At 48.6% G+C, this 104,336-nt stretch overlaps 1 protein-coding gene across 1 annotated transcript; it reads left to right on the top strand.

The window, feature by feature from the left end:
- Positions 1–15,051: 15,051 nt before the first annotated feature.
- On the top strand, positions 15,052–102,092 carry LOC140216207 (uncharacterized). Its single transcript, XM_072286614.1, has 6 exons — positions 15,052–16,020; positions 18,507–18,542; positions 39,586–39,734; positions 71,441–71,511; positions 74,068–74,157; positions 101,732–102,092. The coding sequence occupies exons 1-6, from the start codon at positions 15,922–15,924 to the stop codon at positions 101,914–101,916; spliced, it is 630 nt and encodes a 209-aa protein (XP_072142715.1). The 5' UTR covers positions 15,052–15,921; the 3' UTR covers positions 101,917–102,092.
- The last annotated feature ends 2,244 nt before the right edge of the window (positions 102,093–104,336 follow it).

Genomic DNA, 104,336 nt, shown 5'->3' with positions numbered 1-104,336 from the left:
GACGGGAAAATATATTGACAATTCGAGCGAGTGTACTTACCCGTTAGTGGCCTTCGCAGGCTGTGAGACCGAAAGGTTTAAAGACAACTGCTGTAAAGTTCACTTGCCCACGAGTGTGTGCAACAAACACATTTCGCTGAGCTCATGCGTGTTACGCCGCTAGCAGTGGTTTAAGTATAAATAAATATATGCTCACTGCGGAGTCGGCACAAATTCTTAGACCACATTTACTTGTTTTCAAATGTTTTGAGCGTCTGTGTGACATCACTGAAGCTACAACAAGCTTGAAACCTTAATTTTTGGCACCCGCCAAATTATCCACCACGGTGACCACCATCTTGACCCTCCTTATTTGGATTCCTTCGTTGTTTGTATCGGCTCAAAATGAACATACGCGTAAATGAGGTTCTAGTATATACAGAAGAAGCAGGTTACTCACCATACTAAAACCTAACAAGATTATGTATTGTTTTGATTATATTGTGAACAAGAAAAGGTTCTGCAGTGTTGTGTGGACTCCCTCGCACATCAAGATGTTGCGTTTCTTTCTTTTTCGTCATTCAGAGAATAACGGAAGCTTTTCTTCTCTGGACAGAAGGGAAGCGCGGTAGAATTAGCGCCGGTTTTTATCACCGTATCCTGAAACGTCTCTGTATTGTTTCGTCTGAAACGTCACCTTTCTGCTCTAATGAACTTTACCGTACCGGACCGTATTCCATCGACCTCTTGACTAGATTATGGTATGTAAATTTTGGAGAGTGAAGGTCATTTCAAATAATCATTAGCTTATTTTGCAATACAGCGGTAACTTTTTCTAAAGATCGAAATGCTGAGAATCGTTTGAACCTTATACATCGTCATTGATACCAATCCCGACCGACGCTTCGTTCTGCTCTCTAGCGCCATGCCGCCGAAGTGACACTCAAGAGAGGCGAAGTGCACTGGCTCCAAGTGTAACTCGATTTGTTCGTTTGACTGCGATATAACGCCGCTGTTAGGCGATCAAATCAGCCACACTTTTGGGCAATCCTTCAAAGACTCGGTAATCTTGCCGTCTACCCCTGCACAGGGCACTCCCTTATAGTTCGGCTTTGTTAAGGTAGGACCACCTATCATAAAGAGCCTGCTTGGGCTGTTTTTGGTTTGTGCAGAGTAGGCGGATAAGCCACGGTAGATGCCATTTCACAGGCTCCATCGACGCCTGTTCTAGACGACACAAAGCAAGAACACCGCTTTAAGTGACTCGGTGGCTGTAGCGTTCTCTGGCAGTCGGGCAAAGGTCACGCGTTAGATTCTCGGCTGCGGCAGGCGCGTTTTAGTGCTAGTGAAATAGAAAAAAAACGCTTGTCTGCTTATGCTTCTGTGCACATGAACCCTCAGGCCCTGGAGTGTTTCGTTTACATAGAATGTTTCTTGGTTGACACATTTAGTGCAAAAAAGCCCTCAAAGCATGATAGAAAACAAAAAATTTTAATTTTACAATTTTTATCAAATTCACGGATATGGTGTCAAATGGCGAGCTTAGGGCTCAAAGGTTATCAACAAAAATGGTAATGCATTCTATGAAAAAAAAAGACAGCTCTCTTATATATTGGGTTGCAGGTGATGAAAAGGTTAGATTTCATTTTCCGCAAATGTTATGTTGCTATTGTAATGTTCAGACAAGGAAATTTACGTGTACAATTTAATAAGCAGCTTATCAGAGGCGCCAAGACCTCCCGTTCTCAATTTCAATGTGCGCTCAGTGGTCTATATGCGTAGATGAAGCTGCTAGAAGCGAGCTTCAGGTCCTTTTCCATTTAGCGAAAAGGTTGCGCACAACATTTAAGTAAGCCTTTGTTTTTATCGATGAATATTCCATACGCACCTGAATGTCCTGCAGTGTTATATCACATTTTCGGCTAATATCAGTCCTGCACGAGTAAATATGCCTAAACAAAAGAAAAATGCGTTCTATGCTTCCTGAAAATGCATCTGGAAGGATACTGAAGAAAACGAATTGACCATTCACAATATCGATTTCGCAAACACATAGGCCTGGTGGTGTCAGCTTTCTATAGCGCAAAATGAGCTTGAGCCGCGAGAAGCACATTGCTGATATTCTTGGGCTGCTATTCAACATAATTTTATTCTACAATAAGATTATCAAGCCAGATACCCATGTTTGGCACTGACCACGTCCTAAAGTCAAACGAAGACCGTTGCTGAATGTATTTGCTTCGTCAGTTTGATTTTTCGCCAGAACAATACTGTTCTTTCACCGTTCGACCTAAAAATCTGGTAATTATAGAATGTAGGCTTCACGCCAACAGCTTAAGTTTTCCTATTCACTTGGCTTGAGCAATATTTTGCCATGTTTCCTGTAATGTCGTTCATTGACACCTACAGGGCCGAAAGTCTTAAGGAAGCCCAGACAGTCAAAACTAACTGTCGCCTGTCAAAGGCGCCTGTCAAAGCCAAAGCGGCCCTTTGCGATGTTAGGCTCATATAACCTTAATATTGGGCGGTCCAAATACTACAACAAATGGCATTTTTATCTTGTATTCACACGTAGGAACGCGACTGCCGCACAGTTCATTTAAATGGGTATTTACCACAGTGTAGCTCATTTACGTAGTTAAACGGTGCTTACGGACGAACATAAAAGACTAGAGCATGTTTTGTGTTTTCCTTTTATAGTATTTCTCATATTCTGTTAGAAGTTTATAGTTATTGTGTGTGGTTCAAGTAGAATGTACAATTATTTCTTACTTCAAAAGACGCATGTTGATTATTAAGAAACCCTCCTTCAAGTTTCCCCTTTTGTAATGGTACCTTCAGCACATTCCCTTTTAATGCAATAGAATGTGATTTATTTGCTATCTACTTTGTTCCGTTGGTTCATTCTTCTGGTAAGCACTCAGTGTTTCTAGAACGCTTCCTTTTATGTTGCGCGGCTCTAATTATTGCGTATGTCAAAGACCATTAGAGCAAATAGGTCTTAGAATGTCGAAACTTGAGGCGTTCTTGCTCCATTTGCGTCGCCATGCCGGCCGAAGTATGACCGATTCATTTAAAAGTTTAGGTCTTCAGAGATGTGCAGAGCATTTGCCTGCAACAATGAAGTAGCCAGGAGGACGTCTGCTCAAGCTCTGGTCAATCGGCTCTGCAGCGGCGCCTAGGGCAGCATTCTCCCTTCCGCTGCTGGCATGAACGCTGCGGGAACACTAGGGCTCCAGCTGTGTCACTCTGTGCATACCACCTCATGCTGCCTACAGTGGTCCTAGTGATTAATAAAGGAAAAATTGGACATCCACCTTTGTAGCAATTTGCTACATTTGGGCGGATGTTTCAATTTTCCTTCATTAATTACTTCTCTCCACCTTGCAGGCTTCCGCAGAACTGTAAAGTCAGTGGTCCTAGTGGATTCGAAAGTACATTTCGCGTTGCGTCTCGTACACACGGCTTTATCTCGTACATCACGCCTTTATCTCGTACAGTATCCCTGTGTCGTCACCAATGTGTCATCTCCGTGTACTTTTAGAGCACCGCCCGACACGTTTGCGGGCAACGCTAAACCTTGCTGTCTCTTTCAATGATTAGGCCTTTAGGCGACACTGCGGTATGTTTCCAAGTTCACTATAAAGCCAGCTCACAAAAGTTCGTCGTAGACATACGAGCCCACATTACCGTCCGCTCGGCGATGCGGGCGGAATGCACTGCAAAAGCCGACACAGTACCTGCATGCCGACAAAAGCTCCCGCATACTAGGCTACAGGCAGCGTTCGCTGATGTTTAATATGGACCTTCGGCGACCTTCTCGATGGATATTCCTTGCCGCTGGCATTGGATCCAAGATTATCGGTGCCGACATCTTAATGGTCCATGGCCTCCTCCTCGACGTAAGAAGGCGCTGTATCCCTGATTGTATGACTTTCCATCCAGGCCATTGCTACGCCGGCACCTATTGTTACCGCGCCTTCCTGAGCTACAGTTGCTCATTGTCTTATTGCATATATGTTACGGCAGCTCCCACAATATACCGCGATGTCTGACTGGAAGGTGCCTGTTTGACAGAATACGCGCTCTACATCACCTAATTTGGCTCTATCTTTTTCTTTCGCCCCACGTGGCCGGGCCCACGACAAGCTCAAGCTTGCGTCTGTCGAACTTGAACACATTTTGGGGCTCGAGATCCTTTGGTAATCTTCAAAAGTGGCCATGCTCTTTTCACATTCAGCCTAAAGAAAGCAGCGAATGCCGAAGTTACGGTCATTGGCAATTCCTAAAACCAATACTATCTTTTACTCGCATCGGCTACACAAAATTCAAGGTTCAACCACCGCCTTCAATAGCACTCATCTTTTCTAAGCTCGATTTAATGCGGAAATATCGTGAACTAGCAGTGGCGGAGAAGGGCATCCCCTAGACCTACACGGCACGGCATCTGCGAGCGTTTAAGAAATGCGTTTTTGCCGGGTTATTCTGCAGATTTTTCTTTCGGCGCTACTCCGTCACGCATGGCCTTCCATTTACCTTTACGTACGTGTAGGTCCTGCTGGTAGGAAGCTTGTCTCTCAAAGTGCAATGTCCTCGACTGCTGGTCGAGCGGTTCGCGTACACGGTATTAGGATAGAATTAACGTGGCGAGCCGTCAATTGGCCAAGCCGAATGTCGACTACCTTGTCACTACGTGTACTTTACTGACATGCGTACGACGTTTTTCTACAAAGGCGCAAACAATATTTTCAAGATTGCCCCACTTCTTCGTTCTCCTAAATTTCTGCAGCTGTCTTTCGGGGAACTGTGCTACCGATGTCCCGCACATCCTTCCCTTCCCTACGTTAAAAGACGCCCTTGCTCAAATCTGCCCTTGCTTTGGACTGCACTGCCAATGAGGCCTTCACCGCCATCAGAGGTGCGTTGACCCATGCCACCTTCTTAGGGCACTTAAAACCTTGCGCACCTCTCGCGCTAATGACTGACACACCCGGCAATAGTAAGGGCACCGCTCTGCAGTATATTGTCACGTGGTGGTGACGTAGAAGAACACAGTAGCAATACTGTGAACGAGAAAACTAACTTTTATTGGGCGAACTTGTGCCCACAAAACAGGCTACACTTCTAGCACAACGAAAGCGGCGAACACAGTCGGCGATCGTCGGAAATCTGATCAGCGGGTCAAGCGCGTCGGCTTTTATACAGCAATCATCGAAAGTTCCAGATTAAACGTTGGGACCCGCATGCCTTCTAAAATGTTCTACACCATTCGTGTCAAGCGATGAAATCAGATAACACAACGTTCGGCGACAACAGACAGCGGGTAGAAGCATCGATAACTTTCCAGAAACTTCGGATACATGCAGGCGCGTCCCGCGCTGTGCGATAACATTTGTTCGGCGGCAAAACTTGTCGCCCGATAGAGACAAGTACACGTGTCAATACCCCCCCTCTTAAAAAGCATCGACCCGATGCTGCAAACAAATCAAAGTAATAAGTAAGCACTGATAGCAAAGAATAAAGCAAAATAAAGAAAGTTCGTTAGCGTCCGTAAAATGGTTTCAGACGCACCACGTGGACCACTTCAGGTCGTGCGCGACGTCGCTGTGAATGCGAAATGCCGTCTGGCACGACCTCATAGTCCAGTGCGCCAATACGTCGGATGACCTTGTAGGGTCCGAAATAGCGTCGCAATAGTTTCTCACTCAGTCCCCGTCGGCGTATCGGGGTCCATACCCAAACACGGTCGCCGGGCTGGTACTCGACGAAGCGTCGTCGGAGATTGTAGTGTCGGCTGTCGGTCCTCTGCTGGTTCTTGATTCGCAGGCGGGCGAGCTGTCGGGCTTCTTCGGCGCGCTGGAGATAGGCAGCGACGTCAAGATTCTCTTCGTCCGTTACGTGCGGCAGCATGGCGTCGAGCGTCGTCGTCGGGTCCCTGCCGTAAACCAACTTGAACGGCGTGATCTGTGTTGTTTCTTGCACCGCCGTGTTATAAGCGAATGTTACGTACGGCAGGACGGCATCCCAGGTCTTGTGTTCGACGTCGACGTACATCGCTAGCATGTCGGCGAGGGTCTTATTCAGCCGCTCCGTAAGACCATTCGTCTGCGGGTGGTAAGCCGTTGTCCTCCTGTGCCTTGTCTGACTGTATTTCAGAATGGCTTGGGTGAGCTCCGCTGTAAATGCCGTTCCTCGGTCGGTGATGAGGACTTCTGGGGCGCCATGTCGCAGCAGGATGTTTTCGACAAAGAATTTCGCCACTTCGGCTGCGCTACCTTTCGGCAGTGCTTTTGTTTCAGCGAAGCGGGTGAGGTAGTCCGTCGCCACGACGATCCACTTATTTCCGGTTATTGACGTCGGAAAGGGTCCCAGCAAGTCCATCCCGATCTGCTGGAATGGTCGGCAAGGAGGCTCGATTGGCTGTAGTAATCCGGCTGGCCTTGTCGGCGGTGTCTTGCGTCGCTGACAGTCTCGGCATGTTCTGACATAACGGGTGACGTCGGCGGTCAGGCGCGGCCAATAATACTTTTCTTGTATCCTCGATAGTGTCCGGGAAAATCCGAGGTGTCCAGCGGTCGGATCGTCATGTAGGGCATGCAATACTTCTGGACGAAGTCCTGACGGGACAACAAGAAGGTAATTGGCGCGGACTGGCGAGAAGTTCTTCTTCACGAGTAGACTGTCTTGAAGCGTGAAGGAAGACAATCCGCGCTTAAATGCCCTGGGGACAACGTCGGTGTGCCCTTCCAAATAATCGACGAGGCCTTTAAGTTCCGGGTCCGCTCGTTGTTGTTCAGCGAAGTCTTCCGCGCTTATTATTCCAAGGAAAGCGTCGTCATCCTCGTCATCTTGCGGCGGCGGGTCAATGGGGGCGCGTGATAGGCAATCGGCGTCTGAGTGTTTTCGTCCGGACTTGTATGTTACAGTGATGTCGTATTCTTGTAGTCTGAGGCTCCACCGTGCCAGCCGTCCTGAGGGATCCTTTAAATTCGCTAGCCAACACAAGGCGTGATGGTCGCTGACGACTTTGAATGGCCTGCCATATAGGTAAGGGCGAAATTTCGCTGTAGCCCAAACGATGGCGAGGCATTCCTTTTCGGTTGTAGAATAATTGCCTTCCGCTTTTGACAACGACCGGCTAGCGTAAGCTATCACGTGTTCATGTCCATCTTTTCTCTGGACCAGGACGGCGCCGAGGCCTAGGCTACTGGCGTCAGTGTGGATTTCGGTATCGGCGTGCTCGTCGAAGTGCGCAAGTACGGGCGGCGACTGCATGCGTCGTTTGAGTTCTTGAAATGCCTCGGCCTGCGGCGTTTCCCACTTGAACTCAACATCACATTTAGTTAGACGTGTCAACGGCTCGGCGATGCGTGAAAAGTCCTTGACAAAGCGCCTGTAGTAGGCACACATGCCAAGGAATCTACGCACTGCCTTCTTGTCGGTGGGCTGCGGGAACTTTGCGATGGCAGCTGTTTTCTGGGGGTCGGGGCGTACTCCGGATTTACTGATGACGTGGCCTAGGAACAAAAGCTCGTCGTAAGCGAAGCGGCATTTTTCTGGCTTCAGAGTGAGCCCTGATGACTTGATGGCCTCTAGTACTGTGGCAAGCCGCCTAAGGTGATCGTCGAAATTTCCGGCGAATACAACGACGTCATCCAAGTATACGAGACAGGTCTGCCACTTCAATCCTGCTAAAACCGTGTCCATCACGCGCTGGAACGTTGCAGGCGCCGAGCACAGTCCGAATGGCATAACCTTGAACTCGTAGAGGCCGTCTGGGGTGATGAAGGCGGTCTTTTCGCGATCTCTTTCGTCGACTTCTATTTGCCAATAGCCAGACTTTAGGTCCATGGACGAGAAGTATTTAGCGTTGCAGAGCCGATCCAATGCGTCGTCTATCCGTGGGAGGGGGTATACGTCCTTCTTCGTGATCTTGTTCAGACGACGATAATCGACGCAGAAACGTAGGGTTCCGTCCTTTTTCTTTACCAGAACAACAGGGGATGCCCACGGGCTTTTCGACGGCTGGATGATGTCGTCGCGCAGCATTTCGTCGACTTGTTCTCTTATAGCTTCACGTTCTCGCGCCGAAACTCGGTAAGGGCTCTGACGGAGTGGGCGAGCGCATTCCTCGGTGATTATGCGATGCTTGGCGACTGGTGTTTGACGAAGCCTCGATGACGTCGAAAAGCAGCTTTTGTATCGTCGGAGCAGACTTCTGAGCTGCTGTTGCTTAATCATAGGGAGATTTGGATTAATGTCGTAGTCTGGTTCGGGAACCATGGTCGTCGGGGTAGATGCGGCGGAATCTGAGAGGACAAACGCATTACTTGTTTCCAGAATTTCCTCGATGTACGCGATCGTCGTGCCCTTGTTGATGTGCTTGAACTCCTGGCTGAAGTTTGTCAGCAACACTTCAGTTTTCCCTCCATGCAGTCGAGCGATCCCTCTTGCGACGCAAATTTCATGGTCTAGCAGTAGACGTTGGTCGCCTTCGATGACGCCTTCTACGTCAGCGGGTGTTTCGGTGCTGACTGAAATAACGATGCTGCAGCGAGGCGGGACGCTCACTTGATCTTCGAGCACACTCAAGGCGTGGTGACTACGAGGGTTCTCCGGCGGCATTGCTTTATCTTCCGACAGCGTTACTGACTTCGACTTCAGGTTGATGATTGCGCCGTGTTGGTCCAGGAAGTCCATACCGAGAATGACGTCTCGTGAACACTGTTGGAGGATAACGAAGGTGGCAGGGTAAGTCCGGTCATGAATGGTTATTCTTGCCGTGCAGATCCCAGTCGGCGTGATGAGGTGTCCTCCAGCGGTGCGAATCTGAGGGCCTTCCCATGCGGTCTTAACTTTCTTCAACTGGGCGGCGATGTGTCCACTCATGACGGAGTAATCGGCTCCTGTGTCCACTAAAGCGGTGACTGCGTGGCCGTCGAGAAGCACGTCGAGGTCGGTGGTTCTTTGTCTGGCGTTGCAGTTGGGTTTTGGCGTCGGATCACGGCTGCGTCGTGTTGATCTGAAGCTGGAACGTCGCGTCGTCAAGTCGTCTTTCGTCGGTGTAGTCTTGGCTTCCCGACTTCTTCGGGACGGCGGCGTGTCGTCATTAAGTCGTCGAGATGGTTTCTTCGTCGTCTTCGTCGGCGGCGGAGGATCTTCGACAGTTCGACGAACAGCAACCGCACCTCCATCGGTTGCTGCTTTTAGTTTTCCGGATATGGGCTGACGGACCGGCCCCGGGCTGGGCCAGTGTATGGTCGGCGCTGCGGCGACAGGTAGCGGCCTGGTGACGGCGAACGGGAAGCTCGTCGAGGGCTCCACTGAGTGGCGGCGAGGTAGTCGGCGATATCGCGAGGTCGTTCGCCAATCTGTGGCCGCGGCGCATTAACGGCGAAACCTCGCAGTCCCATCTCCCGGTATGGGCATCGGCGGTAGATGTGCCCCGCTTCTCCGCAGTGGTAGCAGAGCGGGCGGTGGTCAGGAGCGCGCCAAATGTCCGTCTTCCTCGCGTAGGTCCGCTGGGCGACGGGTGGTCGTGCTGGCGCTGGCGGCGGCGGACGACGGAACTGCGGCGTGACAGGGCCCTGGCGCGGTCGCGGAGGGGGACCGTGACGGCGTGCGACGGCGGCGTAGGTCATCGCTTGCGGCTCAGGCTGGGGCGATACAGGGGCTACTCCAAGTTGTTGTTGGAGCTCTTCACGCACGGCGTCGGCAATCGAAGCCACTTGAGGCTGTGATGGTGGGAACAGCTTTTGTAGCTCCTCCCGCACGACCGCTCGGATAGCCTCGCGCAGGTCGTCGGCGCCCAGTGATTGAATTCCGGCGTAGTTCGTCGAGTTTGTGCGGCGGTCGAATTGCCGGTTTCGGATCTCGAGTGTCTTCTCGATGCTGGTGGCCTCGCGAAGAAAGTCGTCCACGGTCTTCGGTGGGCTTCGTACCATTCCGGCAAAAAGTTCCTCCTTCACACCACGCATCAGCAGGCGGACTTTCTTCTCCTCGGGCATTTCAGGGTCGGCGTGGCGGAAGAGACGGCTCATTTCTTCCGTGTAGATCGCGGTCGTCTCATTAGGTAGCTGCACCCGGGTTTCTAATAGCGCTTGGGCTCGTTCTCGGCGTACGACGCTTGCGAACGTCTGCAGGAAGCCGCTTCGGAAAAGTTCCCAGGTCGTTAAGGTGGCTTCTCGGTTCTCGAACCACGTCCTGGCCGCGTCTTCCAAAGCGAAGAAGACATATCGCAGTTTGTCGTCGCTGTTCCAGTTGTTAAAGGTAGCGACTCTCTCGTACGTCTCGAGCCAGCTTTCCGGGTCCTCGAAAGTTGAACCGCGGAACGTCGGAGGCTCCCTGGGCTGCTGCAGCACGACGGGTGACGCTGGGGCTGCCATTGGGGTGGACGTGGTGGCCATCTTCCTAGTCGTCTCAGGCAAAAGTCCGTGCTCCGGGGGCAGTCCTTGCAGCCTGCGGCTACCTCGCTGGTTCTTGGCGACGTTGGTGTCTTCCGAGTGAGGGCTTGGGTCACGGCTTTGTGGGGGCGTCCGGTACATGAACGCAAAGCACCTCCACCAGATGTCACGTGGTGGTGACGTAGAAGAACACAGTAGCAATACTGTGAACGAGAAAACTAACTTTTATTGGGCGAACTTGTGCCCACAAAACAGGCTACACTTCTAGCACAACGAAAGCGGCGAACACAGTCGGCGATCGTCGGAAATCTGATCAGCGGGTCAAGCGCGTCGGCTTTTATACAGCAATCATCGAAAGTTCCAGATTAAACGTTGGGACCCGCATGCCTTCTAAAATGTTCTACACCATTCGTGTCAAGCGATGAAATCAGATAACACAACGTTCGGCGACAACAGACAGCGGGTAGAAGCATCGATAACTTTCCAGAAACTTCGGATACATGCAGGCGCGTCCCGCGCTGTGCGATAACATTTGTTCGGCGGCAAAACTTGTCGCCCGATAGAGACAAGTACACGTGTCAATATAGTCAACAGCTCCCGGTAATGACTGGCGAAGCTACTTGGATTCCACTCGTCTACACAAGCAGAACACAGCGCCTTCGGGCGGCAGCTCCTAAATACCTTCGCTTCCCTAAGCCATTTTCGGCATCATGTTGAGTGCACCCAGTTCGCCATATACACCCACCATAAACCCTTCATCTACAGCTTTGCCTGTTTTCAGTCTATGCCCATTCCACGCGAAGTGCGACACACAACGTTCATCTGCGAATTTACCTGTGGCATTCGGTAGGTCAATGGCACGACCAATACTCCTGCCAATGCTTTCAGCCGCGTCAGCGCAGCAACACATGCCATAAACCTCTCTCCACTCAAAGTGCAGAAACGTGCTCAGCTGCAAGTTACCAACGCCGGGCTTGAACTTTTCTGCACTTTCATGACAGCTTCTGCTCCGACATATTAAACTTGGCAACACCACCGTTGTTTGCGACTTAACCAGTGACGTTCAGACACTACCTATACATGCGGCTCTAAATGCCTAGACATCAATAAGAGCACCTAGTCCCTGCATCATAGCCGCAAATCCCACTGCACATAGCGATCAATCCCAGACATCGCCTTAAGTCACAGCCACTTGTCCATACGGGCTTCACTCAAAAAGCATATAACGGCTCTTGCTGCTTGTAGCCTACTCTCGGCATTTGCACCTGCTCCTAGAAAAACTTTCTCAGAAGGAGGCTGTCAGTCTAGAGAATAGACATTCGCTAAAGTAGCTCAGTCGCACAGTGTGGGCACAGCCACTGCACATGGTGAAGATTCTCAGCGGTAAAAAAAGACTCAGCAGTCAGGATTATCCCCATGTCCAATTTGTGTTACGTATTTCTTTGTATGTGCCACACTAGGTCTCCATGGACGTAGCAGTGGCTCCTGGTGCATATGTAGCTTCCTGAACATGTGGTGGAGTGCGTGGAAAGTTTCTCTCAACAAAGGTTAGCATACAGCCTAGGAACACCTTTGTAGCATGAAAAAGAAAGCGGAAAAGTTCTGCATAAACGAGACGCCTAAATACTTCTCTTCTAATGCATGATCAAATACTGCTCTACAAAACAGTCATGAGTTTGGGATGGTTTACGTTTGCGTCTGTATGTAATGCATTTCGACTTTCATAGATTTAAAAGCATCAGCCATCGAATACAACCAGAATACATTTTGGTGATGTCACTTTGAACTACTAGGTGATCGGCGTCGCCGTAAATTTATCTGTGTAGAAAGGCAAGACCCGCGTGTAAACTACCTTTTGAGGCAATGCCTTTATCAGTACTATAAACACAGATCGTGAGCAGGAATGATCCGAAGATGAACCCTTGTTCAATGCTACGTGAGACGGAAATGCAGTTGCTTATACATCCCTTATCACAAACCTTTCAACACGTTCTGCCATATAAATATAATATTAATAATAGAAACTTTATTGCAATGGAAAATATTTGAAGGAGGGGCGGTCGGAGCCTCTCAGTCCAGGGCCTCACTGGCCTTTGCCGCCTGCCTGACCTGGCTAATTAAGGACTTTAGGAACGAGCTGTGCCTCCCCCTGCTCCATCGTGTTACTGTTATTTGGCCTATGAGGGTGCTTAGTGCCCTCCCAGGTTGGCCCTATAACGAGTGGGATACATGGCGTTTAGCAATTTTAAATGGGGAAATACCCCGGTCTGTATTTTACGCCAATCGGCGGCCTCTTCCCCGCTAAGTTGTCGGTGAGGCGGCGGGTATTTTCTGCGGACTCCGCGCTGATGAGCAATGATGTTGTCTTTGGCATTTAAATTGGTGTAATTTTGTGAGGGATGGTGAGGGTGGTTGGGGTTAGAAGAGGACACCGTCGCTCGGTTAGTGAACCCTCGAGCTAACGCGTTAGCCTTTTCGTTCCCCTGTACCCCCGGTGGCCCGAGCACCAGAGTAGGCGATGATGGTGGTTGAAGGATTTGGGGATTATCGTGAGGCTAGCCGCAGGCACGTGCCCCTTGAGAAACATGCGACATGTCTCCTGGGAGTCCGTGACCACGACCGAGTCCCTTTGCGAACGCTCCGCATGAGCGAGTGCGATCGCCACTGCTAGTATTTCAGCCGAGGTGGGGGATCCTGCCGTGGCCGACGCGGTAATTTACTGTTGGCTGATCGCATTCACGACTGCCACGGCGTACTTCCTTTTGTAGCGCTGCCCGGTCGCTTCTGTATACACAGCTGCGTCCGTGTAGTACGTGTTGTACCTATGGTTATTAGAGTACGCTGATTGAATGTGTTGTGCGCGTGCTTTGCGCCTTTCTTTGTTGTACTCGGAATGCATATTCTTTGGAATTGGGGCTACTGTAATTTTGGATCTCATCGAAGGAGGGAGAGGTACGGCCTGCTCTGTGAGATAAATGGGGTATGCTGGGATATTGAGTCTAGCCAATATTGCCCTACCAGTTTTTGTGAAGCTGAGGCGCTCCCTCTGTCGCATCAGGGTGGCCTGCCTCAGTTCGTCGAAAGTATTGTGCACTCCCAAAGCTAACATGTGCTCCGTTGAAGTACACTTAGGCAAGCCCAGAGCAGCTTTGAAAGCGGTTCGATTATTGTGTCAGCCTACTTTTCCTCCTTCCTGTTCAGGATTTGGTACGGTAAGCCATACGTGATTCCACTAACCACTAAGGCCTGTACGAGCCTTAGGGTATCGTCTTCTCGCATTCCCACTTTTCGATACGTCACGCGACGTATCATTTGGGCTATGTTGTGGGCTGTGGATTTGCGGGTCTTGAGTGTCTGTAGTGCTCTCCCGTCGCTCTGAAGCCACAAACCCAGGACTCGCATCGTGGGTACCTCTCGGACTGATTGGCCCTCAACCACGATGTTAATCGATCCTCTGAATTTGTAGCCTTTCGCGTGTATCCGGATGACCTCAGATTTTTTGGGTGCGCACTTCAGGCCACTCCATGTAGAAAATTTCTCCACCACTAATACTGCGCTTTGGAGCGTATATTCCTTATCCCCTAGTGAACCTCTTCTCGTCCACAGCGTGATGTCGTCCGCGTAGAGCGTGTAACCTAGGTCGGGTATCCGATCCAGATCGCGCGCGAGGTGACACATCGCTATGTTAAGAGAAGAGGAGACAATATAGCTCCTTGAAGAGTTCCTTTGTCAGGCATTTTAAACAAATCCGAAGTGATTTGGCCAATATTGATGCTCGCCTCGCGGTTAGGAAGAAACATTCTAAGGTAATTGTATGTGCGCTCGCCACAACCCGCGAGTTCGAGTTCCTCTAATATTGCGGCGTGAGAGACGTTGTCGAAGGCTCCTTTGAGGTCTAGTGCTAGGACTAGTCTCTCGTCGCCGTACGGTATATTAGTTAGAATTTCCTCTCTAAGTAGGAGGAACGCGTCTTGACAAGATAAACCCGTGCGAAATCCTATCATGGAGTCCGGGAACCAGCTCCGCTCTTCCAGGTATCGCTGCAATCTGCTATGGATAACCCTTTCATAGAGCTTACCCAGGCAGGACGTGAGTGACACCGGCCGTAGTGTATCAATCGAGGGATTATTTTTTGGTTTGGGGATTATGATTATTTTAGCCAATTTCCTCTCTTGGGGCAAGTCTCCCTTGGGCCAGCTCTCGCTATTTAAAATCTTTGATATTTTCGCTAGGGCTACCGAATGCATGTTTCGAATTATTGCATTTGTGATCGAGTCTGGGCCCGGTGCCGAGTTTTTAACTGCGGATTGTGCCGCCTCATACACTTCCGCGCACGTTATTTCTTCGTCTAATTTAGGGTTGGCCTCCCCCGCGTACTGTCTCTTCGCGTACGACGATCCCGTGGCAGGTGAGGGTCCTATGTACTTTTTCTGAAGAGCATGGACTAGATCTTGGTCTGTACCCTCGAAGTTGCCTGCTATAATTTGGAGCTTCTTGTTATTCTCAGTACGCGTGCTCATCGGCTCTAGCATGCTTCGTAGTATTCGCCACGTATTTGTCGTTCCCAGAGTTCCTGATAGGGTTCCACAGAACGTCGCCCACTCGTTTTTAGCGAGCTCGTTGGCGTGGCCTTGGGCTTGCTCTGCCAAGAGAGCGATGCGTTGTCTATATAAGTTCCCGAAAGAACGCCATCTCAAAAACCAAGAAACAATAACTTGTCCAGTAAACGAACACCTTGAGGCTTTGTCAAGCGCCTGTCTGATAATGTACTAAAACTCTGTCACTTTTTGTACCTTCGATAAAGGATGCCAAAGTAGCCATCATATCATTTGACCAGTTGTACGGTACACAAGTGCCTACATATAAATCTGTTAAAATACAAAAAGGTTGTTTTAGAAAGGATCACAAGTGTTTGGATGTGGTATATGCGTTCTAATGGCTTCAAATCTTCAGCTAAATTACTCTATGGGGGTTTAATGTGGCAAAAAAAAACATAGTTGTTCTGACCAGAAGACTTCAAAGAAAAAAAAAGAAACGCATCTGATATTTCTTTTTTTACCACGGCAATTTGACTCAACTGTTCGGGCGGAACATTTTCATTTCTTCCTATTGGGCTCTCAAAAAATGGCGCTTCATTACGCCTCCTCATTATGAAACACTCACTTTGTAAGCACAACTAAGCGAAAAAATAATGTTTGGCTTTACTTCCGTCTTGGTGCACTGTAATGTAAAATGTCAATTGCTGCTGAACTGCACAGGGGCTTGGACGCCTTATCAAGCTCTGTAGAGCTTTGACTTCGTGGCCTTGTACTCTTTGAAGTGATAATAACCTGACTGACATGTTTAAAAGGCGTCTACAAACACTTTCAACGAAGCTGCGAACGTAAAGATGTGAATAGTTTTGTGCAGCATTTTCAATGTTCGGGTGAACTTTAATCAGCCGTCCTCGGATTTCCATTTAGCAGGCCCGCGAATCGAGGAGGACGCAGTTCCGCCGCGAAGTCCGTGGCTTCTCCTAGCAGTAAAATATCCTCGTCATATGTTCAGCCGTATCAACGCCACGATGAGCGCACGCCGTGTTTGGCTCCCTTGCATACTCCTAGCGGCCACTGCAGGCGTGCTCACAGAACACACCACGGTAAGTAAATTACGCAGCAACAATGAGAGGAACAGATTTAAATTTAGATAAACGCTGAAAGCTCCATCATAAGCATGGTGCCGATGTATGCGCAGTAAATTGTTATGCTAAGTGATGGTAGCGGACCTCTTTTAGAAAGCCATGGTCGTGCAATTAGGTGGTCTTTTAATTTGTCGTTGCCGCGAAATCAATCCTAGAGCGAATTAAATTACTAGAAAAATACAATACCTGCACCTTCACAGAAAAACGTTATACTGAGTGTTTTTATTAATTAGTACGTGCGTCTAAGGAGCTCAATCATAATGCTTTTACGAGCAGTGAAATTGAAGCGTTCTTCGGCGTAAATTTATTACCGTATAGGCTAATAATAATTAGACACCAGCGACTTGGGAAGAGCTCGACCGTAACATCTGAGGTATTGCAAGGAGACACTTTATACCATTACATTAAAACTGTTTAGTACGTATGTGTGGTTTATTGATATCTGAAAAGAGGGGGGCGGGAGCAACTGTATACACATACATATTTTTACAAGGGCGCTCGTTTACTTTATTGGAAGCTGATGTTTTTGAGAAGCTTTAATGTGGTAGGCCTTCAAAAGACAGTTTTCTTTCAGAACATTGATTCTTTGTTTTTAATCATGTATGCCCAAACCCCCAGCAATACGTTTCCGAATTGCAGTGAGTTTTCACTGCAATATATATATATATATATATATATATATATATATATATATATATATATATATATATATATATTGTGACGTTGTGACGAAGCCCGATGTGCTCCCATACTGAGCCGCGTCAACGAAGCTGACTGTGGGAGGCGCTTCCTTGATCTTCCGAAGCAGCGTCATAGTCAGGGCTCTGTGTCTGCCCGCATTGTGTTGCGAATGTATGTATTGGGGAAAAGGAACAACCAGGATGTTGTCCCTTAGCTGATCCAATATTGCACATTTGCGTTCTTCCACTGCAGTGGGGCTGACTATTAAGACTCCCCGCGGGGGTGCTGGAGAAGCTTGATCTTACAGCCGTTTCCTGAGCTTCGATAATTTCACCGACTGTGTTCTGTACATCCAGCTGGAAAAGGCGTTTCGTGCTGGCATTTACCGGAACTCTTAGCCCTTTCGCGATGTTCTTACGGATTAGCGTATGCAACTTGTTCTTTTCGTACACGTGCCACTTGTGCATTGCAGCCACGTAGATGATGTGGCTCAATAGAAATGCGTGGGAAAGTCTGAGAAGATTATCCTCCTTCAGATCTCCTCTCTTGTTGGAGATTATATTAATCAGGCCGACCATGCACTCCGTGTTGGCCGTAATTTTCCTTGGCGGGGTAATGTTACCACCGCTAGACTCAATGAACATTCCGAGTGGCCGTCGAGTGTCTGCTGTAGGAACGTTGGCACCGCCCTTGGCGTGAAGTTTGAGGTTAACCTCGTCCAGGGGATGCCACCACCCGGGTCTGGGACCTTTTCTGACCGATCTGTAGAGAACTGGCTCCGACTTTTTCGTCGAGCAACTTATCCCCGTGCCCTCGTGGAAAGTTTTGGTTCGATCAACCGCCTCCCGTATACTCGATTCCATCTCCCCTTCGCTGCCTACGGTACTCCAGACAGTGATGTCGTCGGCGTATATTGTGTGGTAAACTCTCTTCATCTCCGAAAGAGATACCGACAGTTCCCTGATGGCCAGGTTGAACAATAAGGGTGAGATCGCGGCCCCCTGAGGCGTTCCTCTGGGCCTGAGCGAGTACCCTTCCCATTTGTCGTCTCCGACCTTTAACGCAGCTGTGCGACCATCCACCAACGGCCTCACCTGGCCGATGAAGACCTGGCCTAGGTTTAGATCCGAGATGGATTCTAAAATGGTCTTTGTGCCATATGTTATCGAAGGCGTTCTCCATGTCGAGCCGGAGAATGCCCCGCACGTCCCTCCTATCGTTGTCAGTGATCTGAGCCATAATGAGATTCATTGCGTCTTGTGTCGATAGGCCCAGTCAGAAGCCTACAACGTTACACGGCACGAGGCCGTTCTGCTCGACGTGCTTGCCTATGCGATTGTGAATCACGTGCTCCGCTACCTTTCCGATGCAAGACGTGACGGGAGAATAAAAAAAAAAGTTTCTCTTTAAAAATATACGCTGCGGGTTACGAATAATTTTGTCGTTGAGCGGCAACAAGACGCAGTTGCGGATTTGAGAGGAAACACTGCTAGTTATTCAGGTTGTAGAATGGGGGAATAAAATACAATTTTGATAGGTTATTTTCGTAATATAAAATTTGCCAAAGCCGGGGAAACTCAGTTGAAGGTGGCACTGGATGACGTGGCTTGATGACGTTGGGCAAATTGAAAACATTTGAAGGCATTTTTTGCTGCGGGGAGAAAGGGTAACTTGATAGCATGGCGAGAGGCCTTCACCTTGCAGTTTACGTGCTCTGATAATGATGTTGAAGATTGAACGCTAATACTCCTGTTACTTTCCAGGAATATCTGCAGCACGGAAATTTTACGCCTTGGAAGGTAAGTTGCCTTTTTGTATTTGTTAGTGGGGAAACGATTGTTCACGTTACTGCCAACACTAGTTGTGTTGCTGTACCTGGTTCAGAAGCAAGAATAGAGAACGCCTACAATTTCCGCGGTGTTGATAATCACTGTCAATTTACATGACCTGTTATGCACCAACAATAAATCTCAATTATATGAAACAAATAACTGATGACAATGAGCCGTATTGCAATATTCATGGTTTGTAACACGCGAGAAGAAAAAGGCACAATATCACTGGAGGAAGTGCTGTGGCGTCATACATATTAAAGTTCTTTTTTTATTTTGTATTGCCCTATTTACCACAGATTGCATTTTTTCTGAGCCAATCCAGCGCGGTAGCCGAGCGGCTATCGAGTAGCACTGCTGTTTTTCAGGTCACGCGTTCAAATCTTCACACTCCTATGAAAGTGGAATGCAAATACGGTGCTGTACCGTGCATTCAGTCCACGATAATGTACCACAGGTGGTAAACAGCAATCCGGAGTCCCCTACTACGTCGTGCCTCAGAATGTGGACACGTGAGACCCGATAATATAATTCCGATTTTGCGTCTGTGCTTTCTGCCGCGGCACACACGTTTATGTGCTAGCATTTCTATTTAAATGTAGACTTTAAGCGGTACATGGTTGATTTAGTACTAGTGCTGTTCAGCCATGTAGTGGACCATGCTTCTTTTGAAAGTTTGAGTGACACACTGAAATTTAGGCTTTAGTGGTACCATCCGGTGTTGCTCTTATTTATTCTTTTTTTGAAACGCAGTCACTGCAAATCCCAAGGCAGAGATGCGCTATATGCTCCAGTATGGAAAAAGCCATAACTATTAGCAGTGAGCTTGTAAGCACATAAGCCATTGAGAAAGCTGTTTGATTATGACTATAGTGCCTGGTTTCGGCTGCGCAGGAGAAAACTCCACTGCACAGCATGCTCCCCATGCAGATGTCTGACGTAGCCTGCAGAGACGCGAAAAGCAGCAAAGCCGAACGACACTTTTGTAATTATAAATACTCCGAGCAAGCATTCTATTCTACCACAACACCGGGAGATGCAGACGAAGTGACAGCGTCTTACGTTTCCACCCACGCGATCGTACATGGCAAGTGCACAGGCAAATCAAGGCAAGAACAGTAATTAAATTGTTGGCGTTAGTTCAAATCTTATTTCGACATTTACTCAAAGATGTCAATGTCGTGCCGTCCAATATCGCTTTCAGATCGACGGTTGTTACTCTACGACTGATACCACAGTCGGTCATTAGCTACTGTGTGCTTTCGCACCGGTCATGGTTGCGTCTTCTAATGAGTGATATTGTGACTGGATGATCTTACGGCGTTTGAATGCGGGGTTGTCTAGATGTTCACATGAGTTATACTTACAGCGGTCGAGAGTAGAGCACTGCATGGGCCGTGTTATTCAGGCCCGGGCCCGGCTCGAGCCCGGAAGTGCCATTTGTTGGCCCGCCCGAGGCCAGCCAAGTGATTTCTAACCTTGGCCGCATCAGGCCCTGGCGCGATAAGTTCAGGCTTGGCACGACCCGATTCGTTTCGACACATTGACCATTCAGTTTATACGAAGGTAGGTCAAGTTCTCGGTTATTGTGAAGATGCCGTTATGTGATCAATAAGCGCCAGGCTGTCTACACGCGGCCCAAGGAAGCATTTTGCCCTACATTCTCTCCTGCTGGCAACTCTGTATCTGGGAGAAAAGAGAAAAATAATCCTTGCATTTATATTTTTATTATTAGTAGCGTAACACGCACTGAATTATCTTCGATTATTCGATATGAAAACACACATATCATGGAGAGAGAGAAAAACTGGCACGTATCATGCTGTCAACGGCCACGGAGAACAGAGAAATGCATGCTAACTTTTCGGAAAGAGGATAAACAAAAATTAGTTGAAGACTGTATGCAATAGGCAGATTTCCATGCGTCAGGTTTTCCTCTAAAATCGCAGTTAAAAATGAAAACATTGAAAGTACACACATTGGTTACCATGCTAATGTTTTAATGTGTGATATCAAGCACCGTATTACGCTTTCTAAACAATTATGCGACAATCTGTAGTGAGGACATTGTCTATCACTCTGGTATACACTGCTAGCCATTTCACCTGACTTTGAAGCGAATATTATTTCGATGTACAGTGATGAAAGTCGAGCTAATAAACTTGGTGCGGATGTGACCTTGAATATGCTGGTCTATTAACTTTCAAGAATACCAAAATAGATGGCACTAGAAGCTTCCTTTATGAAACAAAAATTGGTGACCCGCGAGACAACACTGGTGTGCAATAATATTGTCGCATCTAACATGCAAGGTTTATTGCTTTATACTTTTTTATTATACCATTGTCAATTTTTCAGTAGATAATCTTGGCCCTTGTTTTGCAATATGATGAAATTTGGACTATGTCTACTTTTGCTTCAGTACAGTGCATGCACAACCACCCTAGTTAACCCCAGTACAACAAACCTAACGCGCGTTCCCTTCTTGACAGACGGGGCCGCTATCAAAATTCCTGAGCAACATCCATTCGGTCGTCGCGTCGTCAGTCTCTCGCCTGAGCGCAAACACCTCTACGAATCAGAGGTCTTAACACCCTGAGGACAACGTTAAGCACACTTGCTTTATTGTAGTGAAAACGAAAATGATGTGGCATAACCCATTTTTGTATGCCTATCGAAGGTAGTACACAAGCAATGCGGCGATCACCTAGTGACGCACCGTGTTGCCTTTGGCACCTTTATTTAAAACGTGTGGTGGCACTTCTGAGACTTCAATTGCTTCGGTTGTATGCGATATACACGGTTCCGTGATCGGCCCATTTGCTGTGGCCCTCGCTCTCCAAGGTCGTCCCATGACAGCAGGACGACCACTGTGTGCCTGTGGTGCATGCAGTTACGGCAATGATAATTACGAAGGAATGACCTCGATGGAACGACGAAGGCGGCATGGCGACAATGTGATGGCAATTCAGAAGTTATGACGATAGTATACTGACGACGCAATGACGACAATGCCATGACAGCTTTGGCATAATTATGACTGATTGTCGATAGCACAATTGCAAGACAAGGTAGAACAGACGTCTAGGACCCGACAGAAAGCAGTAACGCGACGACAGCATGACGACAATTGGATGACATTCTTGAAATGATGGCGATGGTACAAAAGCATCGCGACGGTGTCATGACGGCAATGGAGCGATGATGACTGCATGGCGACGATCACGTGACTATGAGATTATAACCACGTCTGTATTATGAAAATGGCGGACCACCGATGGTATGTGGAGGTTCGAATGACGAAGGTGAAGCGACGACGATGGAAAGACCATGACGGCATCACAACCAAGGTATGACAACAAATTATGACCATAATCATATGTAGACGACGTAATGACGACAATGATGTGAAAACCGCGACTTAATTACGATTGAATGATGACAGCGTGATTACGATGCAATGACATCGATAAAATTACAAAGTTGGTAGAACGATGACGGCATGACGGTTTTCTTACTTCTCTGCAATGATGAAGATGCTACGACTCCGTTATGATAAATACAACTAAAACGAGATCACCATGACTGCATGACGACGACAGAACCACATCACGGCATCACGACCGCGAAGACATTCGTAGTGGCTCGAGTTAGTACAGAGCTTGAGTTACTTGGGTTACGAAGATTACATATCTAATGTCGCGTACGAGTTTCTGCCGCTGTGGACAAAAGGACGTTGTGAAGTGAAGAGGAGGTTGAAGTGTCTCGACGATCGGTGGCTGGTGTTACCCTGACTACTGAGCTACAACCTCGTAACTGTATATATTGTACATACATATATTTTCTTTTCCGTAAGATTTTGGTGGAGGTTCGGGGTAGAAAATGTATGCATTTACAATATATACTTACGAGGTTGTATCTCAGTAGTCGGGGTACCACCAGCTACCGGTCGTCGAGACACTTCAACCTCCTGTTCACCTCACAATGTCCTTTTGACCACAGCGGCATAAAGTCGAAACGTGACTATATATGTTTAATCTTCGCACCCAAGTGACTCAAGTTGTGTACTAACTTGAGCCACTACGATTGTCTTCGTGGTAGTTTTGTCATGGTTGTAGTTCTATCGTCGTCATGCAGTCATGGTTGCAGTCATGCAGTCATGCATGCAGTCATGCAGCCACCGCCAAATACGAGTACTTGGTCACTTGGTTGACGCTGCTGGCGTCCAGTCTCATCCTGATAAAGTTCGTGCCATTGGTGAGTTTCCACTTCCACGTTTTTCTACCGATGTCCGAAGTTTCCTAGGGCTGTGTTGCTATTTTCGGTGATTTATCCAGAACTTTGCCGAAATCGTTCGTCCTCTCACTGACCTCCTCAAAAAGGACACCACTTCTCGTTGGGGACCCGACCAGGCTGCAGCAATTTCAACGCCTATCAGTCGCCTTATCAATCCGCCCGTGTTGGGTCATTTTGATCCCCCTGGGTTCACAAAAGTTCGTACTGATGCTAGCGGCCATGGCATTGGCGCTATCTTGTCCTAACGACAGTGGGACACCAATGGCGTGATCGCCCATGCTAGCCGTCTTCTTTCAACACCAGAGCCCACCTATTTCATAACAGAACGTGAATGCTTGGCGCTTGTTTGGTCCACTACTAAGCTCCGCTCTTACCTGTTCGGTCGGCATCTCACCGTCGTGACAGATCATCATGCCTTATGTTGGCTATGCTCACTCAGAGACCCGACAGGCCGTCTTCGCCGCTGGGCTTTACGGCTGAAAGTGCACACATTTTCTCGTGTGCTACAAATCTGGGCGGCTACATAAGGACGCCGACTGCCTCTCCCTCTATCCTGTCGACCATCCCGGTTTCACGGAAACCGATACAGATACCAGCGTTTTGTCGATCTCCGACTTCTCACGCATCACCGACGAGCAGCATCGTGACCCATATTCGCGATCCATAATCGAACACCTTACCTCGGAGCAACAGGACGTTTCCCTCCGTATGTTCGTTCTCCAGGACGGTACTTTATTCCGACGCATTATGAATCCACATGGTGCTGAACTGCTTCTCGTCGTTCCCCAGCATCTGCGCTCGACAATTCTCTCACAGTTACAAGATGTGCCCACCACTGGTCATTTGAATGTCTCCCGTACGTGTGCGCAGGCGATTTATCTCGCCTGGTCTATATCACTCTGTTCGAAGTTACGTCGCTGCCTGCGAGCTTCGCCAACGCCGCAAGAAGCCTCCATTGTCTCGGCTGGATACCTTCAGCCTATAGATATCCCTAGTGAGTCATTTTACCGCGTCGGCCTTGATCTGCTTGGCCCATTTCCAACTTCATCCTCGGGCAACAAGTGGGTGGCTGTTGCGACGGACTATACCACGCGCTATGTCATAACGCGGGCCGTCCCTAGGAGCTGCGCAACTGATGTGGCCACTTTTTTCCTTCATGAAGTGGTCCTACATCATGGTGCCTCACGTCAGCTACTCACTGATAGAGGCCACTGTTTTCTTTCTAACGTTGTCGACGACCTTCTTCGCTTTTGCTCCACGTCCCACAAGTTCACGACGGCTTACCACCCACAGACAAACGGACTTACGAGCGTCTCAACCGTACACTCACGGACTTGCTCTCCATGTACGTGTCCGATGATCACCGAGATTGGGAGTGCACCTAACCCTTCGTGACGCTTCCATACAATTCATTGCGTCATGATATTACTGGTTATTCTCCGTTCTATTCACTATATGGCCATGATCTGCTCCTGCCTCTTGACTCGCTGCTGCCTTCCGTTGCCAGCACTACCACGTTCTGTGCTCACGACGCCATTGTTCACATGGCCACAGCACGCCGCATTGCCTGTGACCGTCCTCTGGAGTATCAGAATATCCAAAAACGCCGTTACGATAGTCGTCGTCGGGACGTTCATTTCAGCCCTGGCTCACTTGTCCTGCTTTTGTTGGAACGGTTTTGCTGGGAAAAAGGCTGTACTTCAGCAACACTCAGATCAAATATCAAGAAAGCCAGATACCATCGCATTGCAAGAGACCCTCATTGAGGAAGTCAAGCTCTCCGGTTACCGGTCCCACGCCAGCCCGCCAAGCCTCCGAGCCGCGGCCGGCAGTAACAGCAGAGGAGTTTGCACCTTGGTGAGAAAAAGGCATCACGTACGTCGAACACGAGTTGTTGAGGAAAAGCACAATCGAGCACACCATGGTAGAGGTGGTTACCGGGAAAAAGCAAAAGGAAAGCACTTTTCTGATAAACGTGTACAGTAGCCCGTCACACGGAAAGCAGAAATTCAAAGCACTGTTACACAAAGCGTGCAACGTCGCGAGGCCCGACAACAGGCTAGTAATCTGGGGACGTTAACGCGCCGAATCAAGCCTGGGGTTACCTCAAAACATTGGCAGAGGGCAGGGACCTAATGCAAGATGCCACCTACTTGGGACTAAATTTAGTCACCGACCCAGCATACCCTACAAGAATCGGCAACTCGATCACCCGAGACACAACGTCCGATCTCACTTTCGTCAGGGGTAACAGCGGCGGTACGGCGGACTTTGAATGGCGAAACACGGGCCACAAATTGGGCAGCGGCCATTACATTGTGGAGGTCGCTGTCCCGCTCGGGGGCAACGACGAAGTCGGCAGAAGCTTTCGGAAACATAGATTTACTGATTGGGACGCGTTTCGAGGGTTGTTACCCGAGGAGCAAAGCCAAATTACAGACATTGAGGAGTTGTCTACCGAGATTGTAAATAAGATAGAAAAGGCCACCAAGGAAGTCGAGACAGACGAGCGTGCCCACAGGGTTGACAGCCGCCTGGCCCATCTCATCGCAGCCAAGCAGTCCATCCTGTTGAGGAAGACGCAGCAGACAAACAGAAACCTAGACAAGAAGGTCGCCGAACTCAACCGCGAGATCGAGTCCCACAGAAGAGTGCTATGCACTAAGCAATGGAATGAGGTTTGTAACGCAGCGGACGGCCAGATGCACTGCGGTAAGACGGGGAGTATGCTGAGGGTTCTTTTAGACCCGACCACGACCAAGTCTCACCAGCACGACAACCTGGCCAAGATCATCCACAGGGCGCTCACCGAGCACGGGGAAGACGAAGTGAAGAAACGCCTCGACGACAAGTACCTGCCGGTCACTCCCACATAAACCCACCCGGACTACCTTGGCGAAGCAAACGAGTGGCTAAATCGAGACATTGAAGTATGTGAAGTAAGGGTTGCCCTGCACGATCTCAACAGCAAGTCCGCCGCTGGTCGCGACCGCGTTACGAAGAGAGCGCTAAAGAATCTTAACGAAGCGGTCATCGAAAACCTCACGGCATACTTGAACACTTGCTGGCGAGCCGGGTCACTACCCCGGCAGTGGAAAGCAGCCAAGACCATCTTTATTCCTAAGCCGGGCATGCCACCCAACATTGAAAACCTTCGGCCGATCTCGCTTACGTCCTGTGTGGGCAAAGTGCTGCAGCATGTACTCATGAACAGGTAGCAAAGGTACCTGGAAAATTCGGGGCTTTACCCAAACACCATCATCGGGTTTCGAAAGAAGCTCACAACTCAGGACGCCATGATGCAACTGAAAAATGAAATCATCGATGACACTACCAACACGAAAGACAAGCGAGCCATCTTGAGTTTGGACCTGCAGAACGCTTTTTACAAAGTGAGACACTCTGCGATCCTGGCCCAGGTCTCACGGCTAAACATGGCCAAGAGAACATATGCGTACATCAAGGATTTTTTTACGGAGCGGACTACCGAAATCATCGCCGGTGACTTGCGGCTCCAAAAGAAGAAGCTCGGCAGTGTCCGGACTCCCCAGGGCTCGGTCACCTCGCCATTACTTTTCAACCTTGCAATGATATGGGTGGCCGAGCGCCTCTCGTGAGTCGCGCGGGTCCGAAACACCATCTATGCTGGCGACATAACGCTCCGGGTCCCAGGAGGAAGCGACGGACACATCGAGAGTACATTGCAAGAGGCGGTTGGCGCTATCGAGGAGCAGCTGGACGAGTCTTGGCTCGTCTGCTCCCCAAGCAACTCTGAGCTGTTGGGGATTTCTCCGAAAGGAGCAGCTAGGAAGATGAAAGGCAACGAACCTGCGCGAGAGCAGGAGACGATAAAGATCAAGACGAGCGGCGGTCACACGATCCCGGATGTCGAGAAGATCCGAGTGCTGGGGATGCTGATTGAGTGCAAATGAGTCAACAGCGAGACGGTCACCTGTCTGGCGACCAAAGTCACCACGGCCATTCGCCTCATCAAGAGGGTGTCACACAGAACAGCAGGCATGAAAGAAGAAAGGCTCACCCGGCTAGTGGAATCCTTCGCTATAAGCCACATTACATGCGTTGCTGCTTTCCACAACTGGAAGCAGTGCGAGCGAAATAAGATCAATGCGCTCATACGCAAAGCGTCCAAGGCTGCACTCGGACTTCTCGACTGCACAAGCACCGACAGGTGCCTGGCTCTGGGAGTGCATACCACCCTGGAGGAAATCGCCGAGGCGCAGAGGACCGCTCAGCTCGCGCGGCTATCGGAAACAAGAACGGGCAGACAAGTGCTGCGTGACCTAGGCCTGGGGCCAAAGGAAAGGGGAGCCTAAAATGCAGAAGTGCCTGTACCGGACGCAATTAGTTGACAGCTACGGGTATGTCCGGTGCCAAGAAACATGAACCCTGAGTTCCACAAAGAGCGGCGGGCGGCGAGGGTGGGGGGAGGTGTACCTGGGAAAAGGGAGTCGCACAGTTGATAGAAAACATGAAAACACGAAAGAGCACATTGAATTGAGTAATAGGGATGAAAATTTTTTTTCGTAATGGAGGAATTGGTGAGGTCAAGGAATTAAGGCTAGCTGGTGGCACAATGTCTTCTTTGCCTTCGTTGATGATATAAGAATTGATATGTGAGAACTGATGATGATGATATATGATGAATTAATGATATGAGAATGGAATGACATTAGAAAACCAAGACAACATAGATAGACTTGATCACCTTAAAGAAAACCTATCAAACAGGAGCCACCCAAACAGTGACCTTCAGAAAGCCTGCGCCGCTGCAACCAAACCGTACCGAGCCGAGGTCCTCATGCCCCGGCCGAGGATCACAAGAACAACGCCTCTTCTTACTACTAAATTCTCAAACGCACTCCCAAACGTGAACAACATCCTCAGTAAATACTACCCAATTCTCACCAGAAACCAGAAACTTAAGCTTTTTCCCGACCCGCCCAGAGTGGCCTACAGACGCAACACTAATTTTGAAGATATTCTTGTGGATGCCAAACTAAGGACAAATACGAAGTTGGGAAACGGTCCCTGTGGCCGCCCCAGTTGCTCTACATGCAAGCACATTCAATCTACTACTACAGTAAAAAGTACAGCGTCGAATTCCTCACACAAGGTAACTTCGGGTTTCACCTGCATATCAAGCAACGTAGTTTTATTGTCTAGAATATGCCGCTTGTAGCAAACAATACATAGGTAAAATTGGACAACAAATTCATACAAGACTCAACGGTTCCCACGCGGATACAGTACACAATTTACCTAAAGCAGTAGTCAGCCACTTTAACGAACATAGTCATATATTCGACAAAGCAACGCTCTATATAAAACAAATTTTAGTTCACCTGGCGAAAGGAAATATACGAAGTCATACCTCATACACACGTTTAATTGCCTACACCCAACGGGAATTAATTTGGCACGTGGCAACTTAGAATCTATAAAAGCGGTAACATAAATCTGAAATTCTCATATCATCAACCAAGGCACAAAAGACATGTGACACCAGCTAGCCTTAATTCCTTGATACCCGCCGTGGTTGCTCAGTGGCTATGGTGTTGGGCTGCAGAGCACGAGGTCGCGGGATCAAATCCCGGCCACGGCGGCCGCATTTCGATGGGGGCGAAATGCGAAAACACCCGTGTGCTTAGATTTAGGTGCACGTTAAAGAACCCCAGGTGGCCAAATTTCCGGCGTCCTCCACTACGGCGTGCCTCATAATCAGAAAGTCGTTTTGGCACGTAAAACCCCATAATTTAATTTAATTCCTTGACCTCACCTATTCCTCCATTTCGAAAAAACATTTCCCTCCCTACTACTCAATTTAATGTGCTCTTTCGTGTTTTTATGTTTGTATCAACTGTGCGACCCCCTTTTCCCAGGTACACCTGCCCCCGCCCTCTTCTTCGCACGTCACCCTCCTATTTGTTACTCCGGTTTCGGTTCCCCCCCCCCCTTTTTTTCTGTTTTTATTATATATATTTTTGAAAAACCCTCACCAACGCATTCCAAAATCCCAAAGCCAGTATACCTTTTCGGCGCCTCAGCCACACAGGGTATCGCCATTTCTGTATGCCGCCGTAACGACACGTACGTTGAGCTACTCGGGCTAACATCCCTTGAAAGACCGTGCCGCTGTCTTCCAGTTATCTCATATATTGCGTCCCAGACTCCTTGTCGCCATCTTAACTCCTTCAAAATTAGCCGACGCATTGCTACTACGCTTCTAAAGTCACTCTTTCAACTGATATTTTTCCGGGTCTTTTTTGTTGCTTGCGCACTGACCCCCTGACCGCCTCTTCCAAAGCCACAAAAACATGCCGCCAATGACACCACTGGATGCTCCATACCTCTCGCTTCCCCAACACCCTCCCATGGCCCTGTTTCTTTTTTTTCCTTGTTCTTTCTTTTCTTTCTTCCTTCTTGGTGTACCCCCCCCCCCCGTTTTTTTCTTCTTTTCTTTCTTTTCTTTTCTCCCCGCCTTCCCGCTCTCGCACTCTTGTCCCGTCGTCTTGAGAACCACGCTCACAGACGTCAGGCAACAGCGCTCATTCTCTTTGAAGCGTCTCGCTTTACAACCAGCCACCACCAACAACAACCGTACATGAGGTCACCGCCTAACCCTTTACCACTAACATGCCGAGGATGACGAGGCCGCCTTTGACGAAGATAGGTCCTCCTATCGAAACGTTGGCCAGCCTTTCTTATCCCTGTTGATAACCTTTATACCTCAATATACATTAGTTATTCCACTGCTCCCTAGAAGGAACCAAGAGCTTCTGCACCCAAACGAAAAAATTATCTAGGCATATGCAGCTTCGCTGTACGAATTCGGTAAATTTATCCAGTGCTGGGCGCAATCAAAATCGCGTCATATATATTCACACAGCCCTGTTTACTCACACACGTGGGTCGCGCGAATGGTGCGGCGACGCCACTGGATGGCACAACGTGTCTAGAAGGAAGCGCGAGAGATGAGCCTGCCTGAAAAAATGCATGCCTCGTAGATGACACGTCTCGGCAATGGCACAACGATCTTTGGATTTATTGGTTCAATGCTATAATGTCCATGAACGTCGACATTCCCTGTGAGATGGGTTCTGTCGGTATATTTATTTATTCACGCGAACCTTATGCACCTGCATTCAGGGTAAGGGCGCTTTTTTCTAAAGCGTGGCTACCACCAAGCCCTTCAAGCGTGAGCCGTTTTTGTTTTTTCGCACGTGAATCTTCCAAAGCCAGGAATACACTTTTCTTGACGAGGGAACATTTTAGGCACGTCTGTAAATTCAGCAGGATTTCAACTTTACTTCGTACACACGCAAAACAACAGCGACAGTTCTCTCACACCTTCCCTCGACACCCAGAAACATGCTTGCATTCCTCGGTTGTTAAGCTAGACATAAGACACCGACGTGGAACCTGGGGCAGATAACTTATGTAATAAATTGTCTCTTGACCTCGTCACATTTATTGTGGTTTGAGGAAGGCATCTCCAGGTGACTGTGAAAGTGCTTGGAACCGCGACCTCCTTGACTTGTTAGACGGGGCTCACAGTAAGTAGCAACTTTTCCTTCTGGAGATTAGAGCTGCTAATGTACGCGTCCAAGTCTTACATTTCGAGTAATCCTCTCATTATTATCGCACACATGGCTGTTCATTGCCATAGTGAGCACCGCGCTAAACGCGTGCAGCAATTTTCATATTGCCACCGTCGGCGCAGCTGCTCCTATTTCGCCCTATGGACGCAAGAGGATTATGTCGTGGCGCTTTCTCAAAACTGAGAGTAAAGCCGCCTGACATTTTGCAGGCAGCGTGTACTTAAAACACCGACTGAGAAGTCCTAGCGTAAGACTGAACATTCCTATCGCTGCCAATCTTTCCCGGTCGGGAGAAGCTGCGAAAAAATAATTTTTAGTGGCGTTACTCTTCCAAGACCCGTTGGTCCTACTCCATTCCTTTTTTTTTTCTGTTTCAGCAGAGGCCATCACTTCTTATGCCTCCTTCGAATTTAGCTTTTCTTAGTTAACCATTAAAGATATTGTCGCCTGCCATGCCCCCTCACTTCGGCCTCACACTAACGACACATTATTACTTATTCAGCATTGACGCATGTGCGTAGTTCAAGTAACCATGAGGACCTGCAGATCAACATTTCGGTTCAATACGCAAAGGCTAAACCTAAAGTCACATTTTTCAGGAACTGACACGAAGAGAGCTACAATGATAAAATCTTAAATAAGCTATCAGCCTTTCTTGTTAACATGCGTGATAGGTACGCTCAACTACAGGTTCAATAATTGTGGGCATCAAAAAAGCTTGAAGCCAGCCAATAACCAAACACATGCCGTTTGCTCAAGTTTATGTGAGGCTTTCACGGCTTGCCACCCGTTTGCCATCGGCGCGAAGTCGTCGATGGGGTATACGAGCCGGTTGGTTGTTCCCTGCTCAAGCGAACACAGCGAAGGAGTCAGAGTCGGGAGAGAGAAAGAAAAAAAAATCATTTAGCAACTGACAACGACACACAAATTAAAAGAAACACAAAAAACACAAGAACACTAACACACATGCACTTCATCTATATCAATGATGAAGCCAAAGGAATTAGAACCAACAGTTATCAGTGGATATGGTAATTAACACTACACAAAACACACTTAACGGTGGCCAACTAAACATAGTTCAATAGAAAACAAACGATGGCATACGCATGGCCCGACAGCAGCAACAAGTCCATAAAGCGTGGAGTCGACGGCAAAGCTTTCCCGCGGAACGCTGGCAAGCCGGTCTCTTTGCGGTGAATGCGATTGCTGGGCTGGGTTTCCCAGGCGTCTAGGTCTGATGTCTTCCCTCGAGCAGGTTGAGCTAAGTTGAGGGAAATTACTGCGAGCTTCGTCGGAGACGTTGGTTTGTCGTCTCTTACGTCAACTAGTAACTAGCAGTTCAGACGCGGCTTGGCGGCCCAGGCGATACTGGACGACACTAGCTCCTTGACGCTCTTCAGAAGATTGTAGGCTCAGCTTCTTGACTGCTTTGCTCGGTCTAAAACCTGCCTTTAAATAACCTTTCCCGAGTTCCCTGTGTTGGGGAACGGCAGATATTGGTGACGATCCAATCAAGTACACCCAATTGGATCCCGGCTCCTCTCAAGGTCTTGGCCGCACCCCCCTTAATTAAGGGTGAGGGGAAGGGTGATTTCCCCCTGCTGATATAGGTCGCTCACTTGTATTGCACCACCCACGAACAGCTTTGAGTCCGTGGCGGACTGCTATGGTTCGTTCACAAACACAGTAGAAACGACGGAAGCTGGCCATACGGCGCTGTCAGCAATTAGTGGACACAGGATTGCACAGACATGCCACATATTTCGAAGTATTCGCACCCCTCCCTTCTTAGCAAGCTTCTCAATGCACGCGCAGAGCCGAGAATACACACAGGTTCCTACACAAAACTGCAGGGGCGTCACGGTCGCACCGACGACAAAAAGATAATAATGCATCAAACTGCCTTCGACTTCTTTCGGCCGCTTGCCCAAGTGGCCGGCAATAACTGTCTTTTGCGTCGGTTCCCATTCCTACAAACTTTTGGTGCCCGTTGATTGGTGCTTCGCCGAATCGGAAAATGCCGCACCATGACAGAGACGCACTGTTTACTTACGTAAAAAGAGCCTCAGGAGAAGCGGCTAAAAACATCAGTTTGCCTGATTGAGCCGCGTCACCCACAAACATTTCACACTGTGCACGACGAAGGTAGGAAAGTGTGCAACAAGTAAAAAAACATAAAAGCGCCTATAAAATACAATTACATATAGAGGCAGCCTCAATACTGAAAAGTGGATGCAAAGTGCTAAATGCGTGAGTAACAAAACACAGCAGTATTTCAGGAAAGTACGCGTCCTGCACACAAAATATTACATAAATAATTATAAAGGTTCACATGTTCTTTCGCGTTTAGCGTGTGCTAAACGTTTAGCTTATCTAGCGTGTGCTCTTGACGTGCGCTAAACCACGTCAGGAGCTGCCCAGCGAGACATGTTTTACTGCCCTTTGAAAGAAGCCGACTGATCTACGTTTAGCTATTTCAGTAACACTGAATTTTTGCAGACTGAAAGTGACACTGAAAGCCTGAAGACTAAAGTTGGCGTTCCGTAGTTTGTACGAACTCACGCGGTCACAAATTTTCTTTTGTCTCCAGTATGAACCAGATCGTTTATGCAGTAAGTAATATCGAATTGTTCACGATTCATGTATTGTAGCTGGACAGCCTCAAGGTCGAGCCTGTATGGTATGGTATGAAGAACTATATTTAGGTCCTAAGCCTGTAACTAAACAAATTTTCAACGGGGAATATACATATTTCATAAAGTAAGGTTTCGTATCGTCAAGAAAAACCAGGTTACATATTAAATTTATAGATGTGTTTCTAATCCTAGTTACAGCGTAAGGTAAGAGTCGGACCTAGTTCTCCACACGAGAAAACAATAATGCAGACAAGAGTTTATTAAAGCGTAATAGAAGTGCCTTTTAAGCATACCAGAGCATGGTTTCGCACCATGTTAATTATTCCTTCTGTCCGCCTTCTGTCTCTCCGAATAAATCAAATGTCGCTAGACTAGCTAAAGTTTTCTGGAAACCAAATGCCGAGAAATTTCGTGGGTAGTGTACATTGCTAAACATTATTTCTAAATTTATACTTTAAACTGTGCGCGTCTGACTTACTTTTGCCCTCTATATAACGTTTTATTTTGTGGAAGTTTAAGTGCACCTACTTCGCGTCTACGCGACCGGAGAGTCCTTCGAGTCATTCGCCTGCACGCGCAACAACATCATAAATATTTCGAAGAAACATACAGAAGTGTTGTCAGCATATAATAAACAGGAGTACTTGGATAGTTAACAACGTCGGTTACATAGGATTTCCCCAACTATCATGCACCAACATTTAAACATATGCATATGCCACGTAGCTGACAGAACCAAGGTAATGTATGTCGTCACTTGGAGATACTCAGAATTGTTCTTTAATTCCGCCTAATTATAAATTAGCACTAATAAACTATACAATTTGTAAAATATTATAATTAGATTAGAAGTGTAAATCACAAAATTGTAGAGCAACATGAACAATTTCCGATAAAAGTATCTGTTGTTCCGTACGTCACAGATAAAAGTGTTTTTCGAAGCGTGAAAGAAGCCCGCCAATACATGCAAGGAAGGAAGGAAGGAAAAAGTGGAGAAGGAAAGGTAGGGAGGTTAACCAGTTTAGCTTAACCGGTTTGCTACCCTACACATGGGAGAGGGATGGGGGAGATTAAAGATGGGGAAGGGGTGAGGGAGAGAGAGCACATAGCACAGCACACACACATCGTCCGTTGGAGTCCATCAATCTGGCATGGTACGTGACATCACTCTCACAGCCGCTTGTCCAATCCAATCTCTTTCAAAAACCGAAGTAGTCCCTTTGTCGCCTTCACCTGCGATGTCTTCTGTCGGCGGCATGTGAAAATCGTGTCGAGGGACAATGGTCTGCTGTCAAGGTGCGCTAGAACAGATGCCAGGGACTGTCGCTGAACATTATATTCAGGACAGTCGCACAGAATAAGTTCCAGCGTCTCCTCACAAAGACAGGCATTACAGAGAGCGTTGTCGGCCATTCCAATGCGGAAGGAGTAAGATTTCGTGAAAGCCACCCCTAGCCATAAGCGATAAAGCAGAGTCGCCTCTCTTCGGCAGAGTCCAGTTGGCATATAGAGATGCATCAACGAGGGCAGATGGTATTGACGATTGCTCTGGTTGGTCTGGCTGTTTGGTGTGCACCATAGAGATAGCGTGATCTCCTGTGCAAGCACTCGAAGTCTGCTAGCTGCGTCGGATCGTGAAAGCGGTATGGCCTCTTCTTGTGCGTCTTCAAGAGCTGCCAGAGCGGCATTATCGGCATCTTCGTTTCCAGTGACGCCGCAGTGACTTGGCAGCCACTGAAACGTCACGTGGTGTCCTTTCTCCTGTGATGTATGGAGTAGGCATCTAATATCGAATACGAGCTGTTCGAATAGCCCGCGACGCAGAGCTGATAATACAGATTGTAGGGCTGCCCTTGAGTCGCTGAAGATTGACCATTGTCGGGGTGGCTCCCGATTGACGAAACGAAGTGCAGCGCGAAGAGCAGCTAGTTCAGCAGATGTCGATGATGTTGGGTGGTCAGTCCTAAATCTGATGGTAATAGCTTTTGCTGGGACAACCACAGCACCGGACGAACACTGCATGTTTGTGGAACCATCAGTATAAATGTGTTCACTGTCCGCGTACCTCTCGTGCAGAAGAAGCAGAGACAGTTGTTTCAGCACAGGCGACGACAGTTCAGACTTTTTCCCGATTCCTGGTACACTGAGATGGACTGTGGGGCTGATAAGACACCAAGGGGGTATCGATGGTTTAGATGCAGCGGTGAAGCCCGATGGATGTTTGTCGTTGTATTTGATGATAGTTTTAGAGAATGATGATTGGTGCCTGTCTGAAGGTAGTGCTGCAAGGTGGTGATAGGTGGCACGTGCAAAATGTCTGATGTGCGTTCTCAGGGCTTCCATCGTAATGTGAGTTCGCATTGGGTGGTCCCGAGCAATCGCAAGAGTTGCCTCTGTTGACGTGCATCTGGGCAAACCAAGGCAGACTCTGAGTGCTTGAGCTTGTGCTGCCTGCAGAACACGAATAATTGTCTTGCAGGTGTTGGTCAGTACAGGTAGACTATATCTTAGAAAACCGAGAAAGAGAGCTCTGTAGAGTTTAAGCATTGCGTCTACTGACATCCCCCACGTCTTTCCTGTCAAGTATTTAAACACCTGGGAAGTTGCTGTCAGGCGCCGTTTCATGTAGGCCACGTGCGGGCTCCAACAGAGGTCTCGGTCAATAATTACGCCAAGGAATCTCTGGGTTCGGACATAGGAAATGGTCCGCCCATTGATTGAGATGATATAAGGCGTCATCGGTTTGCGAGTAAATGCTACTAGTGCGCATTTTTCTGGTGATATGCTGAGACCCTGTTTACACAAGTAGTTCGCTGTCAAAGTGGCCGCTCTTTGAAGTCGCGCACGTATCTGAGGACGTGTGACTGCCGAAGTCCAGACACAGATGTCACCAGCGTATATTGAAATTTTGATGGTAGTTGGCAAGTATTCAGCAAGTCCAACAAGAGCGAGGTTGAATAGCGTCGGGCTGAGAGCACCGCCTTGAGGAACGCCCCTGCTGGTATAGCGTCGCGTAGTTGGGCGATCATCAGTTAACACAAAGAATGATCTTGCAGATAGGTAACTTGCAATCCACAAAAAAACTCGACCACCTAGGCCAACCGTCGCAAGGGCGTCGAGAATGGCCTCATGTAATACGTTATCGTATGCCCCTTTCACATCTAAGAATAAAGCTGCAGATATACGCTTACGGGACCTTTCGTGCTGGACATATGAAACGAGATCAACTACATTGTCGATGGAAGAGCGGTCACGTCGGAAACCAGCCATGGAAATCGGATAAATCTTGTAGTATTTAAGGTACCATTCCAGGCGGCCAAGGATCATCCGTTCCATTATCTTTCCTACACAGCTGGCCAGCGCTATTGGGCGGTAAGAGGTGAGTTCTAATGGGGATTTGCCCTGCTTTAAGAGTGGCACCAGGCGGCTTACTTTCCATTCGTCAGGAACATTTCCCTCCTGCCATGAGGAGTTGTAAAGGCGCAACAACTCTATCCGTGCGGACTCTCCGAGATAGCGCAAGGGCCGGTATGGTATACCATCCGGACCCGGAGATGATGAGCGCCTGCAGAGAGCTAGAGCCGCTTCGAGCTCCTCCATTGTAAAAGGAAGGTCCATGCGGCAATCACGGGAATGGGGAACGTCAGTTCGGGCTGGAGGATCTGGACGAGTTGCTTGGTCTGCCATTCGCGCACAAAAGTCTTCTGCGACATCGATGTCTTGCCGCCCTTGGAAAAGCGCTAGCGCCTTGAATGGGAAACGCCGTTCCTGAAGGCAACGCAGACCTTGCACCATTTTCCAAATGTGAGACAGTGGCTTGCGGGGGTCGAGTTTCTGGCAAAACGTTGCCCAACGTTCCGACGCTAATCTATCCATACGACGCTGAATCTTCTTTTGCATCCTCCTGGCTGCCCTAAGGTCATGGATCGATTTTGTACGCCGATATCGACGTTCCGCCCGGCGACGAAGCGCTCGAAGTCGCTCTAATTCTATGTCGAAGTCATTTCGCGTGGAAGAGATCGTCATCATGCGAGTGGCGTTTTGCATCGTAATTTTAATCGTTTGCTCTAACCCAGATGGTAGGCCCTCGCGGCAGGCATCTTCCATCTCAGATTTGAAGTTGGCCCATTGAATCGTCCGAATGGTACTCCGTAAGCCTGATCTAGACGACAAGCCTTTGATGTTCAGATAGGCGGGAATGTGGTCACTCCCATGTGTCTCAATGTCTGGAAACCACTTCACACATCTGGCGAGAGAGTTGGAGACGAAAGCAAGGTCGAGGCAGCTGCCGTATGTCACGCCTCGAAGAAAGGTGGGGCTACCATCGTTCAGGAGAGTAAGGCCATAGTTGTGGGCGATGCTTGCTAATCTTCGTCCTCTTGCATTTGTCCTTGTACTTCCCCATGCTGGATGGTGTGCATTGAAATCTCCTATGATGACCCATGGGGCGGGACAAACACTCAAGATATCCGCAAATCTTTTGGTATCGAAATTGCTGGAAGGCGATATATACACGCCTATGAGAGTAAACAAGAGTTTGTTCTTTTTAACTGTGATGCCTATATATTGATTGTCGTCGTGGGGCGCAATTGGTTGCAAAACATAGGTGAGTTCACGACGAACAAAAATGATGATTTTGCTGCATGCACCATTTGTTGATGACATGATAAATTCGTATCCTGACAGTCTTATTGATTTCGACAAGTTGGGCTCACAAATGACGATGAGTGGAAACAGATTGGTGTACACAAACTGACGAAAATCTGAAATTCGTGATTTTAGCCCTCTGGCGTTCCACTGGATGACGGACGCTGCCTTGACTTCTTTCCGGAAGGATGGGGTATGGGTAGCCATCTTTCTAGTTGAGGGATGCAAGCACTGGGCTTAAGGCGTCCAGCACTTTAAGTGCGTTTTGGGCACAGGGTGTCCCGATGTCCACTAAAATTGCTCGAATGGCCTCCATGAGAGAACGTAGCATCGAGATGACTTGGCGGTCTGTTTTAGGTGAATCATCCATGGCCGGAGAAGGATCAGGTGGAGCCCCGACCTTCTGAGGTTCCTTCGCAAGGGAGCGGCTCGGTAGCGTAGGCCACTCCTCTAAAGATAGTCTTTTCTGCTTCCTTCGTGGAAGTGGTGGGCCTTTTCGCGGCGTGACTAACTGGCACCGCAGTGGAGTGGGTACTGTCACTTCGCGCATGCGCCTTCTTCGAAGACGTACGATGGCGCCTACGTCGACGCCGACGCCGGACTACTTCGGCTGCCTCCCTGTGGGCCGAATTGTCTCTCGCCATTTGCTTGAGAACCGCGCGCTCCCTCTTGATGCGGGGACAGTCCTTCGACGAGGCCGCGTGAGGGCCGCTACAGTTGACGCACTTCAGGACCGTGGCACCGCAGGTCTGTTCTGCATGAGGTTCAGCGCAACGGGGACACAGTAGCGAGTTGGGACACACGCCTTTGACGTGTCCTAGCCTGAAACACTGATGGCATTGAAGCGGCTTCTGGATGAATGGTCGAACCGGATGTCGGAAATGTCCGACTTTAACGTGGGATGGGATACAATCCCCCTTGAATATTACTTTTACGCAGCGCGTATTCCCAAGACGGCGCACTTGCGTAATGATCGTGCCTTCGTATGCCGGCTTGATGAGGCTAGGTAAGTCATCATTGGGAATGGCAATGTCAATGTCGTAAATCACACCGGCTATACATGCAAAATTGTCGTGCGACTAGCGGCGCGAGGCACATTGCGTATATTCGCGGGCTTCTTTCACGCTCGGAAAAAAATCCCTTTCAAATGCCACGCATTGACCAGCGTAGGCCCAAATCTTTCACCTCGCGCAAGAAGGCCTTCAACAGACTTGGAATACCATGCACTCTAGCATAGGAAAACGATGCTTTGGATTAACTAAACACAGTTAAAATAAATGCTACGGTTTCAAGGGCAAAATCATAGTTTGATACTAGACATGCTGTAGTTTGGGACTCGAGATAAATTTTGACTACCTGCGGGTCTTTACCACGATCCTAAATTTATGTAAACGAGCGTTTTTGCATTCGCCCCTAACGAAATACGGCCATGGCAGTCGGGATTGAATCCGCCACCAGGAGCTCAACGCCACGCTGTATATCCAGTGGGCTACCGATGCGGGTGCACCGACACAAATTCACAGTACAAAATATAGGAAAAAATATTTTTCTTCATATCGAATGGCGCGATGTCCGCTGCTCGATCATTCAGTTGGCGCCGCCGTTGGACAAGTTATATTTCAAAGAATAAAATCAAGGTGCTTGGAAGCGTAGATACGCTCATAAACTATTCCGTTGACTCTTACACTTAATGTTTACCATTAAAAGGTAATCATGTTGCTCGGTATATCATTTGCACCCCAATTACACAATATAACTCATATTTACTTTTCACGCACAGACGCTCATGTGGCGCTTTTTATCTTACAGTTCATGTCTTCGCCGCATATATATCTCATGAAAACCAACATTTCTCTCGGCAATTTCACATGCATAAGAGCCGCGACGATGGAGAAGAACGAATGCAACGAAACGATGTCGCAGAATATTTCAGTTCTAAACTTCGTCTCGAAGACTTGGTAAAGTTTTTCACATGTCTTTTTGCTATTCAAATGAGGTCGCCTGAACGTAGATATTTTATGCAGTTATCTGTGACACAGCGACATCAAGTATGAAACAAATAATTTGACCGTTAATTTCATGCAAGCGAGAACGTGCCTACAAAGAGTCGCAGTTTCTCTCGATAGGCCAAGCATTAATTGCTGCACCAAATTACCAGACAAGCACAGACCGTTTTAACGAGGGCGCCGCCATATTGCGATCACAGTGCCGTCTATCGTTCGGAGCCACACTGGCATGCGGCATCGCGCTCGATGGTGCACAGCGAACGTTCAGCAGACGACGCGTGGCAAGTTTTCGTGTTTCCCTGAGAGGTCTCAACAAGATTTTGCGATTGGGAACTTTTCAGGGTGTCCTTACTAAGCTTCGAGCTTCGACACATAGCCCCAAATTTGAAGGGTGAGGGCGTAGACGCGCTGCCTCGGCTCTTCCAGTGGTCTACATAGTAGGGGAGTCATGTCTGAAGATTATTGATACTCAACATAGGTGCAGTGCGTTCTTATTGTATGTCCAGCCTTGAACTTCCTTAAAGTATCACTCAGGTGAGAGCAATCAGAGGTATTTCCATGTGCCATGCGGTGTGTCGCACCAGTGTACGTCCAAATCCAAAATGAATTAAAATTTTATTCACGTCCCGCCAACGCTCATCTGCATTCATTCCTTCGCTCTACCTTGGTAGTAACCTTATCCCGCGTAGTACTTCCTGTAACTACTTGGGTGTAGAACTTGGCTCTAACCTTAAATTTCATCAACACATAGCCAACGTTAGGCGGAGGGCAACATATGGAATAAGGACACTTTTCAAAGCTCGGTATGTATTTAACCAGGAAACACTACTCTCTTTATACTACTCATTTAACCATTCCCATATAAAATATTGCATTGCATGTTGGGGCAATACGCATCGTACCCACTTACAATCATTACAAGTTCTACAAAACCAGGGTGCTAGAATAATTACATTTAGTCCTAACCAGTTAAATGCCAAACACTTATTACATAACTATAATATTCTTATTGTGGACGAACTTCTTAACTTTAGTCTTGGTACGCTTTTATACCCACAACTAGATAACGCTTACCGCAACAGTCTAATACCTCAATCTTGTCTAATGAATACTAATCTTACGCGATTTGCACTAAACAATAACTTTATTCTTCCCAAGGTACGCACAAATTATGATAAGCAGGGTGTCCACTTTTCGTTCGTTTCCTTCTGGAACACACTACCTCCTACGTCATGTAAATCATTTCAATCTAAACGACAACTAAAAGACCACATTTTCTCATCTGCAACCACTTAGTAAGGTCTTTTTTCCCCTTTCTCCCTTCCAAATGTACATTTGGTTACGCGACACAAACAAAAGTTCATTTGGTTATGTCTCATTATCCATTTACTTTCATAATGGCGTTATACTTCTGTAATTAGTCGAATGTAATAATAATTATTATACTTTTTTACTAGCATGTCTGCAGCTGATTTGTATACTACTGCCAAACCTAAAGCGATACTAAGTTTGCTATCTTTTTGAGTATTGTACACTATTTGTTGCAACTGATTATATTTTTACTTATACACTGTATGGGAGGTCCCATTACAGTCTTTGACCTAGGGACCTCCTCCTGTATATTATTACCTTGTACTATATCTTGTCTATTAATAATAAAACCTCATTCATACAAGATGTCATGCTGTTAATCAAGAATCAACTGCTATTCGCCAAACCAAAGAACACTCGAACTCTCTTGGGGTTCGATGTCGACAAAGCTTTTGACAGAATTAAGCATAGAGCGACGCTTGAAGTCATTTCCCAACTGGGATTGGGCAAACTCTATGATGTGGTCAAAACCTTTCTTGCCAATCGTTCAACTCACCTTAGATTCGGGGATATTAAATCAAAGAAAATGGATCTCAGTGACAGAGGGACCCCACAAGAATCGGCCTTGTCACCTATGCTTTTCAACCTGGCCATGTCAAAAGTGACGAAGGGATTAAAAGGGATAGAGGACATTCACTTTACCATTTATGCAGACAATGTGACTATATGTAGCGCAGAAGCAAGTATGGGACAGGCGGAAAGCAGACCTCAGAAGAGCGTTTATGAGGTAGAGTTCATCTTGAAGGCATGGAACCCAAATGCTCTGCTGATAAGTCTCAACTCCTTGTACTCAATAACAGGAGAAGGGGTAGAAAACCTAATGGATAGGTTCCCGAGGAAGAACCCAGGTTAGTACTAACCATGAAGGCAGGCGAGCCTATTAAGCAAGTAGAATTCGTTAGAGTCTTAGGGTTATTCCTGTAGGCAAACGGGGCAAACGGAATAACAACACAACACATCGCAAGCAAGACTAAAAAAAATTAAATTATGGAGTTTTACGTGCCAAAACCACTTTCTGATTATGAGGCACGCCGTAGTGGAGGACTCCGGAAATTTCGACCACCTGGGGTTCTTTAACGTGCACCAAAATATAAAAGTACACGGGAGTTTTCGCATTTCGCCCCCATCGAAATGCGGCCGCCGTGGCCGAGATTCGATCCCGCGACCTCGTGCTCAGCAGCCTAACACCATAGCCACTGAGCAACCACGGCGGGTGCAAGCAAGACTGAGGAAGTAATAAGATTGCTAAGGAGAACGACTAACAGACACAAAGATTTGGGAGAGAAAAGCGCCATGAGACCGGTCCACGCTTTCGCCCTGTGTCACTTCTCATATGTAGCTGGGATGCTTTGTTGGAGACAGACAGAGCTAAACAAGTTGAACATAATAATTAAAAGGCTTGTAAAAAGAACATTTGGGTTACCATTTAACACGCCGGATGATAAATTAATGAAACTGGGGCTCCACAACACAGCCGACATAATTCAAGCTCAGTAAGTTGCCCAAAGAGAGAGGCTGTCTAGAACAAGGTCACGTAGAGCCATACTCGAAGAGGTAAGGTGGTGCCCAACCGAATCCAAAATTTCAAGTGAAGACGCAGTAGCACTAAAAGACAGCATAAGAGAGATAATCAAGACCACTCCTTTCCCAAGAAATATGCACCTGGTGCACAACCTGCAAAGACAAAAGGCAAGGGCCAAAGCTCTCCTGCAAGAGATAGAACACGACAGTGAACATGCGGCTTTTGTAGATGCTGCATGTGTCAGAGGAAAGAAAGCCTTTACAATGGGAGCAGTTTGTTGGCGTCTGGTGTGTGCGAAAGTGCTCTAAATATCCAAAGAAGCTAAAACGCCTCGTGTCACCTGTCCATCCGATGCTGATCGAGGTAAGTGCTCTAATTAAGGTTGCTTAATTTGACTTGTTCTGTTGATTGCATCCTTGCAGCCCGAAATTCTAGGTGGTCGATTATTGCACGACGACGCGGTGGATGTGACTGCACCGCCTGTTTCTAGGGATACGTCTGCCTCTATAGAAGTTGAGGTTTCGTTTGTGAGCGAAACGATTCTGTGAAGCACGTGCTGCGGAATCAGCTTCATATAAGAGTCGCGTGACTTGAAACCAGGAGGTGGGTCATGAGTGCAAGACGCAGTGAACGCATCCGATTCATTAGCGAAGGCAAGAGTGCGATAACGGGATGAAGACGCACATATTGGTGATTCCTGCACGGAAGTGAAACCTGACGGGAGGTTTGGCCTTGAAGGAAAGCGACTCAGATATCGCTCATAAAACAGAGTATTTACTTTGTTCATTGTATCTGGCGAAATAATAGTAGGCGTGCGATTTTGTTGGGTCCTTTTGGGGAGGATCACTGCAAGGGATAGTCGCCGACAGTCTAGTAATACGTGGCTTTGGTTGGCTGTGATGAAGATAACTACGTGGAAACTGTGGATGACTGCAGCGACCCAGCTAATATGTTCCCAGCTGGTGGATAATAGAGGAATCTGCAAGGTATATTTGAAATCGACTGATCATCTCTTCTTTGATTTTCTCCCACGATTCGTTGTTTTCAAAGATGTGCGTGAGGTCGAACCTAAATGCCTCACCTGTGACGTAGTCATTCAAGTTGGCGACCATATCCCCTTATGACCATGATGCAGCAGATGCGTCGAGCTCGAAGAAGCAATACCAGTCTTCCAAGGACCCATCGTCCGCTGATCCGGTCCACTTGGGTATGTCCAAGGCTTGCGGTTCTGCAGTCATGATGCTGGTTAGTATCGGTGGTGGGGCTGTGCGCTCGATGTTCCCGGCTTCGTACTGAGTACTTCCATGTTGATGCGCGGCTGATGAGGTGTCTGCCAGCTCGTTATCCTGTCGACTTGTGTGACGCGAGCAGGACTGAGACAAACATGGTCACCTGAACACTGCCTTTATTCTTCGTCTGCCTCTCCTTTCCCACAGAGTCCTTGTGACCTCCGTTACACACAGACAAACACACACACACACACACACACACACACACACACATATATATATATATATATATATATATATATATATATATATATATATATATATATATATATATATATATATATAGGATGGCAGGAAGGATGTCCCACATCCGCCACCGAGGTTTGTGAGTGGTAACGCTGGCTAGGACCCCCAGGGTTAGTTCTAGTAGTAACACATAAATACCCCAGAAAGTAGATGGGAGAACGGCGCAGCGGTAGCTCAATTGGTAGTGTATCGCACGCGTAATGCGAAGACGTGGGATCGTTCCCCAACAGCGGTAAGTTATTTTTTCATCCACTTTCATGCTCATTAATTTATCATTTGCTTAATTCAGTTAGTACAAGTAATTTTCCCTGTGTTGTCCTCGGCGTCTTTGTTTGTTGGCTTCTTATGATATGATTAATAAACATCGGGCCCCTCAGTTAACCCCCTTTCCTCTCTTTCAATATATATATATATATATATATATATATATATCCGGACAGGCCGCCATTGGAATATGAACCTGGCAACGTTTAACGCTAGAACGTTATCTAGTGAGACGAGTTTAGCAGTGCTATTGGAGGAATTAGAGGGCAGTAAATGGGATATAATAGGGCTCAGTGAAGTTAGGAGGCCAAAAGAAGCATATACAGTGCTAAAAAGCGGGCACGTCCTGTGCTACCGGGGCTTAGCAGAGAGACGAGAACTAGGAGTCGGATTCCTGATTAATAAGAACATAGCTGGTAACATACAGGAATTCTATAGCATTAACGAGAGGGTGCATGTCTTGTTAGGAAACTTAATAAGAGGTACAAAATGAAGGTTGTACAGGTCTACGCCCCTACATCTAGTCATGATGACCAGGAAGTCGAAAGCTTCTATGAAGACGTGGAATCGGCGATGGGTAAAGTCAAAACAAAATACAGTATACTGATGGGCGATTTCAATGCCAAGGTAGGCAAGAAGCAGGCCGGAGACAAGTCAGTGGGGGAATATGGCATAGGCTCTAGGAATAGCAGAGGAGAGTTATTAGTAGAGTTTGCAGAACAGAATAATATGCGGATAATGAATACCTTTTTCCGCAAGCGGGTTAGTCGAAAGTGGACGTGGAGGAGCCCGAATGGTGAGACTAGAAATGAAATCGACTTCATACTCTGCGCGAACCCTGGCATCATACAAGATGTAGACGTGCTCGGCAAGGTGCGCTGCAGTGACCATAGGATGGTAAGAACTCGAATTAGCCTTGACTTTAGGAGGAAACGGAAGAAACTGGTACATAAGAAGCCAATCAATGAGTTAGCGGTACGAGGGAAACTAGAGGAATTCCGGATCAAGCTACGGAGCAGGTATTCGGCTTTAACCCAGGAAGACGACCATAGTGTTGAAGCAATGAACGACAATCTTATGGGCATCATTAAGGAGTGCGCAATAGAAGTCGGCAGTAACGCCGTTAAACAGGAAACCAGTAAGCTATCGCAGGAGACGAAAGATCTGATCAAGAAACGCCAATGTATGAAAGCCTCAAACCTTACAGCTAGAATAGAACTTGCAGAACTTTCTAAGTTAATCAACAAGCGTAAGACAGCGGACATAAGGAACTATAATATGGATAGAATTGAACAGGCTCTCAGGAACGGGGGAAGCCTAAAAGCAGTGAAGAAGAAACTAGGAATAGGCAAGAATCAGATGTGTGCGTTAAGAGACAAAGCCGGCAATATCGTTACTAATATGGATGAGATAGTTCAAGTGGCTGAAGAGTTTTGTAGAGATTTATACAGTACCAGTAACACCCACGACGATAAGGTGAGAGAGAATAGTCTAGAGGAACTTGAAATCCCACAAGTAACACCGGAAGAGGTAAAGAACGCCTTGGGAGCTATGCAAAGGGGGAAGGCAGCTGGGGAGGATCGGGTAACAGCAGATTTGTTGAAGGATGGTGGGAACACTGTCCTAGAAAGATTGGCCGCCCTATATACACAATGCCTCATGACCTCGAACGTACCGGAATCTTGGAAGAACGCTAACATAATCCTAATCCATAAGAAAGGGGACGCCAAAGACTTGAAAAATTATAGACCGATCAGCTTACTGTCCGTTGCCTACAAAGTATTTACTAAGGTAATCGCAAATAGAATCAGGAATACCTTAGACTTCCATCAACCAAAGGACCAGGCAGGATTCCGTAAAGGCTACTCAACAATAGACCGTATTCACACTATCAATCTGGTGATAGAGAAATGTGCGGAATATAACCAACCCTTATATATAGCCTTCATTGATTACGAAAAAGCATTTGATTCAGTCGAAACCTCAGCAGTCATGAAGGCACTACGGAATCAGGGTGTAGATGAGCCATATGTAAAGATACTGGAAGATATCTATAGCGGTTCCACAGCCACCGTAATCTTCCACAAAGGAAGCAACAAAATCCCAATAAAGAAAGGCATCAGACAGGGAGATACGATATCTTCAATGCTATTCACAGCATGTTTGCAGGAGGTATTCAGAGACCTGGAGTGAGAAGAATTGGTGATAAAAGTTGATGGAGAATACCTTAGCAAGTTGCGATTCGCTGATGATATTGCCTTGCTTAGTAACTCAGGAGACCAATTGCAATGCATGCTCACTGACCTGGAGAGGCAAAGCAGAAGGGTGGGTCTGAAAATTAATCTACAGAAAACTAAAGTAATGTTTAACAGTCTCGGAAGAGAACAGCAGTTTACGATAGGTAGCGAGACACTGGAAGTGGTATGGGAACACATCTACTTAGGGCAGGTAGTGACCACGGATCCGGATCATGAGACTGAAATAACCAGAAGAATAAGAATGGGCTGGGGTGCGTTTGGCAGGCATTCTCAAATCATGAACAGCAGGTTGTCACTATCCCTCAAGAGGAAAGTGTATAACAGCTGTGTCTTACTAGTACTCACCTACGGTGCAGAAACCTGGAGGCTGACGAAAAGGGTTCTGCTGAAATCGAGGACGACGCAACGAGCTATGGAAAGAAGAATGATAGGTGTAACGTTAAGGGATAAGAAAAGAGCAGATTGGGTGAGGGAACAAACGCGGGTAAATGACATCTTAGTTGAAATCAAGAAATAGAAATGGGCATGGGCCTGACATGTAATGAGGAGGGAAGATAACCGATGGTCATTAAGGGTTACGGACTGGATTCCAAAGGAAGGGAAGCGTAGTAGGGGGCGGCAGAAAGTTAGGTGGGCGGATGACATTAAGACGTTTGCAGGGACAACATGACCACAATTAGCACATGACCGGCGTAGTTGGAAAAGTATGGGAGAGGCCTTTGCCCTGCAGTGGGCGTAACTAGGCTGATGATGATGATGATGTTATCATCATCAGCCTGCCTGCGCCTAATGCGGGGCAAAGGCCTCTCCCATACTTCTCAAGCTTCACCGATCATGTGCTAATTGTGGCCATGTCGCCCCTGCAAACTTCTTAATCTCATCCGCCCACCTAACTTTCTGCCGCGCCCTGCTACTCTTCCCTTCTCTTGGAATACAGTACGTAACCCTTAACCCATAGGTTATCTTCCCCCATCATTATATGTCCTGCCCATGACCAATTCTTTTTCTTGATTTCAACTAAGCTGCCATTAACTCGCGTTTGTTACCTCACCCAATCTGCTCTCTTCTTATCCCTTAACGTTACACTCATCATTCTTCTTTCTATAGCTCGTTGCGTCGTCCTCAATTTAAGCAGAACCCTTTTAGTAAGCCTCCAGGTTTCTGCCCCATACGTGAGTACTTGTAAGACACAGCCGTTATACACTTTTCTCTTGAGGGATAGTGGTAACCTGCTGTTCATGATTTGAGAATGCCTGCCAAACGCACACCTGCCCATTCTTATGCTTCTGGTTATTTCAGTGTCGTGATCCGGATCCGTGGTCACTACCTGCCCTAAGTAGATGTATTCCCTCACCACTTCCAGTGCCTCGCTACCTATCGTAAGCTGCTGTTCTCTTCCGAGACTGTTAAACATCACTTTAGTTTTCTGTTGATTAATTTTGAGACCCACCCTTCTGCTTTGCCTCTCCAGGTCAGTGAGCATGCATTGCAATTGGTCTCCTGAGTTACTAAGCAAGGCAATATCATCAGCGAATCGCAAGTTGCTAAGGTATTCTCCATCAACTTTTATGGCCAATTCTTCCCACTCCAGGTCTCTGAATACCTCCTGTAAACACGCTGTGAATAGCATTGGAGAGATTGTATCTCCCTGCCTGACGCCCTTCTTTATTGCGATTTAGTTGCTTTCTTTATGGAGGACTACGGTGGCTGTGGAGCCGCTATAGATATCTTTCCGTATTGTTACATAGGGCTCGTCTACACCCTGACTCTGTAATGCCTACATGACTGCTGAGCTTTCGACTGGATCAAACGCTTTCTCGTAATCAATGAAAGCTATATATAAGGGTTGACTATATTCCGCACATTTCTCTATCACCTGATTGACAGTGTGAATATGGTCTATTGTTGAGTAGCCTTTACGAAATCCTGACTGGTCCTTTGGTTGATATAAGTCTAAGGTGTTCCTGATTCTATTTGCGATTACCTGAGTAAATACTTTGTAGGCCACGGACAGTAAGCTGATCGGTCTATAATTTGTAAAGTCGTTGGCGTCCCTTTTCTTATGGATTAAGATTATGTTGTCGTTCTTCCAAGATTACGGTACGTTCGAGGTCATGAGGCATTGCGTATGCAGGGTGGTCAGTTTTTCCAGAACAACCTGCCCACCATCCTTCAACAAATCTGCTGTTACCTGATCCTCCCCAGCTGCCTTCCCGCTTTGCATAACTCCCAAGGCTTTCTTTACTTCTTCCGGCGTTACTTGTGGGATATCAAATTCCTTTAGACTATTCTCTCTTCCATTGTCGTCGTGGGTGTCATTGGTACTGTATATATCTCTATAGAACTCCTCAGCCACTTGAACTATCTCATCCATAATAGTAATGATATTGCCGGCTTTGTCTCTTAACGCATACATCTCATTCTTGCCTATTCCTAGTCTCTTCTTCGCTGCTTTCAGGCTTCCTCAGTTCCTGAGAGCATGTTCAGTTCTATCCATATTATACTGCCTTATGTGAGCTGTCTGCCACTTCTATGTTCTCCCAGCTATGTCTGCTGCCAGTTCTGTTCCAGCTGTAGGGTTAGAGGCTTTCATACATAGGCGTATATATATATATATATATATATATACATATATATATATATATATATATATATATATATTGTTACAAGCACAGGGAAAAGGGGTTTATTTAGGCATGCGAGAGCAGGAATGGCAGGCTACGAAGAACAGGAATGGCCGCTGCACAGTCTTCGTTCTCCTCTTCCCCTCTCTTCTTGATCCCCGCGTCCCTTTGACGCGTTTGGACGTAACATACCTCCCCTCGCAGACAAAGCCCCCTGGGCGAGTCAACTATCTTGTCGTGGCGTGCATGATTTCAACCGTGCGACATGCGCGACTTGTGTCCTAGCAGAACGTCTACCAGTGTTCGTGAGGCGCGCGAGAGTATAGTTCACTTCGCTGACTTTGTCGATGACAACGTACGGTCCATCGTAGTTTGCCAGCAGCTTTTGACACAAACCGCGCTTCCTTGTGGGAGTCCAAAGCCAAACGAGATCACCAGGGTGATATGTAACAGGCCGATGTCGTGCGTCGTAGCGGGCTTTGGAGTTTTCTTGTGATGCCAAAGTCCGAAGATGCGCAAGTCGCCGAGCCTCTTCAGCGAGGCATAGCGTATCGGCGACCGTAGGATTGTCGTGGTGGTAGAAAGGGAGGACAGTGTCGAGCGTATACCGGGGCGGCCGAGCATAAAGAAGGAAGAAGGGGCTGTAGCCGGTTGTCTCGTGCTTGGCGGTGTTGTAGGTGTAAGTAATAAACGGTAGAACTTCATCCCAATTCTTGTGATCGGACGCAACATACATGGAAAGCATATTGGTGATTGTTCGATTAGTGCGCTCAGTGAGGCCGTTCGTTTGCGGATGATATGGCGTCGAGTGTCGGAGGTGCGAGTTACATAAACGCACAAGCTCTTCCACGATATCCGCCGTGAATTGACGTCCCCGGTCACTTATGATAACACCAGGTGGTCCATGTCGTAGAACAATAGCGTGAAGTAAGAAAAGCGACACTTCGGTGGCAGTTGCTGATGGTATAGCCGCCGTCTCGCAATAGCGTGTGAAATAGTCGGCGCAGACAATTATCCAGCGGTTCCCCTTAGATGACTTTGGAAAAGGGCCTAGCAGATCAATTCCAACTTGCCGAAAGGGTGAGCTGGAAGGCGGCACAGGTTGAAGGAGACCAGATGGGGCAGTGGTTGGGCGTTTCCGACGTTGGCATTGTATGCAGCTGGCGACATAAAACTCAACTGAATGTCGCATCCGGGGCCAGTAAAAGCGTTCTTGAATGCGATAAAGTGTGCGCACAGTGCCTAAGTGACCGGAGGTAGGGTCATCGTGCATAGCCTGAAGGATTGCTGGCCGGAGACGCTCCGGCACCACTAGAAGGAAGCGTGCACCCGTGCTTGAGTAGTTCCTTTTATACAGGAGCCCGTCACGTACACAGTAGCTGCTTGTTGCACTTGAATGGGCAGAAGTAAAGAGTGGCTCCAATTTAGTGTCTGTCCGTTGTTCTGCTTTGAACGCATCGATATCCGGAAAAGCGGGTGTCACAGAAGCGACGAGATGATCAAAATCGTCTGCGTCGCAGTCCGTCGTGGCAAGCGGCATACGGGAAAGGCAGTCTGCGTCAGCGTGTTTTCGGCCACTCTTGTAGGAAACAGTGAAGTTATATTCCTGCAACCTCAAAGCCCAGCGCGCAAGGCGACCACAAGGGTCGCGAAGGTTCACGAGCCAGCACAGGGAATGGTGGTCTGTGACGACTTGGAATGGGCGTCCGTACAAGTACGAGCGAAATCGCTGAACCGCAAAGATTACAGCGAGGCATTCTTGCTCTGTCACCGTGTAATTCCGTTCAGGTTTGCTTAATGAGCGGCTTGCATAAGCAATCACGTGCTGACGGTCGTCATAGCGTTGTACCAATACGGCACCCAGACCAACGCCACTAGCATCTGTGTGGATTTCTGTCGGCGCAGTAGGATTGAAGTGGCGAAGGATAGGTCGGGAGGTTAACAGGAACTTCAGCTGACGAAATGCAGAATCGCACTCGGCTGTCCACTCAAACCGTGCGTCTTTATGTAGCAGATTTGTCAGAGGATAAGCGACGTCAGCAAAACCAGGAATAAATCGGCGAAAGTAAGAGCAAAGACCCAGAAAACTACGAAGTTGTTTCACTGACTGCGGCGCACTGAATGCCTCGACAGCTGCCGTCTTGAGGGGATCAGGCCGGATACCGTCTTTGTCAACAAGATGACCCAGCACAAGGGTTTGACGGTCACCAAAGTTACATTTCTTGGAGTTCAGAACCAGGCCAGCGTTTTTGATGCAGTCGAGGACAATATCCAGGCGCGTATTGTGCTCATTGAATGTGCGCCCGAATATTACAACGTCGTCAAGATAGCACATACAGATGTTCCACTTTAACCCACGCAGAATGGTGTCCATGAACCTTTCAAAGGTTGCTGGAGCGTTGCACAACCCAAATGGCATCACATTGAATTCGAATAATCCATCCGGGGTTATGAAGGCTGTTTTCTCCTTGGCTGCCGGGTGTATCGGGATTTGCCAATATCCTGAGCGCAGGTCCACTGAAGAAAAATAAGAGGCCGAATGCAGGCAATCAATTGCATCATCAATCCGGGGCAGGGGGTAGACATCTTTCTTAGTCACGGCGTTTAATCTTCGATAATCGACGCAGAATCTCCAGTTACCGTCTTTCTTTCTGACAAGTATGACCGGAGCTGCCCAAGGACTCGAGGACTCTTGTATTATTCCATTTTTCATCATGTCACTCACTTGTTCCCCGATTATCTTCCGCTCGTTAGGCGACACGCGATAAGGCTTTTGCCTGATCGGGCGCGCAGATCCTGTATCGATAGTATGGCGGGTTCGTGACTCGGGAATCGAGAACGCTTTGTCCGGCTGCGCAAAGTCAAACACTGACAGATGCTTAGAAAGCGTATCCACCAAGGTATGGCGCTCCCTTGTGCTGAGTGACTTGTTTATCATAGACAGAAGCTTTTTGTCGGAGACGTGGCGAAGGTCAGCAGGTTCACACGGCGGATCTGTTAGTACGGCTACGGACGAAGACGTGTATTCTGTAAAGTAGGCGAGTTTCAAGCCGTCTGGAAGCAGGACGGGTTCTGCCGAGCAGTTGGCCGTCCACAAGCCAGCACGCCCGTTGCCGATGGATACCACACAATGAGGGACAAAAATGTTCTTTTTCATACAATTTAGATGCATTGGCTCTACGGAGGCATCGAAACTGTCTGGAACTTCACCGCGACACAAAACCGGCACGCACACAGAGGTGGACGCAGGCACAACAGTATCTGCAGATACACAAAGTTCACCTTGACTGCAAGTCTCCTCTAAGAGCCCGGACGAAACATGGCCATCGACGCAAACTTCCCCCGTGCGACAATCGACGGTCGCACCACACTGTCGCAAAAAGTCGATGCCCAAAATCACTTCGTGTGTCGATCGGGGAATAACTACAAACTCCGTCGCGAAAACTCCACCAGCCAAGGATACGTCAGCAGTGCACACACAAACAGGGCGCAACGACTCGCCGCTCACTCCACAAAACGTTGCAGCCTGGTCCCACCGAAATACAACTTTACGCCCCAACCGACCTTTAAAACCGAGACTCATTACGGATACAGTTGCTCCGGTATCCACTAAAGCCATTGTAGGAACACCATCAACAAGCGCATGCACTTTGTTCTTAATCATAGCAACTGCAGGGGGCATTTCTGTCGATAGCACGTGTCGAGCGACCTCACCCCCATCGGCCGCGCTAGCTAGTTTTCCGGTTGTGAAGGCGAGGCGGAGCGGCGCACTGGCGATGGAGATTGACGTAAACGCGGTGCACGAGAAGTCGGTGGTGGCGTCAAACTCCTGTCAGATGCCGGCGAGCGGCTCCGGAAGCTTCTCTGCCAGTAATCGTTGCCAGAAGGGACGCCAGCTGACCAAGAGGTGGTGTACGGCTGTTGAGTTGTCCTCGTAGGAGGTGTGGGCCTTGTTGAAGATCCGGATCGACCATTCCACGTTGTTGGGCGACGATTGCAAAACCTCGCTATGTGGCCCGCGACACCGCATTGGAAACACACCGGCAGATGCCTCAAATTGCGATGTTCTTCCATGTAGTCGCGCATGTTGCTGTCGACTGCATAGACAGTAGGTGGGTGACATTCATCATGGCTAGGCATCGGCCGTTGGGACGCGTGCGTGCGGCGTGGGCGTTGGTCGTAGTCATGACCTTGATAGCTCATGGTCCCTCTCGTTTGTGGGGTAGACCTATACTCGATGGTCGCTGAGTTCACCGTGGGTTGCCATGATGTCGAAACGGCCGTGTTTCTAATCTCGTGTGGTGAGTATGCGCCAGTGATGCCGGGTGTGCAACGGTACATCTCTTCCTGATGGAGCAACTCTTCGCGAACGATCTGCCGTATAGTGGATGGAAGGTCAACACACGAGCTCGGGTCTACACTTGCCACCGTCGTGACATTAGCCAGGCGACCAAACTTCGGTATTATCCGTCGCATCTTCAGCGTCTCAAAGGTCCTGCAGTGGCGAATGACGTCAGAGACGGAATCCAAGCTGTCCTTGCCGATCAAAAAATTGTAGACGTCTTCGGCTATTCCTTTCAACAAATGTCCAACTTTGTCATCTTCAGACATTTGAGAGTTGACTATCTTACACAGTTTCAGCACTTCTTCAATATAAGTCGCACAGGTCTCGCCGGGAATCTGAGCTCTTTGCGAAAGCGTCTGTTCAGCGCGTTTCTTTTTTGCGCTAGAGTCTCCGAAACACGCTCTGAGCTCCTCGACGAAAAGCTCCCATGAAGTGAGCGTGTCTTCGTGATTCTCATACCAGACGAGCGCTGTGTCGGTGAGGGAAAACACAACATTGGACAATTGTGCGGTCGAGTTCCAACCGTTAGACCGGCTCACCCTGCGGTAGTTCGTGAGCCACTCGTCGACATCTTCTCCGGCTTTTCCTCCGAAAGTGAGTGGCACCCGGTAGTATTGCCACGGAACACCAGGTGTTGGCCTTGAAGCCGCGTCAGATCCTTCGGGAATCTGGCAGGCGTATTCAGGCATGGCAGGGGAGGGTGGCGGAAGTCCGGCAAGTCGACGGCTTCGGCGAAGTTGTAGCAGCGTAGGCTCCGTGGTTACGAGGTGTACCCCGCACCGTCCACCAATTTGTTACAAGCACGGGGAAAAGGGGTTTATTTAGGCGTGCGAGAGCAGGAATGGCAGGCTACGAAGAACAGGAATGGCCGCTGCACAGTCTTCGTTCTCCTCTTCCCCTCTCTTCTTGATCCCCGCGTCCCTTTGACGCGTTTGGACGTAACAATATATATATATATATATATATATATATATATATATATATTTATATAATGAAGGAAGTGGACAAGAACAAAGAAACGGCATCTTTAAGTTGGTCGTCGGACATGGAAAGGCTTAAGACGCACCACGTGGACGACTTCAGGTCGTCTGCGGCGCCGCTGTCATTGCGAAACTAAAGGCCCTCTATAAAAATCAAAAGTAGTTCCATCCTTCGACGCCATCCTCCACACCTGCGCTTTTCCTCGACGCTCTGACCTCCCAATGTCGGACGCCGTCGCGTGCTCTCGCGTGTTCTTTTCTAGCATGCTTTACGCTTCCGCCGTCATCGCCGTGCCAAAAATTGCGAGCGGCATACGCAGGCACCAGGTTTCGCTCCTCCTTTGTGCTTTTTTAGCGTAGTGCTGAGTTCGCGATGCCGCATTGCAATGCCTTCCGGTGCAGGACAATTGAAAGGGACGGCAAGCGACTATTCTGTATTCTATCTGCCAAGAAAACGCGGCACGCAGGAAAGTCTGGCTTCAGTGAATCAGCCGGGCTGGTTTCAGACCAACGCAGTGATCCCGGCTATGTGAGGTAAGCGAGCGATTCTTCGCCCATCACTAATCATATGCTGCCACTTGCTGTATGCGGCTTCGTTAGTTTTTCGCTCCCCTAAGTGAGGCATGCTCGCACTCCGTTTTTTATTGGCAACTTTCGTGCCCGACTTCAATCAGTTCGTCTTCAATGCACGTGCTTTTCGTGGACTCAGTCATACATTCCATGGCGTTGTCTTTGCCCTGAGTGTATGCCGTCTTACCAATCCGCGTCAAACCGTTATGAACGGGGACCAAGCGTACTCGGGAAAGTGATCTGGGATGCCGACAAAGAGTGCAGCTTGCTGATATAGCTTTGTGTTCTTGCCACTTGCTTAGCGTTGGAGAGAAATGCGCGGAGGACGCGCAGAGCGTCTTCGGAGAGCGTCTAATTGTTCACCACCACGTAAGCGGAGCGACGGTCGTTGGAAGGGAGGGTGAACGCAAGCGCAGGAGGAGGAGAGATATGGCGCTACTTTATTTCATTTAAGGGATTTATGCCAAATGCCGTCAGGATGAACCTCATAGTCCAACGCACGATACGTCGGATGATCTTGTACGGTCCGAAATAGCGCCGTAACAGTTTCTTGCTAAGTACTCGTCGGCGTATCGGAGTCGAGATGCAAATACGGTTGCCGGACTGCTATTATACGTAGCGTCGTCGAAGATTGTAGTGCGGGCTGTCGGTCCTCTGTTGGTTCTTGATGAGCATGCGGGCGAGCTGTCGGGCTTCTTTGGTGCGCTGGAGATAGGCGGCGACGTCGAGATTCTCATCGTCCGTGACGTGGGGCTAGACGGCGTTGAGAGTCGTCGTCGTGTTCCTTTCGTAAACCAGCCTGAACCTTGCACTGCCGTGTTACAGGTGAAGGTTACATTGGGGGGGGGGACGATATCGCACGTCTTGCGCTCGACGTCACCGTACATTGGTAGCCTGTCGACGAGGGAGTCGTTGAGCAGCTCCGTTAGACCATTCGTCGGCGAGCGGTACGCAGTTGCCTTCCTGTAGCATGTCTGCCTGTACTGCAGAATGGCTTGGGTGAGCGCTTCTATGAAGGCCGTTCCTTTGTCGGTGATGAGGACTTCTAGGGCGCCATGTCCCAGCAGGATCTTGTCGACGAAGAATTTCGCCACTTCGGCTGCACTTTCTTTCAGCAGAGCTATCGTTTCAGCAAAGCGGGTGAGGTAGTACGTCGCCACGACAATCCACTTATTTGCCAGTAGCCAGTCTTGAGATCCATCGACGAGAAGAATCGACGAAGTATGTATGAGAAGCATCGAGTGATCCATCGACGAGAATTGGGAAGGGGTATATGTCCTTCTTTGTGACCTTGTTCAGCCGTCAGTAATCAACGCAGAAACGTACAGCTCCGTCCTTTTTCTTCACCAAGACTACATGAGATGCCCACGGGCTTCTCAATGGCTGGATGATGTCGTCGCACATTTCGTCGACTTGCTGCCTTGTAGCTTCACGTTCTCGCGTCCAAACTTGGTAATTAGCCTAGCAGAGTGGTCGACCAAACGTTTCGATTATTAAAAGGCCCCAGAAACGGTTCGGACAAGTTTTCTAGACACGTAGGGTACAGCTAAAGTTAATCATTCGCACCACAATTTGTGTGAAACGACTCCTATTAAGATAGCTGCGGACCATTACAAGTTACCCTTCTCCATAGACATGCATTTTCCCCTCCACTCGTTCGCCGAGTGATTGGGGCTAAGCTTCGCCTTCACTGGCTCTGCGTCATAATGGCATGTCGTGTCGTCGACTTCTGGTTCTCTAGGAGGGAGCACTCGAAGCCTCGCCAAAATCTCCGCCGCCTGCTTGGCAGTCGACCCCAAGCGAGAGCTATCGAATCAGTGTGCATTGCGAGCATTCTGTCGCAGCGCCGAACTTGTCTGGTATTCCAGTAACCACAGGCTAGCCGGGCGTTTCGATGGAACGGTGGAGGCATAAACTCAAGCTGATGATGGAACATTAGCGTAGACGTACGTGAGCTGCCTGATCGGTCTCCACGGTCTAGCCACCTGTTGGCGCAGACCCTAACCAGCCAAACAAAGAGCTAATATTGCTCTAGCCAAGTGTAAAACGTTTTAAGCATTTACAAAAACAACGTGTTAACGATTACACTCCAGCAAAAAATTTACACCAGCAGCAGAGAAGAATACATTTTGTTACTGCTACTGTGTGTGGTTGAGCTCGGTGCCACCAGGTGGATGCAGCGTGCAGACCATTCACATTTGCGCTGCTGCTCATCCCGTGAAAAACACGCAAGGGGACACGGCCAGGCCCTGTCCCCTTGCGCTTGCGTTTAGCCTAATACCGGACTCGCGAAATACGATTGCATTAGTAATCTTCCGGTGTAAAGAGACGCCCGCAAACGCGCAAATTCTGGCGCCGATCGGATAGCGGCAGTCCGATGCGCTGCAGCCAGTCCGCTCGTCTGCTGCCCTGCAAAGGGACACGATGTCGTAGCTTGACATATTGCCAGTCGCTACGTTTTCAGTACACAACGCAACAAAGTCTAATCATAGTGCTCGCGAAAAGACTGAGTCCGACTCTGACCGCGGAGCTCTCGTCAAAATGGAAAAATGGAGCACGTTGTAACACAAGCAGACGACGCTTGCTGTGTGCCAGAAGTGCTTAAGTGTAGTGAGAAATTGTTCTTGTGCATTCTCGTTCTGTTACTTTCTTTTTATAGAAACAAGTTAACAAAGATACCAGTTATTATGAACATCATTTGTTCACCATAAAGGTGAAAAAATTATGGATGACGCGCCTTGGGCAGCCAATCGGATAGCTCGCGCACATGACGTCATATGGGTGATATACGTCATATGAGTAGGGGCGGCTGAAAATACCGCCGAGCAGTGTGCTGCGATCGGCAGCGATGTACATCTTTAAGACCTTATAATGAATTACACGCTTTACATGGAGCACTTAGTTGCGTCAATTAATGATCAGAAATACCTACTCTAACCACTCAGTACGTTTGTATAAAATCGTGACAATCGTTTCAGGATCCCTTTAAAATCAGTCTTTGTATCGTCGGAGAAGACCCTTAAGCAGTTGTTGCTTCTACATGCGGAGGCTTGGATTTATCTCGAAATCTGGTGTGGGAACTATGGTCATCGAGGTAAGTGCGGAAGAATCCGAGAGGGCAAACGCATTGCTGGTGACCTACTTTCCTCGATGTATGTGATGGTCGTGCCCTTCTTTATGTACTTGAACTTCTCGTTTTTCGGCATCAGTTTCGCTTTCCTTCCGTGCAGTCGAGCGACCCCACTTGCGACGTAAATTTCACGTTCGAGCAATAGACTTCGGTCGCCCTCCATGACGCCTGCTACGTCGGCGGGTGTTTCAGTGCCCATGAAAATGACAATGCTGAAGCGAGGCGGGATGCTGATTTATCTTCCAGCACACTCAAGGCATGGTAACTCCGAGAGCTCTCTGGTGGTATCGCTCAGCCTTCGGATACCGTTATCGACTTCGACTTCAGGTCGATAATTGCGCCGTGCTGGCTCAAGAAGCTTATGCAGAGATTGACGTCTCGTGAACCCTGTTGGAGGATAACAAAGATGGCAGGGTAGATCCGGTCATGAACGTAATTCTTGCCGTGTAAATACCAGTCGGCGTTATCAGGTGTCCTCCAGTGGTCCGAAGTAAGGGGCCTTCCCATGCAGTCTTAACGTTTTTCAACTGGACGGCACTTGGTCTGCTCGTAACGTAGTAGCCGGCTGCTATGTCCACTAAAATGGTGACTGCGTAGCGGTAGAGAAGCACGTCGACATCCGTGGCTCTTTGTCTAGCGTTCAAGTTAGGTATTATTGCCGTATCACGACTGCATCGTGTTGACCAGGGGTTGGAACGCCGCGTCGTCAGGTCTTCTTTTCTGGGTGTATTCTTTGCTTCCAGACTTCGTCGGAATGGCAGCGTCTCGTTGATATGTCGTCGAGATAGTCTTTTCGGCGTCTTCGTCGGTGGCGGAGGACCTTCGTCAGTTCGACAAAGAGCACCCCAACCTCCATCGGTTGCTGCTTTTAGTTTTTTCTGATATTAGCTTGCCGGCCGGCCCCACGCTGGGCCGGTCTGTGGTGGGCGCTGCGATGACTATAGGCTGTGGCCTGGTGACGGTGATGGCCTGATGACGGTCGTCGAGGGCTCCACTGAGTGGCGGCGAGCTATACGTCGATATCATGTGGCCGTTTAACTTGTGCGCACGGTGCATTGACGGCGAACCCTCGCAGTTGCAAGTCGCGGTATGGGTATCAGCGGTAGACATGGCCGGCTTTGCCGCAGTGATAGCAGAGCGGGCGGTGGTCGGGGGCGCTCCAAATGGCCGTCTTCCTCGGACAGCTGCGCTGAGCGATGGGCGGGCTTGCTGGCGGCCGCGGCGGTAGACGATGGAATCACTGCGGTACAGGGCCCCGGCGCGGTCGCGGATAGTGACCTTGACGGATGGGGTTGCGGTGATGCCAGAACTTCTGGTACGTTCAGTGACCGCTGAAACTCTTCATTAACTATATCAGCAATCGAGGCCACGTGGAGCTGCGAAGCTGGACACAACTTGTGCAGCTCTTCCCGAGCGACCGCTCAGAACGTCTCACGCCGGTCGTCGGCAACTAGTGCTTATTCTTCTGCGCAGTTTATTGTGAGTGCACGGCGGTTGTATTGCCTGGTGCGCATTTGAAGAGCGTCTTCTCGATCGTTGTTACCTCCAGAACAAATTACGCGACACTCTTGGAGAGAAGGGGGGGGGGGGGGGGGGGGTGCGTATCAATTTGGCCAATAGTCGGTCTCTCATACCCCACATCAAGAAACATTCTTTTCTTTAGAGAGGTCGAGGTGGGGTGGTGGAAGAGACTAGTCTTCTCCTTCATGAAGATCGCGATGTTCTTATTCGGTAACTGCGCTCTGTTTTATAAGAGAACTTCGGCTCTTTCCTATCGCACGACACTCGTGAACGTCTTCACGAAATTCTCACGAAATAGTTCCCACGTCACCAGAGTAGTTTCTATCCTGAAACCAGGTCCGAGCGGCGTCACCCAACGAAAAATAGACATGGCGCAGGTTGACGTCGCCGCTCGAGGTGTTGAACGTTGTGGTTCTCTCGTGCGTCGCCAGCCAGGTTCCACGTCTTCAGCCGTTGATACACGGAAGATCAGTGACTTCCGGGGTCGCAGCAAGATGGGGAATGCTGGCGCTGGCAAAGGGGCCATCAAAGATCTCAATTATCAAATAAATAATTTAAATATCATACGCAGCGCTAACGCCATGAACAGTCTTTTCTAACTCTAAATACGTTATTAACGCACGAACTAGTGCCACTGAGAGCCACATTTGCTTCATGCAGTTGCTGTTAGAGTCGCTCCCACTTTGCGGTCAAAACTATTAACTCATACGTGCGACTCACGCACAAGCAATCTTTTTTCTCTTGTACACAAACTAAACGCACTGAAGAATAACATTTAAGACAATATTGCGTAAATTACGTGTTCGGAACTACAAGGATATTCACGCTTACTTATAAACACTCCCACGCACGCTTTAAACGAAACTTAAAATGGTACCGTCTTCGAAATAAATGTGTCAGACACGCACAAGCGCTTTGCGTCTTTGTGTCCGTGGCAGACACGCTTTCAAGGAACGGTAGAAACGCTTTCTAAAGCATTAAATTGCGCAGCAACTCTTCTAACTAAGGGTTTTTGCTTTCAAAGAAACATCTCGCGATGCTTTCCGAAAAGTAAACTGATACTCAAGCGCGCGACTACAGGGTTCTAAGAAATACCCTGGACGTTACAAGCGTATCTCTCGAAAAAAAGAAGCCTATCTGCTTCGAAAAAGAAAGATACATCAAGAAAACAAAGTTTCAGAAATTTGTGCTCGCGCGAGCCATCTCTATACGAATATCGGTGAGCTTGAACAACAATGTAAAGAAAGATGGAAACTTCGTTACCGCAATGATGTCATAGTCTCGGAGATCTCAAAACGTACAACCAAACACTAAAATTAAAGGAACGTCATATCTTGAAGCCGTACTCGAGGCGTGCGCGGTTTGAAAGCTCTTCTTCTCAACCTTGTCAACCCGGCAATACAAAGGGCACGTAGCCCATTCTCCTCGCTGCAGACCTCCGACACTTTAGGTACTGGCAACATGCCTTCTGGGCATCGTGCTACGACTTCACTGCCGCGTATGACCAATTCGCTTCGCCTTGCCGCCTCGCTCTCCGATGTCATGCCTAGTACACCTATAAAAGAACCCAGCGATGGCGAACATCATTGCACCCTGACTTTTGTCCTCCTTCACACCGAGTCACCCTTTCTTTTTTTTTTTTTTCCTCGTCCAGCGGCTCGGGCGGGCTCTGTCTGATAAACACATTCACTGCGCTCCCGGCAGGGTTTAGCGCCTTTCGCTGTATCCGGCTGCGTTGCCTTCTTCGTCGAGTTTGTAACTCTGCGACGCCTCTTTACCTTTGCATGCTTTTTGTGCGCCTTTCCGAGCCTTCCGTTCTCATTTCTGGCTGACCGGCAGTCGCATCGTCGGTCACAGTGGCAATCTCAACCGCACAGTCTGTATGATTTCCGGATAAATCATTCAGGCCAAGTCCGCGGGGGAGCGTACTTGGCCCTCAACTTTTTTTGCTATATAACTATGATATTGTATATATCATGAACAACCCATTTCAAATTCGTCTATTTGTTGGCGATTGTGCTTCGTTTAGAGAAGTTACCTGCATTAGCGAACAATGTGACCTTAACGCTAACTTAGGCAATGTGTTGAAATGATGTGAGCAATAGCGAATGCTTCTTCATGCAACTAAGTGTGTCTATCTCCCCATAACGCTCAAAACGGCCCCCTTAGACTACAGTTAAAATTTGGCTGCAGCACTATACTAAACGTAACTTGCTATAAATATTAAGGTCTAACATTAACGAGCGACTTATCATAGAACTTGCACACAAATACCATCTGCTCTGCCACTTTCCGGAAACTATGCCTTCTGCGCCACAAACTCAAGACTGCTCCGCCTAGTGTTAATCTACTCACTTACTTTTCCTTAATTAGGCCAAAACTTTAGTATGCTTCCATAGTTTCCGACCCTCACATAATATGAACATTAGGAACCTAGAAAGAATAAAAAAATGTAGTACGAAGCATTTATAGTAAATTTAAGGCTACTGACTCTCCCCTGCATTACTAACCGCAAACTGCATTGAACTATTACAAATTCGAAGAAAGAAAAGTCGGATAGAGTTTCTTTCAAGCTTAATTAACGATAGACTAGCCTTGTACACCGCAAAATGCGTATCCCCATTGATAAGCAGACCCATTCGACACCACTACCCTCATTCTCTAACACCAATTTTCGCAAGGACTGACATTTTTCAGTACTCTCTTTTTTTTTTTCCTACAGGCAATAGCTGACTGAAATAAACTAACTGAAGCATATCCCCGGCACCCGTGAGCTGTATGCCATTTCTGTAAATGATGTTGTTATTTCGTGTATTAATTATAGTTGTATTATAATCTCGTTTAAATTTTTCGTAGTTGTCTACCTTATGACTAAATAACTTGTGTGAAAAAGGTGTTACACACTTGTTTCAACCTGTTGTTCTGTGTATATAATATTTTGTATTCAGCTTACCCACGCTTCTTGGACTTCTTGTCCGCAGTATTTTATAAATAAAAAATAAAATAAATATCATAGCTACCTCGACTGGCGGAGAGCTTGAAAGACTTCAGGACAATGCAGCTATTTGCATTTGTGTAACGTTGCTTGCATACCTGGGAGCTGTCCGCAACTGCACTGCCCTGCCTGTGTTGTGCTTTTGTTCACTTTTCTGCCCGATTAAGCTTCTACATAATCTAAACGAAGCTCGTAACTTGCTTATCGAAACACACGACACTCTTGAAAGGAACACTTTGTAAAGTGTTAAATTACACAACGGCTCCTACAACGAAGGCGTTTGGTTTCAAAGAAACGCCTCGTGAAGCCTGCCGAAAAGTGAATTAATACCGAAGTGCGCTTCTACAAGATTGTAACAAATAAGCTGGACTTGACGTTACAAGCGTATTTGTGAAAAGTAGAAGCCTATCTGCTTAAAAAAAAGGAGAACGACACATCGAGACAACGAAGTTTTAAAAATTTACGCGCGGGCAAACCATCTCTCGCAATATCGCTGAGCTTGTAAAACAAGTAAGCTAAACAAAGCTCGAAACTTTGTTATGGCAACGATCTCTATAGTCTCGGGGATCTCAAAACGTATAACCAAACACTAAAATTAAACAAACAAATAAACTGTTTCCACAAAACCTGTATTGCCGTTTTTCATCCCGAATAGCCGACAGTTGCGTCATATGGTTAAGCCGCACTCGAGGTGGGCGCAGTCTGAAAGCTCTTCTCAATCTTGTCGACCCAGGAATAGATGATAAGTGAAATATCATGCGCAGCACAAACGCTATGAACAGTCTGCTCGTAATATACATTCATTAGTAACACAGGTACTCTTGGGACTGAGAGTGACATTTGCTTCATGAATATACTATCACAGTCGCTCCCACTTTCCAGTAAATCTCTTAACTCATACGCACGACTGACGCACTAAGATTTTCTTTTATTGTCCAAAGAGACACGCACTGAATAAATAACAAAAAAGTCTTACCTAAATTACGCCACCGAAACTACAAGAATATTCGCGCTTATCTATAAGCACTTCTGCGCATGCTCTAAAAGAAACTCGACATGCTGCCGTCTTCTAGATACACATGCCGGACACGCACCAAGGCTTCGCTTCTCTGTACGAGGTTTTCGTTGAGGGACGCGGACAGGAACAAAATTCACCGGCGATTACTATAACCCCTAACACGACATTTGAGCGCAGTCTGTCCCATGCGGCACGTTCCAAACAGGACCTCCCTCGATAGTCAGGAGATCGCGAGAGGAAGCGCGTGTGTGGTAACGTGTGGGCGCGGTTCTCAGCAGCCGCCGCAGACAACCACCGCTCATGTGCTTTGTTTCGATACAGACGACGCATGCTACTGTGGCGCCATCTCGTAGCGATCGTCGCTGCAAACGGCTCATGCGCGGCACTAGGATTTTCTTCTCAAGTTGCCTCCATACCTTCCCACTCCGCTTTCCTCGCCTTGCTTTCCTCGCTCTCGCCGCTCATTTCATCGCTGCGCTCCGCGTTAGCTCTCATATTTCCCTGTGCACGAGCTAGGACGCCGACGCTGGAGAAGGAACGAGCGCCTAGGAGCTGCGCTTTAAAATAATGAGCGCCAATCCACTCCCGTGAAGTTGGTCGGCCTGCAAAGCTGCATATATGTTGCACCTAATGTGGGGCAACATGTCAGACACGGATTGCATGATGTACGCACATTGCGCACATGTCTCTTCAGAGTGACATATGGCACAAACACAAGTTTCGATACAGTTTTTGAAAACTTTCTTTTATCTATTACTTTGAAATTGCCGTAACCATTTTGTAGTCGCTATGATACACACACGTCTTCCGTTCTTATTTGAGAAACGTTTTGGAGTAAGTTATATCTATGCATGGCCCGTGTTCATTGAATGGGATCGTTGAAGTAACCGAGGCCACGGTCTCAAACGAAGTGGAAACGAAGAAAAGCACTGCTTGGTATCCGGTTTTGAGATTTAGAGTCTGCCACAACGACCGCCGGCGAGCAATTGGCGGAAATGTACGTTTATCGTGCAAGTGCGCGCGCCTCGTCATGAATCATGTGGTTTAACGGCTGTTTTTAAAGCGGAAGCTGTGCTGTATGTTCGCTTCACACCTCTGCCTTACGGGTCTATGAGCCATTGCTTGTGGCCCTGCACTGATACCCTGATCGGGCCAGTGGGTTTTCTGTCGAAGGGATGGACGCGAAAAGATTCAGTGACTGTAGCCATAGAGCCATGGACAGCTTCGCTGTAAAATATGTCCCTAGTATGGAAATCATGCTCACCATCCACAAGCGGCAATTATCTCAAAGAGGTAGATGGCGCTGCCACGATAAGTACCGCCTGCATGTTTACCGATACCCCTTCATGGGTATGTGCCACAGTTCAATATTAGCACCATAATACATCCCACGAACGGTCGCCGTGTGCGATGTCCTGTAATGCGTGTGTGCCATAGTATGCAAATGACCATTAAAATGATCACGTGGCGACCATATGAAAGTGCTGGTTGCTGTTGGCAGGTGAGAAGCGTACGGGTGGTCGTGCCTTACAGCGAGAGCATCGGACTCCTGCACTGTGGAGCGCATGTTAGAATCCCTAGGCGGACGCGTTTCATTTTATTTAAGTGAAGGCGAATCTACTCGGCGAGACAGCAACCGGCCGACTCAGGAGAAACCATGCATAGAGTTTCCTACAATAATTACTGGACGGCAATTCTGGGATGATGGTTGTTAGTATACAGACTTGCTTCATCTTCGAGGTTGTGATTTCAGACATTCTTGTGGCTTCGTTTTTACGCGTTAAGTTCCTTCATTGGTCTAAATTTCAAAGCACTCTATACTTCTTTTAAATGCATAAAGCAATGGGACTCTGCCAGTACGCATAATCGCTGCTAAGTGCAGTGGTACCGCGTGTTCATGCCTCCGCGCGGCAATGGTTCAATATCTGGTTTTTGTCCTAGAGGTCTTGTGCTCGAATCCTGCCGCCGGGAAGTCTTAATAATGTTTGCTCAATTATTTGTAACACAGTACTTTCTTGAAAATTATCAGGCTGCAATGTCATGAGGCAGTTTAAAGCCAGAAGAACGAAATTTAGGAAAATTCATCTACTAATCATCATTCCCATGTTGGCTGAACCACCCTGCTCCGGTCGACACTAGCATCGCAATTTCATTAGCAACTGCATGAATCTCTCTGAAACCATGGAATGGTAGGCAAGGGAACCTATGCTTTTAAATGAAAGAAGGCTTTCTCTGGCTACTTGAGTGCCGACCATCCCTTCCATTATGTCACACATATGTACGCACCTGTGAGCACGCGCACTGTAAGGATTGGAGGCTCAATCCCATCGCTCGTAATCAGTTGTCAAGAGTGGAGTCGGGCATGAATTAGATGGTAGCTGTCCCATGCCATCGTCCAAGTTATCCACGCTGAGGCCGTTGTTCAAGGGAAGGACTGCTTCTCATCGAGAACGAGGAATATGGGTTTAATTACAGTATCTACATAAGGACGTTTCAGTTCATCAGTCTAGCATGACTGCGAGGGAAATTACACTCGATCAGCCGCACAACAGCGGTTTTTAAACACTCGGTCCTCCCTCGATCCCAAGGTGAGGGAAACGTTCGACCAGGCATCGTAAACGAGCCGCCTCTCTGCACGAGGGATTACACACACACACTTCCGCACAGGTTCACGGTCCTCAACCGAGGCCAGGCGGTCTTCGCCGAACTCGGGGCTTACGTCAGGAAAGGTGCCTTTTATTCCCCGAGCTGAACCCCGCACGCGGCCGGTTGCCCATTGTCTTGCGTCTTGAACGGCGCGTGGGAAGGGGCCCCGAACTACGTTCCCTCGGGGACTCTCCCGCTCGCGGCAGACCGGGTAGGCGGTGTCGTGTTCCGGCACAAAGCCTGCTTCATCGAACTCATCTCGGCTGCTGCGATGGAGAGTCGAGGACGCGCGTATTGTCCTCCGGGCACAGTCGACTTAGTGACGCTGTGACTAGAGGGTTGCGGTGGCCTTCCAGGAAAAGTTTGACGCCGCTGTCGCAACTGGCTGGCAAAACTTGCACCTCAGCGGGCCGTTCTTAACAGCACACAATATATACGCCCCGCTTGCCGCGATGATAATAGATAAAACCGACGGGCCAACCCAGGCGACACCATGTATTTCCGTGCCAACAATTCCATGGCAGGCAAAGAAACATTCGCCTTAAAACGAAAGAAAGCGCTCGCTGCCTACACGACTGCCAACAACTTAGGGATTTGGAACCAAGGATACTTCTACTGCACCATGGCGCACCACGGTCACTGTTTGTCCGGCAACCTTCCTGGCATCACCGGCGTTGGCAAACTTAACCTTCGTTGCTGTTTGAACGACAACATCCAAAATGACATCATCCGCAGCGCCAAATATAGATCGTTTTACCGAAGGTTCCGCTATTTCGCGATCACAGCGCCACCTATCGTCTTGCGCCATGCTCGTATGTGGGAGCGCGCTTGAGGGTACAGAGGAACGTGCTGTCGACGACGAGTGGCAAGTTTTTGCGTTTTTTCTTAGAGGTCGCACTAAGCTTTTGGAATTGGGAAACTTCTCGTCACTAAGCTTTGAGCGTCGATGTAGCCGCAATACTAAAGGGCGGCGGATTGAAAGGCGCTTCCCACGGTCGAAATAGCAGAAGAGTCAAGTCTGAACGTTGTCGATACGTAACATATGTGCAGCGTGTTATTGTATGGCTAGCCTTGAACTATATTAAGGTGTCACTCCGGTAACAACAATCAGAGATGTCTCAGTAAACCATGCGGTGTGTCGCATAAATAGCGAGCATTGCAGTTGTTTACTTGGCTTGACAAAATACAGAAGTGTGAAGTAACATGACGAGAAAGGCCGCTAACATGGAGCATTCAGTAAACGAACTGGTGACAGTGGCCACGAATAGGTCGGGATCATCCAGACGCAAGCGACGCGTTGAAATAAATTTGAGTCACTTAGCATACGCCAAAGAGAGTGAAGGCGAAAACCTGAGCGCTGAAGAGACATTCATTTAAATACTTCACATTATCGTTCAAATGCGTTGTTACTTCTTGTTACTTGTTTTCTCCCGCCGAAAGCCGTGGGCTCGAATGCCTTCGTTGACGCTACCTTAATTAACTGTCTCTTAATAACCTTCGAGCCAATTAACATCAAAGGTGATGAGTTCGAGTCTCGTCGCAGGTCGAAGGTGCCACTCCCACCAAAGGTGGTGGGTCGCAGTGCTAATTAGCTCTGTAATAATTAACTGTGACTTAATTAACTTCTCCCCAACACCAAAGGTAGTGGCTTCGACTCCCGCATAAGCTCGAGGGTTCGACTTCCTCCAAAGGTCGTAGGTTCGAGTGCCTGAACTTTATCGTAATTAACTTTGCCTTTTTTTGCATGATGAACGGCATCGGAGCCAACTGTGGTAGAAAGCGACGACGAACGCGCGGACAGTAGTACGGGTGCCTTTGCGCGAGGCAAGGTTACATGACTTTCTGTACCGCGCGCCGCGTTTTCAAGGCCACCGTCTGATGCGGCATTTAAGGATTTCGTCTCAATATGCACACTCTTAAATCTCGAGTGGTGCCCTTGCAAGGGCACCTCGCGTTCTTGAAAAAGGCTCAAAAACGACCATCCACTACGCGCAACAGCAATTCTATTTTCTGAAGTAATGCTGCACGCAATGGCGATGCCCGGCGTCGGTTAGACAGCTTGCCGGCGAGTTTCAGAAGCACGGAGGAGCCCATGTAAACTGGAGGTGGCCAGCAAAGGGTAAGCATAGTTTTGGCCCCAGAGCAAAAAAAAAAAAAAAGAACGCCTTCATTTGCTTTGTCAGCACGTAATGTTTTCATAAGTCCTCGGTCAACTTCCGCGAGAGCATTGGTTGCCAAGGATAATAATCTGATAACACATTTGGAACAGAATAACTTTAACGTGCGTCCACGAATAGTCGATCATTTGCACTAGTTGACCGATTCGAATACACAACCCTTTGTTAATGTAAATCCCAGTTAGACCATGAGTGCCGAACTCGTCGCCGTGCGTTCACTGGAAACAGAATCTCTTGAACATACAGGCGACAAGACTAGTGGCGCCAAGGTCGTTCTGTTTATGCTGGCAATCGAACGCCGACGTTTGCACGCAAGCGCAGAGGCAGAGTTCACAGAGCCGCCGCGGCTGAAGATACATTTCACATTCGCTTCCGAAAGTCCAGCAGAATACAGCGCAGTACTAGCCCGCTGACCATGAATCATCGACATTCCAGAATCACTGACGGAACACATTAGAGTCGCGCTTGTTCCCAATGACACCGCTACCGTTCCACTAACGGAAATCCGCACATACAAGTGCAAATGAGAAGTGCGGCGAAGCGAGCTGGCTTGAGGATACGTTCCTGCTCGTCCATAAAACGGTCCGTAAGCCAATCGCATCCGCCCGCCACGCTTCGCGCTCTCGGCGGCTGCGCTAAATCGTCCTCCGTGAGCCCGCTGCTCTTTGTAATGCAGGTTCGTGAATACTATAATTCCTATTTGCTAAGATGTCTATCGACTACAGATGTGAATACCCCCTTACAATATGCTCCGATAAGGAGCCTGTAAAGTACTTTGAATAAATAAATAAATAAATAAATAAATAGCCATGCCTACCGTAATATTAAAATATTATTATTGTTTGTTGTCGGCGCATTTGTTTCGTTTCTTCTCTTTCCAGAATCTCCTTGGATAGTTTAAAACATGTATAATTAAAAAAAAGCTCTTGTTCGCTTCTGGCTCAACGTTCTCGAACTTCTTGGCGGCTGCGTTTCAGTTCAATGAACACGTTCAGCGCGGTTCGCTCGGTCCTTTGTCTCCCACGTTGCTGGCAAAGTCGGAAAATTAAACGCAACTCACTCATGGACTCGTTCACACAGTTAATCTTTTGTTTTAGCCTCCCCTCCCCCCCCCCCCCTTCCTCCATATCGAACGCTCACCAAACTTCAACTCTGCCAGGCTCACTTAGACTCACAGCTCATTGCAAGTGTGAATGCATCGATGCGTGAGTCAATTTGCGATCCTCGAAGCCGTTTGCATCGTGAAGGTATTTTGCATCGCGATTCGCGATGCAAAACACCTTACCGTTGTGGGAGGTTTTTGAAGCTATAACGACAAATTACGCAAAACGTCGACCAAAGCACAAGCTTGCAACAGAAGCGCGAACCACTCGCACACAGCAGTAGGAACAACCGACAGTCACGAGCCGCATACAATGGGAAGCGAGTTTGTGGCAAAATAATAAAATCAATGAAGCAGCTCGCAAACAGAATCCAATGAAGGCACACACTGCCTACTAACGATACAAGAAAAAGCGCGGTACATCCAACGCACATTGTTCGTTTCTACCATACAGCGAAGCTTTGTTTAAATGCGTGAAGAGTGCTGAAAGCTACGTTACTTTCTGTCTTCTCGGGATGTCACTGCACGGTGATGTCGAAGGCGCTCGTCTAAACTACATTATCTACATTATGAATTGTTCGAGAGCAGCCCTTTCGCATATAATTGGGTGCTCTATCGTACGCCCTCGCGCACTCGTGCTACGCATTGTTACACGCACGGCGTTCATCTCAAAGAGCTAGTTGGCGTTGGCACGATAGTAGTGCACGTGCGATTGTATCCGAACGCTTAGAGCATTGGGCTGCGGCGCTAGGAGACCGAGGCTCTATCTCAGCATCGAACACTTAAATTGACTTTTTAAATGTATGAACTTGAGCTCTTCGGCAAGGCAGCAGCAGCACCAAGCAGCCATGGGCAGGGAAGTCTCATAAATATTGAGAAGAAAGCTTCACTATAAAAAAAAAAATGTGATTTACTTGTGGCGCCTGAACACGGAAGACCAAGCTTGGTGTCTGAAATACCTCGGGGTTCGACAGCGACAAAAGAAAACTTTTTGTTGGCAAGGAGACCAGGAAAAAGCTCAAGGGAGACCGATGCCATTGATCAATGTAGGCACCGAGTAATAAGTGAACGGCAGGTTTTCTAATTAGAGTGTAAATTTTCTAGCGCTGTAAGGACGCCAGCGACAGCAAAAGTGAGAACTTCTTTTTCAATCGAATGCAACTGACTTCTTTCTTTTTCCTGTTGTATAAGCAATTACGGATGAATATAAGCTAGCGGGCGTCAGCAACTGGCTGCTGCGATTTGTTTTGCCAATGCTCCAGAAGTATTGAGTGGCAGTTGCAAGACTCAGACCAAATTCGAGAATTTTATATAATGAACTTGCAGAAAACACAGCTTCCTCTTTACCTGAAAGTACTCGGCCTTCACATTGTGAGATTAACCAATTTACGTTTACAAATTCAGAGGTTTTTTTTTCTTGTTTCATCGTCGTAGTCTTTGAGCTTATAATATCCTCGCCAAAATGTCGCACATATGACCGAATATCATTCATAAAACTGAAGCCAGATGTTTTGGCAATGAGCAACCGCGACAGAAAACGTAACATAATATTTTAGATGCTTCGCGTACCCATGGAGAATACCTTGTTTTCTACTTTCAGGTATGCGTTTAATGCCAGCTACCACCCAATAGGAGTTCTACCAGCTAATACGTTCACTTCTGTTGACAACAGTAAGTTTCTTGTGTGTTGTTTCGTTTGTGGATGAAAGCGCATATGTGCATATAAATACAGCATGTAGACCTGAATTTAAAGGGTAGTCATCGCGCCGTACTGAGGTGTACAATATAACCGCGCCGAACAAGAACAATTTGTTAATTATCGCAGCGTACTTGTGTCTGTAAAACAACGGATAAGACTACTTACAGCACAGGTGACAAGTGTGAGAGGGAATCCTAATTGGAAGGGAACTGCCTTTACAAAAGCCTACCAAGGGAAAACTGCAGCTTCTTAAAGCAGGGCCGTCTATGCCTCTATCTTGTCCAAGGCATGAGAAAATTAGCATTCATACCCAAGAAGGGAATCGCGCGCTCGAACGCCTGATATGAGGAGAATACTCGGAGGGAAGTATTTGGACGGGTGAACAGCGCGCAAGACGAGGACAAGCGAAAGAACGCAACACAAGCGCAACACTAACATCTTAGTGTTCATTCCAACAAGACAATATATTGAAATCAGGTACGGCTTCGCAGCATGCGCCGAGCCTATCAAGGATAATAGGCGTTGATTAAAGTTTTTCTGTAGAAAGGATGAATCATCAATTTGCACAGGTGATTATTCCTTAGGGGCAGTATAGAAATGCGATTTCTTTTTGGCTTCAAGCTACCGAAGCCGCGCTCGTGTTTGCATTGCCTCTTTTCTGAATCGCAGGTGCTTCGGCTCTCAAACATAAGTTGAGTTTGCAGCCGCATTTGCCACAGTGTAGAACGAAATTGCTCCCTTGCTTCTGGGAAAGGTTGTTTTTGTATTCTCCGAGGCGAACATTGAGGCACCGTCCGGTTTTCGCTACGTACGTCTTCTTGCAACACAGCGCAATCTCGTACGCCACTCCAACGGTACATTTTTACGGCCGGTTACGTGTGGCCGATATTCCATACACTTTTCGGGGTCCTTCTTGGTTAACACGTCTGCATAGCCGGCCTAACTTGTTTGGGGCTGAAAAAGACGACATGAACTCCTACTCGCTGAGCGACTTTCTTGATGCCGTGAGACAAAATGTGGACATAGGGCATTACGGTCGTTTTCGACCAGTCGCGGGCAATCAGCCCGTGATGCGAGCTTTTTAAGTGGGATTTCAGGATTGCCTCCGCTAGGTCTTGTATTAGCGACACAGAAAATCTCGCGTCCGTTAGTTTTCCTACTTGCGTTTTGAAGCTTGAGTTAATCTTGTGAATGCACGACCTTAAAAGGACGTTTTTAGCGGCGCGGTCCCTATTGTTCCCCTAACGAGTTCCGATGGGGCGTAGTTGAAGAGGAGTAAGGCTTTTGCTTATCGCGGTGCGTGTAGACCACGTTTGTTGGCAATACGCACCACGTTCGGCAAAAGGCCCACTCCCCTTCAACTACGCCCATTCCGTCAGACACCGCAACACTTACGCGAGTTTGATAGCCGAAGCACACGCTATTCAGGAATGAGGCAATGTATGCGTGAGAACGGCTTCGATACCTTTAACCAAAAAGGAAATCGCATTCCTAGGCTGCTACTCAGGAATACTGACCTTTATAAATTGACGATCAATGATTTTTACATAAAAACTTTAATCAATGTCTTTTACCCTTGACGGTATGCTGGACGCATGCGTGGAAGCTGTACCTGATTTTATATATTGCCTTGTTGCAATAAAGACTACATTGCTAGTCAGCGCTTATGTTGTTATTTCACTTGTCCTCCTCTTACGCGCTGCTTACCCCGTCCAAATATACAACACCAACTAGTCCAACGTCGATCCTTCTTGAAGAAATGTATTTTGACTGACGGCTCATGATTTCTAGGCGCCATCTGTACAAGGCACTCACTTGGCTGTCCGGGCATGCGGAGTGAACAATTTAACTCTAGATGGGAAAGCCGACCCTAATAACTAATCACACTAATATTACCCAAGGAATTGGCGTTTTACTGCGAATGGATAAAAAGGCACATCTATAAAGAAGATAGCAAACTAGTCGAGACGGCTCACATAAAGATAAATCATAGGCTCTGTTTTGTAGTTGCGTCTATCAACAAGCTTGAATGTGAAATTAGCCTTCTTAAAAGATTTAGCCAACCTTCAGGGAAAACACGGGGAAAGCGGGAGAAGGAAATTCAAGACGATGAGCAAAACGAGAGTAAGGTAAAAGTGGAAGCTCCCTCTTCTGTGTAGTCCGTGCGTGGCTCCCGCTTTTACCTTGACCACGTTTTGCTCTCAGCCTAAGTTAGTAGCACGACTGTGAGTACGCAGCAGGTTTCTGTGTATATATTTCAAGGATACTGCTATAAACTTTCAGTTAGTTCAGCGCTTCTCCTGTGTGCTTACTTTCTGTGTGTCGCAGTTCCCTTTGCACTGCCAATAAAGTGAAGCATAGGTGTGTGTTACGGTTTAATCCCGTCATATATGTCCTTGCTTAGCAAAATTAATTCGGTAGATCCTTTTTAAGGCGTCCGTGTACTTGAAATGAAAAGGCCATCTGTGTTCTAAGTTTCTCTATTGTGGACTGGTTTCTCATCGCTTCCTGTCTTGTTTTTTTTTCAGTTTTGAATACCACAACTAACTATACGCTGTATAATATTACAATACCTTGTTGTGCTGTTGCGCAGAAGTCCAAACAACGTTCGGCCAACGGTACGTAATTCGCACTCTGAATTACATTTTAGCTCGGGAAAAGATGCAGCCACATATAATAATATAAAAACCTAATTTCCTTCTTTCTTGCTCCCGGGCCCTTCAGTACCAGAGTAGCCAGATTTGCCCACTGCCAGAGTTCGCAAGAGCGTGCTTAGGTGATGATGTTGCATGAAATACACTCCAGGTTGCAACATAGTACAATTCAGCATGTCGGGATAAATTATTTGATTCCCACAAACTCCAGGTTTGGGACGTGGAACTCAAGATATTGCGAGACAGCTGTTAAGCCTCAACGGTTTATTGCGCAGGTCGCGCGCTGAAGACGATGACGCTGGCCATGATGATGAATATATACAGATGAAGAAGATGAAGGGGTAATATCATGCTCACACAATTTCCCCCGCGCGTGGAAGCGGCCAACCTGGCCGCTGGTTATGGCGGGAAACGCCGTATGAAAGGCTTTAAACGAGAAACATGCACAATCTCCGTGGCACGGCAGCGGCCGTCCAAAGGCGGAGCAACTGGAGTGACACGATAGCTAACTGGCGAAGTCTGTTCCCGAACAATGTAGGGCCCGATAAAACGCGACTGAAATTTCTCGCACAATCCAGGAGCGCGAACTGGGGTGCACAGTAACACTTCGTCTCCAGGGTGGAAGGAAACGACACGGTGAGATGCATCATAGCGAATTTTGCGGTCCTGTTGACTGGCCCCGGTGCTGAGGCGGGCACGTTGGCGACACCGGGCAATGCGCGAAACCAACTTCTCACACACTGACGTGGACGAAGGCACGGGGACACCCAAGAAAGAAGCGTCGAGGATAGTGAGCGGTTGGCGACCATACACGAGGAAAAAGGGCGAGTATGCCGTAGTGCATTGGACGGCCGTGTTGTATGCGAAAGTGACGAACGGTAGAATGACATCCAAATTGGTGTGGTCAGGGTTGACGTACATATATATGAGGTCGGACAGCGTGCGATGACAGCGCTCTGTGAGACCATTAGTTTGAGGGTGGTAACTGGAAGTTGTTTTATGGATGGTATTGCACGAACGGAGAACACCGTCGAAAAGTTTACAGAGAAAAGTCCTGCCGCGGTCACTCAAAAGGACACATGGGGCTCCGTGCCGTAAAAAGATGGCTTTCAAGAAAGAGGCTGCAACTTCCTCTGCGGATCCCTAAGATAGTGCGGCTGTTTCAGCGTACCGTGTCAAGTGCTCTACAGCTGTGACTTTCCATCGTTTACCGCCAGTGGTTAACGGTCCATAGAGGTCGATACCAACGACTGCGAAAGGAGCTTCAGGACACGGGACAGGTTGGAGCAGTCCAGCCGGAGGTGAGATCAGTCGTTTGCGGTGTTGGCAGAGCGAACAGGAAGCCACGTATTTCGCTACGCTGGTTGCAAGTCCAGGCCACGAGAAGCGGCTGCGAATTCGCTCGTAGGTTTTATGGAAACCAAAGTGACCGGCAGTGGGATCGTCGTGAAAGGTCTCCAATATCTGGGCCCGAAGTGATCGGGGAACGACAGGAACCCAACGGTGTCCTTCGGGATGAAACACGTACCGGTATATTATCGAATTTTTAATCTTGAACTTCTTCAACTGCCGACGGAGCCGAGTATTAAGTGGGCGAGATGATCCGCGAATACGTTCCATAACGGAGTGGCAGTAGGAGTCATTACGTTGGCTAGAGGCAAACGTATGAGAATGGCTGGAGAACGGGAGGACTGAGCAGGCCACACGCTTGGAGCTCTTCGCGTATGAGAGTCCGAATCAGCATACGCAGGTCGGTATCCGACGAAGGAGGCGCGTAACCGACGACAGGTTGTAAACGGATGGCCTGCAGTGCGTCCAGGTGTTGGCAAGTCGCGATCACATCGTTAACGGTATTTGGATTTTTGATCGCCAGTGCGTTGAACGCGACGTGGGCAATGCCCTTTAGGATATGACGAACACGATCAGATGCCGTCATGGTGGCGTCAACCCGGCGACAAAGGGCGAGGACGTCCTCGACATAAGAGGTGTATGTCTCTCCGGGAAGTTGCGTGCGTCCATCAAGCTTTTTCTTAGTGACCTGTGAGCGGACGTTGGGAGCGCCAAAAATCTGCCGAAGCTGGTGTTTGAATGCCGCCCAGTCAGGCAAGGTGCTCTTGTGGTTGAGAAACCAAGTCCTGGCAACGTCAGTCCTGGCAACGCGAAGCTTTGCATGTCATCCCACCGGTTAGACTCACTCACGCGGTCATAATTGTCCCGCCAGTCATCAACGTCGTCACTACTAAGGCCAGCGAACATGGTGGGATCGCGCTGCCGCGTGCTGACGGTCCATGAAGGAACGGCCGGTGGGGCAGAGATGGTGACGCCGGAGGCTCCTGGAGTATCTTCTTGGGGCATCCTGGTGGAAAGGTGGAACAAGCGGCGGCCTGAACGAAGCTCCAGGGAAACTCGAAGCCGTAGAGGACCAAGGGATCGAAAGCAGCCTCCACCACTTGCGAGACAGTTCAGCCTCAACGGTTTAGTGCGCAGGTCGCGCGCTGAAAACGATGACGCTGGCCATGATGATGAATATATACAGATAAAGAAGATTAAGGGGTAATATAATGCTCACAATATGTTTGCTCGCACTTATTTATAAACAAAAAGTTGCAGATCTCAGGCACCTAAATATACTGCCGAACCTCATTGTAAGGAAAAGGGTTACAAGAACAAGTAAACATAAACAAGTAATCGAAATTCTTCTTGACATTCCCACAGAAACATGTCCACCATAAATCTCGCTCTAATGCTACAAAAAGCATTCTTTATAGGAATATACTGAAATTTCCTTTAGCTCAGAACAAACACTGAAATATGATTTCGGCGAAAAATGCCTCAGTCTTGTGGCGCATGACGCTGCTTATTATTAATATGGTTACCGGGATGTGGGAGTATGTAAAGACTGTATTTACAATATATATATATATATATATATATATATATATATATATATATATATATATATATATTGACACGTGTGCTTATCTTTATCGGCCTACCACGTTTCGCCGCTTCACAACTGTAATCGGACAGCGAGGGACGCGCCTGCATGTATCCGACGTTTCTGGAAAGTTATCGATGCTTCTACCCGGCTGTCTGTTGTCGCCGAACCTTGTGTTATCTGATTTCATCGCGTGACTCGAATGTTGTAGAACTTTGTGGAAGGCATGCGGGTCCCAGCGATTAGTCTGGAACATTCGATGACTGCTGTATAAAAGCCGACGCGCTTGACCCGCTGATCAGATTTTCGACGATCGCCGAGCGTGTTCGCCGCTATCGTTGTGCTATAAGTGTAGCCTGTTTTGTGGGCACAGGTTCGCCCAATAAAAGTTTGTTTTGTCGTTCACAGTATTGCTACTGTGTTATTCAACGTCACCACCACGTGACATCTGGTGGAGGTGCTTTTCGCTCATGTACCGGACGCCCCCGACAAGCCGTGATCCAAGCCCGGACCGCAAAGAGAACACCAACGTAGTCCCGGAGCATCGAGCAAGCCGCCGTCTTCAACAGCTGCCCCCGGAGCACGGACTTCTACCTGAGAAGACCAAGAAGATTGTGGACAAGGCAACCCCAATGGCAGCCCCAGCGTCCCCCATCGTGCTGCAGCAGCCCAGGGAACCTCCGACGTTCCGCGGATCAACATTCGAGGACCCGGAAACCTGGCTCGAAACGTATGAGAGGGTCGCTAAGTTTAACAGTTGGGACAGCGACGACAAGCTGCGGCATGTGTATTTCGCATTGGAAGACGCCGCCAGGACGTGGTTCGAGAATCGGGAAGCCACCTTAACGACGTGGGACCTTTTCCGAAGCGGCTTCTTGCACACGTTTACAAGCGTCGTGCGAAAAGAGCGAGCCCAAGCTCTACTAGAAACCAGAGTGCAGCTGCCAAACGAGACGATCGCGATCTTCACGGAGGAGATGGCCCGTCTTTTCCGGCACGCCGACCCGGAAATGTCGGAGGAGAAAAAAGTTCGCTTCCTGATGCGCGGCGTCAAGCAAGACCTTTTCGCCGGACTTATTCGTAACCCACCGAAGACTGTGGCTGAGTTTTCTGCAGAGGCATCTACGATCGAGAAAACTCTGGAGATGCGCACCCGGCAATATAACCGCCAGGGGCACACGCCGCAGTATGCCATCCAAGGACTGGGTTCGGACGACCTTCAAGAGACCATCAGGGCCATTGTGCGCGAAGAACTGCGCAAGGTCCTGCCTTCGTCGCAGCCTCAAGTAGCTTCGATCGCTGACATCGTGAAAGATGAGGTTCAGCGATCGCTTGGGGTTCCTGAGGTGCAACCTCAATTACCGCAGCCCCAGCCAGAAGCGATGACCTACGCCGCCGTCGCACGCCGTCAAGGTCCCCCTCCGCGACCACGCCAGGGCCCTGCAACGACGCAATTCCGTCGTCCGCCGCCGCCGCCGCCGCCAGCACGCCCACCCGTCGCCCAGCGCACCTACGCGAGGAAGACGGACATTTGGCGAGCCCCCGACCACCGTCCGCTCTGCTATCACTGCGGAGAAGCCGGCCATGTGTATCGCCGATGCCCATACCGGGAGATGGGACTGCGAGGTTTCGCCGTCAATGCTCCGCGCCCGCAGCGAGGTGAACTCCCTCGCGATATCGCCGACTACCTCGCCGCTACTCAGTGGAGCTCTCGACGACCGTCGCGTCCGCCATCACCAGGCCGCTACCTGTCGCCGCAGCGCCGACCATACACTGGCCCAGCCCGGGGCCGGTCAGCGAGCCCGTATCCGGAAAACTAAAAGCAGCAACCGATGGAGGTGCGGTTGCTGTTCGTCGAACTGACGAAGATCCTCCGCCGCCGACGAAGACGACGAAGAAACCATCTCGACGACCTAATGATGACACGCCGCCGTCCCGACGAAGTCAGGAAGCCAAGACTACACCGACGAAAGACGACTTGACGACGCGACGTTCCAGCTTCAGTTCAACACGACGCAGCCGTGATCCGACGCCGAGACCTAACTGTAACGCAAGACAAAGAACCACCGACCTCGACGTGCTTCTCGACGGCCACGCAGTCACCGCCTTAGTAGACACAGGAGCCGATTACTCCGTCATGAGTGGACCCATCGCCGCCCAGTTGAGGAAAGTTAAGACTGCATGGGAAGGCCCTCAAATTCGCACCGCTGGAGGACACCTGATTACGCCGACTGGGATCTGCACGGCAAGAATTACCGTTCATGACCGGACTTACCCTGCCACCTTCGTTGTCCTCCAACAGTGTTCACGAGACGTCATTCTCGGCATGGACTTCCTGAATCAACATGGCGCAGTCATCGACCTGAAGTCGAAATCGATAACGCTGTCACAAGATCAAGCGATACCGCTGGAGAGCTGTCGTAGTCACCACGCCTTGAGTGTGCTCGAAGATCAAGTGAGCATCCCGCCGCGCTCCAGCATTATTATTTCCGTCGGCACTGAAACACTCGCTGACGTAGAAGGCGTCATCGAGGGCGACCAACATCTACTGCTCGACCGTGAAATTTGCGTCGCAAGAGGGATCGCTCGACTCCACGGAGGGCAAGTGGAAGTTATGCTAACCAACTTCAGCCAAGAGTTCAAGCACATCAACAAGGGCACGACAATCGCATACATCGAGGAAATTGTGGAAACCAGCAATGCCTTTGCCCTCTCGGATTCAGCCGCATCTACCCCGATGAGCATTGTCCCCGAACCAGACTTCGACGTGAATCCAAGTCTTCCTATGAGTAAGCAGCAACAGATCAGAAGTCTTCTCCGACGATACAAAGACTGCTTTTCGACGTCATCGAGGATTCGACAAACACCAGTTGCAAAGCATCGCATAATAACCGAAGAGAGCGCTCGACCACTCCGCCAGAGCCCTTACCGAGTTTCGACGCGAGAACGTGAAGCTATTAGGCAACAAGTCGACGAAATGCTGCGCGACGACATCATCCAGCCGTCGAAAAGCCCGTGGGCCTCTCCTGTAGTCCTGGTAAAGAAAAAGGACGGAACCCTACGCTTCTGCGTCGATTATCGTCGACTGAACAAGATCACGAAGAAGGATGTGTACCCCCTTCCACGGATAGACGACGCATTGGATCGGCTCTGCGACGCTAAATACTTCTCGTCAATGGACCTCAAGTCTGGCTACTGGCAAATAGAAGTCGACGAGAGAGATCGCGAAAAGACTGCCTTCATCACGCCAGACGGCCTCTACGAGTTCAAGGTCATGCCATTCGGACTGTGCTCGGCGCCTGCAACGTTTCAGCGCGTCATGGACACGGTGTTAGCCGGACTGAAGTGGCAGACGTGCCTTGTTTACCTGGATGACGTCGTTGTCTTCGCTGGAAATTTCGACCATCACCTTAGGCGGCTTGCGACAGTGTTAGAAGCCATCAAGTCATCAGGGCTCACTCTGAAGCCGGAAAAGTGCCGCTTCGCTTACGATGAGCTTTTGTTCCTAGGCCACGTGATCAGCAAATCAGGAGTACGCCCCGACCCACAGAAGACAGCTGCCATCGCAAAGTTCCCGCAGCCAACCGACAAGAAGGCAGTGCGTAGATTCCTTGGCATGTGTGCCTACTATAGGCGCTTTGTCAAGGACTTCTCACGCATCGCGGAGCCGCTAACACATCTAACCAAATGTGATGTCGCGTTCAAGTGGGAAACGCCGCAGGCCAAGGCATTTCAAGAACTCAAACGACGCATGCAGTCGCCGCCGGTACTTGCACACTTCGACGAGGACGCCGATACCGAAATCCACACTGATGCCAGTAGCCTAGGCCTCGGTGCCGTCCTAGTCCAGAGGAAAGGAGGACTTGAAAGGGTGATATCGTATGCTAGCCGGTCGCTGTCAAAAGCGGAAAGCAACTATTCTACGACTGAAAAGGAATGCCTCGCCATCATTTGGGCTATAGCTAAATTCCGCCCTTACCTCTATGGCAGGCCATTCAAAGTCGTCAGCGACCATCATGCATTGTGTTGGCTAGCTAACTTAAAGGACCCTTCAGGACGGCTGGCGCGGTGGAGCCTCAGACTACAAGAATATGACGTCACGGTAATATACAAGTCCGGAAGAAAACACTCCGACGCCGACTGCTTATCGCGCGCTCCCATCGATACGCCGCCGCAAGACGACGAGGACGACGACGCCTTCCTTGGGATAATAGGCGCGGAAGACTTCACTAAACAGCAGCGAGCAGACCCGGAGCTAAAAGGCCTCGTCGAGTATTTGGAAGGAAACACCGACGTTGTCCCTAGGGCATTTAAGCGCGGGTTGTCGTCGTTCACGCTACAAAACAACCTGCTCGTGAAGAAGAACTTCTCACCAGTCCGCGCCAGCTACCTTCTTGTTGTACCGTCAGCGCTGCGTCCAGAAATACTGCACGCCCTACACGACGATCCAACCGCTGGGCACCTCGGATTCTCCCGGACGCTGTCGAGGATACAGGAAAGGTATTACTGGCCGCGTCTGACCGCCGACGTCGCCCATTACGTCAAGACATGCCGAGACTGTCAGCGGCGCAAGACACCACCGACAAGGCCAGCAGGATTACTAGAGCCGATCGAACCTCCTCGTCGACCATTCCAGCAGATTGGGATGGATTTGTTGGGGCCGTTCCCGACGTCAACATCCGGGAATAAGTGGATCGTCGTGGCGACGGACTATCTCACCCGCTTTGCTGAAACTAAAGCTCTACCGAAAGGCAGCGCAGCCGAAGTGGCGAAATTTTTCGTCGAGAACATCCTGCTGCGACATGGTGCCCCAGAAATCCTCATCACCGACAGAGGAACGGCTTTTACAGCTGAGCTCACCCAAGCCATTCTGCTGTACAGCCAGACAAGTCACAGGAGGACGACTGCCTACCATCCGCAAACGAATGGTCTCACGGAGCGCCTGAACAAGACCCTCGCCGACATGCTAGCAATGTACGTCGACGTCGAACACAAGACCTGGGATGCCGTCCTGCCGTACGTAACATTCGCTTACAACACGGCGGTGCAAGAAACAACACAGATCACGCCGTTTAAGCTGGTTTACGGCAGGAATCCGACGACGACGCTCGACGCCATGCTGCCGCACGTCACTGACGAGGAAAATCTTGACGTCGCTAGCTATCTCCAGCGCGCCGAAGAAGCCCGACAGCTCGCCCGCCTGCGGATCAAGAACCAGCAGAGGACCGACAGCCGACACTACAACCTCCCACGACGCTTTGTCGAGTACCAGCCCGGTGACCGTGTTTGGGTTTGGACCCCTATCCGCCGACGAGGACTCAGCGAGAAGCTCTTGCGTCGCTATTTCGGGCCGTACAAGATCATCCGACGTATTGGCGCCCTGGACTATGAGGTCGTGCCAGACGGCATTTCGCTGTCACAGCGGCGCCGCTCACGACCTGAAATTGTCCACGTTGTGCGACTCAAGCCGTACCACCAGCGTTGACGAACTTTGGGACTTCGCGTAACTGACCTTTGGACTTGATTTCTTTTCGTTGTTTTGTTACTTATGTTTAATAAGTGTCCTTTTGTGTTTCGTTCCCTTATATTTGTAGCATCGGGACGATGCTTTTTAAGAGGGGGGTATTGACACGTGTGCTTATCTTTATCGGCCTACCACGTTTCGCCGCTTCACAACTGTAATCGGACAGCGAGGGACGCGCCTGCATGTATCCGACGTTTCTGGAAAGTTATCGATGCTTCTACCCGGCTGTCTGTTGTCGCCGAACCTTGTGTTATCTGATTTCATCGCGTGACTCGAATGTTGTAGAACTTTGTGGAAGGCATGCGGGTCCCAGCGATTAGTCTGGAACATTCGATGACTGCTGTATAAAAGCCGACGCGCTTGACCCGCTGATCAGATTTTCGACGATCGCCGAGCGTGTTCGCCGCTATCGTTGTGCTATAAGTGTAGCCTGTTTTGTGGGCACAGGTTCGCCCAATAAAAGTTTGTTTTGTCGTTCACAGTATTGCTACTGTGTTATTCAACGTCACCACCACGTGACAATATATATATATATATATATATATATATATATATATATATATATATATATATATATATATATATATATATAATATTTGCTGTCGTGACAGAGGTGCCGTCGCATGTCACTGCTCACCTGCTGTACGGGGGGTGGGAACTTAGTCAAGCGTCAATCGCTTTTATTCCCATCCACTCCATCAATGTAATGGTGATGGAAATAAATCATTATATTATTATTATTATTATTATTATTATTATTATTATTATTATTATTATATACAGGATGAGTCAGAGTAGATAAGATAGGTCACCATGAACAACACGCAGCAGCAAGCGTCTCGCGATCTTCTTCTTCCTCTGTCTTCTTTAATCCTTCCGTAACAGGACCCCCGGGTGGTGAAGCGTCGTCTCGGCGCATGTTAGGCGTAGAATTTCGAGCGAAGTATGGCTTCAGCTACGAGACGTGCACGACGTCAACAGGCATCGGACTTAAGGATTTATCAAACTGTAGCGGCGAAATCTCGTAATTTACGTCGCTAACTTGACATAGGACTTCATAAGGCCCTGTGTAGCGAGATAGAAGCTTCTGGGAGAGACCAACCCAACGACATGGTGACCAAAGGAGCACCCAAGCACCTGGCGCGCACTTACCATCGCGATGGCACCGGCCACAATGCTGTTTTTGTATATGCTGCGAGGCTAATAAACGAGATCAGGCGACTTGACGTGCCCTGTGAGCGCGATCGATGACTTCACGAGCGTACTCAGCTGCAACATGTGGCACAGAAGAAAGGATGGTGTCAGACAACAACGTGGGGTCGCGACCATAAAAAAGATAAAAGGGTGAATATCCTGCGGTGTCATGTCGGGACGAGTTATACGCAAACGTCACGTAGGCCAGTGTGGCGTCCCAGTCGCGGTTATCGTTGGAGACGTACATCGACAGTATCATTTTGATTGTTCGGTTGAGACCGTTCGTTTGTGGGTGGTAGGCGGTGAACAGCTTCTGCTCAGTGGCCCAAGAGCGAAGGAGGTCGTCAACAACTCGAGACAAGAACGAGTGGCCGCGGTCTTTAAGTAAGTGTCGAGGCACACCATGGTGGAGAAAAACGTCATGAAGGAAAAAATCGGCGACGTCGGCTGCGCAACTAGTCGGCAACGCCTTTGTTATCGCGTAGCGTGTCGCGTAATCAGTAGCGTCGGCGATCCACTTATTCCCTGTAGTCGTCGTCGGAAAAGGGCCAAGGAGGTCGAGGCCTACGCGAAAGAACGGTTCAGAGGGAATTCCAATGGGATGGAGTCGTCCGACAGGTGGCAGGGGAGGTTTCTTTCTGCGCTGAAACAATTCGCAAGTTCCGACATAACGACGCACGGAACGGTAGAAACCCGACCAGAAGAACCGGCGTCGTACGCGGTCATTATTACGCAAAACTCTAAGGTGTCCCGCCGCCGGTGCATCGTGAAGTTTTTCGAGAGCGATGAATCGCAGATGACGAGAAGGACAAGGAGCAACTCAGGGCCGTCAGGGTTAATATTGCGGCTGTATACGATGCCGTCGTACAGCACGAACATGCTGCACGTGCCGTCAGTGCTACTAGATTGCACTCCGGCGATGATGGACTGTAAGGATTCGTCGCGTTGTTGTTCAGCGCGCATGTAGGTTGTGTCAGTAAAAGTCATCACGCAGGTCACCGGATCATGTGCAGCAGGATCAGTGGGATCCACGGGGTGACGAGAGAGGCAGTCAGCGTCCTTGTGGAGGCATCCAGTCTTGTAACTGACAATAAATGAAAATTCCTGGAGCCGCAAATACCAGTGACCAAGACGTCCTGTCGGGTCCCGGAGGGAGGACAGCCAGCAGAGTGCGTGGTGGTCTGTAACGACTGAAAACGTGCGGCCGTACAAATATGGCCGGAACTTGGCGACAGCCCAAACTAAAGCCAAGCACACCCGCTCGGTGATGGAGTAATTTCTCTCGGCAGGTGACAGCAGGCGGCTGGCGTAAGCTATCACGATCTCGTAACCATTCTGTTGTTGGACGAGAACAGTGGCGATGCCACGGCCGCTTGCGTCAGTGTGGACTTCAGTCGGTGCAGATGGATCAAAGTATGCAAGTATGGGAGGGGGGGGGGGGGGGGTCAGATATTCGATGAGGGAGGCGAACGCGTGAGCCTTATCCGGGCCCCACAAGAATGGCGTGTTCTTTTTCAGATCTGTCAAAGGCCGAGCAATGTCGGCAAAGTTTTTGACGAAACGGCGAAAGTAAGGCACAGGCGCCAAAGCAGCGCACGTCAGAAGCAGAACGTGGCACATGGAAACTGCGTCCGGCGCGAACTTTGTCCGGATCTGGTTGAACACCGGATGCGTCAATGAGGTGTCCCAACATGGTAATCTGACGGCTCCTGAATTGACACTTCGTGGAGTTCATTTGGAGGCCTGCTTTTCTGAAGACCGCAAGAATGGCAGCGAGTCGGGTAATGTGGCCGCCGAACGTGGTATAAAACAATAACAGCGTCAAGGTAACAAAGACAGGTGGTCCATTTGTAGCCTCGCAGAAGAGAGTCCATCATACGTTCAAATGTCGCAGGAGCATTGCGTAGGCCAAAGGCCCTGACTTTGAACTGATATAAGCCAACCGGCGTGATGAAGACCATCTTCTCGCGGTCCATTTCATCAACCGAATTCTCCCAGTAGTCGGATCGAAGATCGATGGACTATTTAGCTCCGTGCAAGCGTCTAAGGCGTCATTGATGCGTGGTAGTGGGTACACGTCTTTTCGCGTGATCTTGTTTAAGTGGCGATAGTCGGCGCAAAAACACCAGGTACCGTCTTTCTTTTTCACAAGGACGACTGGCGAAGCCCAAGGGCTGGCTGATGGTTCGACGACCTCCTTGCGGAGCATTTTGTCCTCTTCTGATTGGATGACTCGTCGTTCAGCATGCGATACACGATAGGGGCGCCGACGAATAGGATTCGTGTCTCCGGAGTTCATACGGTGGGGAACTACAGATGTTTGGCAAAGGCCTGTCGCCGAAATCAAATATGTCACTGTACAATTCATGTAGGAGACCTATGTCCGTGGCCTCTGCCGAGGTGAGCTCAGGTGCAATCATTATCGCGAGGTAATCCGTAAAGGAACCAGAGGTATGAGCTGCAAACCACTAGAAACGCTGACCAAGAACAAGCCGGCCGGAATCACTTAAGGGCACAGGCTGAATTTCAGAAGCGGTAGAACTACGTCGTTATTAGTAACTGTGTCCAGCGTATGCGGAACAGCAACGTTCCGGTTCAAAAGCACGTCGATAGCGGGGTGAAGCAGCTATTCCCCGTCAGGGACCTGTGGCTGAGCGGTGAAAGTGACGTAAGTAACTGCCTCGGGTGACAGACGCACATCGAGAAGCGAGTGCAAGTGCGGTGGGGTGGTACTCGGAGCATCGGAGAGTTGAGGCAGTCCTAACTGAACAAAGCCGGTCGCGCAGTCGATGAGAGCACAATGAGTGGATAAAATGTCCAATCCAAGGATGACACCGTGAGGGCAGTTGCCCATCACAGCAAAGAGAACAGAAGTAGGGCGGCCGGCTATAATAAAACGTGCCGTACACATTCCACTGACAGAGAATTTGCTGCAGTGGTAGGCAATGCAGCACTCCCTCCGAGGGCTGAATTTCTTAGTTTTCCGAAAGAGTACGGCCAAAAGCCGTGGGGGACGAATGGCGACGTGGCTGCGGCGAACGGGAAGATGGGCGACGTGTTTGCGGTGAGCGAGACTAGTGCCCGCGCGACGATGGTGAGCGACTGTACCACGTGTTCTTAGCAGAGTTGCCGGCACTGTTAGACTAGGTGGTGGGGGAAACATTGCCGGTATTTCCATTAAAACGGCTTAGATTTGTCGGCGTGCGAGGTGTTGAGGGCCACGAGTTGCGACAGTATCGGGAGACATGACCAATATATGAGAGGAACCGAAAAATGGTAGCATCAAGGCTACACGAACAGAAAGCTGCGGGCGTCATCGCATCCAGTTCACGTCGAACGGTTCATACCACGTCCTCTGATGGCGACGCATGCTGCTGTGCGGATTGATCTTCACACGTCGACGTTGCGGCAGTATTGGGAAGTCTGGGGAATGGTTGCAATACGCGTCGGCTTTTTGCCTGCTCGAATCGTCGGCACTCATTAATGATGGCATCAACTGTAGAACAGCTTTTGCACATGAGCAGATTAAAGGCGTCGTCAGCAATGCCCTTAAGCGCGTGCCCGAACTTTTCAGCTTCTCTCATGTCGCGATCGGCTTCAAGTCAAAGTGCCAGCACTTTCTGGATGTACGGGACATAGGACTCCGTGGAGATTGGGCACGGGAGGCCAGTTCCTGCTTTTCGGCAACTTTACGGCCGGCTGGTTTGCCAAACCACTCGGTCAACTTCTCTTTACATCGGTCCCAGCTGCTTAGCTCCTCTTCATGGTTATTGTACTACACCTTTGCCGTGTCTCGTAGGTAGTGCAACAGGTTAGCTAGCATAAGCGTAAAGTCCCATATGTTACTTCTACTCAAGCGTTCGTGCATAGCCTCCCACTCTTCAACGTCGGCGCCATCGGCCCTGCAGAAAGTTCCAGGATCCTTGTGTTGCATAACCACAACCGAAGGCCTCAGCGGCGTAGGTGGCGACGGTGACGTTGGAGGCGGCAACGACGTTGATCCCGCGTGCTCAGCGTCATTCATGGTGCGGACGGTGATGCGACGTCCGCTGCGGAGCTCCGTTTCCAGCTGTGGTACCCCACACCTCCCACCAATATGTTACGGGGATGTTGGGAATATGTAAAAGACTGTATTTACAATATATATACAGGATGAGTCAGAGTAGATAAGATGGCTGTCCACAAACAACACGCAGCAGCCAGCGTCGTGCGATCTTCTTCTTCCTCTTTCTTCTTTCATCCTTCCGTAACAATATGAATCAAGAAATTAAATGCCCCTTGAGTTGCCGGCCATCATGCTATCAATGTGGGGAAAGGTCATAAAAATATAGTAGTAGATGTTTGCTTTAAAATGCAGTACAAATCAGAAGAAATTTAAGTTGACGACAGCGCACTTTAATCGAATCCTTTGCTGGCCCTGATCCGGTGTTTATTGTTTGTTCTACGGAGTGCCATTGCGAAGAAGTTACACAATACAATGAATGGTGCCGTGAAACCAGGATTCTTGCACTACTTTTTTAACTGGCGTCAGTTATCAGCGTCCCTGGAGCCACTGAAGACGGCGTGGTCCGAGAAGGGTCTCATAGATTGAGCAAAGCACAACGAGACAACCTAAAGAATCACGGAAGCCACCTGCGACGAGATCGAGGCTTGCGTGGACAAATACAGCAAACCCAATACATAAGTATATAGGAAAAAGTAGCTCCAATACGGGGATGTCCAAGAGGCGCGTCAAAGGCGAGCTACATGGCCACTTCGGCGGCAACGGAAGCAGTTGGGCTTGTCGTCCGGAGTTCTCTACTAAGTAGCGTTGCGGAATCTGGGGGAATACAGGTCGCCAGGAGGAACGTCTCGCAGCACCGAGCTGGCGTCAGGTTGAAAGACAGAGCAGGCAGCAGGTAAACCGAGGTTGGCAAATTCTTACCGCACAACTGCCTGAATGGGAAAGAAGAAGACGCCTTTCGGAACGGCTGCGCTCACATCGGGCTACGCATGTTTGGATTTTCGGGCGGACCACCTTCTGGGACCGGCCCGAAACGATCACCACCATCTCCAAGAAGTGGTCCGGCGCCTGTGGCGACCAACTGCAGGTCAGTCGGACCATATTTCGGCGTTTTACGGCCGATTTTTCACCTTCAGAACGTGCCGAGCAGCTAACCCTAACTTCAGTTAGGAGAGCGGCGCCGGCGGGCGAGCGCGCATTTGAACATGGCGGCCTTAAGAACTCCGGCTGCGACATCGAACCCGCGACTTATTACAACGTCGCGACTTGAAGAACAGATGGATTTCACTGCATCTCAGGTGGGTGATGCAACACCGCACCACGAATGCAATAAGGCCGCCACGATCAACAACAACATGCAAAGCGTTACCATGGTCAACGAAACGACCGCAGAAGCCGGATGGGAGCGCGTTCTTTCCCTGAAGCAAAAGAAAAATCTCGCTCAGCAGCGCCGCTCCGCGCAAGAAAGCGCACTCCCATCAGGTCCGACTACCAACTCGTCCAAACCCATGGCGCATCGCGGGCACCCACGACTCAAGCGCCTTCCGCCGCTACCGAAGAGTGACCTGAAGGTGGTCATCAGACCACACCAAGGGCTACCACTCAAGAATGTTACCAGTCAGGCACTGGCAAGAGCCGTCATGGAGGTGTGCGAGGACAGAACCACTGACAACAATTTTATTCTAAGAATCAAGTCAGGTTCGAACATTGCAGTGATATCCACCCCGAATCGCGATACGGCCAAGGTCATGGAAGCCATTAAATCCTTGAACATCAACGGACGACAACACCCGGTCAACGCGTACGTTACGGCAGGAGAAGACACGACGCGGGGAGTAATCCACGGCATAGAAGCACACACCTCTTCTGACGTGCTGCGATCGAACCTACGTATTCGAACGCAGGGACTGGAGTTGATCGACGCAAGAATGATGGGCGACTCACAAAGTGCCTTGCTCACCTTCTACGGCAGCCGAGTGCCAAGGTGTGTTTATTACTTCGGGGGAGAGAAACTGCACACCCTACCGAAATGCGGTTCAATTCTGCCGTACCTGTGGCACCGTGGGACACCGCACCGACGTATGTCCACAGCCCGACGTACAGGTGTGCCGCTCGTGCGGGGTGCGGGAGCCTGCCGATGGACACACGTGCACACCCAAATGCGCCATTTGTGGGAGTGATCATCCAACGGGTGACCGCCGATGTCCCAAAAGACTAAAGCCAGTCAGGCAGGTATCAAGACCACGGCCAAAGAAACAAACGAAGACCCAGCTACGGTGGTTCGCCGCTGAAGACGAGGACTCCGAGCTGGAGTTCCTTCCGGCCATGGATCGTCGCAGCCGCTCCAGAACCCGCTCGCCGTCGCGGAGCCGATCTTGTTCCGGGCAGCCGGGCCAGAGGAGACGGTCGGCATCCCGACCCAAGGTGCCTCAGCAGCAAGATCAGACAAAAAAGAAGGAGGCCCCAAGAAGCAAGTCACCAGGGATCCTACTGGCATGCAGCACCCCACAAAATAATCAGGTGAGCTGGGCGCAAGTCGCATCTCCCACTGCCAATGCTAAGAATACACCTACACCAATTACACAAAACCCAGAGTACAAGAAAATAGTAGAAGAAAACAAAATGCTTCGAAACAGTTTAGCCGAGCTACGAGCCGAGTTTGAAGCTTTTAAGCGCACGGCAAACAACAGCACATCACAGCAACCCACACAAATTGCGGACCACACTTCCAAATCACCACCACAAACATCACTGCAACAAAGTACCGCCTCCAGCACTCATTCGTTAACGCTGCAACAGTTAGCACAAAACATGCAACTAATGTTCGCAGAGCTACACAAACTCAAACGAATGGTAGAGGATGTGCAAACAAAAGCCGCAGCCGTCCCCCGAAAGAGGGTCAGTCAAAGTCCGGGAGCTCCTACCAGGACACCGAAAGCTATAGAGCACACTGATAGCGACAGTAATATCCATGGATAATATGGCAAACAACACAAAGACCGGACACATTGAAATCTGGCAATGGAATTGCTGCACGCTACGCACTAAATTGGCTAATTTCACGCACTACATAGAATCGGCGCCAATCCCTCCCGACGTTATCGGTATTCAGGAAATAGGGAAACAAAATCAAAAACTCAAAGGCTACGAGCTTTATGCTCACCCTGACTACCCTCAAGTAGCCACCTTTGCCAAGAAGGATGTTGCGATTAGCGTAAATTATTTTTTCCGGGAACCTATTCAGCACCAGATAATCACGATTTGGCCGCAGAAAAGGGGCAACGCTAAAACAATTATTGTCAACGTTTATAGTTCTCCCAGAGAAAAACAGGCGGATTTTGAAAACGTGGTGGCCACCGCGGTGCGACTCGCTGAAGGTAGGGACAAATTAATATTGTTAGGCGACTTTAACGCTCAACACTCAAACTGGGGCTACAGTAGAGTCAATCCCAAGGGCATATTGTTAGCAGACGTTGTAGAGCGCTACGGACTTTTCCAGCTAACTCAACCGGATCTCCCAACGCGAATCGGGAATAGCGTGTCCCAGGACACTTCCCCCGACCTCACGTTCACCAACAACGAAAGTCAGACGCGATGGACGAACCTAGGTGAAAACCTAGGAAGTGATCACTATATCTTAAGCATATCGGTTAATGCAGCCAGGATTCGAAGAGCTATTGGCAAGGCAAGGCTATCCGACTGGACCAAATTTCGTGAAAAACAGAAAACAATCGGCAGCATAGCAGACGTAGGAGAATGGGCCGAGCAGATCCGAGTTATTCACTCTAGGGTCACCAAAACAATTGAAACGACAACGGAGGCTCCAGCCGTGGATCGTCACCTGTTGCATCTCTGGGAAGCCCGGAGAGGCCTCACAAAAAGGTGGAAAAGGCAGAAGCTTAATCGTAAACTCAGGATACGGATAGCTCAGCTAGCGCAGGAAGCTAACGAATACGCACAAAAGTTAAGCGACAGCAATTGGCGTCAGTTCAGCGACTCGCTTCGGGGCACGTTGACTACAAAGAAAACATGGCGCATTCTTCGAAGTATGATTGACCCGGGAGGAACAAAAACAGTCGCGAATCGCACACTTAAGCTGCTTGAAAACGAGCGGGAAGCTGACATGATAGACAAAATTAAAGAGATATACGTAGGAACTGTACCGACAGGGCAATCCACCAAACCCGTTTACGAAGGTCAGGACCAACCGGAACTGGGCGCCCCCATAACCTTTGAAGAGGTTTACGCAGCGGCACACTCCTTCAAGAAAAACACGACCCCAGGGGTAGATCAGGTCACGAACGCAATGATTCGCAATCTAAGTGACGACACGCTAAAGAGCTTGACCAAATTCTTTAACGACACGGTCTGGACAGAGGACGGCGTCCTTCCAAAAGAATGGAAGGAAGCAAAAATTATTCTTATTCCAAAACCAGGTAAGCCTCGTAACATCAACAACCTTCGACCCATCTCCCTAACGTCGTGCGCGGGGAAACTCTTTGAAAAGGTTGTGCAGGTCCGGCTCTCGAACCACATAGAGCTAAACAACATGTTCCCCTCCAACATGTTCGGTTTCCGACCCCACGTGTCAGCGCAGGACATTTTTCTACTACTAAAGCACGAGGTCCTGCACCCCAACAGAGGGTTGGAAGATAAATTTGTACTGGCATTGGACATCAAAAAGGCCTTCGACAGCATCTCCCACCACGCTATTCTGGAGGGACTGGAAGCGGTGAACTGCGGATCGCGAATTTATAACTACGTGCGCTCGTTCCTCAGCCACCGCACGGCCACAATCGGATTAGGCTCCACTAGGTCCGACACCTTCAACTGTCCCGACAGAGGTACCCCTCAGGGAGCTATACTCTCTCCACTGCTATTCAATGTAGGGATGAGAAAGCTAGCCCTGGAGCTAGATAAACACCCGAATCTCGGTTGTGCGATATATGCCGATGATATCACGTTCTGGGCTCACCAGGGGTCCTACGGGGACAAGCAAGAAACCCTTCAAAAGGCCATAGACGCAGTCGTGGAATACGCGAGGGCGGCTGACATGGCATGCGCATCCGAAAAATCGGAATTCATTCGGGTGCGTGCGAAGTACGCAAGAAAGAAGGACTGGGTGCCGCTCACTCTGACTCTCGACGGGGTGCCAATTCGTGAAGTGGAGACACTCGGAATATTGGGGATGTGGATACAGCAGAATGCTGGAACATCTCGCACCCTACAAAAACTAAAGGCGGTCACAGGAAACGTGGCCAGAATGATAAGGAGAGTGGCAAGAAGCAGAGACTGCCTAACTGAGGGAGAGACCATCAGCCTGGTTCACGCATTCGTAATTAGCCGACTCACATACGCCCTTCCGTATCAGGCCTTGACAAACCAAGAGATTAAACAAGCAAACGCAATAATAAGAAAAGCCTTCAAACCCGCCCTTGGTCTTCCCGAATGCACTAGCACAGAGAGATTCGAGGGACTGGGCCTGCACAATACTTTTGACGAGTACGCAGTCGCGACGTTATATGCCCAGAAAGAAAGACTTTGTTCTTCAACTCAGGGCAGAGAAGTATTGGGGAGGTTAGGCTTTCCCCTGAGACCACAGTATTGCGGAGAGGAAACGGCACAGATAGACCGCAATGTTCGATCGCATATCGCGGTGGCCCCAATTCCCAAAAACATGCACCCCAAGTACCATCCCGGACGACGCAGAGCAAGGGCAAAGACCCTTCACAAACGTTTCGGCATGGGACAGGGGGTGTATTATACGGATGCCAGTCGAGCCAGCTCAGACACTTTCAGCATAGTCTCTACATGCAACAACAACATAACAACGGCATCCTTCAAAACCTCCTCGGCATGCGTGGCAGAGGCTGCAGCCATCGCCTTGGCCATTCAGGACGCCGAGCGCCAAACCAATTCGGCTGTCATATTATCCGACTCACAAGTGGCTTGCCGCCTGTTTTTACAAGGAACGGCACCCAAATCAATAATCAAAATTTTAGGCACTCAACTAGAGGGGCACCACACTATCGTCTGGTGTCCGGCACACGAGCGACTGGCAGGAAACGCTAGGGCAGACCGTATTGCTCGAGGTTTGAGCGTCCGAGCAACGGCATGGCCTAGCGACGTCCTTCCACCGAATTCTCGTGACATCCTCCTACAGCAAAGGCAGGAGCGGAGACGTTTTGGACATCCTCACTCCGATTTAAACAGCGAACAGGAGAGGGACTGGCGTCGTATTCAGACGAATACATACCCCAACCTGCACCACCTACACAGAATACACCCCACGAGGTTCACTGACGAGTGCCCGTGGTGCACAGACACACCCACACTAAAACACATCACTTGGGAGTGCCCCAGGAAGCCTCCGCACATACAGTCCCATATTACACCAACATCCACTAATGAGGAATAGGCAGTGGGAGGCATGGCTTGCGGACGAGGGTCGGGAGAGCCAGTTGGCTCTTCTGGACCAAGCCCAGCGAGCCGCTCGTGCCAGTGGGGCCCTGGAATAGGGGCTCCAACCATCGTGCCTTATTTTATTTAGATTGAATAAAGTTTTACTCTCTCTCTCTCTCACTGCCTGAATGAGGGAGATCGACGGTGCTGCTTGGTCCGTGTAGTCAAGCTGGCGTGGATGGAGTGGAACTTGACTTGCAGCTTCGAGTTCGCGGCGGACTATACGCGTCACGTTCTCATTGAAAGGGGGGGGGGGGGGGGTTCTGTCGTCGTAATGGGGGCCTCCCCATTACGACGACAGAAGCGAAGTGAAATTGAAAGCTGGAATGTTGAGCGTCAACGGAGCCAGCTGTGAACGACAACGACGCTCCAGCAGTGGCGTAGTTAGGTCGTCTAGCACCCGGGGCCCATAGGTCTTCTGTCATCCCCCCCCCCGCCGAGTGTAGCTGGCGGAAAGAGGGGTGTCTTCAGACGTATATGACACCACCACCCCCCACAGGCCCCTTGCACCCGGGGCCCACGGCCCCCCGGATCCCCTCGTTGCTACGCCACTGCGCTCGAGCCATTGCTGATGATGATAGTGTCTTCCACAACGGAGCCAGCTGTGGAAGAACACGACGACGACGAATACGCGAGTTGCACTAGCGCATTTGCGCGGTTGGCATGGAGACTTCTTTATAAGTCCTTTTTGAAAAAGTTCTACAACACATTTTCTCAAAAATGTATGTTCTTACCCTTGTGTCTGGGACCCCTTTGGGTCCCACGTATAACAAGGATACTTCAAGGGCGCGTTACAGGTCGCCGAACCCACACGGGTATGTGCCTTTGAGCTTGGACCCTTTCTGCCCTATTGCCAGGATTGGCACACATGCTGATTTGCCTTTTTCAGCATCTCGGGGGGGGGAGGGAGGGAGGGCACACATTTTTATTGCGAAAGCAATACTGCTCGAGGTTTCCGCTCTTGGCCGTCGTCCCGGAGAATCCACCATTGACCTTTAGGGTGACCTATGTGTGGCGTCATACCAGTTTGGAAAAGCGGGGCCCCAACTCGGCTCGTCGCGATCGTCCCAGCGAATCCTCCATGCTGCATCTGCGCGCCGCTGCCGCGAGGGGCGCTCGCTGTACGTGACGTCATGCCAGCTGTGGAAAAAGCGCCCCCCCCCCCCCCCCCAACTCGGCTCGTCGCGATCGTCCCAGCGAATCCTCCACGCGCCGCTGCCGTGGGGGAGGCGCTCGCTCTACGTGACGTCATGCCAGCTGTGGAAAAGCGTCCCCCCAACTCGGCTCGTCGCAGTCGTCCCAGCGAATCCTCCACGGTATGTCGGATGATGTGTATAAGGTGAAGCTGCAACGATGTGCTGCAGCTAAGAAGCGGCGGCGTGCGGAAGAAACGGATGAAGAGCGGGAACAACGTTTAGCTAAACGGCGTGCATATTATGCAGCCAGGCGAATGCGTTCAACATCTCTTGATCTGGGTGCATCTACAAGTATCATGCATGCTCTCAATGCTGACGCGACTTTGGCGACACCTGATCGTTCGACAGCAAGCCTTATGGATGCTTTAAATGGCGACGAGACTGCATCTACACGTTCGATGAGCAGTATGGAACTCTACAACCTGAACAGAAGATTGCTTTCGCAATCCACTTGGCTTAGCCAAGCTAAGCCTCTGCCAATTTTTTTCCCATATCCTAGCCATTGACAGCGAAGCATCGATCGCGATAGCAAATTAGTAGAAAGCTATACGAAGTAATGACAGCAGTTTTATCGGCCGTGTAACCTTAGAAACATTCGCTTAGTAACTGAATTAACGAGCATGGAGTCAGCACAAACAAGCCAACATTCACACATCAAACTCGATGAGATCGGACACTTGCTGTCAAAGTGCAGGTGTGAGCAAGCGCGGCAGAAGCAGCGAACGAAGTGACCTTCGTGCCGTCTATTGATTTAACGTAAGATCGGCCAGGACAGAGCGCGCACAAAGGTATCAGCCGTCTGCAGATCCCTTTCAAGATACCACGCATGCGAGCGAGCGCAGCCGTGTAAAGTACGCACTTGTTGGCGGAATCGAAGTCTGCCCCCCTCCCTCCCGCGCTTCCTCCCCGCTTTCCTCCATATACGGCGCTAGAGATTGAGCCGCGATCGTCAATTACCCTTGCGCCCGGTCGCGAAATGCGCAGTTACTGCCGGAGCTCAAAGCTGCCCCCTTCCATCCAACCACGGCGTTTCGCGCGACAGAAGACGACGCCTTCGCTCTGCGCTTTCTTTCTTCGCGTGCGCCACACTAATCCGCGATCGTCGACTTCCATCCCGTGCTTCCACTCGCACATACAGCATACGACGCGCGGCGTCGGTGTTATCGCCCTTGGACTTTATACGGAACATCACGACGACGGCAAAAGAAATACGCCTGGAGTGTCCATATAATTCCTATCTCAATAATGCAAGGATCAGCAGCAACGTGAGCAATATAACAGATGTATCGAGTAAAAAATAACAGCAAGCGTAAAAGAATAGAAAACATATTCACGCATGAAACCGAAACACGAAGAAATTGAGGAATGAATACTGCATATAAATACAAAAATGTAGTAGAACTAAGGAAGCACAAATACCAAAAATTTTTGAAATAATCTTTTACGAAATCGGGAAAGAACGAAATCAAGAACAGAACCAAGAAAGAAAAAACGCATGCTAAAACAAAGGGAAGCTCCGCAAGTTTTTCGAAGCGAGATCCGGATTTCTTAGAACACATGCCTGTAGTTATAAATCTAAGTACACCAAGTAAGTAGCTTGTGCGCGCTGCGGTAAAGCTAGGGAAACGATGGAGCCCAGTTGTCAGTTTACGCTTAGCTGGTCTCCCAAGCCCTTGCGTTAGTGGTAGCAGGGGGAAGGTAAGTATGCCCACAAACGACAATAGTCAAAGGCGATTGCTGGTTTTCTGGCAGAAATGTAGGGAAATCACGAACGACGGAGGCATACAAAGACAAAGTTTCGAATTGGAGTTGAATTGCGTAATGTTTAATGGTGGGAATTATTTGTGTGTTATATAAAAGGAGATAGGTAGTACATTGTACATTGTACCAGTACATTGGGCAAAACAAGAACTGGACCTTGATGGCGCAACGAACCGCCCTGTTTCAAAGGGGACGCTGAGAGCATCGATCCATCCTTCCAGCCCACCTGGCTATGCCGAAAGGCTCTCGACAGGCGATTGTTCTGCTTGTTTAGCGTGAGAAAACACGGCAAGGGAATGTATTTTAGTCTTAAATTATGCGCGCGAATTAAAGGCGACCTTTTCACAACATAGTTATCTGCATAATAGTCAATCGTAGGGTGTTGTTGGAAATCGTGCATTTATCACGCTTGGCCGTCAAGCCGAGCTTGTGGCCGCGTCCTGACCGCATTAGCAAATCGATGCGTGCACTACTCGTATCGCGTTCACGTATTATTCTCTCCCGCGACAGAACACCTACATGATAAGGGGATTTATTTAGAAAACCAGCTCTGTCACAACGGAACAACGGTCTCGGCGCCAACAGCTCACGGTCTGTCCTCGCGCCCTACATTGATGATAGTGCCCCACTACTGCTTGTTCCCTGTTCATCATGTTCATTACAATAAACCCGGCGGTGAAGGGGTGCCATCTTAGGGACTCAAGGCGAAGATAGGATGAGAGGGTCGAGATGCGGTTTGAGTCTGCTGACGTGGACCGTGTCGTGACGAAGAGGACGCTTGTCCGACGATAGGTTGACCGTCTCCATGACATAAGTGCAGGAGGCCGGCACTCGACGACGCGGTATCGCCCGTGACACATAGCAGCAAACTAGGGAGTGAGGCCAGCAGCGTTAAACTTTACTCTGAGCCAGACGAAGGTTCCAACGAAAGAACACTGTACATGCTGATCGTTGTCGCGGAGATCTTTCTAGAAGGCTATCCTTTTGGACGTGAACGTGCAGGCCAGCTGACGACACTGTTCTGCATCCTAAGTTAGTGAGAGTAAATAGGGAATATGCACCACTCATGCGTACGCTGGGAGACCTACTTTCACTACCTAATACAAACGCGCTAAAAGTGTAAAATTAGTTTGAGTCTACCGCAGCTGCTTGCAATTGTGCCGCATTGCGATGCCCACGTATTAATGCCGCACTTGCGACATTATATCAATCTAGTGCAGACGACAGGTATACCATGAATTGAAATTTTCTGGTAGTTTAATGTTGTACAGTATGCGTGCTTTTCAGCAGCGTGCTCGGAAAATATACTTTTTACTTCGTTTATCATCATGAACAACAAACAACATCATCATCTTGGCGTCTTGCACGCTACTAATTCGGCTTTAGGTTGTGATGTGTCATTATCTGATAAACAATAAAAAGTATAATTCTGGGGTTTTACGTGCTAGAACTACGATTTGAATATGAGACACGGCGTTGTCAGAGACTCCAGATTAATTTTGGCTACCTACGGTTCATTAACGTTCACCCAAGGCAAGCTGACCCTCCTTATACCTGTATCGAGAGTAGACGCTGCAAGAGAGCTTCGTAGTCTCGCTCGTAGCATCACGTTCAGTTACTGGAGTACACTACAGAACTCTAACTGTCGTTTATACAGCCTCGACCCATGACTGAAACTTAAATTACCAGCAAACATTCCATTATGTGACGCAACGCTGCTGTGTCGGCAGTGGGTAGGAGTAGCATTCACTAACTCCTACAACCATCGTATTTGAACGGCGGACTGACCGATGTGCGCTAAGTGCAAGTATGAAGAGACGATCAGTCATCTTCTGGGTCAACCAAGTGTGATAACCAACGTCAGACTCTCCAGTGTGCCTTGAATAGACTGGACTATAGGTCATTCCCAGTAGCAAAGATCTTGGAAGCCTGGCCTAGCTCTTCATTAGCCCAGAAAGCCATTCGAGCGCTTCTACCTGAAGGCAACTGACTTGAGTGCCCGACTGTAGACATCCTGCACCTAACTTAGTGAATGTGAAAGTGCTATATATACTCATGTTTTCTCTCTCTCTATTTTACTCCCCTCTCCCCTCCCCACGTGTAGGGTAGCAAACTGGACTGTCTGGTTAGCCTCCTTGCCTTTCCTTCCTCCCTTCTCTCTCTCTCAAGACAAAGCACACATGCGTTTTACATTTCAACCCTATCGAAATGCGGTCGCTGCAGCCGTAATTCGATGCCGCACCCTCAGGCTTAGTTGCGGCACGCCATAGCCACTACACCACCCCGGCGGGTGTTTTTTATTATCCGCAGGAATAAGAGAATTCCTGCATTGTTGATACTGGGTGTGCTTCAGGATCTTTCCGTACAAATAATGTTACAAATTAAACAATTACGCAATCAGTAGTACTGCTTGCTTATATAGGCAAATTCATTTTCACATTCGGCATCGCTTTCTGCCATATTGTCATCAATGTCTGTCTCATGTACACAAGCTGCAGTAGGCAGCATTGTGAATGCTGTCCTTTCCCAAACACCATTATTAGCTCCGTACCTGGTGCGACGTCTCCCTCGTTACTGCAAGACACGTTGCTGCCATATGAAACAGAGTCCGCTAAGGTGGTCGATGAGACAGCAGTGTCGCTGCCCGCGGCTCGGGTAGCCGACGATGTTTCCTCGCCGCCAAGCGCAATAGCTCGACGGCTCGCCATCGCTGACGCGGCAACAATTACTTAAGGGAGAGGTATGCGGCTTCCTGGCGGTTTTAATTTTTTTTCAGTGTGGTTGAACTCTTTGCGGCCGCTTGAAAAAATTTTGGGGGGGATCACGTTTTCCGCCAAGGGAGCCCTCAGTGATGCAGTTACAAAAACGTGTCCTTTCTATAACAGTTCCCACGATCTTATGAGAAATTGCACTTCAAGCTCTTTTCCCAAACAAAATTTGTTCTTTACGAGGTACGGCGATGTGCATCGATGTTCTTTACGATGTGCATCTTCAGAATTTCAACAACAATAAAAATGTCAGGTGATTCCTTTATTTAGTTGTAGGTCAGGTACTACGAATGCGCAGTTTCTTAACAAGTACACTTCACAGAATATGCACTTCATCTTATTCAAAAATAATGCTTACAAATTTTTTTTAAACTCGGTGCACGATAGTTGGGACAACCTGTATCATTTCTCTGGCAACAGGTGTGGAAATCTTTCCGTTACACGTTTCGCGACTGATATAGATCGACCTTGTGTCTCATGCATCGAATCCGCATATCACTCTGACAAGGTTTCTTCGACATCGTAAAATATTAAATTCTTACGGTAAGATATGTCTTTGTCACCTGGAGTTCCTCAACGTATTGAGGAACTCCAGGTGGCCAAAATTTTTCTAGCGTCTCCCAGTACGGCTAGCCTCATAATGACATTGGGGTTTCGGCGTGAAAACCCCAGAATTTAATAAATTCTTTAGTAGGGAAGAGCACACGTGGGCACGAAAATAGCCAAATGGAACTGTTGCTAGTTTTATTATTATAATTTTTTTGCCGTGTAAGGGTCAATAGTCAGTAACGTGGGCACTAAAATAAAGCAACAGATTGAGTTAGCCATATGTGCGGGATATCTATCTCCAATCGGATCCCGGCCACCTCGGCCGCATTTTGATGGGGGCGAAATGCGAAAACACCCGTGGGTACTCATATGGACGCAACCGACGACACAGTAGTTACGCTAGACAATGCACGTCGCATGGTCTAGGCAAGCCATTCAGCGTTACCATCTTCTTGATATTCGGCGAGGTACTCGTTCGGTCGTGGCGGTGGTGGCTCGTAGACGAGAGTGTAGATTCGCGCATGTGAATTCTTGTTCCCGAAAAGAATTAATCATTGCATAGACTTCGTCAAATATAGCCGTAGATAGTGTTAGCCATCTGGGTCGGACAGCGGTATCCGACCCAGATAGCGGACGCTCGTCTTCATAGTATATGAGAAGTTGGCAGACTCGCTTTTCGCCCGGAACAATACATTCGGATGGGAACAAAATGTTATCAACATCTTATTCTGTAATTTCATGATCGTTAAACTACATATGATATGCAATATTTAGAAGTAGGCGATATAAGTAAGCGATAAAAGTAGCACCTGAACCTCAACTCGCTACGTTACGCATCACTTTAGCATTACTACAACTAATATAGCTCCCTGGGGCAGTTAGGCTGCTTCGTTATAAAATGTAATGCGCACCTTTATCAGCGCATAAACTCTTGTTGAGAAGAAAGCTATTGGGTTTGTCGACGTAGATTTTTTAGGTACCTTGAGTCTTTAACATGTAATTTATGGCCTCCAAATACTAAGGCTAAATGTGTATACCAATGACAAGCTTTAAAGCTTCTCAAGAATTATTCTACGAAGTGCAGTACAATGCGCAGTTCATTTGAGTCTTTTTCTTAGAGTGCCGTTGTATTGTTCCTTCTAGCTGTTGTGAGAAGCTGCGAGCTGTGGGTCAACGACGGATATTTCCAGGGGAACGACACGTGCCCTACTGCGTCTTGTGGCGGCCTATTTACTAAGTACTGTCCTGGCTCATCTCTAGATGTGTACAACGTGACTCAATGCGGCCTCTTAAATCAAACGGGTCAAACAAGTAAAGCTGCTCCTTGATTAGGTGTCAAAGAAAAAAAACACTGCGAAAGAAGGAGTGCCTATTAAAATTATGGAACTTTTCATTAAGCCGAGCCGGTATCCTTCCTATAACTAAAGGCTGTTACAAAAGGTGTTGCGCGTTTCTTTTCGTTTTTGTTTACTTTTTCAATAAAAATTTTTCCTTTATTACTTTACTTTCATTTTTCTTCTTGAATTGACGCATAAAAGCGGCCTCTTTCTGTAGAAGCGATGCAATTATCGCTACACTGGCGGCTTCCTGACGCACCGCGATTCAGAGAGCAGCTACACCTCAAACAACTTCTTCGTCGTAGTGTACCAGTAGACGTAGTAGAGAGTTGTTTATATATGAATGAATAAGTAAATAAATACGGATGTCCAAAATAAATATACAGATAAGGAAGGACAGATAATGCTGACCGCACCATAACAGCCAAGTGCACTCTGATGACGCTCATACCCAGGGATTAGGGAAATTTCCTTCAGTTGCCTTCCTTCACCGCCACGTGGCGTATCCACCATAAATTATTGGAAATTCCCGCGATAACGTATGCCATGTCGCAGAACTAAACAAAACACAACAAAAAGAAGCACACCCTGAGACTGACACTTCACCTCGGTACTTCGAAACCAGCGCGCCTATGTATAAGCGTTATCTCGAAGACGGCCAGCTACTTGCTCTACTGGCAGTGAATCGAACACCTGGCCAGACAGCTTGTCGGCATTACGGAGAGATGTCTTGACCGAGATAACGGCTCCTGTGAAGCTTCGGTTGAATATTTTTTTTTTCATCAGCGGTTCTTTTTCTCTTCTTTTTTTTTTTTGTTATTTCTACACCACGGTGGCCACAGGCTTGCATATGCGTCAGCGTTAGGTTTCATGGGTTTTCTAGAGAATCGGCATGATGCATCGTTTAAGGGGAAGCTGCTTTAGCTGGGGCATATCTCCGATGCCGGATACACAGATACTTGCAAAGCGGAGGAATGCTTTTATGAAAAAAATGCTGAACTGATCTGAATGAAATTTCTTGCATTTGAAAGAGAAAGTTAAATTACAGCGACTGCAACAAACAGTATTTTGATTTAGGCCATGGAATTTTTTACGAGAATTACAGAAAATTGGTAACAATGGAAAAAAGAAATAGAAGCATGAAGTTTACAAATTCAGGGCCATGGAAAACAAATAGCGCCTTTCTATAAGCGGCATCCGTTGTGCCATCGAAAGCGAGCAAGTTTTATGCATTCATTTACAATTTATGCGAGTGTATTACAATGTCTGGAAGGGTATTACAAACGTAACATTCACAGATTAGTGGTATATTTAAGAGTGGCGTATTACATATTATTGCTGCCTGCAATATCGTTTTTAGTTGCTAAGGTACTGAGTTCTATATACCGTTTTTTTTTATTTCTTGATTATTCAGAAATTTACGTAAAGAAGTAGACGGACTAAATAAAATATCGCTTTCTGAAATCACTACGTTTTAACCTTTTCTTCTAAATTCAACATAACTCATCAGACTTGGTGTCGTGGTTTCTCTGAAGAACCATTGCAGGTTTGCAGTGTTTAGCTAGGAGCCCGTGAGCGAGCTATAACTTCCCCTTAAGGTCGTCTTACACTAATTTATTTGTTGGTAGGATATTTATTTATTTTATTTATTTACAATACAGCTACTCTCATTCGAGAGCGTGGCAGTTGGGCGATACAGTATACATACATATCAGTACGCATCTAGGCATAACAGTTAATTGAAAAAAAGGAAGAAAACGAAAACAATTGCCCAAGGATGGCCATATAAGAGGGAAGCTGTGTTTGGCAACAAAAATGCAAGTTTTCACATGACAGTTAATTAACATGATACTAGCAGTGAAGAACATGTAAGTAACCAGTTATACATGAAATAGGAGCGAACTGAAAGATAACACATAGCGCGTCAAAAAATTTTTAAGTGGTGTGAAGAGATACGCTTAAAACATATACACTTCGAGAGCGAGAACAAACGAATGGAAAAAAATGTTTGTTAAGCTGCTTGGGCCGCAGTGGGAGAAAAGAAAAGGAGAAGGCAAGGATGTTATTGAGAAGAGCGTCTAGTTGGCTAAACATTACTAAATCCCTACATCTGAAATTCTATAAAAATAATTTAGAAGATGATACCTCAGTGTGGCGCCGGAAAATTGCAAAACGCTGCGTAGGCTGCAAGGTGCATTGAAGACATACTGTTCTTCTCTGATTATTCTTTATATATGGCTGAAATATTTTCAAGGTGTACCTTGACAATCTATGAAACGCACAGACTGTGTGCGACATTACAAAATCTGGCAATATTTCCACCAAAGCTGCGTTTGTCGTGCAGTTGTAGCAGCAATTTTAATTGTCAGTACTATTAACACAAAGCTTAAAACTTAGGCTGCGTATTATTT

This window comes from Dermacentor andersoni, chromosome 2 (assembly GCF_023375885.2).
Source record: "Dermacentor andersoni chromosome 2, qqDerAnde1_hic_scaffold, whole genome shotgun sequence".
NCBI lineage: Eukaryota > Metazoa > Arthropoda > Arachnida > Ixodida > Ixodidae > Dermacentor > Dermacentor andersoni.
This window is presented reverse-complemented; position numbering and strand designations above follow the sequence as displayed.

Coding starts and splice junctions, on each gene's coding strand:
- LOC140216207 (XM_072286614.1), top strand. CDS start 15,922: ATGTTCAGCCGTATCAACGCCACGATGAGCGCACGCCGTGTTTGGCTC. Junction 71,512..74,067: donor GTTCACTTCTGTTGACAACA/GTAAGTTTCTTG, acceptor TTTTTTTTTCAG/TTTTGAATACCACAACTAAC. Junction 74,158..101,731: donor CAAACAACGTTCGGCCAACG/GTACGTAATTCG, acceptor TGTTCCTTCTAG/CTGTTGTGAGAAGCTGCGAG.